The sequence below is a fragment of the Hippopotamus amphibius genome, chromosome 15 (assembly GCF_030028045.1).
Source record: "Hippopotamus amphibius kiboko isolate mHipAmp2 chromosome 15, mHipAmp2.hap2, whole genome shotgun sequence".
Lineage (NCBI taxonomy): Eukaryota > Metazoa > Chordata > Mammalia > Artiodactyla > Hippopotamidae > Hippopotamus > Hippopotamus amphibius.
Window position 1 is genome coordinate 13,309,191 of NC_080200.1, and position 144,179 is coordinate 13,453,369.

At 41.7% G+C, this 144,179-nt stretch overlaps 2 protein-coding genes across 2 annotated transcripts in view; one reads left to right on the top strand and one right to left on the bottom strand.

Moving 5' to 3' along the window:
* The first annotated feature begins 231 nt into the window (after positions 1-231).
* LOC130836241 (adhesion G protein-coupled receptor E2-like) lies at positions 232-86,800 on the top strand. Its single transcript, XM_057708308.1, has 24 exons — positions 232-259; positions 25,892-25,945; positions 32,212-32,265; positions 32,581-32,700; positions 33,729-33,884; positions 36,847-37,002; positions 39,965-40,120; positions 43,084-43,239; positions 46,203-46,358; positions 50,427-50,573; positions 51,041-51,187; positions 51,270-51,313; positions 51,430-51,507; positions 51,936-52,113; positions 59,015-59,122; positions 59,302-59,522; positions 59,706-59,885; positions 70,336-70,533; positions 70,815-71,050; positions 72,852-72,918; positions 73,184-73,275; positions 74,173-74,341; positions 74,427-74,537; positions 86,477-86,800. The coding sequence occupies exons 1-24, from the start codon at positions 232-234 to the stop codon at positions 86,546-86,548; spliced, it is 3,084 nt and encodes a 1,027-aa protein (XP_057564291.1). The 3' UTR covers positions 86,549-86,800.
* Positions 86,801-106,224: 19,424 nt separating this feature from the next.
* Positions 106,225-144,179, bottom strand: part of LOC130836242 (adhesion G protein-coupled receptor E2-like) — a 54,782-nt gene continuing 16,827 nt past the window's right edge. The window contains exons 6-19 of the mRNA XM_057708309.1: positions 143,242-143,295; positions 137,100-137,146; positions 136,902-136,979; positions 136,276-136,453; positions 123,879-123,983; positions 123,460-123,690; positions 123,091-123,281; positions 116,896-117,093; positions 116,379-116,614; positions 113,397-113,463; positions 112,935-113,026; positions 111,782-111,950; positions 111,586-111,696; positions 106,225-106,556 (exon numbers count right to left, since the gene is read on the bottom strand). Coding sequence (XP_057564292.1) covers positions 106,548-106,556; positions 111,586-111,696; positions 111,782-111,950; positions 112,935-113,026; positions 113,397-113,463; positions 116,379-116,614; positions 116,896-117,093; positions 123,091-123,281; positions 123,460-123,690; positions 123,879-123,983; positions 136,276-136,453; positions 136,902-136,979; positions 137,100-137,146; positions 143,242-143,295 — 1,766 coding nt within the window. The 3' untranslated portion in view covers positions 106,225-106,547. The remainder of the gene's footprint in view (positions 106,557-111,585; positions 111,697-111,781; positions 111,951-112,934; positions 113,027-113,396; positions 113,464-116,378; positions 116,615-116,895; positions 117,094-123,090; positions 123,282-123,459; positions 123,691-123,878; positions 123,984-136,275; positions 136,454-136,901; positions 136,980-137,099; positions 137,147-143,241; positions 143,296-144,179) is intronic.

Below are 144,179 nucleotides of genomic sequence, written 5' to 3' on the forward strand. Positions count from 1 at the left end.
GGGTGGAGGGGCACAATATGTGAAGCTGGAATGTGTGGTTGTAAAAGAATGCAGTGAAGTATGAGGGTCCTGGAAGAATGGAAAGGAGTGAGGATTTGGGGAGGAATTATAGTAACTTTGATATGGGGTGGAGTGTTTGGGGGAGACATGAGAAGGCTTGAGGGGGGTGGTTACCTAGTAGGACTCATGGGGCCAGGTGAGGGGCTTAGAGGCTGCTGCTGGAAGGGGGATATGGGAGAGCATGAAGAGAATGTGCAAGGTAGGGCAGATAGGTCAGACCAGGGAGGGAAATAGGAGATGGGCATTTGGATGGAGCAAGAGTGTTCTGAAGGCTCTTTAGCAGCTGGGGCCTGGGGGATTCTGGGATTGGTGGAAATGAGTGGATCAGGGAGGTTGAAATGGGAGAAATGGAAGAGAAAATGGGTCAGTGATGGTATGGACAAGGGGTTTGGATAGGCTGGGGGGCTGCAGGCTTCAGGAGGCGTAGGGAGATAAAGGTAGGAGGAGACAGTGATGTGTTCAGGACAAAGTGGGGTGGGGGATGTAGAGAAAAGAACTGAGAAATAGTGAGAAGGGGGGAAAGCCTGGAAAGGCCAGATGAAGGGACCATTCTTAGAAGCTCTTCCAAGAAAAGAGAAGGAAAAGGAGCAGCTGTGCCCATAGCGCTCTTCTCCGCTCCGTCATCCATGGACAGATTCGCTATATAATGCCTTTGAGCAACCATTGTTTGGATTAGAAATACAGTATTGATGCCTTATTCAGAGAGAACATAGAATGGGTTTCTGATTTCAAAAGAAATTCAGGAAAAATGCAGAACATTTGGAAATATATGGAAAGAAGAAAGAAAAACAAAATGCCAGCAATTCCACACTGAGAACATCAATGGTTGACTTGATGCACAATTTTCTCTGTTACTCTCTCCTGTTCTTTGACTTTCTTGTCTTCCACACTCAGGTAGGTGGTACCCCATGGGGCACACTTGATTCTCATCCCTTGCATGTTGTTCTGAAGCCAAAGAGCATGCATGGCCTGGAGCTGGTCTAGGAGGCTTCCACTAATGACAACTACTAGTCACTGAGAACTAACCACTGGGGGTGTAAAACACTTTGAATTGTCAGTGTTCTCCAACTTCAGGCACCCCTATGACAGCATCATGATTTTTGATATGCTTGATATCTGCTGTCACATTTATCTTTATCTTGAATCTCAGATTTTTAAAAAAAATTAGCATCATCCTAGGCAGTCATGAATTTTTCCTCAGTATACGCTAAAAGAAGTAGAAGTTAATAAAAATTTGAAAACATCCATCTATATACCAACTAACATCTCAAGGATTATCTTTGGAAAGATTTCAAAAATTGTGTTCATTTTATTCATAGCACTCGCCTCAATTTTTACTGATGTCCACTCATTGTGCAATTGCTAACACGTAGATTTCTCTTTCACCAGATTCCTGGCTCTAAGGAGTAAGAACTATGTCTATTTTTCCTACCCATTGGCTATCCAGTGCCAAGCACATAGCATAGTGCCAGATTTGTGATAAGAAATCAATTGCTATTTGTTCAATCAGAAAATATATCATTTCCTATAGCAAACAACTCTATGAGTAAAGGACTCTTTTACACCCACTGTAAGGATGAAGGAAATGAGACTTAAGGCTATGAACTAATTTGTCCATGGTCACACAGCTAGCAAGGAACTGAGCCAGGATGTGCTCCCAGGTGTAGATATACTTAAGCAGCAGTGCTAAAAAATGCTACTATACTGAGATCATGTCTGAAAGGAGGAGATGAGCTTGGAAGGTCTGCCTGGAGTGGTATTTGGAAGGAATCGACATATACTGGGAAAAAGATAAGGAGTTTGGACTTTATGCCATCTGCCTCACAAAGCAAGCTGAAGCTTTAAGACAAGAAAGTGACATCCCTCTCCCACAAAATTAGTTATGCTTTTGGAAGGCTGTTGTTTTTGTGGAGAGAGACTTGAGTAAAATGGAGTCTGGAAAATATTAAAATATTTTTCTATTCACAAATTCAGCCATTGTGTATGAGTGAGAATCATAAAAGTCAGGGTATGAATATCATTAGCAATAGGCAGAAGTAATTATCCACCTATATGAGTCTCTTTCCTTTCTTTTAGTAACTTAATGATTTAATATATTTTTAATTGCACAAGAAGTATATAATATTTTTTCTTGTTGTAACCCATTTAAAAGAGACAGAAATCTAGTTTCTTCTCACATGCCATTTCTGACCCATCCCTCATTCACAGAGTCATTTTTTCTATAGATAACTACTGTTTACACTTTTATATCTATCTATATAGTCATACATATGTATATATATGATATATATATATGTATATGTATATGATATAGCAATGGGTTCATACTATGTATATAATTTGGAATTTATTTTTCATATATAGCTTTTTCACAACTGTGGAATATTCCCTAGTATGGCTGTACCATATTTACTTCCTATTAATGAACATTTGTGTTGTCTGGTAGCAGTGAACATTTTGAATAAGTTGCATATTTGACATTTTCATGGACCTCTGAGTCAGGGACTCATTTTCTGGTAGTAGCATTCATAAAGGAAGGGGATGAGGTCTCTTCTCTGAGATCCTTCCCGTGCTGTACCAGAGGTCAGTAAATCTTCTATAACAGCCCAGACAGGAAATAGTTTTAGTTTTGTGAACCTTACAGTCTCTGTCCCAATGACTCAGCATTGTGGTTGCTGCAAAAAAGCAGCCATAGACAATATATCAGTGAATGGGCATGGCTCTGTGCCAATAAAACTTTGTTTGCAAATACAGGCAGCCAGTCCATGACCTGTAGTTTGCCAAACCCTATAAGCCAAAGTAAGTCCTCCAATCAGGGCCAGAATTCCGGGTCTGTCTGAGAGGAAGGAAGAGAAGTTGAATGGGATAACACAGAATGCTCATATGTAAATAGCTCTCTTCACAGCCCTGGCTACATCATCATCCCGTCCCCCTGAAGCTGGACCTGCGGGATGTGATAGCACACCTGGATTTGATGCATCCATGTGTTCCAACTGCTACTACCCTCTAAGTTTACACTGTCTTCCAGGTTCAATGTTTTCTGATAGGAAGTTGAGAGAAATTTATGATGTTGTTTCCCTGTATGTAACATATCATTTTTTTGGGCTACATTTAAGATTGTCTCTTCATCTTTGGTTTTCAGCATTTCATTTATGATATACTTAGTTGTACTTTTCTCTACATTTATTTTGTTTAGGGTTTGCTGAGCTTCTGGAATCAGTAAATTGTCGTTCAATAAATTTGGCGAAGTTTTAGCCATTTTCCAACTATTTTTCTGCTTCATTTCTCTCCTCTCCTTGAATGCCAGATACTTGGAGTTCTCCAAAAACTCTAAAAACCATTCCTTTTACATATTTTTACTTACACAATAGATTATTTGTAATTTTCTATTTTTTATTGCAATGAATAGCTATGGATATGCACCCATAAAAGGGCTTATGTTTTGGATTGGATGACAGTCCTTTGGAAGGATTCTCCAAGCCTATTGGTGGACTCAGAACCCACATGAGAAAGACCATGTTAATGTCATAGTTTCAGGGGGCAACTTAGGGGAAAGAAGTGAGAGAGCAGCATTGACATATATACACAACCAAACATAAAATAGATAGCTCGTGGGAAGTTCCTGCATAACATAAGGAGATAAACTCGATGATGGGCCAGGATAGGGAGGGTGGGAGGGAGTTGAGGGAGGGTGGGGATTCATGTATAAATTCAGCTGATTCACTTTGGTGTACCTCAGAAATTGGCACAGCAGTGTAAAGCAATTATATTCCAATAGAGAGCTTAAAAACAAAAAGAGAATGTAGGAAGGCACAAGAGGTGTGGGCCTCAGACTAACTGCTATATATAATTTTAAAGACCAATATTTCAAGAGCATTTTTTGGTAAACAGCAAAATTGAGGAAGGTACAGTGATTTTCCATATCTTCTTGCCCCCTCTCACATGTGTAGCCTCCCCCATTATTAACAACCCTCCCCAGAGTGGTCCATTTGTTACACTTGATGAGCCTACATTGAGACATCATAATCACCCAAAGTCCATAGTTTACATTAGGGTCCACTCTTGGTGTTGTACCTTTTATTGTTTGCATATATCTTAGTCTTCCATTTTTGCAAATTTACTGCAAAAAACCTTCTCATAAATATCTTTCTATGAATAAGAGACTGCTTCTTTAAAGTGTATTAAAAGAAGAGGGATTTCTGGGCCCTAGGGTATGTGCATCTTAAATTTTTATAGCTAGTGGCAAATTGCTGAATAAAGTGTTTATATCTGTTTAGGGTAGAACCATATGAGAATATCCATTTCACCCTGGTCTAATCAATACTGAATGTTTTGATTACGATACTGAAGATTTTTTCAAACTAATACTTGGCAACATTAGCTCCTTGTATGAATATCAATATTCTTGATTACTATGTACTTTTAGCAAGTTGCTTATATTTTTCTGATAATTACCTATGAATTTCTGTTTCTACTATTTTGTTAGTCTTAATATTGAATTTTAGAAGTTCTTCATACATTATAGATATTCATTGCTTATTAATATTGCAAATATTTTAACTTGTCTTCAGGCTTTGTTAATGGTGTCTTTTTTCAACCATTTTGCTCATTTCAGTGGTTTCTGTTTTCCTCCCTCAAACCTGCAATGCACATCTTGAGGTCAGTGTTCTCCTTGAGCTCCCTACTACAGAGGCTTTTAGAGGAGAGACTTCCTGTGGTCTGGTGAATATCAATGACCTTTGCTAGGATTCAGTCCTTTGTAACTGATTGCCAGAAGTTGGTATCCTTAGAGTCTGGAAACCGGAAGTCTGTGACAAGAGGATTCTGGGAACCAGACATTCCGACTTCCTGTAAATGGAAACCAGAGACGGTGGATCTGCACTAAGTGGAACTGAGATTGCATGGGCATCAGGGAATCCATGAACACTGAGTCAGGGACTCAGGACCCAAGGTGTGGGCGTTGAGGATTGTGAGAACCAAGAGATAAGATTTCCGTGCATGGTAGATGTGAAAATATCAGAAGAATGTAGAGCCTGGAAAGGAGCTGGAGAGAGTCAGAGAACAGGGGAAACTGTTGTGGGCCTGAATTGATCAGCCAGATGGCAGCGGTGTCCTGGTGAGAAAATGTGGATGACTGACTGTGAGAAGAGACTGGAAGAGCTAGAGGGGAAAATGGAGTGATGCCAGACAGAATTGGGGGAGATAACGAGAGGGCTTTGAGATGAGGAAGCTAAGGCATATGGCATGAAATAATTTCTGTAAGGTGAATAAATGGCAACTGGCTGAGCCAGTGCTTAAACTGAATTCAGTATAAACGGAATTTCTCAGCTCTGAAACACTGTAAAGATGTGGTAGGAGGTGAACGCGGCATCATTGTTTGTGGCATTATTTCATAGTTTTGGGGGGAGGGCCTTCTGTTTAGGGGTTTGCATGTTGGAAAAGTACTGTGTACTGTCTGATTGAGGAAGGAGCTAGACATTTTCAAGCAGTGAAGTAAAGCTAGCATATTGGGGGTGACTAGGTGTTGTTTCCTCCTCCCTCCTCCACGTCTAAAAGATATGGTGTGCTTTGTGGAGAATGAATCGTTTCCAGGGAGAGAGATTGCAGGCAGAGTAACTAGTATGGAAGATACAAACACACCCCAAAATTGTAAATTGGCCCCATAATCCAGAGAAGAAATCTCCTCTAGAGGTGAACACTTTAAAGTGAGACATAGTTCGTTATTAATATATTTGAATTTCTTGTTTTTCTTTAACAACATGTATTGAGATACAATCGACATACAATAAACTGCATATATATTTTTTCTTATTAATAATGTATATATGGCAATTCCAATCTCCCAATTCATCTCACCCCAACCCCTCCTGCTTTCCCCACTTGGTGTCCATATGTTGGTTCTCTCCTTCTGTGTCTCTATTTGTGCCTTGCAGACCGGTTTATTTGTACCATTTTTCTACATTGTGCATATATGTGTTAATATAGGATATTTGTCTTTCTCTTTCTGACTCACTTCACTGTGTATGACAATCTGTAAGTCCATGCATGTCTCTCCAAATGTCCCAATTTTGTTCCTTTTATGGCTGAGTAATATTCCATTTTATATGTATAGCGCATCTTCTTTATCCTTTCATCTGTTAATGGAAATTTAGGTTGCTTCCATGTCCTGACTATTGTAAATAGTGCTGCAATGAACATTGGGGTGCATGTGTCTTTTTGAATTATAGCTTTCTCTGGGCATATGCCCAGTAGTGGGATTGCTGTGTCGTACGGAAACTCTATTTTTGGTGTTTCAGGGAACCTCCATACCGTTCTCCATAGTGGCTGTATCAATATATATTCCCACCAACAGTGCAAGAGCGTCCCTTTTCTCCACACCCTCTCCAGCATTTACTGTTTGTAGGTTTTCTGAGGATGCCCATTGTAATGGGTGTGAGGTGATACCTCATTGTAGTTTTGATTTACATTTCCTAATGATTAGTGATGTTGAGCATCTTTTCATGTGCATCTTGGCCATCCATATGTCTTCTTTGGAGAAATGCCAGTTTAGGTCTGCCCATTTTTTGATTGGGTTGTTTGTTTTTTTGATATTAAGCTGCATGAACTGTTTATATATTTTGGAGATTAATCCTTTGTCTGTTGATTCGTTTGCAAATATTTTCTCCCATTCTGAGGGTTGTCTTTTCGTCTTGCTTATAGTTTCCTGTGCTATGCAGAAGATTTTGTTTCATTAGGTCCCACTTATTTATTTTTGTTTTTATTTCCATTACTGTAGGAGGTGGGTCCAAAAAGATCTTGTTGTGATTTATGTCAAAGAGTGTTCTTCCTATGATTTCCCCTAGGAGTTTTATAGTGTCTGGCCTTACATTAGGTCTTTAATCCATTTTTAGTTTATTTTTGTGTATGGTGTTAGGGAGTGTTCTAATTTCATTCTCTTCCATGTAGCTGTCCAGTTTTCCCAGCACCACTTATTGAAGAGACTGCCTCTTCTCCATTGTATATCCTTGCCTCCTTTGTCATAGATTAGTTGACCATAGTTGATCTGTGGGCTTTTTATCCCATTCCATTGATCTATATTTCTGTTTTTGTGCCAGTACCATATTGTCTTGATTACTGTGGTTTTGTTTTATAGTCTGAAGTCAGGGAGTCTGATTCCTCCAGCTCCAGGTTTTCCCCATGGAGATTGATTTGGCTATTCAGGGTCTTTTTTGTCTCCATAAAATTTTATGATTTTTTGTTCTAGTTCTGTAAAAAATGCCATTGGTAATTTGGTAGGTATTGCATTGAATCTGTGGCTTGCTTTGGGTAGTATAGTTATGTTCACAATGTTGATTCTTCCAATCCAAGAACATGGTATATCTCTCCATCTGTTTGTGTCATCTTTGATTTCTTTCATTAGTGTCTTATAGTTTTCTGCATGCAGATCTTTTACCTCCTTAGTTCAGTTTATTCCCAAGTATTTTATTCTTTTTGTTGCAATGGTGAATGGGATTGTTTCCTTAATTTCTCTTTCTGATCTTTCATTGTTAGTGTATAGAAATGCAAGAGATTTCTGTGTTAATTTTGTATCTTGCAACTTTACCAAATCCATTGATTAGCTCAAGTTGGTTTCTGGTGGCATCTTTAGGATTTTCTATCTATAGTATCATGTCATTTTCAAACAGTATCAGTTTTACTTTTTTTGCTATTTGGATTCCTTTTATTTCTTTTTCTTCTCTGATTGCTGTGGCAAGGACTTCCAAAACTGTGTTGAATAGTAGTGGTGAGAATGGACATCCTTGTCTTGTTCCTGATCTTAGAGGGAATGCTTTCAGTTTTCCCCCATTGAGAATGTTATTTGCTGTGGGTTTGTTGTATATGTCCTTTTTTATGTTGAGGTAGGTTCCCTCTATGTCCACCTTCTGAAGAGGTTTTATCATAAATGGGTGTTGAATTTTGTCAAAAGCTTTTTCTGCATCTATTGAGATGATCATGTGGTTTTTATCCTTTAATTTGTTAATATGGTGTATCACATTGATTGATTTGCATTTATTGCAGAATCCTTGCATTCCAGGGATAAACCCCATGTTATACATGAATGTCTTTTTCTTTTATAATGTCTTAGAATTTTATTTTGATTTTTTAAATCACAAAACTGTGATTTGAATATTCTTCGTTAAAACACTTAAACAATGTATGCTTGCAGCAAAATGGGAAAAAATTTCCCTATCCCACAGCTGGTTCCTTCAACACAGAGGCACAGGTGGACATGCATTTTCTTTTCTGTTTACAAAGGTATTCATGATTTACACTTTGCAACATAGCCATTAATTTTTCTTAATGTTTATCTACAGGCATTTATGTATTTACATATCAGAAAACTTGTATCGAACTATGTGTATGATTCTGTGATTAGTGTTTTTCACATGAAAATATTCCTTTTTAAATACATATTCCTTCATTTTTTCTCCCCAGAGCTATGTATTTTCCTACTATAATTGAAGTCTGATTTGTTTAGCTGATCCTTTTTAGTAAATATTTTAGTATTAAAACAAGAATTGCAACTTTGAGGTGGATGCTTGTTGATCATTTGATAGATATATGGACATGATTTTGAGAGTGGAGGAGGAGAAACCCCATACCTGTCTGTGAAATCCTTGGGCTGTGACCCTGATATGAAAAAGTAAGGCCCACAATCAAGTACAAATCACAGGGCTTCTTTGTTGGGAGACAGGAGAAGTTGAAAGTCTTAAGAGAGTATTCAACTTAAAGGGCAGGGAGAGGGTGATCCTCCGTATACTCTTGTTTTACTGTTTCCACTCCACGCACAGCATCATGGTCCCCACACTGAGTTGAGAGCTGTGACTGCCTATAAGCACACAGATTAGGCTTGGGGAAGCTGGTACCGCAGAGCGGCCTGTAATCCCGACTAATGCTCTTCCTGATAAATTTCAACATTACACGTTTTCTGTATTTCTGTTTGATCTTCATGTCAAAACAAAAATGAGTAGTTATAAGATTTGAATTATTTGCCCAAACATGTAGAAGACATCTCATTATGTACATTATCTATTGTGAAGTAGACAAGCAGTAAGTGCTTATGTTGTAACTTTAAATAATTCACTAGAAATGAAAGATTCTCCCAAATTTCTTCTTGAACCCTGTCTCAATCCCTGTTCCCTCAGAAGAAATCTTTCACATTATGACTCAAATGTGTATTCTTCCTTACAAACCCAAGGCAAAAATTACAACCTTTAAATCATATTAGAAGTAATATCTTCTTGTTGCAACATCTCAGATAATACAAAAGAAGTTATGAAACCTTTTGTTAATGCCTCTAAGCTTAGGGTCTTGACTTTGCAACTGTAAAATATACATTATGACTTATAAGAGTTAACTCAGTTATAATGTGCATATTGTGTTTCAGGCTGGTTTTGTTTTACACGCAGTACTGTATATGGGAGATATTTTCATGTATTTATAGAAGCTATGCTACAGATATATGTATTTTATTGTTTTTTATTCATACATATATATCCCCATTTATTTTGCCATTCAGTATGAATGGAGGCTTGCAAATTTCAAACAAAGTAAGAACACTTTTTAATTAGAAAGTATCTAGTTAATTGAAAACAGGACCAACTGAGAAAAATTTTGATGTCTTACATCTGACAAAGCATCCTCCCCCAAAACTGTAGAAACTTCAATTATTAGCAAACATGTGGCATTGCAAGAACTTCCCAACTTTGCCAAGGATTGAGGCCAGGTTTTTTTTGTAAAATACTGAATTTAGAGTCATCATAAAACTCTGAAAACATTACTTTTAATTTGTATTGTATATTTTTACTTAACTGTATAGATTATTTGTAATGTATGACTATTTAAGTCAAATGTCTTTGGATTTTGTGTAAAAGAATGTAATCTATGAAATGTTAAATATTAGCTTCTCTTTTCTTTTGAAATTTCCCGTATGTTCATATTGCCCACTTTTCCCAGTAGAACAGGGTTTCTCAACCTTGGGGGTAACAAAAGAGAGTGAATTTTCCTGTTCAAATTTTTTTTTGTCTTTACACTTTACATGTTTCTGTAGCAAATTTTTTTGTAAGGGAGAAAAGAAAGACACCTGCTTTTAGGGTCTGTATAGTATAGGGGATATGGGGCCCAGTTTCTCAACTTCAGAACCATGTGACATTTGAGGGACTGTATAGTTCTTTGTGGCTGGGGCTGTTGTGTGCATTGTAGAATGTTGAGCAGAACCCCTTGCTTTCAGTCGGTACATACCTGTAGGCTCCCCACCAACTGTGACATGAAAGATGTCTCCAGACTTTGCCAAATGTTCCCTGGGGCAAAATTGTCCCCCAGGTAAGAACTACTGTTCTAGAGCCTTTAAAATATTTATCATAATTATTTAGTATTTCCTGTCTGTTAGTTTATCTTTAAGTCTGGTTCCATTGATTTCTTCATGGTTGTTCTTTTCTTGCTTTTGGTTGTGTTTCATAATTTTCAGCTGAATGTCGGACAGTGTGTGTACGACTCCAGACACTGAAGCATATTTAATTTATTATCAGAAATAGCAATCTGTTCTTTCAGTAGGCTATTTTTGAGGAAGTTGAATGTATCTAGCTAGGATTCACTGCACTCTGCCTCCAATTTATTTTAGTGTTACCTTGTTATCTTGTGCCTACTGTGGGGTGGTTTTTCCAGAGGGTTTTACTTTCAGCTGTAGATCTGCCCATTGTGGCTGCATCTCTGAGAGGATGTCTCCACATTCTTGCCACTTCCTCAGATATTCTATATTCTTATGATTTCCCACACTTGGCCCTTAGCAATTATTTTCAATATTTAGATGATTTCCCTGTAAGCGTTTCTATGGCAGTCAAATCAGTCTTTTTGGTTTTGTTTAATTTTGTTTTGTTTTGCCATATGTAAGCCAGTGTTCCTGATGATCGTTCTGTGGATTATCTTGTCTTTTCTTAGAATTTAGGCTCCTTTGTGGTTTGTTACCTCAGCTCTCTATGGGTCCAAGAGAATGAATCTTGTTGTAGTTTGTATGGATATTTCTCATTGTTAAGTTGTGGGTGGCCCTTTTTCAGTTTTCTATTTCCTAGGCAGACATGGAAGTCCTCTTTATTTTCTGGTAATGTTTTAACACTTGTGTTTTATTTTTAATTTTTAGATTTTAAATGCATCAGCATATAGCCAAACAAATTCATGTATTTGTAATATATCTATTTACAAAATTAGTTTTGTGTAGAAAAAGGCATTTTTGTACATCTAAAACTTCATGGGTATATATATTTTTAAGCAATTAAAAACTAATTAATACATTTATTTACTTTTATGATAGCTTTTATTTGTAACTTTTAAACACAGAAAGAATTTGGAATAATGAAAAATAAGATCTTACATAGACTCTACCTTGAGTCAACAATTATTAAGATATTGCCACATTACAAAATATTTCTCAATGTGTGTATTTTCTTGCTCATAGTTGATTTTCAATGAACACATTGTAACATTCATCCTTAAATATGTCTTCCTCAAATATTGAAGAATTTAAAGAAAATGCTGTACATAATTGCAGTACTATTATTACACTAAGGAAAATCAAGAATTCATAATAACTTTAAATATATGATGCATATTCAAATTATCCCAATTGTCTCCAAAATATTTTTTTATAGCTGTGTGTCTGAACAAGAGCCCTACTAAAATTGACATTGAGTTTGACTGTTATGTCACTTTGGTCTAGAATAGCCTTAGTCACTTTTTACAATGATATTGACTTTAAAAGAGTCCAAACCAATGGGCTTATTGAATGCCCTATGTTCTGTGTTTGCCTGATTGTTTCCTCCTGATGTCATTTAAGTTGTGTGCCTTTCCCTTGTATTTCGTGTATACTGAAAGTCAGGGCTGAAAGAACAGGTGCCTGTAAGCTTTTCCTAGAAAGGGCCAGGTAGTACATATTTTTGACTTTGTGGCCTTGAAGTCTCTTTCACAAGCAGTCAAAGCAGATGACATCCTTGACATTGTAGCCTGAAAGCAGCCGTGGACGATGAATCAGTGAATGGGTGTGGCTATGATCCAATAAGAGTTTTTTTTACAAAAGCAGGCGGCTTCCTGGATTTGACCTGGAGGTTATAGTTTGCCAACTCTTGGTCTAGAGGCTAGATTAAATTTAGGTTAGACCAATTTGCCACAAATTCTTTAGCACCAATGGGTTGTTGTAACTTCATGTCTCATCAGAATATACATCATGTCAGGCTGACCACTACTAATGATATTAAGCTTGATATTAGTTCAGCTAGGGACTGTCCAATCTCTATATTGTAAGTGTACCCTTTGACCATTGTAAATAAGCAGTAGTCTCTGAGGGGATTCTTTGACACTGTGGGACTAGACTGTTCTTGAACAACGATTTCCCCTGGTGTTTTTAGTTGCCAGTTCCTGGATATTGAATAAGTATGATTTTCTAATCCTATCATATATTCTGTATTTGTTGGCTAATATTTTCAACATCACGGTGGACTCGGATATTTTGAATTTAATGTGTTATAATTACCTACAATCATTTTTGTTTTTGTTCAAAGTGATACAAATGTGGTCAGTGGGAGTCCATAGGACATTTCTTGTAGGTGCAATTCTCTGGATTTAGATCTTGCCTAGATCACATGCTGAGGATGAAACAATCGATTATATATGTGTATAAAACTTAAAAAATGTGCAGTTCTATATACACCTTTTTAGCCATCTCAGCTTACAAAATGTAAGGACTTTGAGACTTTATTCATGGGGTTCTGGTTTCACTCTAGCTGAGAAAGAATTTTCTTTTACATGTAAGCTCTGTGAAATTAGAAACTGGATTTGTCCTAATTTAGTGCAGTGCATGGTGAGTGATAAAATATATTTTTTCTTTTTGGATTATGTTTTTTTTCTGGGTGTATGCCCAATAGTGGGATTGCTGGGTGGTATGGTAGTTTCATTTTTACTTTTTTAAGGAACCTCCAAACTGTTTTCCATAGTGGCTGTACCAACTTAGATTCCCACCAACAGTGCAGGGTGTTCCCTCTCCTCTACTTCCTCTCCAGCATTTATTGTTTCTAGATGTTTTAATGATGGCCATTGTGACTGGTGTGAGGTAATACCTCATTGTGGCTTTTATTTGCATTTCTCTAATGACGAGTGATGTTGAGCATCTTTTCATGTGTTTGTTAGCCATCTGCATGTCTTCCATGGAGATATGTCTATTTAGGTCTTCCTCCCTTTTGTGGATTGGGTTTTTTGCTTTTTTGGTATTAAGCTGCATGAGCTGCTTCTATATTTTGGAGTTTAATCCTTTCTCAGTTGTTTCATTGGCAAATATTTTTTCCCATTCTGAGTGTTTTCTTCTTGTCTTGTTTATGGTTTCTTTTGCTGTGCAAAAGCTTTTAAGTTTCATTAAGTCCCATTTGTTTATTTTTGATTTTATTTCTATTATGATAGGAGGTGAGTCAAAAGGATCTTGCTTTGATATATCATAGTGTTCTGCCTATGTTTTCCTCTAAAAGTTTTATAGTGTCTGGCCTTACACTATGATCTTTGATCCATTTTGAGTTTATTTTTGTGTATGGTGTTAGGGAATGTTTTAATTTAATTCTTTTACAAGTAGGTGCCCAGTTTCCCCTGCACCACTTATTGAAGAGGCTGCCTTTTCTTCATTGTATATTCTTGCCTGCTTAGTTGAAGATAAGTTGCCCATATATGCACCTTATCTCTGGGCTTTCTATCATCTTCTGTTGATCTATATTTCTATTTTTGTGCCAGTACCATACTGTCTTGATTAGTGTAGCCTTGTAGTATAGTCTGAAGTCAGCGAGTCTGATTCATCCAGCTCTGTTTTTTCTTCTCAAGATTGCTTTTGCTATTTGGGGACTTTTGTTTTACCATATACGTAATTTTATTGTTCTAGTTCTGTGAGAAATTCCGTTGGTAATTTGAGAGGTATTACATTGACTCTATAGATTATTTTGGGTAGCATAGTCATTTTCATAATGTTAATTCTTCCAATTCAAAAACATGGTATATCTCTCCATCTGTTTGTGTTGTCTTTGATTTGTTTCATCAGTGTCTTTTAATTTTCTGTGTACAGGTCTATTGCCTCCTTAAGTAGGTTTATTCTCAGGTATTTTATTCTTTTTGTTGCAGTGGTAAATGGGAGTGTTTCCTTAATTTCTCTTTCTGATTTTTCATTGTTAGTGTATAGAAGTGCAGGAGATTTCTGTGCATTCATGTTGTATCCTGCTAGTTTACCAAATTCTGTGATTAACTCTCATTTTGTATCCTGCTAGTTTACCAAATTCTGTAATTAACTCAGTTTTATGGTAGCATCTTTAGTGTTTTCTATATATAGAATCATGTCATCTGCAAACAGTGAGAGTTTTACTTCTTCTTTTCCAATTTGGATTGCTTTTGCTCTTTTACTTCCCTGATTGCTGTGTCTAAAATTATGCCCAATAACAGTGGTGAGAGTGGCCACCCTTGTCTTGTTCCTGATCTTAGAGGAAATGATTTCAGTTTTTCACCATTGAGGATGATGTTGGCTATGGGTTTGTCATATGTGGCCTTTATTATGTTGAGGTAGTTTCCCTCTATGCCCCTTGCTGGTGAGTTTTTAACATAAATGGTGTTGAATTTTATCAAAAGCCTTTTCTGCATCTATTGAGGTGATCATATGGTTTTTATCCTTCCATTTGTTAATATGATGTATCACATCGATTGATTTGCATATATTGACGATTCCTTCCTGGGATAAACCCCACTTGATCAAGGTGTATGATCCTTTTAATGTGCTGTTGGATTCTGTTTGCTAGTATTTTGTTGAGGATTTTTGCATCTATGTACTACAGTAATATTGGCCTGTAATTGTCTTTTTTTGTGACATCTTTGCCTGGTTTTGGTATGAAGGTGATGGTGGCTTGGTAGAATGAGTTTGGCAGTGTTCCTCCCTCTATTATTCTTCAGAAGAGCTTGGAAGGATAGGTTTTAGGTCTTCTCTAAATGTATGATACAATTCACCTGTGAAGCCATCTGGCCCTGGACTTTTGTTTGTTGGGAGATTTTTAATGACAATCTCAATTTCAGTGCTTGTGATTGGTCTGCTCATATTTTCTATTTCTTCCTGGTTCAGTCTTGACAGTTTGTATTTTTCTAAGAACTTGTCCATTTCTTCCAGGTTGTCCATTTTATTGGCATATAGTTGTTTGTAGTAGTCTCTCATGATCCTTCGTATTTCTGCAGTGTCAGCTGTTACTTCTCCTTTTTCCTTTCTGATTCTGTCAATATGAGTCTTCTCCCTTTTTCTTCCAGAGGGTCTGGCTAATGGCTTCTCAATTTTGTTTATCTTCTCAATTAAGCACCTTCTAGTTTTCTTGATCTTTGCTATTGTTTCCTTCATTTCTTTTTCATTTATTTCTGATCTGATCTTTATGATTTCTTTCCTTCTGCTAACGTTGGGACTCTTTGTTCTTCTTTCTCTAATTGCTTTAGAAGTAGGATTAGGTTGCTTATTCGAAATTTTTCTCATTCATTGACGTAGGATTGTATTGGAATGAACTTCCCTCTTAGAACTGCTTTTGCTGCATCCCATAGGTTTTGGGTCATCATGTTTTCATTTTCATTTGTTTCTAGTTATTTTTTAATTTCCTCTTTGATTTCTTTAGCGATGTCTTTATTTAGTAGCGTGTTGTTTCGTCTCCAACGTGGTTTTTTTTGTTTGTTTGCTTTTGTTTTTGTTTTTTTGTTTGTTTGTTTTCTTCCTGTAATTGATATCTAGTCTTATAGTGTTGTGGTCAGAAAATATGCTTGATATGATTTCAATTTTATTAAATTTATTGAGCCTTGATTTGTGACCTAAGATGTGATCTATCCTGGAGAATGTTCCATGTGCACTTGAGAAGAAAGTGTATTCTGTTGTTTTTGGATGGAAAGTCCTATAAATATGAATTAATTCCATCTGTCTAATGGGTCACTTAGAGCTTTTGTCTCCTTATTTAATTTCTGTTTGGATGATCTGTCCATTGGTGTAAGTGGGGTGTTAAAGTCTCCTACTATTATTGTGTTACTATTTTTTCCCCTTTTGTGGCTTTTAGCATTTGCCTTATGTATTGAGGTGCTCCTATGCTGGGTGCATAGATATTTACAATTGTTATATCTTCTCCTTGGATCAAGCCCTTTATTATTATATAGTGTCCTTCCTTATCTCTTATAATAGTCTTTATTTTAAAGTCTATTTTGTCTGATATGAATATTGCTACCCCAGCTTTCTTTTGATTTCCATGTGCATATCTTTTTCCATCCTCTTACTCTCAGTCTGCATGTGTCTGTAGTTCTGAAGTGTGTCTCTTGCAGATGGCATTTGTATGGGTCTTGCTTTTGTATCCATTCAGCCATTTGTATCTCTTGGTTGGAGCATTTAATCCATTCATATTTAAGGTAATTATCGATATGTATTTTCTTAATTGTTTTGGGTTTATTTTTTTAAGTGTTTTCTTCACTTTTGTTTCCTGCCTAGAGAAATTCCATCAGCATTTGTTGTAAAGCTGGTCTGGTGGTGCTGAATTCTCTTAGTTGTTGCTTGTGTGTAAAACTTTTAACTTCTCTTTCAAATCTGAATGAGATCCTTGCTGGGTAGAGTCATTTTGGTTGTCGTTTTTTCCTTTCATCATTTTAAGTATATCCTTCCACTCCCTTCTGGCTTGTATAGTTCCTGCTGAAAGATCAGCTGTTAGACTTATGGAGGTTCCCCTTTATATTATTTGTTGCTTTCCTTTTGCTGCCTTTAATATTTTTCTCTTTATTTAATTTTTGATAGTTTGATTAGTATGTGCCTTGGTGTGTTTCTCCTTGGGTTTATCCTATATGGTACTCTCTGTGCTTCCTGGACTTGATTGACCAGTTCTTTTCTCATGTTAGGGAAGTTATAATCTCTATAATCTCTTCAAAAGTTTACTTCAATATTTTCTCAGGCCCTTTCATTTTCTCTTTTTCTTATGGGAACCCTATAATTTTAATGTTGGTGCATTTAATGTTGTCCCAGAGATCTCTGAAACTGTCCTCCATTCTTTTCTCTTTATTGTCCATGTCAGTTATTTCCACCATTCTATCTTCCAGGTCACTTATCTGTTCTTCTCTCTCAGGTATTCTGCTCTTCATTCCTTCCAGAGTATTTTTCATTTCAGTTATTGTGTTGTTCATCCCCATTTATTTGCTCTTTAGTTCTTCTAGCTCCTTGTTAAACATTTCTTTCATTTGCTCCATCTGTGCCTCTGTACTATTTCTGAGGCCTTGGATCATCTTTCCTATCATTATTCTGAATTCTTTTTCAGGTAGACCGCCTATCTGCTCTTCATTTGCTTGGTCTTGTGGGTTTTTACCTTGTTCCTTCATCACTGCATCTTTCTCTGTGTTCTCCTTTTGTTCATCTTACTGTATTTGGGGTTTTCTTTTTCAGGCTACAGGGTCACTGTTCTTCTTAACTCTGTTGTCTGTCCCCAGTGGGGAGGTTGCTCCAGTGGCTTGTGTAGGCTTCCTGGTGGTGGGGACTAGTGCCCATCAGAGGGATTTTATACCAGTTCTATATAGTGCTAGCCTGAGGGAACAGCCCTTGATTTGGAGTTTTGTTTTTCCCATAATGAGATACTTCAGGAGACCATGCCCTGCACTGGAAGAACACTGGGTTGCAGGGTCAGTCTGCCCAAGACTTTACGTCCTTGTCCCTCAGAGTCCATTGATTATCTGACTACTTCAAGTTTACATTTTTTATTTGGGTCCCTCCACACTTTGATTCCTATTGCTTTAATTCCCAAAACACCAGATCCTGAACCATAGGCTGGGCATCAGGCATGCTTAGACCCCAAGAATCCTAATCCATGTCTCCCCAAGTGTGCTCTGCACTCCTGAATTCCAAGGTGAACAGCTTTCAATGGAGGCAGAATCACTATACCTATGGACTTCCATTTCCAGGTCCAGAATCCAGAACTTCTAGCTTGGGGACTCTGGAGATACCTGACTTCCGGTTTTGGGAGTCTTTCAATTCCATGATCCCCCAGAGAGGGCACATTGAGGCTGTGTTTCTGCCACATCAATCTGCTACTTGACATCCATACCCAGTGACCGGAGAGATGCAGATGATGCCCTCATGATCATCCCAATTTTGACAGCTTAACAGAGAAACCCTTTTTTCTTCGATGTTTGGAAGTTTGTTTGATTTCTTTGTAGGAATAGACTTGCCCAGGGAGTTTTCTAATTGTGGGTGGATGCCAACTAGAATCTTTTTCCCCAATGTAGAGTGGTCTGGGTGTTGTGTTGACCTCCAGCTTACCCTCTGCACAGATACACACTTGCCATAGATTCTGAACTTCGAAACATCCTTCCCCTGACCAAGATTCTTTCTGATTCTCTACTGATCTCCAGAAGAAATTCACATTTCCTAGCCAAGCCCTGAAGGATTGCAGTCACGTGATCCCAGTTACTTATCTGGTAGAATACCCACCTCTGAGATTCTCCATCCTCTTTTCCCTCAGCTCACACTGCCTACTGTCTAGCCATCCCTCAGGATTCATCTTACAATTAATGCCATATTTGATGACCTTCCCTGTGTATTTCCAGGCAGCAGGCTAGGTTCTCTATTCCAGTTATTTTCTTTTTCATTTTCTGTATTTCTGTGCATCCACTCAGGTTATATTAATTAGACAAGATAGCAATTTAGTCAAAAGAGCAGAGGCTTTGCTTAATCTGATTCTTGGCCCTGCTAGTTCATGATATCAGACACATTTCCTCTTTGAATACCAGTAAATTTTTGCTAATTTTAAAGAGTTGTGGGAATGCTTAATGAAGTATTCACAAAACTGCCTTATTGGGGGGGGGGGGTGTTGGGGCCAGTCTCATCCTTTGCTCCTATATTAATAGGAAATCTGATCCACCACCAAGTAAGCTGGCTATATTTTTACTGGTAATACCAGGAGTAAAAAGAAGAACTGTGGGTCTGATAATAAAATATGAGGAAGAAAGCATTCATGCTAGATATTTCCTCCCAGTTTATCTAGGGAACCCACACATATGAATTCTCACGTGGTTTACTTAAATAGGAGTTTTTTTTTTACTTAAAATCAAAAGTCAAAAGTTCTCTACAACTGAGCTTCATTGCTTCTGCACCATGAGGAGTAGCTATTTACCATTTCATTCAGGAAGGTAGGATTATAACAACATGTATGATTCACTGCAAACTATTTGGGAATGTTTAAGAACAGGAAATAAGTAATCTTAGGTGAGAGAAGTCAGAATTATGCCCACTTTGGGGAATTATCACCTGGAAGATGTAGAGGGGGCTTTCTGGGGGAGTGGAAATGTTTTATGTCTTGATTGCTTGGTTACATGGGTTTACAACACATAAAAATTCATCAAGCTGGGAACTTATGATCTGCACACTTCATGCACCCCATTGAATGTGTTTTATACCCCCCAAATGTGATATGGAAATTATTTATCCAGTTTGAGAATCCTTTCCTTTTTTTTTTTTTTTTGGCTTTTTTCTTGACTTGCTTTGTAGTATCTGGAGAAGTAAAAGAATAAAGGGGAAAATAGGATTTTACTTGTATTAGCTTCTTGAAGAGAAGAGGATGGCACTTTGGTCAAGGGAAAGACTTGGAGCTTCTATGGGATTTTTCATTTTTCTACCCATGGGATTATTGCTTTGGATGAAATCCCAGAATACTATGACCTCTCCCTCCCCAAGCGTGTTAACAAAGATCTGATGTGGTTAATCTGTTGCTCTTTGTGGGCCACTGGATAATTTGAAGTACATTAGTGTAGAATGGAGGAGGAGGTCCTGAGATGTCAACTTTCATGTCTTTATTGTTTTTTTCTCTCTGATGCCTGGTGAGTATGCAGGTGCTCAGTACATGCTTTCTAATTTGTTTGCTGATTGTGAGGAAACATTTATCACTTATGTAGCCTCAGTTCTTATTAGTCTGCTGTGGGATACGCAACATCTGACCAGTGGCCACTTTTCTTGGGCAACTTCTGCATATAAAATATTGGCCTACGTGTTATGCAGATGGTAAAAGAAGTAGAAAGCAAAGTTACTGCCTTCACAGATTTGGAAAGGTAGATATTTACATATAATACACTCAAGAATCCATGACATAAACCAAAATATAAAATGACATATATGTTACCAAAACTCATATATTTCCTACTCTGGGTGTCACATTTTAGGGAAGGATATAATGAGAAAAGGGAAAAGAAATTGCCTGAAGAGCTTAGAATTTCAGTCTTTCTTTTTTCTTTGATTTTTTGTAAGCCCTTTATTGGAATATAATTGCTTTACACACTTGTGCCAATTTTTGTTATAGAACAAAGTGAATCAGCTGCATCTACACATATATCCCCAAATCCTTTCCCTCTCATGACTCCTTCTCACCTTCCCTGTCCCAGCCTTCTAAGTCATCACCCATCATGGAGTTGATCTCCCTGTGTTATGCAGCAGCTTCTCAATAGCTATTTTACACCTGGTAGTGTATATATGTCAATGCTACTCTCTCACTCGGTCCCAGCTTCCCCTTTGCCCCCCTTCTCCCCCACCCCCATGTCCTCAAGTCCATTCTCTACATCTGCATCTTTATTCTTGCCCTGCCACTGGGTTCATCAATATCATATGTTTTAGATTCCATATATATGAAATAGCATATGGTATTTATTTTTCTCTTTCTGGCTTACTTTGCTCTGTATGACAGACTGTAGGTCCATCCACTTCACTACAAATAACTCAATTTCATTCCTTTTTATGGCTGAGTAATATTCCATTGTTTATATGTGCCTCATCTTCTTTATCCATTCATCAGTTGATGGGCATTTAGGTTGTTTCCATGTATTGGCTCTTGCAAAATATTTCAATCTTGAAAGGAAAAATTTGGAATATTTTATTGGATACAAATCCAATCACAATTGATTTCATTGATGGCTGAAAAGCTGATTTCAAATCATAATACCCATATGAATGTATTAATGCTACTAACAGTTATTGAGCACATACTATGTAATAGTTACTCTAGTAAGTAGTTTATGAGTATTACTCATTTTTATCCATACATCAGCCTTGTGGGGTAAGTGTTGTTATTATCCCAATTTTATGGATGAGAAAATTGAGGCAAAGAAAAGCTCTGTAACCTGCCTAAAGACACACAGTAAGTGATGGAACCAGGCTGCCTCCAGAACCTGTATGCTAGATCCAGATCCAAGTTGTAGGTAGTATTAGTTTCCTGCAGCTGGTGTAAGAAATTATCACCAACCTGGTGCCTTAAAAAAAACATTTAATTAATTAATTAGTTAATTTTTTATTGGCTTATGGTTGCTTTACAATGTTGTGTTAGCTTCCACTGCACAGCGAACTTGGTGGTTTTAAAGAAAATAAATTTTTCTCACAGCTCCATACCAGAAATCTGAAGTCAAGGTATTGGCAGGTCTATACGTCCTCTGAAAACTCTGGAAGAGAATCCTTCATTACTTCTTCCAGTATCTGGTGGCCCTGGGTGTTACTTGTCGTAAGATAGCATCATTTCAATCTCTGCCTCTGTCTTCATTTGGCCTTTTCTGTCTTTCTGTGTCTCACTGCATCCTCCCTTCTTCTTATAAGGACACCAGTCATTGGATCCAGGGCCCACCTTTTTAATCTAGGATGATTTTTTCCTGAGAACCTTAAATAATTATGCACACAAAGGCCCTATTTTGGAATAAGATCTCATTCAGAGATGGAGTAGGCATGCATTTTCAGAGGATACTACTGTTATGGACTAAATTTTGTTGCCCTTAAATGCGTATGTTGAAGCCCTAGCCTCCAGTAAAACTATCATTGGACATACAGCCCTTAAGCAGATAATTAAAGGTAAATGAGGTTATAAGGGTAATGTCCTAATCTAATAGGACTTGTGTCTTTATAGGAAGAGAAAGACACACCTGGAGTGTGTGCCTAGAGGAAGGGCCATATGAATACACAGCACAAAGATGGCCATTTACAGGCTAAGGAGAGAGTTCTCACCAGAAACCAATCTTGCTGTCACCTTAATCTTGGACTTCTGGCCTCTAGAACCGTGAGAAAATACATTTGTGTTGTTTAAGCCACTCAGTCTTTGCTATTTTGTGATGGCAGTCCTAGCTGACTAATACACCATTCAGTCCACTTCACAGGTGATCTTAAATTAAGGGGACCCATGGGCTGAGTTAGCCACACGGTCCCTCTACTCATTCCCTTCCTCTCCTTGTATTTTACTGGGGACTCACTGCAAGTGGGCAACCTCAGGCTCCTTGCCCAGGCAGCTGTATCTGAGGAGGACTGACCAAACTGGGCTTACATATCTGCTAATCTTTTTTTCTTTATCAAAGAGCTGACATTTAGGCTTGGCTTAGAAAGGATCATTTCCTTTTTTTTTTTTTTTTGCTTTAATGCAAAGCTATTTCTGTGGTTGAGTTATGAATTCCAAAAATAGAGGCTTGTCAATAGAGGAAATGCAGAGAGATACATCATTGCAGCTGTGCTCCTGGGCACTATGTTCATCAGTTAAAAAAATTAAAAAAAATTTCAATAAAACTCTGGAAAGTTCCAGTCAGTCCACTGACAGTTATTACAAAATATTGGCTATATTCCCCATGTTGTCCAATACATAGGATGGATCATTTCTTGGCTGGAGTTGGAGCCTTGTTGAGGCAGGAGCAGGGTAAGATAAGTCCTGGCCTTCCAACACTCAGGTGTGAGAGGAGCACACACTGCTGTGGAGGGGAAGATAAGGCTGAGAAGATAATTTAGAGCCTCATCAAGGAGAATTCTGTTATGGGGTGTATTAGATATTAATGGCTGCATTGGGACTTCCCTGGTGGTGCAGTGATTAAGAATCCACCTGCCAATGCAGGGGACATGGGTTCAATCCCTGGTCCGGGAAGATGTCACATGCTACAGAGCAACTAAGCCCATGAGCCACAATTACTGAGCCTGTGTGCCACAACTACTAAGCCCATGTGCCTAGAGCCAGTGCTCTGTAACAAGAGAATCCACTGCAATGAGAAACCCTCACACTGCAACAAAGAGTAGCCCCCATTCGCCACAACTAGAGAAAGCCGGTTCCCAGCAAGGAAAACCCACCACAGCCAGAAAGAAAGAAAGAAAGAAAGAAAGAAAGAAAGAAAGAAAGAGAGAAAGGAATAAAATTAAAAAAATTAGTGACAGCATTACACATTACCCCCCAAGCTTAACAGCTTGAGACAATGCAAATTTATTATACAGCTTTATCTGTGTCAGGAACATGGGTGCAGCTTAGCTGGGTCCTCTGCTCAGGGTCTCTCACAAAGCTTCAGTCAAGCTGTTGGCTGCAGCTCGGTCTCATCTCAAGGCTTGACAGGGGAAGGATTTCCAAGCTCATTCATACTTGTAGCGGGTGTTGTATTGGTGCCAGCCTATTGAAAGTGATGCTATTGGCGAGGAATACCTGAGACACCCACCCAGGCTTGGCTTGCACAGATTCAGCCTCTGTTTCTGACCCTGGACCCCACATCTTCATAGGTAGTGCCCAGGAATGTGAAGGAAGTGATGAAATGCAGGTACTTGCCTTGGATATTGATTTTTAGGCATTTGTCAACAAAAGGGAAGAGGAGAGAGTAGTATCGAGTGTGTATGTGTGTGTGGGGGGTGGGTTGGGGGTGGGTTTAAGACAATCAAGAGAACTGTTTTTCTGTTTGTTTGTTTGTTTTTACTATGTATGGTGGTTTCTTTAAAAAATTGGGGTATAGTTGTTTTACAATGTTGTGTTAGTTTCTACTGTAGGGTGAAGGGCAGTTCCCTGTCCTATACAACAGGTTCTCATTAGTTATCTACTTTATACATATTAGTGCACGTATATCATTCCCAATCTCCCAATTCATCCCACCTCTCCTTTCCCCGCTTGGTATCCATATGTCCATTCTCTACATCTGTGTCTCTATTTCTGCCTTGCAAACAGGTTCATCTGTACCATTTTTTCTAGATTCTACATATATGCATTAATATAAGATATTTGTTTTTCTCTTTCCGACTTACTTCACTGTGTATGACAATTTCTAGGTCCATCCACAAAGCGAACTGGTTTTTAAGGAAGGATCAGCCTGGAGGAGGTTGGATGAGTTCCAAAGATCAAAGCTGTGGGATTAAAGGTTGTTTTCCTCCTATTTACTCATTTATTTATTTTTTATAATTTTAGTGAACGTATATCTACATTTGTGAATAAATTAGTAAAGTTCCACAAGAGAAACCTAATAGTGAACGTAAAGTTTTAGTTGCGCTGTCCTGCTTGATAATAAAGGGACTCAAGGAGAGTGTAACCAAAGCCCAAGATTTATTAAGCACTTACTGTGTTCCAGGGCTTCTTCTCCATGTTTGAAGTCATAGGCTCACAAATACCTTACGAATAGGGACTCATAATTTCCATTTTGCAGATGAAGAAGCTGAGAGTCCAATGTCACAGTTACAAACTGTCCATCTTGTTGTGGAATTCGCTCACTGGAACAACATGCTGTGCCACATAGAGGAAGGGAAGAAGGATTACTGGGGAGAATGGGAACCAGTAAAAAGGAAGGAATCTTGTCATTAGGAGACCCAGGCCAAGAAAGTTATTGATGGTCAGATCCTTGAGTATGCCTCAAAATTAAGTGTATCTTAGGTCAGGAAAGCAGTATAGAGAAAAAGAGGAAAGACTGCTTTTTACTTTTATTTTTACCGAGCACTTTGATTTAACATCTCAATGAATCCTGATTGTATCATTATATAATAATGGCAGCCTATTTTCATTTTTAAAAGAATTTTTGGCATTCATGTATAGTTTTTAAATTTCCAAGACTTCATTGTTTTCTCAGAAACTCCCCTCTTTTTCTTATTTATTAATGTATGTATTTATTGGCTGAGTTGGGTCTTCATTGCTGCATGCAGGCTTTCTCTAGTTGTGCAGAGCAGGGGTTACTCTTCATTGCAGTGCATGGGCTTCTCACTGCAGTGGCTTCTCTTGTTGTGGAGCATGGGCTTTAGGCACAAGGGCTTCAATGGTTGTGGCACATGGGGTCAGCAGGTGTGGCTCGAGGGCTCTAGAGTGCAGGTTCAGTAGTTGTGGTGCATGGGCTTAGTTGCTCTGCAGCACATGGGATCTTCCCAGACCAGGCATAGAACCCGTGTCCCGTGCATTGGCAGGTGTATTCTTAACCATTGTGACACCAGGGAAGTCCCTATTTTCATTGTTATAATACCCATTAAGCAGTTGAGCAAACAGATTCAAAAGGTGAAGTGCCTAAAGTCATACAGTAAGTGGAGGGTCTAGGACTCAGGTTTTGGGCTGACTAAAATCCACTCTCCACTTGTATGTCCTAAAACAGGTAGAAGAGTAATCCTGAGAAAGAAGTCCTTGAAGAGAAAGGCGATTTCTACCATTGTCTGTGTCTGAACAAAGGCACACCAAAGTAAAGAATTTCTCCTTTGAGATTTATCCTCTCCACTGGGAGAGATTGCAGATTCTAAGATCTGTCCCTGTCATCAGCTGTCTGCCTATATTCTGGCTTACCTGTAGACATGAGGTTCCAGGAGGGCCATGACTGTTGGTGATTGCTGCCTTGGGGAATCCCAGGAGCTGGAGGGGAAAGGTTCCATGAAAAGGGCAGGAGCCTGGTGCAGGGAGCCTCCAGGATCCTGATGGAAAGCTGTGGGCTGCAGCACAAGAGTTACCTAGTGGAGAGGCAGTGGCCCTGGGGACAGAGGTTGAAATTGGAGCTCTACTCTCCTTTCTGTCACCCCGTCTTTCTGCCCCAGGACTTTCTGTGCTGCTGATGTTGCCATTGGGAATTGTAGCCCTGAACCCTGGAGGTGAGTCTGCCCAGCCAGCCCATTAGGGATGGAAGCTGGGGATTGCATACCAGCATCTGTGTTCCTTCACCAACGAGGGAGTGTAGGGAGAGGAGGCTTATTCTGCAAATTGACCCTCAGAAACACTCTTCCTCCAGGGTTCAGAGAAATGATTTCTTTCTCCCCAGATGCCCAGGGTTTCCTGAGCTCTTCCTTTTTTGACAGCAGCCATCCCTCCCCTCCTCCATTCTCTGGTCCCTTGCTGGCAGCTGGCATCCTCCCTTCCTTGCGGCTTCTGACCATGGTCTCCATGTCCACAGTGTGCTGTGATTGGAGGTGCCCTTCTTACTCCACATGCTTTGGTGCTTCTGCCTGTCGCTGTTATCCTGGATTCATATCTCCATATGGGGAGACCTTTATCAATCCCACGATGGGCTGTGAAGCCTCAGAGGCTTGAGGGTGGTGGACAGCCACATCAGAGATTGTGGGGCACCTGCAGAGTTAGGGAGCAGCACAGAAGCACTTTGTCAAGGGAACACAGGCCAAAGGAAAAGTGAAGTGAAAGGGGCAGTGGTGCTGCCAAGAGATGTAGAGTGCAGAGCTCAAGCTTTAGAGGTAGAAGACAGCAGACACCAGTGATCTCTCTCTTTCCACATAGAGAGGAAAGGGTCATATGAGGACAGAGTGAGAAGGGGGCCTTGTTCAAGCCGGAAGAGAGCTTTCATCATAAACCACCCCTGAAACTTCCCTGGTGGTCCAGTGGTAATGAATCTGCATTCCAATGCAGGGATCGTGGGTTTGAACGCTTGGTGGGGAACTAAGACCCCACATGCTTTGGGGCAACGAAGTCCGTGCACCACAACTACTGAGCTCACGCACCTCAACTACAGAACCCATGTGCTCCAGAGGTCTGGCACCGCAACTACAGAGAGCAAGTGCACCACAACTAGAGAGAGAAAACCTACAGACCACAACTAGAGAGAAGCCCACACACCTCAATGAAAGATCCTATGTGCCTCAACGAAGAACAAAGATCACACATGCCACAGCTAAGACCTGATGCACCCCCCAACCCCTCCCAAAATAAATAAATATTAAAAAACTCCATTCTCAGTTAAAAAGAAAAAAAAAGAAACCAACCCTGCGGACCTTGATCTTGGACATCTAGCCGCCAGAACTGTGAGAAAATAAATTTCTGCCGTTTAAGCCACTGTCTATATACTATTCTGGTGTGGCAGCCCTAGCAGACTAATACAGATAGCCATGCAGAAAACAAAACATAGGTAAAAAATACAGAAAAGGACAATTGCCATAATTCCACTACACAGACTCCTGGAAAATTTGAGGGGTATGTTTTTCCTATATTTGAAAATATATCAGGAATATTTTCTTTTGTCAGCAAATATGAATCTCAGACCATGTTGATTCCTGAAGAGCAAAAATCCCAGTGTTTAGGGATGTTGGGGTGGCAGGAGGGAGACCTTCAAGGTGATGGAATATTTATGTATCTTGATTGCAGTAACAGTTACAGGAATCTACACATACAGACTAATCATTACATAAAAATGTCATGTTTGCAGGAAAATGGCTGAAGCTTTCTCAGGACTTCTTGGTATTGTTTTGCAACTTCCTCTGAAACTACATTTGAAAATAACAACTTAAAAATTAAGAAATCTGTTAATATATAGTAAATAGATTGTTCTAGTCACTCTGAGCCAAGGTCCTCATAGGGCCAAAAAGACCAATAGAATGATTCTTTGTATTTGATATAGGAGGTCTTCCTATATAAAAAGTGTATAAGAACCACCTTTTAGGAAGCTTGCAGTACAAATGCTAGTAATGCCATGCAAATACTTAGAATTAGAAATTTCAGAGACGTAATCATCAGGCAGAACATGGGAAAGAAATCACCCAGAGCAGCAGTTTCCTTTCAGGTCACGTAAAGCACAAGTTGCACTGAAAACTAGAAGTCCTTTCAACACACACGGACCAAGATAAGGCATCCTGCATGGCTGGGCTTGTTGGTCTCTGCACCATGAGAAATGGATATTTAAGTTTGCTGCCAGGTATGTAGAATTATAACAATGGCGATAGGCAGCTAAAGCTATCTGGGACTATTTATCCAGTTTTGAGAATTTTCTCTGTTCTTTGCTTTACTTCTGGCTTTTGCTTTATTTCTGGGTTTCCCACTATCTCTACAAGGGAGAGCAGAGGAGAAATTTCAAGAAGGGTATTTACTCAAATACATTAAGTACTCAAAGGAGAAATTTGGTGAAACTTATTCCTAGGGAAACTTGAGGATTTAACATAGATGTCTCATTTTGCCACCTGTGTTAGTCCAGGTTCTCAAGAGCAACAAAACCAAGAGGAGGTACATAGAGAGGGAGAGAAAGGGATTTATTTAAGGAAATGGTTCATGAGATTATGGAGATTGGAAAGTCCAAAATCTGCAGGACAGGGGTTCAGGCTGGAAACCCAGGACGACTTGTTGTTGCATCAAGTCTGAGGGCCTCTGGAAGTAGAATTTTCTCCTTCTTGAAGGATGTCAATGTTTTTCCTGTGAGGCTTTCAACTGATTGGATGAGGCCCACCCAGATTATGGAGGGTAATACGCTTTATTGAAAGTCTCCTGACTTAAATGTTAACTCATCTAAACACCTTCACAGCAACATCTAGGCTAGTGTTGGACCAAATATCTGGGTCCTGTGGCTGAGCCACATTGAATCATAAAATTAACCATCACGCCATCTGTACTAGTTTTTTCAGACAGGTGCACAGCCAAACTCTCTAAAAACTCTAATGCACTAAGAAAAACCTGTCCTTTGGTTTTGGGCTTTGTATGGGTCATGGAATGATTGGAAGCACAATAACAGTATAATAACCCAGTATCGATGAGGTCAGCCTAATTTTGATCATTCTTTATTTCCTTCAATGCTTAGGATAATACCTGTTCCCTAGTAGGTTGGGTTTTCCTTTTTCTAGGTAATTTCTATTGGAGTATTATTGCTTTACAATGTTGCATTAGTTTCAGCTATACAGGAAAGTGAATCAGCTATATATATATATATAGACAATGTACTTATATCCATTTTTTCTTTTTGATTTCCTTCCCAGTTAAGTTACCACAGAGCATTGAATAGGGTTCCCGGTGTTAAACTGTAGGTTCTCATTAGTTATCTATTTTATACATAGTAGTGTATATATGGCAATCCCAATTTCCCAGTTCATCCCATGCCCCATCTGTGTCTCTATTTCTGCTTTGCAAATAAGTTCATCTGTATCATTTTTCTAGATTCCACATAGAAGAGATATCATATGATATTTGTCTTTCTCTGACGTACTTCACTCAGTATGACAATCCCCAGGTCCATCCATGTTGCTTCAAATGGGATTATTTCATTCTTTTTTATGGCTGAGTAATATTCCTTTGTATATATGTAGCACATCTTCTTTATCCATTCCTTTGTTGATGAACATTTAGGTTGTTTCCATGTCCTGGCTATTGTATATAGTACTGCAATGAACATTGGGGTGCATGCATCATTTCAAATTATGGTTTTCTCTGAATATACACACCCAGGGATGGGGATGCAAGATCATATAATTTGAAGTACAATAACAGTGAATTATTAAAAACCAGTATCAGTGAGGTCAGCTTAATTCTGATTAGTCTTTATTTCCTTCAATGCTTAGGATTACACCTGTTCCCTAGTAGGTTAGGTGTTTCTTATATGTTGTCGTTGGTTGTAATTTATTTCTTGGTTTTTATGAAAATAGCCACATTTCTTTTCATCTGTGGAATATGATTTTTGTAAAAACTGGGCACATTTTGGAGGGTGTAATGTACGAGTTGCTGTGGACAGTTAAAAGAAATGAATAGCAAAGTTAGTTTCTTCAAGATATTTACACTTTTAGGTGTGCATGTACAATATACTCAGAAGAATAAACAACTTTGTTCATACACGTGGGACATTAGGACTCATTTGATCCTGCTTTAGATGCCACACTTTAGAATACTGAAGAGGCATAGTTGATACAGCACCTGAGGCATGAAATGCCTGAACAGCTCTCCCAAGGGGCAGCTCCATGCTGGGTTTTGGATTCAGGCGGTCTGGCCCTGGAGCCTGGCTCTCTTTATCACTGAACAGAGACCTAAGAGAAAAGGAGTGTTTTATGGGTAAAGAGGGAATAATAGAAGTCTGGGACTCTGACCCTGAGAGAACCAAGGTGAGTATGTAATTCTGCCTGACCCCAGAGTCTGATCCAGACACAAGTATGTCTCAGTTAATGGGAAAGAAATGGGAAGTTACTAGAGGAAGAGGAGAGAATCACTGCTCTGCATTTTCTTTTCTTTTCCTTTCCTTTCCTTTCCTTTTCTTTTTTCTTTTCTTTTCTTTTCTTTTCCCTCCCTCCCTCCCTTCCTTCCTTCCTTCCTTCCTTCCTTCCTTCCTTCCTTCCTTCCTATCTTTCCTTTTACTTTTATTTGCATTTTTTTCAGCATTTATTCCTGGGCTGTAAGTTTTTGTTTCTTCAGTTTCTTCTGGGATATCTTTTTCTTCTGCAAAACCTCCTTTTCTGCTTTAGGGAAAATCTGTTCTTTTTCAGTAAGGATCATCTCAATGTGGCAGGGAGAGCTCATGTATGGGTTGATCCGACCGTGAGCTCTGAACATCCTGAGCTGCATCTTGGGGGCTGTGTTCACCTGGATGTGCTCAAGGACCAGAGAATCTACATCTAAGCCCTTAAGTTCAGCATTACTCTCTGCATTTTTGCGTATGTGCTGTAAGACTTCAGTACTCTTTTTGAGCCACAGACCCTGCATCCAGCCCCACTGTTTGGCCTGGGCACACCTACCAGCTCCACCATTGTAATGAAGGAATGGCACACGTTGCTTCTTTAAAGTGACATCTTTCCCATACTTTGTAGCTTTTCGAATATGCATACTCTTAATGACCTGGGCAGTTTCACAAGTGCTCTTAGAGTCAACATGAAGATTTGAACCTCTTGATTTGCAAGATTTTGTGGGGTGTTCTGGGTCCAGTGATTAGTGAGCCAGTTTTAGAGGTCTCCTCAGGCCACTTACTGGAAAACTTCATTTTCTTCTTTTACTCTTTCTTTCCCTTTGGCAGACATGTGTTGCCTGTTTGTTCTGTGCCAAGTACTATCCTAACCCTTTGTTAGTCTTTAGTTATCTATAACCATAATAAAGCTCATCCTATTATTACCATTGTATTCATTTTGCACTGGGGGAAATTGTGGTTCAAATGATAGGTGGCATTTCCAAAGACGCATGGCCACCAGGTGGAAGTTTGGAGGCAGACTTGGGCATGTCTCCAAATGCATTCTCCACCAGGGTCCTCTGTCACATAACACAATGTTGAAATGGAAGAGGAAATTGGTTTTCCTTTGCCTGAGAAGAAAGATCGTGTAAAGGTACACAGATGTGAAAAAATTTTCATAGGGTTCATCAGCTCACCTGGTTGGGTAGACTGGGTATTGCCTATAGGGTAGATTTCCCTTTGCACCCACAATGGTTTCATATCACAAGCCTTCTGCTGTCACTGACTTATTCCTTAGGGAAGGACTGAAGATCAAGGGGAATAGCTGTGCCCTCAGTGCACTATAGGAGGACCAGGAGCTCATTTGGAGGGAACCATAGAAGCCATGGGTGGTGAACCTAGAGAGGCACTTAACCAGGGGATAGTGGCTCTACCTGCAGGTTCCTTTGTTCCCATATCTCATCTATTCTCAATGCCCCCTCTCCTGATTCCAGAGCTCGATGCCCTGCTGACATCATTGAGAGCTAGGGCTCAAACTTGGGGCTTTCTGACTCCAATACCCATCCTCTTCTTGTATGCCCTGAAACATGTACCTTCATAGGGAGGAATGATCCTGGAGAGAAATCCTTGAAGTAGATTTCTGCCATTGGCAGAGAACAAAGAACCCGAATATAGGCAGTCACACCAGTCTGAGGACTTTCTCCTTCAAATGTCCTACCTCCTTTGGGAGAGGTTGGAGTTTCTAAGATATGTCCACTTACATGTAGCACCTGAGATTGCAGGAGGGCTGTGCCTGTCAATGACCGATTCCTTGAGGAGTCCTGGGAGATGGGAGGGAAAGGCAGAGTCCTGGATTGTGGGCAAAGCATAGGAACATTGGGGATGCTGCTGGAAAGTGGTGGGCTGCAGGGCCACAGCCACCTCCCCAGCAGGCGATGGCCATGAGGAAATGGATTGCAACTGGAGCACCACCTTCCTCTCTTTGTCATCTCTGTCTTTCTGCGCCAGGACTCTTGGTGCTGCTGCTGTTTCCAATGGGACCTGTAACCCAGAAGAGTAAACGTGAGTCTGGGGAAGGCGGGGAGTGCATGCCAGGATCTGGGTCCTCTCACCAACAAGTGGGAGAAGGCGGCTTATTTTCAAGTGAGGTTTAGAAATGGTTCTCTGGGAATAAGAGAAGTTGTTTCTTCCTCCCCAAATGCCCAGAATATTCCAAGCTCTTCCTCTTTTGATGGCAGTCATCTCTCCCCCTCCCTCCATCCCTCCCTCCCACGCTCCTTCCCTTCCCCTATCCTTGGAGCCCCAGCTGGCTGCTGGTTTCCTTCATTCCTTGGACCTTCTGACCATGGTCTCTATCTCCACATCTGTCCTCCACAGCCTGTGCTCGGTGGTGCCCTGCGAACTCCTCATGTGTCAATGGTACTGCCTGCCGCTGTGCTCCGGGATTCAGTTCTTCATCTGGGGAGATCTTCACCAACCCCTTGGAGAGCTGTGATGGTACAGAGGCTTGGAGGTGGTGGAAGGACAAGTGGAGATTGTGGGGTCAGGTCAAGTGCCTGAGGGGGGACATGGGTATTGGTTGAGGGCCTCAGCCTTTGTCCTCAGAACTGTCATCATGGACAGAAAAAAGAAAAGTGAGGTTTAGAAATGGTTCTCTGGGAATAAGAGAAGTTGTTTCTTATATCCCAAATGTTGAGAATATTCTGAGCTCTTCCTCTTTTGATGGCAGTCATCTCTCCCCCTCCCTCCATCCCTCCCTCCCACTCTCCCTCCCTTCCTCTGCCCTTGGACCCCCAGCTGGCAGCTGGTTTCCTTCATTCCTTGGAGGAAAGGAATGGATGTCTCCATCCCCATGTCTGTCCCCACAGCCTGTGCTCAGTGGTGCCCTGCGAACTCCTCATGTGTCAATGGCACTGCCTGCCACTGTGCTCCGGGATTCAGTTCTTCATCTGGGGAGAATCTCACCAACCCCTTGGAGCTTTGTGAAGGTACAGAGGCTTGGGGGTGGTGGAAGGACAAGTGGAGATTGTGGGGTCCAGTTCTGTGCCTGTGGGGGGACATGGGTGTTTGTTTAGGGCCTCAGCCTTTGTCCTCAGAACTGTCATTGCGGACAGAAAAAAGAGAAGATATAAGGTGGAGAGATAAGACGTGAATAAACTTGGCTTCCTGGAGAGGAGCTGGGTCTCCAGGAGTCTGGAGGCTGTGCCACAGTTTGTCCTTTCAGGACTGAAGAGGGCGATACAGAGCTGCCACCCACCCTCCCACATCTACCCCTCCCACTGTGCCCCAATCTGGGGTGCCAGCCAGAGGGTCAAGAAGAGCAGAGCTGATTGCACAAGCTTCAGGAATGGCTTGCTCCAGCCACAGCCCAGCCTCAGCAGTACTGCCTAAGAGTCTAATTCTTTCCAGAAAGACATAGATTAAGCAACAGTCCTGATGCTGGGGAGTCGGGTAGGGGATGGGGATATCTGCCCTGAGGGAACTCATACCTTTGGGAGGTGACCCTTTGCTCTGCTGTGTTCCAGACATCAATGAGTGTGGACCACCCTTGCAAGTGTCCTGTGGAAAATTCGCAGACTGCCAGAACACGGAAGGGGGCTACCACTGCACGTGCATCAAAGGATATGAGCTTATTTCTGGGGCAACAACGTTCAGGAACGCGAGTGAGAACACGTGTCAAGGTAAGAATGACCCTGCGTCTTCCACCTCTCCATCCATGAGGTTTGTGGTGAGCTAAATGCTGAGTCATTCCTGCAGCATCCAGGGGTCAGGGCATTGGTTAGAGGTGTAGCACCCAGGTCTGAACTGGGACAGGGGTACCTGTTCCTGTCCCACCTGCACAGAGAGGCAGGCATGATTCAGGGACCCAAATCCTGGCTTTGCCATCTGATAGCTGAGTGTGTGACACTGGCCAGGATATGTATTCAGAAATCACTGTTAACAAGTGAGATGTGATAATACTATTGTGATTTTATGTTTTCTTTTTTAAGAGTCCCTATCGTTTACAGATAAAAACAAAACTAGGTTTGCCTTTTATTAACTGTGTGATCTTGGACAAATTACTTCACCTCTCTGTGCCCCAGTTTACCCATGTATAAAAAGGGGGTGACAGTGGCACTTACCTCATAGAATTGCTGGGAAGGTACCTGAGGTCACAAAGCACAAAGCAGTGATAGCTTTGGTTTTAAAATTATAATCAGTATGATCTAACGCACCCTCCCTTGGATGGGCAACCCTGGGAGCTGTGCCTCAGGGTGAGTGCTCAGAGAGCAGTTGTCCTGGCCCATTCGCTTACCAGGGCCCCAGGAGGAGCCTGGCCTCCACACATCATCAGGCTTTGCCCTCTTTCCAGGGGGATCAGGCAGGAAGGGGAAGGAGCAGATGGGGCAGATGGGAGCCATGATTCCAGAGAGGGGGTTAGAACTGAAAACTGAGGATAGGGAGAGGAGGAGAGCAAAGGTAGGTGGGGAGGAGGAGGTTAAGCCCATGGTGCAGAGGACTTTGAGGGGCATCCACAGGCCTACCTTGCTGCAGAGAGAAGAGCCCACAAATTTGGTCCCAACTCCTTCTCTCCTAGCACAAAGAGAGAGGGCTGCAGTGCCTCCCTGGTGGGATGGAAGAGAGGACGTGCATCTATATGGAGGCACTGCTGGCCCATAGGGGCTTCTGAGGGTGGATGCTGTACTTGAAACATGTGGCCTGGCCAGAATACAGAGCATTCATGTGAATGGGAAAAGGTACCTGTCTCCTTGTGAACTGTGTGTTTGGAGAATGGAGAATGAGCCGGTTTTCCTCTCGCCATTTGCCTCCTTGGCCAGGCACTCTTGTGCAGTGAGCAACCTGTGCAACTGCACATGGTGGTCATGGATCCTACTCTGTGTGCCTGGACTGGGGGTGCCACCCACCCACTGCTGCAGGCCCCTACAGAGACATGGATGACCAAGATTGAGGTGGGAGGGGACCCCAATGGGCCTCAAGGTTGGTGACAGGAAGGGAGCAGCTTGCTCGTTTGGACCAAAGCCTGCAACCTGAAGAGCTAGCTTCATGATGGACTCAGCTGAACTGTCAGTGCACCCCGCACTTTGGCATTCCAGTCTTCAGTGCACCCAAGGACATGTCCACCTATGTCCTGGCCTTAGGGTCTGCTATGTGCAGGAGATCTGAGCTGCTCCCTGGGTACCTCGTTCCACTTTCTCCAGACATCAGAGGGCTGTCCTGTGTACCTACCTAGTCTCCCGACCCTCTGTGAAGCCCAAGGCTCAGAACAGCTTGTAGAAGGTCACTTCCAGATGTTTGGAGCATGGCCCCTGCACCTGGCATCTTATTTGTGTAAAATGAAAGAGCGGGTGACATTCAAGATACTCAATGAGATTACAGCACCATGTGTTCTAGAACAGTATCTGTCCCCTTTGCCATGCTCAGTGACTGCAAAATTGAGACCTGCCCCCACTGGGACCCTCTCAGACCCCCTGAGCCATGGTGGACCCTGTGACCCTGTCCAGAAATGTGGGAGGAGGGAGATTCAAGGACAGGTCTACTGTCCCCAGCTGGTCCTAACCCTCGCCAAAACCCTACCAGGGGAAGATGTCTCCTGGCACCGTGACCCCACTTCTCAGCTGCTCAGATCCCCACTCAGGGCTCGACTCTGACCCTCCCCAATAATTCCAGCTCTCAGGCCTGAGGCAGCAGTGATGGCTGGGGCTTGGGAGGACGTTGTGTCGGGGGTGAGCAGGGTGACATCAACCTCCCACACACTGGAAGAATCAGGTGAACAAAGAGGCTCCCATCTGGTCCAGATGACAAGAGAGTTTGTCATCGGGGACTATTGCCCCGGCCTGAGCCTCTACTGAAGTGATCAGCCCAGGCCCCACGATGACCCAGACCACTTGGGGACAGAAGATGAAGGCTGAGCCCCACTCAGAAGGGTCCACAGGTCTATGTTCCTGGTGGGAGGCCAAGGGCCAAGATGACAGAACACCTGCCAGCCTTCACCCATGAGCACCTGCTCCCTGCCCCAGCCACCCAGCCCTCGCCCATTGCGGGCCTTGCTCAGTGGGGATTCTCACAACTTCCTGCCAATCCAGCCGATGCCTTCATGGAAATAGGAAAAAGGCATCTTCACAGTCCCAAGGCTGCCTGGCCAGACATCAGCCCCACTGTCCAGCACAGCCTGATGCCCACTGCCCAGGTGGCCCTGGCCTCTCTGGCATCATCCTCATTTTCTGTGCCACTGCCCAAAAGCCTCGTCCTTGAGCCTTGAATAAACTTGAATAAACTTGGCTTCCTGGAGAGGAGCTGGGTCTCCAGGAGTCTGGAGGCTGTGCCACAGTTTGTCCTTTCAGGACTGAAGAGGGCGATACAGAGCTGCCACCCACCCTCCCACATCTACCCCTCCCACTGTGCCCCAATCTGGGGTGCCAGCCAGAGGGTCAAGAAGAGCAGAGCTGATTGCACAAGCTTCAGGAATGGCTTGCTCCAGCCACAGCCCAGCCTCAGCAGTACTGCCTAAGAGTCTAATTCTTTCCAGAAAGACTTAGATTAAGCAACAGTCCTGATGCTGGGGAGTCGGGTAGGGGATGGGGATATCTGCCCTGAGGGAACTCATACCTTTGGGAGGTGACCCTTTGCTCTGCTGTGTTCCAGACATCAATGAGTGTGGACCACCCTTGCAAGTGTCCTGTGGAAAATTCGCAGACTGCCAGAACACGGAAGGGGGCTACCACTGCACGTGCATCAAAGGATATGAGCTTATTTCTGGGGCAACAACGTTCAGGAACGCGAGTGAGAACACGTGTCAAGGTAAGAATGACCCTGCGTCTTCCACCTCTCCATCCATGAGGTTTGTGGTGAGCTAAATGCTGAGTCATTCCTGCAGCATCCAGGGGTCAGGGCATTGGTTAGAGGTGTAGCACCCAGGTCTGAACTGGGACAGGGGTACCTGTTCCTGTCCCACCTGCACAGAGAGGCAGGCATGATTCAGGGACCCAAATCCTGGCTTTGCCATCTGATAGCTGAGTGTGTGACACTGGCCAGGATATGTATTCAGAAATCACTGTTAACAAGTGAGATGTGATAATACTATTGTGATTTTATGTTTTCTTTTTTAAGAGTCCCTATCGTTTACAGATAAAAACAAAACTAGGTTTGCCTTTTATTAACTGTGTGATCTTGGACAAATTACTTCACCTCTCTGTGCCCCAGTTTACCCATGTATAAAAAGGGGGTGACAGTGGCACTTACCTCATAGAATTGCTGGGAAGGTACCTGAGGTCACAAAGCACAAAGCAGTGATAGCTTTGGTTTTAAAATTATAATCAGTATGATCTAACGCACCCTCCCTTGGATGGGCAACCCTGGGAGCTGTGCCTCAGGGTGAGTGCTCAGAGAGCAGTTGTCCTGGCCCATTCACTCACCAGGGCCCCAGGAGGAGCCTGGCCTCCACACATCATCAGGCTTTGCCCTCTTTCCAGGGGGATCAGGCAGGAAGGGGAAGGAGCAGATGGGGCAGATGAGAGCCACGACTCCAGAGAGGGGGTTAGAACTGAAAACTGAGGATAGGGAGAGGAGGAGAGCAAAGGTGGGAGGGGAGGAGGAGGCTGAGCCCATGGTGCAGAGGACTTTGAGGGGCATCCACAGGCCTACCTTGCTGCAGAGAGAAGAGCCCACAAATTTGGTCCCAACTCCTTCCCTCCTAGCACAAAGAGAGAGGGCTGCAGTGCCTCCCTGGTGGGATGGAAGAGAGGACGTGCATCTATATGGAGGCACTGCTGGCCCATAGGGGCTTCTGAGGGTGGATGCTGTACTTGAAACATGTGGCCTGGCCAGAATACAGAACATTCATGTGAATGGGAAAAGGTACCTGTCTCCTTGTGAACTGTGTGTTTGGAGAATGGAGAATGAGCCGGTTTTCCTCTCGCCATTTGCCTCCTTGGCCAGGCACTCTTGTGCAGTGAGCAACCTGTACAACTGCACATGGTGGTCATGGATCCTACTCTGTGTGCCTGGACTGGGGGTGCCACCCACCCACTGCTGCAGGCCCCTACAGAGACATGGATGACCAAGATTGAGGTGGGAGGGGACCCCAGTGGGCCTCAAGGTTGGTGACAGGAAGGGAGCAGCTTGCTCGTTTGGACCAAAGCCTGCAACCTGAAGAGCTAGCTTCATGATGGACTCAGCTGAACTGTCAGTGCACCCCGCACTTTGGCATTCCAGTCTTCAGTGCACCCAAGGACATGTCCACCTATGTCCTGGCCTTGGGGTCTGCTATGTGCAGGAGATCTGAGCTGCTCCCTGGGTACCTCGTTCCACTTTCTCCAGACATCAGAGGGCTGTCCTGTGTACCTACCTAGTCTCCCGACCCTCTGTGAAGCCCAAGGCTCAGAACAGCTTGTAGAAGGTCACTTCCAGATGTTTGGAGCATGGCCCCTGCACCCGGCATCTTATTTGTGTAAAATGAAAGAGCGGGTGACATTCAAGATACTCAATGAGATTACAGTACCATGTGTTCTAGAACAGTATCTGTCCCCTTTGCCATGCTCAGTGACTGCAAAATTGAGACCTGCCCCCACTGGGACCCTCTCAGACCCCCTGAGCCATGGTGGACCCTGTGACCCTGTCCAGAAATGTGGGAGGAGGGAGATTCAAGGACAGGTCTACTGTCCCCAGCTGGTCCTAACCCTCGCCAAAACCCTACCAGGGGAAGATGTCTCCTGGCACCGTGACCCCACTTCTCAGCTGCTCAGATCCCCACTCAGGGCTCGACTCTGACCCTCCCCAATAATTCCAGCTCTCAGGCCTGAGGCAGCAGTGATGGCTGGGGCTTGGGAGGACGTTGTGTCGGGGGTGAGCAGGGTGACATCAACCTCCCACACACTGGAAGAATCAGGTGAACAAAGAGGCTCCCATCTGGTCCAGATGACAAGAGAGTTTGTCATCGGGGACTATTGCCCCGGCCTGAGCCTCTACTGAAGTGATCAGCCCAGGCCCCACGATGACCCAGACCACTTGGGGACAGAAGATGAAGGCTGAGCCCCACTCAGAAGGGTCCACAGGTCTATGTTCCTGGTGGGAGGCCAAGGGCCAAGATGACAGAACACCTGGCACCCTTCACCCATGAGCACCTGCTCCCTGCCCCAGCCACCCAGCCCTCGCCCATTGCGGGCCTTGCTCAGTGGGGATTCTCACAACTTCCTGCCAATCCAGCCGATGCCTTCATGGAAATAGGAAAAAGGCATCTTCACAGTCCCAAGGCTGCCTGGCCAGACATCAGCCCCACTGTCCAGCACAGCCTGATGCCCACTGCCCAGGTGGCCCTGGCCTCTCTGGCATCATCCTCATTTTCTGTGCCATTGCCCAAAAGCCTCATCCTTGAGCCTTGAATAAACTTGAATAAACTTGGCTTCCTGGAGAGGAGCTGGGTCTCCAGGAGTCTGGAGGCTGTGCCACAGTTTGTCCTTTCAGGACTGAAGAGGGCGATACAGAGCTGCCACCCACCCTCCCACATCTACCCCTCCCACTGTGCCCCAATCTGGGGTGCCAGCCAGAGGGTCAAGAAGAGCAGAGCTGATTGCACAAGCTTCAGGAATGGCTTGCTCCAGCCACAGCCCAGCCTCAGCAGTACTGCCTAAGAGTCTAATTCTTTCCAGAAAGACATAGATTAAGCAACAGTCCTGATGCTGGGGAGTCGGGTAGGGGATGGGGATATCTGCCCCGAGGGAACTCATACCTTTGGGAGGTGACCCTTTGCTCTGCTGTGTTCCAGACATCAATGAGTGTGGACCACCCTTGCAAGTGTCCTGTGGAAAATTCGCAGACTGCCAGAACACGGAAGGGGGCTACCACTGCACGTGCATCAAAGGATATGAGCTTATTTCTGGGGCAACAACGTTCAGGAACGCGAGTGAGAACACGTGTCAAGGTAAGAATGACCCTGCGTCTTCCACCTCTCCATCCATGAGGTTTGTGGTGAGCTAAATGCTGAGTCATTCCTGCAGCATCCAGGGGTCAGGGCATTGGTTAGAGGTGTAGCACCCAGGTCTGAACTGGGACAGGGGTACCTGTTCCTGTCCCACCTGCACAGAGAGGCAGGCATGATTCAGGGACCCAAATCCTGGCTTTGCCATCTGATAGCTGAGTGTGTGACACTGGCCAGGATATGTATTCAGAAATCACTGTTAACAAGTGAGATGTGATAATACTATTGTGATTTTATGTTTTCTTTTTTAAGAGTCCCTATCGTTTACAGATAAAAACAAAACTAGGTTTGCCTTTTATTAACTGTGTGATCTTGGACAAATTACTTCACCTCTCTGTGCCCCAGTTTACCCATGTATAAAAAGGGGGTGACAGTGGCACTTACCTCATAGAATTGCTGGGAAGGTACCTGAGGTCACAAAGCACAAAGCAGTGATAGCTTTGGTTTTAAAATTATAATCAGTATGATCTAACGCACCCTCCCTTGGATGGGCAACCCTGGGAGCTGTGCCTCAGGGTGAGTGCTCAGAGAGCAGTTGTCCTGGCCCATTCACTCACCAGGGCCCCAGGAGGAGCCTGGCCTCCACACATCATCAGGCTTTGCCCTCTTTCCAGGGGGATCAGGCAGGAAGGGGAAGGAGCAGATGGGGCAGATGAGAGCCACGACTCCAGAGAGGGGGTTAGAACTGAAAACTGAGGATAGGGAGAGGAGGAGAGCAAAGGTGGGAGGGGAGGAGGAGGCTGAGCCCATGGTGCAGAGGACTTTGAGGGGCATCCACAGGCCTACCTTGCTGCAGAGAGAAGAGCCCACAAATTTGGTCCCAACTCCTTCCCTCCTAGCACAAAGAGAGAGGGCTGCAGTGCCTCCCTGGTGGGATGGAAGAGAGGACGTGCATCTATATGGAGGCACTGCTGGCCCATAGGGGCTTCTGAGGGTGGATGCTGTACTTGAAACATGTGGCCTGGCCAGAATACAGAGCATTCATGTGAATGGGAAAAGGTACCTGTCTCCTTGTGAACTGTGTGTTTGGAGAATGGAGAATGAGCCGGTTTTCCTCTCGCCATTTGCCTCCTTGGCCAGGCACTCTTGTGCAGTGAGCAACCTGTACAACTGCACATGGTGGTCATGGATCCTACTCTGTGTGCCTGGACTGGGGGTGCCACCCACCCACTGCTGCAGGCCCCTACAGAGACATGGATGACCAAGATTGAGGTGGGAGGGGACCCCAGTGGGCCTCAAGGTTGGTGACAGGAAGGGAGCAGCTTGCTCGTTTGGACCAAAGCCTGCAACCTGAAGAGCTAGCTTCATGATGGACTCAGCTGAACTGTCAGTGCACCCCGCACTTTGGCATTCCAGTCTTCAGTGCACCCAAGGACATGTCCACCTATGTCCTGGCCTTGGGGTCTGCTATGTGCAGGAGATCTGAGCTGCTCCCTGGGTACCTCGTTCCACTTTCTCCAGACATCAGAGGGCTGTCCTGTGTACCTACCTAGTCTCCCGACCCTCTGTGAAGCCCAAGGCTCAGAACAGCTTGTAGAAGGTCACTTCCAGATGTTTGGAGCATGGCCCCTGCACCCGGCATCTTATTTGTGTAAAATGAAAGAGCGGGTGACATTCAAGATACTCAATGAGATTACAGTACCATGTGTTCTAGAACAGTATCTGTCCCCTTTGCCATGCTCAGTGACTGCAAAATTGAGACCTGCCCCCACTGGGACCCTCTCAGACCCCCTGAGCCATGGTGGACCCTGTGACCCTGTCCAGAAATGTGGGAGGAGGGAGATTCAAGGACAGGTCTACTGTCCCCAGCTGGTCCTAACCCTCGCCAAAAACCTACCAGGGGAAGATGCCTCCTGGCACCGTGACCCCACTTCTCAGCTGCTCAGATCCCCACTCAGGGCTCCACGCTGACCCTCCCCAATAATTCCAGCTCTCAGGCCTGAGGCAGCAGTGATGGCTGGGGCTTGGGAGGACGTTGTGTCGGGGGTGAGCAGGGTGACATCAACCTCCCACACACTGGAAGAATCAGGTGAACAAAGAGGCTCCCATCTGGTCCAGATGACAAGAGAGTTTGTCATCGGGGACTATTGCCCCGGCCTGAGCCTCTACTGAAGTGATCAGCCCAGGCCCCACGATGACCCAGACCACTTGGGGACAGAAGATGAAGGCTGAGCCCCACTCAGAAGGGTCCACAGGTCTATGTTCCTGGTGGGAGGCCAAGGGCCAAGATGACAGAAACACCTGCCAGCCTTCACCCATGAACACCTGCTCCCTGCCCCAGCCACCCAGCCCTCGCCCATTGCGGGCCTTGCTCAGTGGGGATTCTCACAACTTCCTGCCAATCCAGCCGATGCCTTCATGGAAATAGGAAAAAGGCATCTTCACAGTCCCAAGGCTGCCTGGCCAGACATCAGCCCCACTGTCCAGCACAGCCTGATGCCCACTGCCCAGGTGGCCCTGGCCTCTCTGGCATCATCCTCATTTTCTGTGCCACTGCCCAAGAGCCTCGTCCTTGAGCCTTGAATAAACTTGAATAAACTTGGCTTCCTGGAGAGGAGCTGGGTCTCCAGGAGTCTGGAGGCTGTGCCACAGTTTGTCCTTTCAGGACTGAAGAGGGCGATACAGAGCTGCCACCCACCCTCCCACATCTACCCCTCCCACTGTGCCCCAATCTGGGGTGCCAGCCAGAGGGTCAAGAAGAGCAGAGCTGATTGCACAAGCTTCAGGAATGGCTTGCTCCAGCCACAGCCCAGCCTCAGCAGTACTGCCTAAGAGTCTAATTCTTTCCAGAAAGACATAGATTAAGCAACAGTCCTGATGCTGGGGAGTCGGGTAGGGGATGGGGATATCTGCCCCGAGGGAACTCATACCTTTGGGAGGTGACCCTTTGCTCTGCTGTGTTCCAGACATCAATGAGTGTGGACCACCCTTGCAAGTGTCCTGTGGAAAATTCGCAGACTGCCAGAACACGGAAGGGGGCTACCACTGCACGTGCATCAAAGGATATGAGCTTATTTCTGGGGCAACAACGTTCAGGAACGCGAGTGAGAACACGTGTCAAGGTAAGAATGACCCTGCGTCTTCCACCTCTCCATCCATGAGGTTTGTGGTGAGCTAAATGCTGAGTCATTCCTGCAGCATCCAGGGGTCAGGGCATTGGTTAGAGGTGTAGCACCCAGGTCTGAACTGGGACAGGGGTACCTGTTCCTGTCCCACCTGCACAGAGAGGCAGGCATGATTCAGGGACCCAAATCCTGGCTTTGCCATCTGATAGCTGAGTGTGTGACACTGGCCAGGATATGTATTCAGAAATCACTGTTAACAAGTGAGATGTGATAATACTATTGTGATTTTATGTTTTCTTTTTTAAGAGTCCCTATCGTTTACAGATAAAAACAAAACTAGGTTTGCCTTTTATTAACTGTGTGATCTTGGACAAATTACTTCACCTCTCTGTGCCCCAGTTTACCCATGTATAAAAAGGGGGTGACAGTGGCACTTACCTCATAGAATTGCTGGGAAGGTACCTGAGGTCACAAAGCACAAAGCAGTGATAGCTTTGGTTTTAAAATTATAATCAGTATGATCTAACGCACCCTCCCTTGGATGGGCAACCCTGGGAGCTGTGCCTCAGGGTGAGTGCTCAGAGAGCAGTTGTCCTGGCCCATTCACTCACCAGGGCCCCAGGAGGAGCCTGGCCTCCACACATCATCAGGCTTTGCCCTCTTTCCAGGGGGATCAGGCAGGAAGGGGAAGGAGCAGATGGGGCAGATGAGAGCCACGACTCCAGAGAGGGGGTTAGAACTGAAAACTGAGGATAGGGAGAGGAGGAGAGCAAAGGTGGGAGGGGAGGAGGAGGCTGAGCCCATGGTGCAGAGGACTTTGAGGGGCATCCACAGGCCTACCTTGCTGCAGAGAGAAGAGCCCACAAATTTGGTCCCAACTCCTTCCCTCCTAGCACAAAGAGAGAGGGCTGCAGTGCCTCCCTGGTGGGATGGAAGAGAGGACGTGCATCTATATGGAGGCACTGCTGGCCCATAGGGGCTTCTGAGGGTGGATGCTGTACTTGAAACATGTGGCCTGGCCAGAATACAGAACATTCATGTGAATGGGAAAAGGTACCTGTCTCCTTGTGAACTGTGTGTTTGGAGAATGGAGAATGAGCCGGTTTTCCTCTCGCCATTTGCCTCCTTGGCCAGGCACTCTTGTGCAGTGAGCAACCTGTACAACTGCACATGGTGGTCATGGATCCTACTCTGTGTGCCTGGACTGGGGGTGCCACCCACCCACTGCTGCAGGCCCCTACAGAGACATGGATGACCAAGATTGAGGTGGGAGGGGACCCCAGTGGGCCTCAAGGTTGGTGACAGGAAGGGAGCAGCTTGCTCGTTTGGACCAAAGCCTGCAACCTGAAGAGCTAGCTTCATGATGGACTCAGCTGAACTGTCAGTGCACCCCGCACTTTGGCATTCCAGTCTTCAGTGCACCCAAGGACATGTCCACCTATGTCCTGGCCTTGGGGTCTGCTATGTGCAGGAGATCTGAGCTGCTCCCTGGGTACCTCGTTCCACTTTCTCCAGACATCAGAGGGCTGTCCTGTGTACCTACCTAGTCTCCCGACCCTCTGTGAAGCCCAAGGCTCAGAACAGCTTGTAGAAGGTCACTTCCAGATGTTTGGAGCATGGCCCCTGCACCCGGCATCTTATTTGTGTAAAATGAAAGAGCGGGTGACATTCAAGATACTCAATGAGATTACAGTACCATGTGTTCTAGAACAGTATCTGTCCCCTTTGCCATGCTCAGTGACTGCAAAATTGAGACCTGCCCCCACTGGGACCCTCTCAGACCCCCTGAGCCATGGTGGACCCTGTGACCCTGTCCAGAAATGTGGGAGGAGGGAGATTCAAGGACAGGTCTACTGTCCCCAGCTGGTCCTAACCCTCGCCAAAAACCTACCAGGGGAAGATGCCTCCTGGCACCGTGACCCCACTTCTCAGCTGCTCAGATCCCCACTCAGGGCTCCACGCTGACCCTCCCCAATAATTCCAGCTCTCAGGCCTGAGGCAGCAGTGATGGCTGGGGCTTGGGAGGACGTTGTGTCGGGGGTGAGCAGGGTGACATCAACCTCCCACACACTGGAAGAATCAGGTGAACAAAGAGGCTCCCATCTGGTCCAGATGACAAGAGAGTTTGTCATCGGGGACTATTGCCCCGGCCTGACCCTCTACTGAAGTGATCAGCCCAGGCCCCACGATGACCCAGACCACTTGGGGACAGAAGATGAAGGCTGAGCCCCACTCAGAAGGGTCCACAGGTCTATGTTCCTGGTGGGAGGCCAAGGGCCAAGATGACAGAAACACCTGCCAGCCTTCACCCATGAACACCTGCTCCCTGCCCCAGCCACCCAGCCCTCGCCCATTGCGGGCCTTGCTCAGTGGGGATTCTCACAACTTCCTGCCAATCCAGCCGATGCCTTCATGGAAATAGGAAAAAGGCATCTTCACAGTCCCAAGGCTGCCTGGCCAGACATCAGCCCCACTGTCCAGCACAGCCTGATGCCCACTGCCCAGGTGGCCCTGGCCTCTCTGGCATCATCCTCATTTTCTGTGCCACTGCCCAAAAGCCTCGTCCTTGAGCCTTGAATAAACTTGAATAAACTTGGCTTCCTGGAGAGGAGCTGGGTCTCCAGGAGTCTGGAGGCTGTGCCACAGTTTGTCCTTTCAGGACTGAAGAGGGCGATACAGAGCTGCCACCCACCCTCCCACATCTACCCCTCCCACTGTGCCCCAATCTGGGGTGCCAGCCAGAGGGTCAAGAAGAGCAGAGCTGATTGCACAAGCTTCAGGAATGGCTTGCTCCAGCCACAGCCCAGCCTCAGCAGTACTGCCTAAGAGTCTAATTCTTTCCAGAAAGACATAGATTAAGCAACAGTCCTGATGCTGGGGAGTCGGGTAGGGGATGGGGATATCTGCCCCGAGGGAACTCATACCTTTGGGAGGTGACCCTTTGCTCTGCTGTGTTCCAGACATCAATGAGTGTGGACCACCCTTGCAAGTGTCCTGTGGAAAATTCGCAGACTGCCAGAACACGGAAGGGGGCTACCACTGCACGTGCATCAAAGGATATGAGCTTATTTCTGGGGCAACAACGTTCAGGAACGCGAGTGAGAACACGTGTCAAGGTAAGAATGACCCTGCGTCTTCCACCTCTCCATCCATGAGGTTTGTGGTGAGCTAAATGTTGAGTCATTCCTGCAGCATCCAGGGGTCAGGGCATTGGTTAGAGGTGTAGCACCCAGGTCTGAACTGGGACAGGGGTACCTGTTCCTGTCCCACCTGCACAGAGAGGCAGGCATGATTCAGGGACCCAAATCCTGGCTTTGCCATCTGATAGCTGAGTGTGTGACACTGGCCAGGATATGTATTCAGAAATCACTGTTAACAAGTGAGATGTGATAATACTATTGTGATTTTATGTTTTCTTTTTTAAGAGTCCCTATCGTTTACAGATAAAAACAAAACTAGGTTTGCCTTTTATTAACTGTGTGATCTTGGACAAATTACTTCACCTCTCTGTGCCCCAGTTTACCCATGTATAAAAAGGGGGTGACAGTGGCACTTACCTCATAGAATTGCTGGGAAGGTACCTGAGGTCACAAAGCACAAAGCAGTGATAGCTTTGGTTTTAAAATTATAATCAGTATGATCTAACGCACCCTCCCTTGGATGGGCAACCCTGGGAGCTGTGCCTCAGGGTGAGTGCTCAGAGAGCAGTTGTCCTGGCCCATTCACTCACCAGGGCCCCAGGAGGAGCCTGGCCTCCACACATCATCAGGCTTTGCCCTCTTTCCAGGGGGATCAGGCAGGAAGGGGAAGGAGCAGATGGGGCAGATGAGAGCCACGACTCCAGAGAGGGGGTTAGAACTGAAAACTGAGGATAGGGAGAGGAGGAGAGCAAAGGTGGGAGGGGAGGAGGAGGCTGAGCCCATGGTGCAGAGGACTTTGAGGGGCATCCACAGGCCTACCTTGCTGCAGAGAGAAGAGCCCACAAATTTGGTCCCAACTCCTTCCCTCCTAGCACAAAGAGAGAGGGCTGCAGTGCCTCCCTGGTGGGATGGAAGAGAGGACGTGCATCTATATGGAGGCACTGCTGGCCCATAGGGGCTTCTGAGGGTGGATGCTGTACTTGAAACATGTGGCCTGGCCAGAATACAGAGCATTCATGTGAATGGGAAAAGGTACCTGTCTCCTTGTGAACTGTGTGTTTGGAGAATGGAGAATGAGCCGGTTTTCCTCTCGCCATTTGCCTCCTTGGCCAGGCACTCTTGTGCAGTGAGCAACCTGTACAACAGCACATGGTGGTCATGGATTCTACTCTGTGTGCCTGGACTGGGGGTGCCACCCACCCACTGCTGCAGGCCCCTACAGAGACATGGATGACCAAGATTGAGGTGGGAGGGGACCCCAATGGGCCTCAAGGTTGGTGACAGGAAGGGAGCAGCTTGCTCGTTTGGACCAAAGCCTGCAACCTGAAGAGCTAGCTTCATGATGGACTCAGCTGAACTGTCAGTGCACCCCGCACTTTGGCATTCCAGTCTTCAGTGCACCCAAGGACATGTCCACCTATGTCCTGGCCTTGGGGTCTGCTATGTGCAGGAGATCTGAGCTGCTCCCTGGGTACCTCGTTCCACTTTCTCCAGACATCAGAGGGCTGTCCTGTGTACCTACCTAGTCTCCCGACCCTCTGTGAAGCCCAAGGCTCAGAACAGCTTGTAGAAGGTCACTTCCAGATGTTTGGAGCATGGCCCCTGCACCCGGCATCTTATTTGTGTAAAATGAAAGAGCGGGTGACATTCAAGATACTCAATGAGATTACAGTACCATGTGTTCTAGAACAGTATCTGTCCCCTTTGCCATGCTCAGTGACTGCAAAATTGAGACCTGCCCCCACTGGGACCCTCTCAGACCCCCTGAGCCATGGTGGACCCTGTGACCCTGTCCAGAAATGTGGGAGGAGGGAGATTCAAGGACAGGTCTACTGTCCCCAGCTGGTCCTAACCCTCGCCAAAAACCTACCAGGGGAAGATGCCTCCTGGCACCGTGACCCCACTTCTCAGCTGCTCAGATCCCCACTCAGGGCTCCACGCTGACCCTCCCCAATAATTCCAGCTCTCAGGCCTGAGGCAGCAGTGATGGCTGGGGCTTGGGAGGACGTTGTGTCGGGGGTGAGCAGGGTGACATCAACCTCCCACACACTGGAAGAATCAGGTGAACAAAGAGGCTCCCATCTGGTCCAGATGACAAGAGAGTTTGTCATCGGGGACTATTGCCCCGGCCTGACCCTCTACTGAAGTGATCAGCCCAGGCCCCACGATGACCCAGACCACTTGGGGACAGAAGATGAAGGCTGAGCCCCACTCAGAAGGGTCCACAGGTCTATGTTCCTGGTGGGAGGCCAAGGGCCAAGATGACAGAACACCTGGCACCCTTCACCCATGAGCACCTGCTCCCTGCCCCAGCCACCCAGCCCTCGCCCATTGCGGGCCTTGCTCAGTGGGGATTCTCACAACTTCCTGCCAATCCAGCCGATGCCTTCATGGAAATAGGAAAAAGGCATCTTCACAGTCCCAAGGCTGCCTGGCCAGACATCAGCCCCACTGTCCAGCACAGCCTGATGCCCACTGCCCAGGTGGCCCTGGCCTCTCTGGCATCATCCTCATTTTCTGTGCCACTGCCCAAAAGCCTCGTCCTTGAGCCTTGAGGGCCTGGCTCAGGGGTGGATCTTGGTCCATCTCCATGGAGCTGGAGTCTCAGAATTAGCATGGATGGACAGGAGAGTGCTTTCCTGCAGGGTCACCAGGATCCAAGATCTCAGCTGGCAGCATGCACCCTGGGGGAGTCAGGATAATGTCCATCACTGGGAGCCAAGACGGGCCCTGCTCAGGGAGCACAGCATTTCCCCTGCAGTCAGTTCCCGGGAAGGCACAGTCAGGCCTTTGTCTAAATCCTCAGGCTGGGAAACAGGCAGCTGTGATGTCCCCACCCCAGCTAGATGCTGTTCAGGGAGGCTGAGGGAGCTAGAGCTTGCAGACAGGGAGGACGTGGGTCACTTCTGGCCACATCTGGACAACAGAACATCCGAGCCACTGTGCTCACCCATAAGATGCCTCCATGTGAATTAGAAAAGGCACCCACTCACCGGGGAGGAGAGAATGGGCCCTTCTGGATGCTTCTATGCCAGGAAACATGGCTGACCACCAGCCCGGAAGGCTGTCCACAGCTGTAGGCATCCATCACTCTCTCCTTCCCCTTGCAGACGTGGAAAGTGTGAGGCTGTCCTGGAGCTGGGGAAGGAGCCCAGGTGGTTCCTGGAGCCCGAGGAGGAGGGAGAAAAGCCTCAGGTTCCTGCAATGCCAAGGGCCCGCCAGGGCCCTATCCAAGGATTCGCCTCCCTGAAAGTTCCCGACATAGACCAGGGAGGCAGCAGAGCCTCCTGGGCTTGGAGTTCCCTTGTGGAGGTCCCTGCTCCTGCAAACATTCCCCAGACCTCACTCCTTCCTCATCTGTCACATGGAATCACAGGAAGGTGTCACTTCTGGCTCTAAGAGGGGGAACCTTGGTCCAGGGCTAAGGAGAATGTGGGTATGAGCCTTGATGGGGAAGTCTAGCTTCCATGATTCAGTTTCCCTCTTTGCCTCAGTTTTCTTCTTAAAAATAGGGATGTAGTCCCTGCTGACCCCATCTTAAAGGAAGCTGCCATAATAAGGTTTGGCACTGGGGAGGCAGCAGCACTTTCAGCAAAGGTGTGTCCTCAGTGCAGGCAGTGAAGAGATGGGAGACCTGGGCTGGGCAGGGCTGAGCCTTTGGGTTCTGTTCTAATAAAGGCAGGGATGCAGCACCAGGTGGCCATGCAGTCTCACCCACAGCATCAATATGTGGGTAGCTATCAGTGTTGCAGACTCCCTGGTTAGAAATCCATCACAGGTACCCTGACACATGAAGGGACTCAGCTTTGTCTGGGATCACACTTGCACACATACAATTCTGCTTTGTCCACCTTGCAGGGACGATCTGAGCTTATGGAATTTTTAGAGTAGAAAATGCTATCACAAATTTGTATCCTAAAAGCGCAGGTGGCAGGCGGAGGGGAGTTGTTCTCTGTGTGAAGTGCTAAGAAATTTGAGAAGGTCTAGGAAGGATGGGTGTGGTGAGTGGAGAGGGTGGCCCTGACCCTCTGGTTTTGTCCTCAGATGTGAATGAATGTACCTCGGGGAGAAACCCATGCCACAGCTCCACCCACTGCTTCAACCTCGTGGGCACCTATCAGTGCCACTGCCGCCCTGGCTGGAAGCCCATTCCTGGGTCCCCGAACGGCCGAAACAACACTGTCTGCGAAGGTTCAGAGCTCAGATGCTACACTTCTGGAGACCCACACTCAAAACACCTGATCACATATGCAGGGCACCCACAGAAACCAAACAGCTTGAACACTGGTGTGCCCCGCTGTGCCTGGTGTTAAGCCTTTTGAGGCTAAATGTGAAAACACCTGGGGGTCCTGGGGAAGGATCTGGGGGCACTGAGAGGAAAGCTCCCAGGGACTCCAGGCAGCAGCTAATTATTAAGTGAGATGAAGACACTGCAGTATTTTCACAGCCTGGAAGGGGCTCACATGCTGTGTGTCAGAACTCTGCACACTTCCCATAAATAACCTCAGAGTCCACCCGCGGAGGATGTGCGATCACCAGGCAGCACCCCCTCCTGCGCGGGGGAGGGGGCACTAAATGGGAAAGGGGGCGGGGCACCGTGAGGAGAGGGGCCTCATCAGGGCTGCGATAGAGCCTGACCCCCTTCTTCGTGTCCCCAGATGTGGACGAGTGCAGCTCCGGGCAGCATCAGTGTCACAGCTCCACCTTGTGCGCCAACACTAGGGGTTCATACACGTGTGACTGCCGCCAAGGCTGGGTGCCCAAACCCGGATTCCAGAATAAACAAAACACCACCATCTGCGAAGGTACCTGTCCTGACCCCGGACCCCGCCCACAACAAACACAGACACTCTCACACCTAATGAACCTGTGTCCTGTCCCCTGCAGAGATCTTCCCCACCTGGACCGCACCCCCTGGAATCAAGAGCCAGGTGAGTGGCCTCAGCAGGCACCAGGAAGCAGGAAATCCCTCCGCACAGCCCGCCCCTTTCCCCCAAGACCCCCCACTCTCTCATGAGGGTCTCTGACCACTTTATCTTCTCCCCAGAGGCTCTCTCACTTCTTTAACAAAATCCACGATCTGGGCAGAAACTTCAGTTCAGCCCTTGTCCAGGGCACGATCCAGGTAAGGGCAGGACCCAGGGGAGGCAAGGTGGAGGCGTTCCACAGGGACCTGGGAGAGATGCGGTCTGGGAGGAGACTCCCCAACACCAAGAGCGCACTGCTGTCGTGCCCTGCCTCTGCCAGGGTGGGTGGGAAGAGCGGACACTGCAGGAATCTGGACTCACTGTTAGACACTCACGCTCACCTACTAATGACCTTTCTTCTTCCTGTTTCTGGATATTGGGTTTACATAACTCTTGGCATTCATGAACAGGGTTGACCTCTGAGTGCCTGGATTCCAGGGGCAAAGACCATCCAGGGAATCCCATCCGCTCCCACCTTTATCACCCAAACAGTCTCTTGACTCTGTTCTCTGCGACTGAGTGTGTAATGCCTTCGTGCAGCCTGTGAGGTGCGTGGGCTACTGCTTCTGTGTCCCCATCCCCCCAGGACCTCGTACAGGAGCTGGGTGATCTGCTGGAGACCCCTGGGGACCTGGAAACCCTGCCCCACTCCGAGCAGCACTTTGTGGCCTCTAGCCTGCTCTTTGGCCTGGAAAATGTCCTGAGAGGGCTGAGCAAGGCCCTGCCCAATGGACCACTGACTTTCAGTTCATCTGCAGGCACAGGTAAGTAAGTACCTGAGTCTGCCCCCAGGCTCCTGCTCTGCCCATTCCCTGCCTCATTCCTCTTGCAATCCCACTAGAGCCAAGGGACCATGCTTGTATTTCAGCGTTAATCTCATAAACAAATTAAAAGAAAAGGTTATGAGAGGGATTAAGAGTTGCAAAGTTCCAGTTATAAAATAAAGAAATCAAGGGATGTAATATACAGCATAGGGAATATATTCAATAATATTATATGGAAACAGATAACTAGACTTATTGTGGTGATCATTGTGTAATGTATAATAATATCAAATCATTGTATTGTACATCTGAAACTATTATAATATTGTATGTCAATTATACTTCGGTAAAAGTGAAAAAAGATTGACAAGAAATGAAAAACTGTAAAGCATGTAATTTTTCATTGTAAAATAAATTATTAGCTGATGAAATAATTATAAGGAGGAATTTAAGATAAAATATAAATGGCTTCAAAAGAAAGCAAGGTATTAAATTTGGAAGAATATAAATCTATTATTCCTTGATGTTTAAGTATGATTTTTTTTATCGAGGTGAAGTTCACCTAATATAAATTCACCATTTTAACCAGAGTGTACAATTGGGTGGCATGTAGTAGTACATTCACAGAGTTGTACAACCTTCACCTTTATTTCTAAAATATTTTCATAATCCCAAAAGTATTCTCTGCACCCCTAAGCAGTCACTCATTTCTTCTTTCCTTCAGCCCTGGCAACCAATTATTGGTTTTCTGCCTCTATGGATTTGCCGTCCTGGAGATTTTGTGTAAATAGAATCATACAGTATGTGACCTGATAGTCTAGCTTCTTTCAGCTAACATAATGTTTTTGAGGTTATTTCATGTTGCATCATGTATCAACATCTCATTCCTTTTTATGGCTGAATAATAATGCATTGTGTATAGATATGCCACGTTTTATTTTTTCATTCATCCATCGATGGATATTTGGGTTATTGCCACCTTTGACTGTTGTGAATAGTGCTACTGTGTACAAGTGTTGGTGTACAAGTATTGGTTTGAATAAATGTTCTCAGGTCTTTGGGGCACATAACTAGGAGTGGAAATGCTGAGTGATGTGGTAGTTCTATGTTCAACTTTTTGAGAAACTGCCAAACTATTTTACTGAAGTGGCTATTTTTCCATTTTCCATTCTCAGCAGCCATGTAGAAGGGTTCCAATCTCCTCATCCTCAGCAACCCTTGTTACTTCCATTTTGGTTTGTTTTCATTATAGCCATTCTAGTATGTGTCAGGTGATATCTCATTACGGTTTGATCTGCATTTCCCTAGTGCCTAAATATGCTTAATATCTTTTCATGGCATGGTTGAGTATTTGTGTATCTGTTTTGAAGAAATGTCTCTTCCAGTCCTTTGCCTATTTTTTCTGTTTTTGGCTGTGCTATGCAGCTTGTGGGGTCTTAGTTCCCCAACCAGGGATTCAACCTGGGCCCCAGCAATGAAAGGCCAATTCCTAACCACTGGACTGCCAGGGAACTCACCATCTTTTGCCTGTTTTTAAATTCTGTTGTTTGGCATTTGGTTCTTGAGCTGTAAGAGTGCTTTATATATTCTAAGAGTAGACCCTGTGAAAGATGTGACTTGCAAGTGTGTTCTCCAATTCTGTAGCTTGTCTTTTCACTTTCTTCATAGTCTTTTCACTTTAGCAGACAGATGCGTTGTTTTGATAAAGTCCATTTTATCTATTGTTTCTTTTGTTCCTTGTGCATTGCTTGTCATATCTAAGAATCCATTTCCAAATCAAAGCCATGAAGATTTATCCTTATGTTTTCTTGTGTTCTTGTTTTAGCTTTAAATGTAGGTCTTTGAGCCATTTTGAGCTAATTGTTGGGCATTGTGTGAGGTAGGGGTCCAACAGCCTTTTTTTTTTCCTGTGTAGGTAGCTAGATGTCCAAGCATAGTTTATTGCTGAGACTATTCTTTGCCCCATTGAAAGGTCTTGGCACCCATTGTTGAAAATCAACTGACCATAGATGTATGTGCTTACTTCTGGACTCTCAATTTTATTTTGTTGGTCTATGTGTCCATCTATATGCCAGTACCATGCTGTTTTGAATACTGTAGGTTAATGGTAAGTTTTAAAATCAGGAAGGTGAATACTCCAACTTGTTTTTCATTTTCAAGTTTGAGTATTTGGGCTTTTTACAATACAATATGAATTTTAGGATGAACTTTTCCATTTATGCAATACATAATAAAATGCAGTTGTGATATTGTTAGTATTGCATTGAATCTGCAGATCACTTTGAGGAATACTGTCATGTTAAAAATATTATTTGCCATCCATAAACACAGAATGTCTTTCCATTTATTTAGGATTTTACATTTCTTTTAGCAATCTTTTGTAGTTTTCTGTGTAGAAGTCTTAAGCTTCCTTGGATAAATTTGTTCTTAATATTTTGTTGAAGATTTTTGCATCTATGTTCATAAGAGATATTGATGTAGAGTTTGGTTTTGTTGTGATGTCTTTCTCTGGTTTTGTTTTCTGGGTAATGGTGGTCTTGTAGAATTATTTTGGTGGTGTTTCTTCCTCTTCTATTTTTTGGAAGAATTTACAAGGAATTCATGTCAATTCTTCCTTAAATTGTTGGTAGAATTCTGATCTGACTTTTCATCTTGGGAAGTTTTGAGTTCTCATTCAGTATTCTTGCTAGTGAGAGGTCTGTTTGGACTTTCTATCTTTTCTTCAGGTACCTTTTGTAGTTTGTGTGTCTGTAGGAATTTGTCTATTTCATCTAGGTTATTGTTTTGTGTTGGTCTCAGCCTGTCAGTAACCAGTGTTGTGGTTGGACTGGCCCTTGTGGTTCTGTTACAAACCAAACTTGAATCTGCTCACCCTTTTGCAGGAAAGCCAATCTAGTGACATCAGGTTGTAGTGAAGGAAAATGCAGCATTTATTGTGAGGTGCCAGACAAGGAGTCCAGGGCAGCTAATACTCAAAACACCTGAACTCCCCAGTGAGCTTTAGGGACCATTTTAAAAGCCAAGGTGAGGGAACAGAGTCTCAGGGTATGTGATCAACTCACACACAATTCTCTGATTGGTTGATGGTGAAGTAACAGGGCAATTGTCATATCAATCCTCAGGCTGCAGCAGCCCTGGGGTCTATGTGCTCATGGTCATCAAGTAGTTAACTTCTTCCATTTGGTGGGGTTTTTTAGCATCTGTAAAATGACTCAGGAAATGTGCGTTAGATATTGTTATCCAGGTTCTTCAGAGAGGAATTAAAGCAGAGGACATGGGGAAGGGTCTGTCCTAGGAAAGCCCCATAGGGTCCTGCCTGGTTATAGTTCTTATTATGATTGCCAGATGCTCTTCAGTGATAACTATCAGGAAACTTTGAAAAGATAAAAGTTTATTACGTATAAGACTTGAAAATTACACGGCGCACTTGAGCCCACACAGTCAAATCACAGGGGGAGATACAGAGTGTAAGAGAGAGAGAGGCCCTGGGGTTAGCTTTTATTGAGATAGTTCTTGGGGGCCTAGGATTTGGGCTCACACTTTTTTTTTTAATATTTATTTATTTATTGGCTATGTTGAGTCCTTGTTGCTCCATGTGGGCTTTCTTTAGTTGCAAGGAGTGGGGCTACTCTTTGTTGGTGTGCTTGGGCTTCGCATTGTGGTTGCTTCTCTTGTTGCAGAGCACAGGCTCTAGGCATGTGGGCTTCAGTAGTTGTGGCACATGGGCTCAATAGTTGCGGCTTGTGGGCTCTAGAGCGCAGACTCAGTAATTGTGGCACACAGGCTTATTTACTCCATGGCGTGTGGGATCCTCCGAACCAGGGATGGAACCTATGTCTCCTGCATTGGCATGTGGACTCACAATCACTGTGCCACCAGGGAAGCCCTGTGCTCACTCTTTCTTGGTGAATTTAAAACATAAGAGCCAGAATTTAAAGTGTAAGAAGAGATAAAAACAAGTAGCCTACACATTCAGTTATTGAAATCAATGAAGATCTCTAAAACAAAAGAGCCTCAGTAAGAGGAGGTAGCCTGACTCTTTATCTAGTCCCCTGTCTGGCAATGTGTTTATTGTATTTGAAATGAGTGCCTCTTTGAAATGGATGCCTGAGCAATTAAAGCTTAAGTTAAGCACTAGCATTATAAAAAAATAAAAAAACAGTCAGGGTTTATACTACAGTTATCTAATTTGCTCATAGTTTCTAATAATACTGTGTAAATTCGGATGGTATACATGTTAATAAACTCAGGTTCAGCTGTTAGTCACTCAAAAACAAACACTCAATAGGCCAGTGCTGGTAGGAAGGAAAAGTTGCTTTAATGCGAAGGCTTGCAATCTTGGGAGAAGGCAACTTGTGTCCCCCAAGCCAACTCTCAATATTCTGCTCAGCCATGACAATTCAAAAAATTTAATTAATTAATATTTTGGCTTCTTTGGGTCTTTGTTGCTGTGCATGGGCTCTCTCTAGCTGCAGCAAGTGGGGGCTACTCTTTGCTGCCATGTTTGGGCTTCTTGTTGTGGTGTCTTCTCTTGTTGCAGAGCCTGGAATCTAGACACTTGGGCTTCAGTAGTTGCAGCACATGGGCTGGGGAGTTACAGCTCATGGGCCCTAGAGCATGTGGGCTTCAGTAGTTGTGGCATGCCAGCTCAGTAGTTGTGCCACACAGGCTTAGTTGCTTCTTAGTATGTGGGATCTTCCTGGATCAGGGATCGAACCCATGTCCCCTGCATTGGCAGGTGGATTCTTAACCACTGCACCACCAGGGAAGTCCAAGACATGATAGTTTTTAAAGGAAAACAAGGGAAAGAATCTCAGTGATTCATTAAGGCAGGAAGTCAAGCTCTGCATCATTTTCTATTGCATGCAGGCTGGTGACTCCTCATGATCTTTCTTCAAATGTTGTCTTTTCCACATGGTCTGCCTGCAGAATTGCTATGGGGGTCCCTGAGGGTAGAGAGCTAGTTATTCTTTTACTACTTAATTCTTCATTCCTACTTCTTTTAATCTAGGGACAGAATCAACAGGTTACGCAAGGTATTGTGTGTATTTAATAGATCGTAATTCAGAATTGAGGTTAAATGTTACCTAGTGGGGATTTCCCTGATTCTGCAGTGATAAAGAATCCACTTGCCAATGCAGGGGACCTGGGTTTGTTTCCTGGTGTGGGAAAGGCCCGAGTACTACAACTGCTGAGCCTGCATGCTGCAACGACTGAAGCCCGCGCACCTAGAGCCCGTGCTCTGCAACAAGAGAAGCCGCTGCACTAAGAAACCCATGCAATGCAATGAAGAGTACCCCTCCCCAACTCACCACAACTAGAGAGAGCCCACACACATCAACAAAGACCCAATGCAGCAAAAAAAAAAAAAAAAAACAATGTTACTTAGTGATCTCATTTCTATTAGGTTTAAGGGGAACAGAAATAGGCAAACAGAAAAGGGCAAAACAGCTGCTTACAAATTCCCACTGTTAGATATCATTCCATTTCCATGGGATTAGGGGTGAGGGTCTGCCTTCTGTAACTTCTCCATGCTGACATAGGGTTCCATATTCTCAGAGTGGAAGATGTCAGCATGGGTCTGTAGCATCTGTTTGCCAACAATTTCAGTTGCCTGCTTACATACATAGGCAGAGAAAGCTACAATTATTTTGATACCCACAAAAATATACAATGGTGAGTCAAAAATCATCCACACTTTGGCTGTAGAATTTACAGAAGTTTTAATATAACCCAATGCAGATAATTTTTGACTCACCCTTGTAGCTTATTATGTGCAATAATGTTAATCCTATTTTTCTTAAGGCCAGTTCTTGGAATTGTATTAACCATAGATGGAGCAGCTTATGTCATGGCTACAGTCTGGTCATTATGCAATTAGCTTTTCCCTCTGGTGGCAGTTACAGTATCAGTAAAACAACTCAGGAATGTGCATCAGACATGGAAAGATTCTGTGACTTGAATGTCCTAATCATTAACTGCTTGAGCTTACTTTTTTGTGACTTAGCAAGGCCTGGGAGACTTCAGCTTTTCTACAACGAGAGGCAGGGGACATGGAAGGGCCTCTGTACTTGGGGGGTGGGATGCAGGGTTCTGCTCGGTTTCATATATATATATGTATGTAGCATTATTATGTATACCAAATGTCATGTGTAACATTATAATTTATATAAAATAATGGCATCATTTGGTATACATAAGAATAATGTTTCACTTCATATCTGGTATACAATATATATAGTATAACATAATATGAGGTTATAGTATGTAAACCTTACCAACAGTTACAGAAACATTAAGCATTATGACACACCTTATCTTTTTAGCTACTTGTAATAGTCTTCTATGTTCACTCTTGCTAAATAAGCTTGTAAAGTTGTGATTGAAACAGTTTTAACTGTTATTATATCATGATTTAAAATTATCTGAATGAAATGATTGAGCTAGATAGTGCAATAATGGTCATAATATAATGTTGACTGAAAAACAATGCACAACCTAAAAGTTGAGAATTATGTTTTATTCAGAGCACTGAGGGACTGCTCCAAAGAGGTAAAGGGGGAGCCAGGATATGTAGAAGTTTTGCAACAAAAATCAGATAGTTGGAACAGCAAAAGATTACTATTAATTAAAGAAAACCTATTGTATTCTTTCCCATCCTGAGTCCCTCAGGGTGCACTGCTGGGGGTGTCTGCAGTGTGAGGGCTTGGCAGCGGACTGCTTATTTATCTCCATCCTGAGATCCTTCAGGCTCAAGTTTGGGGGTGTGGGCAGCATCTTTTGTTTGCTAATTTGGCAGTAAATGCTTTTCATCCATAATAATTTAACAGATATAGTATAAAAATGGTGTTATAGCAACCACTACAATCACAATGACTTATCTACCTCCCACAACTCACAGAACTGTCACTGGAGGTGCAGAAGCAAGGATACAGGAATATCACCTTGAGTCAAAATCAGACAAAGATGTTGCTGACCTGGGATACAGTGCATGATTCTGGTGACTCAGGTAATGGCTGAGATAGGGGGAATGTCATCACAGTGTGTCAAGATGCCCAATTATATGCCAAATAGAAAATTGAAGTTTAAAGGGAAGTGTGGGCTATGGTGGGTCAAAAGGAAAGAGTCTATCTGAAGAAGGGCACCTTTTGTGCACCGGAAGATGTCAACCTCAGCCTTGTCCTGCAGGCCCTACTGTGGTGGGCCTTCTGTCCACTCCAGGGATGAGCAAGTTTCTGGCTGAGGGCCCCCTGGTCCTGGATACTGAGCAACAGGCAGATCTGCATGAGACACCCCAGGGCTTGGTGCAGAAAATCTCACCTGTCCTGCTGTCAGATGTTGTATCCGCCTTCATCAGCAACAAGGACACCCAGAACCTGAGGTTCCCAGTTACCTTTGTCTTCCAGCATGTGAGTCCTTGTGGGATAGAGCTGTGGGTGTGGAAGAGACCTGAGTCCTGGGCACAACCTTGGGCATCAGGGGGACCCCCATGTGTGCATCATATCCCCAGGAAATCCCTTCATGAACCAGCTTTGGGTCAGCATTTCTGAGCTACAGAAACAGCATTTCACACCTGCTTCCTGTTCCTACAGTCAGTGATCCCTGAGCCAAGGAAGAAGGTATACTGTGTCTTCTGGGAGCATGGCCAGAATGGAAGTGGTCACTGGGCCACCAGAGGCTGCAGAATGGTGGGCACCAGCAACAACAACACCACCTGCCAGTGCACCCATCTCAGCATCTTTGCCGTCCTCATGGCCCACGACGATGTGCAGGTGAGAGCCCTCAGAGGGGCCACATTCAATGTCTATTGCAGTGTAACAAATTGCCACACATTTAGAAACTTAAAAAAATATAAATTATTATCTTGCAGGTTCTTCCATTCAACAAATAGGCATGGTGTAGATGGGCTGTCTGTTCAGAGTCTTAGAAGTCTTTTTTTTTTTTTTTTCATCTTTTTGGTCAGGTCAACAAGGTCAACATGTAGGTGTTTTTTTTATTTTTTTATTTTTTAATTTTTTTTATTTTTATTGGAATATAATTGCTTTACACTCTTGTACCAGTTTTTGAGGTACACCAAGGTCAATCATCCATATGTATACACATATCCCCGTATTCCCTCGCTCCCTCGACTCCCCCCCCACTCTCCCCGTCCCAGTCCTCCAAGGCATCATCCATCATCGAGTTGAACTCCCTTTGTTATACTGCAACTTCCCACTGGCTATCTATTTTACAGTTGGTAGTATATATATGTCTATGCTGCTCTCTCGCTTCATCTCAGCTTCCCCCTCAGCCCCCACATGCCAAACCTCAAGATCTCCTGTCCATTCTTTGCATCTGTGTCCTTATTCTTGTCTTGTCACTGAGTTCACCAGTACCATTTTTAGATTCCATATATATGAGTTAGCACACAATATTTGTCTTTCTCTTTCTGACTTACTTCACTCTGTATGACAGACTCTAGGTCTATCCACCTTATTAAGAATAGTTCCATCTCACTCCTTTTTATAGCTGAGTAATATTCCATTGTATATATATGCCACATCTTCTTTATCCATTCATTTGTTGATGGGCATTTAGGTTGCTTCCATGTCCTGGCTATTGTAAATAGTGCTGCAATAAACATTATGGTACACGTTTCTTTTGGGACTATGGTTTTCTTTGGGTATATGCCCAGGAGTGGGATTACTGGATCATATGGTAGTTATATTTGTAGTTTTTTAAGGAACCTCCAAACCGTTTTCCATAGTGGCTGTGCCAACTTACATTCCCACCAACAGTGCAGGAGAGTTCCCTTTTCTCCACACCCTCTCCAACATTTGTTGTTTCCAGATTTTGTGATGATGGCCATTCTGATTGGTGTGAGGTGATACCACATTGTGGCTTTGACTTGCATTTCTCTGATGATTAGTGATGTTGAGCATCTTTTCATGTGTTTGTTGGCCATCTGTATGTCTTCTTTGGAGAAATGTCTATTTAGGTCTTCTGCCCATTTGTGGATTGGGTTATTTGCTTTTTTGGTATGAAGCTGAATGAGCTGCTTGTATATTTTGGAGGTTAATCCTTTGTCCGTTGTTTCATTGGCAACTATTTTTCCCATTCTGAGGGTTGCCTTCTTGTGTTGTTTATGGTTTCTTTTGCTGTGAAAAAGCTTTTATGTTTCATGAGGTCCCATTTGTTGATTCTTGATTTTATTTCCATGATTCTAGGAGGTGGGTCCAAAAGGATCTTGCTTTGATGGATGTCATAGAGTGTTCTGCCTATGTTTTCCTCTAGGCGTTTTATAGTGTCTGGCCTTACATGTAGGTCTTTAATCCATTTGGAGTTTATTTTTGTGTATTGTGTTAGGAAGTGTTCTAATTTCATTCTTTTGTAGCTGTCCATTTTTCCCAGCACCACTGATTGAAGAGGCTGTCTTTTTTCCATTGTATACTCGTGCCTCCTTTGTCAAAGATAAGGTGTCCATATGTGTTTGGGCTTACCTGCGAGTTCTCTATTCTATTCCATTGATCTTCCTTTCTAATTTTCTGCCAGTACCATACTGTCTTGATCACTATGGCCTTATAGTATAGTTTGAAGTCAGGAGGCCTGATTCCACCAACTCCATTTTTCCTTCTCAAGATTGCTTTTGCTATTCAGGGTCTTTTGTGTTTCCATAGAAATCATAAAATTTCTTGCTCTAGTTCTGTGAAAAATGCCATTGGTGATTTGATCAGGATTGCACTGAATCTGTGAATTGCTTTGGGTAGTACAGTCATTTTCAAGATGTTGATTCTTCCAATCCAGGAACATGGTATGTCCCTCCATCTGTTTGTGTTGTCTTTGATTTCTTTCATCAGTGTCTTAAAGTTTTCTGCATACAGATCTTTTGCCTCCTTAGGCAGGTTTATTCCTAGGTATTTTATTCTTTTTGTTGCAATGGTGAATGGGAGAGTTTTCTTACTTTCTCTTTCTGCTCTTCCATTGTTAGTGTATAGGAATGCAAGAGATTTCTGTTCATTAATTTTGTATCCTGCTACTTTACTAAATTCATCAATTAGTGCTAGCAGTTTTCTGGTAGAGTCTTTAGGGTTTTCTATGTATAATATCATGTCATCTGCAAAGAGTGACAATTTTACTTCTTCTTGTCCAATTTGGATTCCTTTTATTTCTTTTTCTCCTCTGATTGCTGTGGCTAAAACTTCCAGAACTATATTGAATAATAGTGGTGAGAGTGGACACCCTTACCTTGTTCCTGTTCTTAGAGGGAATTCTTTCAGTTTTTCCCCATTTAGAATGATGTTGGCTTTTGGTTTCTCATATATGGCTTTATTACATTGAGGTAATTTCCTTCTATGCCCATTTTCTGGAGAGCTTTTATCATAAATGGATGTTGAATTTTGTCAGAAGCTTTTTCTGCATCTATTAAGACAATCATATGGTTTTCATCCTTCAATTTGTTGATATGATGTATCACGTTGAATGATTTGTGTATGTTGAAGAATCCTTGCATCCCAAGGATAAACCCCACTTGATCATGGTATATGATTTTTTTAATGTGCTGTTGGATTCTGTTAGCTAGTATTTTGTTGAGGATATTTGCATCTATATTCATCAGTGATATTGGTCTGTAATGTTCTTTTTTTGTGACATCTTTGCCTGGTTTTGGTATCAGGGTGATGGTAGCCTCGTAGAATGAGTTTGGGAGTGTTCCTCCTTCTGCTATAGTTTGGAAGAGTTTGAGAAGGATAGGTATTAGCTCTTCTCTCAATGTTTGATAGAATTCGCCTGTGAATCCATCTGGCCCTGGGCTTTTGTGTGTTGGGAGATTTGTAATCATTGCCTCAATTTCCATACTTGTGATTGGTCTGTTTATAGTTTCTATTTCTTCCTGGTTGAGTCTTGGAAGATTGTATTTTTCTAAGAATGTATCCATTTCTTCCAGGTTATCCAATTTATTGGCATATAGTTGCTTGTAGTAGTCTCTCATGATGTTTTGTATTTCTGAGGTGTCCGTTGTTACTTCTCCTTTTTCATTTCTAATTCTGTTGATTTGCATCTTCTCCCTTTTTTTCTTGATGAGTCTGGCTAATGGTTGATCAATTTTGTTAATCTTCTCAAAGAACCAGCTTTTAGTTTTATTAATTTTTGTTATTGCTTCCTTCCTTTCTTTTTCATTTATTTCTGCTCTGATCTTTATGATTTCTTTCCTTCTCCTCGCTTTGGGGTTTCTTTGTTCTTCTTTTTCTAATTGTTTTAGGTGTAAGGTTAGGTTGTTTATTCGCTATTTTTCTTGTTTCTTGAGGTATGACTGTATTGCTATAAACTTCTCTCTTAGAACCACTTTTGCTGTGTCCCATAGGTTTTGGGTTGTTGTGTTTTCATTGTCATTTGTTTCTAGATATTTTTTGATTTCCTATTTGATTTCCTTAAGGATTTCTTGGTTGTTTAATAGTGAGGAGTTTAGCCTCCATGTGTTTGTATTTTTTGCAGTTTTTTTTCCTGTAATTGATATCTAGTGTCATGGCATTGTGGTCTGAGAAGCTTCTTGATATGATTTCAATTTTCTTGAATTTGCTGAGGTTTGATTTGTGACCCAAGATGTGATCTATCCTGGAAAATGTTCCATGTGCACTTGAGCAGAAAGTGTATTCTGTCATTTTTGGATGGAATGTCCTATAAATATCCATTAAGTCGATATGGTCTAATGTGTCATTTAAAGCTTGTGTGTCTTTATTTCTTTTCTGTTTGGATGATCTGTCCATTGATGTAAGTGGGGTGTTCAAGTCTCCCACTAGTATTGTGTTACTGTCGATGTCCCCTTTTATGGCTGTTAGCATTTGCCTTATGTATTGAGGTGCTCCTATGTTGGGTGTAGAGATATTTACCATTGTGATTTGTTCTTCCTGGATGGATCCCTTGATCATTATGTAGTGTCCTTCCTTATCTCTTGTAATAGCCTTTACTTTAAAGTCTAATTTGCCTGATATGAATATTGCTACTCCAGCTTTCTTTTGACTTCCATTTGCATGGAATATCTTTTTCCATCTCTTTACTTTCAGTCTATATGTATCCCTTGGTCTGAAGTGGGTTTCTTGTAGGTAGCATATAGAAGGGTCTTGTTTTTGTATCCATCCAGCCAGTCTGTGTCTTTTGGTTGGAGCATTTAATCCATTTACATTTAAGGTGATTATTGACATGTGTGTTCCAATTACCATTTTCTGAATTGTTTTGGGTTTGTATTTGTAGGTGTTTTCCTTCTCTTGTGTTTCTTACTTAGGGAAGTTCCTTTAGCAATTATTGTAATTCTGGTTTGGTGGTGCTGAATTCTCTTAACTTTTGCTTGTCTGGAAAGCTTTTGATTTCTCCATTGACTCTGAATGTGATTCTTGCTGGTAGAGTATTCTTGGCTGTAGGTTTTTCTCATTCAGGACTTTCAGTATATCCTGCCATTCCCTTCTGGCCTGCAGATTTTCTGTAGAAAGGTCAGCTGTTATCCTTATGGGTTTTCCCTTATATGTTATTTGTTGCTTTTCTCTTGCTGCTTTTATTATTTTTTCTTTGTGTTTAATTGTCATTAGTTTGATTAATATGTGCCTTGGTGTATTTCTCCTTGGGTTTATTCTGTATGGGACTCTCTGTGCTTCTTGGACTTGGTTAATTATTTCCTTTCCCATTTGGGGAAGTTTTCCAGTATAACCTCTTCAAATATTTTCTCAGACCCTTTCATTTTTTCTTCTTCTTCTGGGATGCCTATGATTTGAATGTTGATATGCTTAATGTTATCACTGAGGTCTCTGAGACTGTCTTCCATTCTTTTTTTAAAAATTTATTTATTTATTATTTTTTGGGGGGTACACCAAGTTTAATCATCTCTTTTTATACACATGTCCCCATATTCTCTCCCTCCCTTGACTCCCCCCCACCCTCCCCATCCCAGTCCTCTAAGGCATCATCCATCTTCGAGTTGAACTCCCTTTTTCATACAGCAACTTCCCACTGGCTATCTATTTTACAGTTGGTAGTATATATATGTCTATGCTACTCTCTCACTTCATCTCAGCTTCCCCTTCAGCCCCCACCTCCCAAACCTCGAGTTCTCCAGTCCATTCTCTGCATCTGCCTTCTTGTTTTTGTCTTGTCACCGAGTTCACCAGTACCACTTTTAGATTCCGTATATATGAGTTAGCACACAATATTTGTCTTTCTCTTTCTGACTTACTACACTCTGTATGACAGAACTCTAGGTCTATCTTTTTCCTGCTCTGTGGCAGTTATTTCCCCCATTCTATCTTCCAACTCAGTTATTTATCCTTCTGCCTCAGTCATTCTGCTGGTTATACTATGTATCATAATTTTAATTTCAGTTATTTTGTTATCCATTGCTGTTTGTTTGTTCTTTAGTTCTTCTGAGTTCTTATGAACTGTTTCTTGTACTTTCTCTATTTTGTTATTGAGATTTTGTATCATTTTTATTATCATTACTCTGAATTCTTTTTCAGTTATTTTTCCTATTTCCTCTTCATTTATTTGGTCTTGTGGATTTTTTTTACCTGCTCCTTTACCTGCATGGTGTTTCTTTGTTTCCTCATGGTAGTCCAAACTTCTGGGGTTGCTTGTCCCACTGGTAAAGGGGTTTATAGAAGATTGTGGAAGCCCCAGACTAATGTCCTAGTGTTGGGTTAAACAAATACTAAGTCTAAGAAACACATATATGTATAAGACACACAATTACCGAATCCATTAGGACATAAGGCTCTAGAAAGACCCGACAGAAGAACCCCAGTATGCTATCAGATATTCAAAGAGAAACCCAACAGAAATTGAAAACCAAAACAGAACAAAACAGAAACCAAAGCAAAAACAATCAAGCAAACAAACAAACAACACCTTACACTTAGAAACACAAATCCAGGGAGATATTGAAAGCTAGGATCAAATATAATAAAGAGCTTGAGTACCACCAGACAGAATGGAGATTCTCAGAATGAAATTAGACAATTGTACTAAAAACTAGGATAAAGACAAAAACCTAATATTAAAAACCAAGATGGTGTGTCATCTGGAGAGTAAAGCAAGGAGTCTCAGCAGATCGATAGTGTTGCTTATATGTTAAGATAAACTAAAAATGGATGGATGACGGGAACAGAAGAGTGTAGTGTTACTGGAAATATGTAAATGAAAAGAAGGGAATAGAAATGTATAAAGGATAGAGATGAAAGGAAGGTATGAGAGATATATAGTCCATACTACGAAAAACTTAGCTAGAAATAGAAGTATATAAAAAGGCTAAAAATAAAAATAGAATAAAAAATAGAATAAAAATATGTTATAAAACTTGTAGATCCCTTAGGACTAAGATTGTAATTAATAAAAAAAAAAAAAAAGAAAAAAAAACTGGAACTGATCCCAGAATGGACCAGTTCAATAGAATTGATACTAATATTTCTGTTTCCTTAGAGTCTCAGCTGTAAGTGTCCTTCTACTTACCTTGGGTTTTTTGTATTATTCTGTGACCAGCAGAATTTCCTTTATTGTTCGTCTGTAAGTGTTGGTGTGTGGGGAGTACAATAGTGGCTCCTTTCCCTGGGAGTGAGTGAGCAGTGGTGCTCTGTCATTTCAGTTGGGCTTGGAGGTGCCTGTTGCAGAGGGGTGCTGGTGGCTCAGGTATAAACAGAATGTTTCAGAGTTGGGCCTCTCTCCAGGCTTCTTTGTTCTCAACACCCTCTCTGCTGCTGGCATTCCAAGGGGTTTTAAGCTAGCCCCACCCGAGGGCCTGCAGGTCCCTGTTATCCATGAGTGCCTTAGATGGCCCACAGGGGTTTCTCCCCTGCCTGCTGCAGGCTCTGAAAGAGAGAGAGAGGCTATGCCCATGGCTTCTCCCTACTGCCAGTGAGTCTGCAGCATCCAGCTGCCATCATGGCCAGGCAGCTCTCAGGGGCAGGCACTCCTAGCCGTGGACCTCTTCCCTCCTGTCCTCTCGGTCCATCACCTTACTGGCACCAATTTTTCTCACCCTGAATCAGCTCTCTGGTTCCCACGCTCCCACTCCCAGACCCTCTGTTCAGCTGTGAATTGACATCTCAGTCCGGGAACGCTGAGCTGTGGTGCAGACCCTCCATGTGTTTCTCACTCCCTCCCATCTGCCACAGCTCAGCTGCTTCACCCTCTTTGAGCCATCATAGATGCCTCCCTACAGGTTATGTTGGCATCCTTGCTGTCCTTTCTGGTGTCTGAGGTCGTCTGCTGTTGTTCAGTTAGTTCTCTGTGGGATTTATTGAGTCTTTTGGTGCATTCCCAATGCATCTGTGGAGAGGGATGCATTCCACGTCCCTCTACTTCACTGCCATCTTTTCCAATCCAGAGTCCTACAAGTCTTATAAGTCTTTCCCCAGAGGTTGGGGTCCTCCTCTAACCCCCTGATTTCTGGCAGAATTCAGTTCTTTGTGGTGGTAGGACTGAGGTCTCATTTTCTTGCTGTCTGTCAGCAGGGCAGCAGGCTCAGCTCCTAGGGGCTGCCTGCATTCCTTCTCATCTGTGTCCTCTCACAGTGCATCAGTGTTCCTACGTGGAGATCAGCAGGAGAAGCTCCCTTGTGTCAGAGCTCTCTCACACTTTCAATCTTTTTCTCCAAGAAGAGCCCAGATCTTTTCAGGGCCCACCTGATTAGGTCAGGTCCACCCAGGATAAACTTGCTCTCTTTAAGTCAGTTGATGGAGGACTTGAATTCCACCTGAAAAAATTTCTTCCCAGCAGCACCTGGATTGGCATTTGATTGAACATCTGGAAGAAGATGGGGGTGGGGTGTGGTTGCCAAATTGGGCTTCTGTTTACCACAGAGCTTTTCAGGAGAGGGGTGCTCAGGGCTGTAGAAAGGAAGATTTGGTGATGGCAGAAGTCAGAGGGGCCCTGGGGAGCCAGTGAGTACAAGTGGGTCAGAAGCCATCTTTGCCTCCTGCCCTGGCTAGGTGAGCTGGTTATTTCCTCTGGATCATAAAAACCAGAGAGTCACTCAGATGACCTCAGAGCATCCACAGGAAAATTAGCATGAAAAGGTTCTTAGCCAAATGGCCAGACTCTTAGGAGTCCCCAGGAGTTTGAACAATTTTCCAAGGTGGTGTTTCTTCCTGCCACATTGCAAGATAACACAATATGAATACTTTTATTTATATACTGTTTTATATTTATTGAAGAGTGAAAATACTTGTGTTTCATAATTGAAACAGAATAAGAGAGGAAACACTGAAGATTCTCCATCTCACCCCTAACCCTGGACACCTACTTCCTCTTGCCTCAGCAACCAATATTGTTGGTTTCTCCTACAGCTGTGTATGGCTATTTTACATACCTAAAGCAAATACATGTATTTGTTCTTGGTCCCCCGTTTTTTCACTCTCACAGTGGCATTTTTTTCACTGTTTTTTTTTTTTTTTTTTTTACCTCAGAGAGATCATTCTGTTTCCATCCAGGAAGAGATTCTTCAATCATTTTTATGGCCACATTGCCTTCTGTTGTGTGAATGTGCCATTTGTTACGTATCAAGGCTCCTCACAATGAGTGTTTTTTTTTCTTGATCATTTGCTAACATCAGGAATGTTGTAATGATTTACACATACTTCATTATTCTCATGTTTGAGTATACAGTTAGGATGTATACTGGGTGACATTCATAATTGTGTGTTGGTAGTTCCATTTTTCAACTTATAGGGTTGAATCCTCCCTCCAGCATTTTTAAAAAATTGAATGAATGAGTGAATGAATGATTGGCTGCATTGGGTCTTCATTGCAGCCAGTGGGGGCTGCTCTTTATTGTGGTGTGCGGGCTTCTCATTGTGGTGGTTTCTCTCGTTGCAGAGTATGGGCTCTAGGCGTGAGGGCTTCAGTAGCTGGGGCACGCCGGCTCAGTAGTTGTGGCTGGTGGGCTCTAGAGCACAGGCTCAGTAGTTGTGGCACACGGGCTTAGTTCCTCTGTGACACGTGGGGTTTTCCTGGACCAGGGATTGAACCTGTATCCCCTGCATTGGCAGGCGGATTCTTAACCACTGCACCACCAGGGAATTCCCTCCCTCCAGCATTATATGAGGGTGTGTGATTCCTCATGCTTTTGCTGCAAGATATTATCAACATTTTGGATCTTTACTCATCTGAGAGGTCAATGTATCCAAGAAAGATTTTGTGTTTTTCTTATTATGAATGGAATTGGGCATTTTAATTTGAGCCATTAGTATTCCTTTCTCTGGAAACAATTTGTTCACAACCTTTGTCCATTTTTCTATTGGATTGGTGATACATTTTTAAAATGGGTTTAGGGGGCTCTTTATATAGTGGGGAAATTAGATTTTTACATCAAAGATTCTCAGATATAGTATGCATCAAGATTCATCTGCAGGGCTTTTTGCTATTTATTTTTTAACACTTTATTGAGAGAAACATTTCAAGCTCACGGATATGTTGCAAATTAAAAACAGTGTAAATAATACCCACTTGCTGTTTATCCAGATGCACTTCCTTTGAACATTTACTTCCAATTTTTTTTTTATCATTTGCATTTCCCTTCCTCCCTCCCTCCCTCCTTCCCTCCCTCCCTCCCACCCTCTCTTTCTCTACCAGTTACAGGGAAATGGAATTGGTGGTTTTTTTTTTTTCATTCTCTGCATAGATTTAGGATTATTTGCAAGAATAGGGAGGGAAATATGAATTTTAAGCTACCACCTTTGTCAAAGTGTAGTAGTTTTCCTCCTTTAACCAAGGATGCAGTTCTAGATCTGTAAGGATTAGTGACCAGCCAGGAACACATATTGCAGGGATGAGGTGAGCAGAGTCCATGGTGGGGACTTAATACCTGGACACTGAGTCTCAGGTACACACTCTGTCACACACCATCACATGATGGGGATGGAGGATGGTGCTCAACATGGAGCTTCATGCTTCTGTGAACCTCTCGTGGTGACCCATAAGCTTAGTCGTGCCCCAAAGTCCAAAGAAAAATGAACCCTTCTGAGTTCCAGGGCTGGGTCTCAACGAAGGACTCTCCTTTCCCTCAATTCTTCCAAGGTCAGAATTAATTGTTCAGATCTCATAAAATTCTAACATTCAGAATCTGGAGAAAGTTATCCACAAACATAACAAATCTACCTGGATCCTCCATACCTGATTTTTGTATGCCTAAAAATGAAAACAACAATGGTGGGTCATTCCCCCAGAGCAGGAAAGTGTGACTGTGATCTCCTCTCTGCTGGGTCCCAGGAGAAGGATCCTGCACTGACAATGATCACCTACGTGGGGCTGAGCCTCTCTCTGCTGTGCCTCTTCCTGGCGGCCCTCACCTTCCTGCTGTGCAAAGCCATCCAGAACACCAGCACTTCCCTCCACCTGCAGCTCTCACTCTGCCTCTTCCTGGCTCACCTGCTCTTCCTAACAGCCATCGACAGAACTGAGATCAAGGTACTTATACTGTCCCAGAATGCCCTTGCCCTGCCCAAGGGGATGCTGAGTTCTTGGAGCTGTGATGCCTTGAACATCTTAATAAAAAGACCTGGGTTAGGGGAAAGGTGAGCTGGGTAAGTAATCAGTTTCACATTGCTGGACCCAACTAGAACATGAACACTCCATTGACCACTCCTTCATATACATCAGAACATTTCCAGAGGCAAGGTATAGAAGAGGTCCAGGGGTCATGCTCTACCCCGGCAGTCCCTCCTGGTGACAGCTTCCTCCTTCCCCAGGTGCTGTGTGCCATCATCGCGGGTGCCTTACACTACCTCTACCTGGCCTCCTTCACCTGGATGCTGCTGGAGGGCCTGCACCTCTTCCTCACTGCACGCAACCTGACGGTGGTCAACTACTCTAGTGTCAACAGGTTCATGAAGAAGCTCATGTTCCCAGTGGGCTATGGAGTCCCAGCTGTGATTGTGGTCATTTCTGCAGCATCCAGGCCGCATCTTTATGGAACACCGACCAGGTAAATGTAGACTCCCACTGTTCCTATCTCTTCAGCACAATTGTGGTATTATAGGACCCATGAAGCATTTTATTATGCCAGAGCATAATATAGAGAAATACTAAGTAATAATCCCTAGGACATCTTCGTAGTGGAAGATGACAGTAATTAAGGAGAATGCCTTTAATCTCTGTCCTTGAAATAGCAAAGGTGAAATCAAAAGAAATGCTTAGGATATCATTTAGAAAAATCTAACCTGCTTCTTTATGCTGATTCTGTATGATGTCCCAATTTTTCATTTGTAGTAGTGGAGCTGTTGTAAATAATCAAAATAATAGATTGTATCAGAGTTAAGATTTACAATGTGCATACTTTGTGCCAGACATTTTTCTAAGCATTTTACTATGTGTTAGTGCAATTCATCCTCACACCAGTATTACTAGGTAGATACTGTCATTTGCCCCTTTTTACAGATGAGTAAACTGAGGCACAAATAGTTTCAGTAAATGCCAAAGGGTGCACAGTTAGTAGGCAGCTGAGCTGGAATCAAATTCAGGGAGTCAAGCTCCTTAGCTTGCACTCTTTTATTTTAGGCTTTGAATACTAGGTTTAGTTTTTCCATTTTTATTGAAATATATTTCACATACCATAAAATTCACCCTTTTAAAGCATACAGATTAGTGGTTTTTAGAACAGTCACAGTGTACAGCCATCACCACAATCTAATTTTAGAACTTTTTCGACTCCCCCAAAGAATCCTCATACATGGTAACTTTCACTCCTTCTTCTTGCTACCCATTCCTCTGCCCCAACCCCTGACAATCACTAGTCTACTTTCTGTGTCTATGAGTCTGCCTATTCAGAGTATTTCACATAAATGCAATCATACATGTGGCCTTTTGTGACTAGATTCTTTAACTTAGCCTGATATTTTCAAGGTTTACAGACTTCTTTCCTGCTTCAACACTGTTTATCTCAGTAACATCCACTCATTGTTCATGTCTAAGCTAAAATATCATTTCCTTGGAAATCTTCTCTAACCATCCTAATTCCCTATACCCAAAACTAAGCATGACATTCAATGATACATTCTTATAGCCTCCCACTTTTTACAATTGTCACATCGTGTGTCTCCTACTGATGTGAGATTTGTGGAGTTAAAGGACATGTTTACTTTCTTCACCACTAGAGAACCAACCACAGAGTCTATCACAGAAGAGACACTCAATATTTGTTCATGAATGAGTGGATGTATGTAATTGTTCCAGATCCCTAAGGATAAATGCATTTTTAAAGTTAATTTTTATTGCACTGCAGTTGATTTACCATGTTGTGTTACTTCCTGCTGTACAACAAAGTGAATCAGTTATACATATACATACATCCACTCTTTTTTAGATTCTTTTCCCATGTGGGTCATTATAGAGTATTGTGTAGAGTTCCCTGTGCTGTACAGTAGCTTCTTATTAGTTATTTATGTTATATATAGTAGTGTGTATATGTCAGTCCCAATCACCCAGTTTATACACTCCCTTTGCTCTTTGGTAACCATAAACTTGTTTTCTATTTCTGTGATTCTGTTTCTGTTTTGTACTGATAATGGTTCATTTGTACCATATTTTTAAAGATTCCTCAATAAGTGATATCATATGATATTTGTCTTTCTCTGACTTACTTCACAAAGTATGACAATCTCTAGGTCCATCCATGTCACTGCAAATGGCATTATTTCATTCCTTTTTATGACCAAGTAACATTCCATTGTCTATATGTACCACATCTTCTTTATCACAAATGCTTTTTAATTTTCTCCCTTGCCCAGCTGCTGGCTCCAACGAGAAAAGGGATTTAAATGGGGTTTCCTTGGACCAGTCTGTGCTATCATCTCTGTGAGTGATGACATCAAAGCATCGTTAATGCTCAGCTGAGGGTCGTTAGAAGAGCAGACTTCCAAGTGGGGGTTGGGGATGTGACAGGAACAGGAATGTTCCTGGGTTGTCATGGGTTTGGTTTGATTATCTAAGACTGTTCCTAAAGCTAAACATTCTAACATTGTTACTAAACAGAAAAACTACTTAAGTGTGGAATTAATGTTGGACAGGCTGGAGAGCAGATTGATGTTTTATTCAATAAATGTTTTGTGGTTTTCTGAAGGTCAATTTAACTTTCTTTCTGATGACCCTCTGGATTTTGAAAAGCAAACTCTCTTCCCTCAACAGTGATGTGTCCACCCTCCAGAACACCAGGTAAGATGGAGAAGAGGCTGACAACTCCACAGGTGTGCAGTCCCAAGAGCAAAGCCATGTGCCTGAGCAGTTCCTGATGTCCCTTCCTAGGTTTTTCTAGGGGAGCCCAGAGTAAAACACATGCAGCTGTCCTATGGCAGCCAGTTCAGATCCAGGTGTGTGCTCTGTCCATCTCTAATCCCATCTTGTGATATTCTTTGAACTTTTGTCAGCAGTCCTATGACCAAGTGCAGAGAACAGTTATGTTTCCATGAAGCACTTAGAAAAACCTGTGGCTGCTCCCACAACCCAGCATCCTTCCATACCCCACCCACATTTCAAGCACCTTCTCACCTCTCTTCCATTCCTCTCTTTGGAAAAAGTCCTAGTCAACATCAAATCTCCTAGGAGGCTTAGGCAGTCCTTTGCTCCAGGAACCCTTGTGCATGTTTGATGCCCTTTCTTCCATGTTTCTATCATTATCCTTTCCAAATTTTGCATCTTATTGCTTGGTTGTATTAGTGATTTGAGTAGATTGTGAGCTTTATGAAAATAGAAATCTCAGCTTTGTTGTTTTTAATGCCCAGACCCCAGCACAGAGCATGATGCATGGTACCTCCTCAGTAATGTTGGTTGAATGAAATTAGGGATCTCCATGGAGCATAAAGATAAATTTTTTGCAACATAAATTATGAAGTGTCACTACCCTCTTCATTCCAAATGCAAATGCCACCCTGGACCTGAGTGGGATTTCTATTGTGGAGAATCATTGACAGTAAAGATGAAAGCCAATCACAACTCAGTCTGACAACTCATTACCAACAAGGGAAGGATGGAGCATCCATGGGGTGAAGATGAGAATGGCTTTGATTGTGTTGCTCTAGTTGTATCAGGAGCTTCTTTTCTTCTCCTACCCAGGATGCTGACATTTAAAGCCACAGCTCAGCTCTTCATCTTGGGATGCACGTGGTGTCTGGGAATCCTGCAGGTGGGATGGGCTGCCCACATCATGGCCTATCTCTTCACCATCATCAACAGCCTGCAGGGTGTCTTCATCTTCCTGGTGTACTGCCTCCTCAGCCAGCAGGTATCACTGCCTGCATCCCACTCAGGACTCTTTCCAGCCCCACTCCTCTCTCTCATCTGACCCAGAGCATGCTTTGCCTCTACAGGTCCGGGAGCAATACAGGAAATGGTTCAAAGGGATCAAGAAAATCGGAGCCGAATCTGAGAAGTACACGCTGTCTAGCAGGGCCATGTCAGATGCCTGCAAAGACAGTGAGGTAAGATCATGCACTGCTCCCAGAGCACTTCACTAACTGATCCACTTGTGCAGCACGTGCCTGTGACACTGGAAAACTAGGTACGAGCAGTTGATGTCCTGGGATGGCTCACACTTGGTTTACTGCTTGACTCATTATCCAGGAGCAATGGTCTCTGTTTGTTTAAAATATAGATTTAACTCTTATTCCTTATGGAACTTTGACTATCTTGACTCATATATCAGCACTCTTATTGAACACCTGCTATGTGCCGTGCATGGTTAACTAAATAAGCAAGAATCAATGATCTGAAGTGATGAGGTTCATTCTACCCAGAGCCATAGTATCCTATCCTTTTCCTCTACATCTACCTCTATGTAAGAGTCACTCAGTAACACCCCTCAAAAATGCAGAACTGGGGGGGCTTAGGTGCCTATTTATGCATTAAATGGAAATGTACTAGCTGGCATTTTAGACTTTCTTAACAAGATTGCATGATATTTTTGGCACCCTCTACCCACTGCAAAAGTAGGAAGGAAAAGCAGTAATGACATAGGATAATTCATGGCAATGATTACCAAGAACCAACACTACCTGGTTTAGACTTACAAACTTCTTTTTAAAGAAAATTATATATATATATATATATATATATATAGGCTGCTTTGCATCTTTTTAAATAATTATTTCATTTTATTTATTTATTTATTATTTTTTTGGGTACACCAAGTTCAATCATCTGTTTTTATACACATATCCCTGTATTCCCTACCTCCCTCGACTCCCCCCCCACCCTCCCCGTCCCAGTCCTCCAAGGCATCATTCATCATCGAGTTGAACACCCTTTGTTATACAGCAACGTCCCACTGGCTATCTGTTTTACAGTTGGTAGTATATATACGTCTATGCTACTCTCTCATTTCGTCTCAGCTTCCCCTTCAGCCCCGCCCCCCCAACTTCGAGTTCTCCAGTCCATTCTCTGCATCTGCATCCTTATTCTTGTCTTGTCACTGAGTTCATCAGTACCATTTTTAGATTCCGTATATGTGACTTAGCATACAATATTTGTCTTCCTCTTTCTGTCTTACTTCACTCTGTATGACAGACTCTAGGTCTATCCACCTCATTACATATAGCTCCATCTCATTCCTTTTTATAGCTGAGTAATAGTCCATTGTATATATATGCCACATCTTCTTTATCCATTCATTTGTTGATGGGCATTTAGGTTGCTTCCATGTCCTGGCTATTGTAAAGAGTGCTGCAATAAACATTATGGTACAAGTTTCTTTTGGGATTATGGTTTTCTCTGGGTATATGCCCAGTAGTGGGATTACTAGATCATATGGTAGTTCTATTTGTAGTTTTTTTAAGGAACCTCCAAACTGTTTTCCATAGTGGCTGTGCCAACTTACATTCCCACCAACAGTGCAGGGGAGTTCCCTTTTCTCCATATCCCCCCCAACATTTGTTGTTTCTAGATTTTGTGATGATGGCCATTCTGATAGGTGTGAGGTAATACCTCATTGTGGCTTTGACTTGCATTTCTCTGATAATTAGTGATGTTGAACATCTTTTCATGTGTTTGTTGGCCATCTGTATGTCTTCTTTGGAGAAATGTCTATTTAGGTCTTCTGCCCATTTGTGGATTGGGTTATTTGCTTTTTTGATATTAAGCTTCATGAGCTGCTTGTATATTTTGGAGGTTAATCCTTTGTCCGTTGTTTCATAGGCAATTATATTTTCCCATTCTGAGGGTTGCCTTTCAGTCTTGTTTATGGTTTCTTTCGCTGTGCAAAAGCTTTTAAGTTTCATTAGGTCCCATTTGTTGATTCTTGATTTTATTTCCATGATTCTAGGAGGTGGGTCCAAAAGGATCTTGCTTTGATGGATGTCATAGAGTGTTCTGCCTATGTTTTCCTCTAGGAGTTTTATAGTGTCTGGCCTTACATGTAGGTGTTGAATCCATTTGGAGTTTATTTTTGTGTATGGTGTTAGGAAGTGTTCTAATTTCATTCTTTTACATGTAGCTGTCCAATTTTCCCAGCACCACTGATTGAAGAGGCTGTCTTTTTTCTATTGTGTATTCGTGCCTCCTTTGTCAAAGATAAGGTGTCCATATGTGTTTGGGCTTACCTGCGAGTTCTCTATTCTATTCCATTGATCTTCCTTTCTAATTTTCTGCCAGTACCATACTGTCTTGACCACTATGGCCTTGTAGTATAGTTTGAAGTCAGGAAGCCTGATTCCACCAACTCCATTTTTCCTTCTCAAGATTGCTTTGGCTATTCGGGGTCTTTTGTGTTTCCATAGAAATCATAAAATTTCTTGCTCTAGTTCTGTGAAAAATGCCATTGGTAATTTGATTGGGATTGCCTTGAATCTATAAATTGCTATGGGTAGTGCAGTCATTTTCAAGATGTTGATTCTTCCAATCCAGGAACATGGTATGTCCCTCCATCTGTTTGTGTTGTCTTTGATTTCTTTCATCAATGTCTTAAAGTTTTCTGCATACAGATCTTTTGCCTCCTTAGGCAGGTTTATTCCTAGGTATTTTATTCTTTTTGTTGCAATGGTGAATGGGAGCGTTTCCTTACTTTCTCTTTCTGCTCTCCCATTATTAGTGTGTACGAATGCAAGTGATTTCTGTATATTAATTTCATATCCTGCTACTTTACTAAATTCATCAATTAGTGCTAGCAGTTTTCTGGTAGAGTCTTTAGGGTTTTCTTTATATAATATCATGTCATCTGCTAAGAGTGACAATTTTACTTCTTCTTGTCCAATTTGGATTCCTTTTATTTCTTTTTCTCCTCTGATTGCTGTGGCTAAAACTTCCAAAAGTATGTTTAATAATAATGGTGAGAGTGGACACCCTTACCTTGTTCCTGTTCTTAGAGGGAATTCTTTCAGTTTTTTCCCATTTAGAATGATGTTGACTTTTGGTTTCTCATATATGGCTTTATTATGTTGAGGTAATTTGCTTCTATGCCCATTTTCTGGAGAGCTTTTATCATAAATGGATGTTGAATTTTGTCAGAAGCTTTTTTCTGCATCTATTGAGATTATCACATGTTTTTCATCCTTCAATTTGTTGATATGATGTATCACGTTGAATGATTTGCGTATGTTGAAGAATCCTTGTATCCCAGGGATAAACCCCACTTGATCATGGTGTATGATTTTTTTAATGTGCTGTTGGATTCTGTTAGCTAGTATTTTGTTGAGGATATTTGCATCTATATTCATCAGTGATATTGGTCTGTAATGTTCTTTTTTTGTGACATCTTTGCCTGGTTTTGGTATCAGGGTGATGGTGGCCTTGTAGAATGAGTTTGGGAGTGTTCCTCCTTCTGCTATAGTTTGGAAGAGTTTGAGAAGGATAGGTGTTAACTCTTCTCGAAATGTTTGTGAATCCATCTGGCCCTGGGCTTTTGTGTGTTGGGAGATTTGTAATCATTGCCTCAATTTCCATACTTGTGATTGGTCTGTTCATAGTTTCTATTTCTTCCTGGTTCGGTCTTGGAAGATTGTATTTTTCTAAGAATTTATCCATTTCTTCCAGGTTATCCAATTGATTGGCATATAGTTGCTTGTAGTAGTCTCTCATGATGTTTTGTATTTCTGAGGTGTCCGTTGTGACTTCTCCTTTTTCATTTCTAATTCTGTTGATTTGCATCTTCTCCTTTTTTTTCTTGATGAGTCTGGCTAATGGTTGATCAATTTTGTTAATCTTCTCAAAGAACCAGCTTTTAGTTTTATTAATTTTTGCTATTGCTTCCTTTCTTTCTTTTTCATTTATTTCTGCTCTGATCTTTATGATTTCTTTCCTTCTGCTCACTTTGGGGTTTCTTTGTTCTTCTTTCTCTAGTTGTTTTAGGTGTAAGGTTAGGTTGTTTATTCGCTATTTTTCTTGTTTCTTGAGGTATGACTGTATTGCTATAAACTTCCCTCTTAGAACTGCTTTTGCTGCATCCCATAGGTTTTGGGTTGTTGTGTCTTCATTGTAGTTTGTTTCTAGATATTCTTTGATTTCCTCTTTGATTTCCTTTATCATTTCTTGGTTGTTTAATAGTGAGGAGCTTAGCCTCCAAGTGTTTGTATTTTTTGCAGTTTTCTTCCTGTATTTGATATCTAGTGTCATGGCATTGTGGTCTAAGAAGCTTCTTGATATGATTTCAATATTCTTGAATTTACTGAGGTTTGATTTGTGACCCAAGATGTGATCTATCCTGGAAAATATTCCATGTGCACTTGAGAAGAAAGTGTATTGTGTCATTTTTGGATGGAATGTCCTATAAATATCCATTAAGTCGAGATGGTCTAATGTGTCATTTAAAGCTTGTGTGTCTTTATTTCTTTTCTGTTTGGATGATCTGTCCATTGATGTAAGTGGGGTGTTCAAGTCTCCTACTAGTATTGTGTCCCATTTTATGGCTGTTAGCATTTGCGTTATGTATTGAGGTGCTCTTATGTTAGGTGCATAGGTATTTGCCATTGTGATTTGTTCTTCCTGGATGGATCCCTTGATCATTATGTAGTGACCTTCCTTGTCTCTTGTAAGAGTCTTTACTTTAAAGTCTAATTTGCCTGATATGAATATTGCTACTCCAGCTTTCTTTTGACTTCCATTTGCATGGAATATCTTTTTCCATCTCTTTACTTTCAGTCTATATGTATCCCTTGGCCTGAAGTGGGTTTCTTGTAGGTAGCATATAGAAGGGTCTTGTTTTTGTATCCATCCAGCCAGTCTGTGTCTTTTGGTTGGTTTAATCCATTTACATTTAAGGTGATTATTGACATGTGTGTTCCAATTACCATTTTCTGAATTGTTTTGGGTTTGTATTTGTAGGTGTTTTCCTTCTCTTGTGTTTCTTACTTAGGGAAGTTCCTTTAGCAATTATTGTAATTCTGGTTTGGTGGTGCTGAATTCTCTTAACTTTTGCTTGTCTGGAAAGCTTTTGATTTCTCCATTGACTCTGAATGTGATTCTTGCTGGTAGAGTATTCTTGGCTGTAGGTTTTTCTCATTCAGGACTTTCAGTATATCCTGCCATTCCCTTCTGGCCTGCAGATTTTCTGTAGAAAGGTCAGCTGTTATCCTTATGGGTTTTCCCTTATATGTTATTTGTTGCTTTTCTCTTGCTGCTTTTATTATTTTTTCTTTGTCTTTAATTGTCATTAGTTTGATTAATATATGCCTTGGTGTATTTCTCCTTGGGTTTATTCTGTATGGGGCTCTCTGCGCTTCTTGGACTCTGGTTAATTATTTCCTTTCCCATTTGGGGAAGTTTTCCAGTATAACCTCTTCAAATATTTTCTCAGACCCTTTCATTTTTTCTTCTTCTTCTGGGATGCCTATGATTTGAATGTTGATATGCTTAATGTTATCACTGAGGTCTCTGAGACTGTCTTCCATTCTTTTTATTCTTTTTTCTTTTTCCAGCTCTGTGGCAGTTATTTCCCCCTTTCTATCTTCCATCTCACTTATTCGTCCTTCTGCCTCAGTAATTCTGCTGGTTATACCATCTAGAGTGTATTTAATTTCAGTTATTTTGTTATCCATTGCTGTTTGTTTGTTCTTTAGTTCTTCGGAGTTCTTCTGAACTGTTTCTTGTACTTCCTCTATTTTGTTATTGAGATTTTGTATCATTTTTATTATCATTACTCTGAATTCTTTTTCAGGCATTTTTCCTAGTTCCTCTTCATTTATTTGGTCTTGTGCGTTTTTTCCTGCTCCTTTGCTTGCATGGTGTTTCTTTGTTTCCTCATGATAGTCCCATCTTCTGGTGCTGCTTTTCCCAGCAATAGCAGAGTTTATAGAAGACTGTGCAAGCCCCAGACTAATTTCCCAGTGTTGGGTTAAACAAAGACTAAGTCTAGGAAACACATATATGTGTAAGACACACAATTACCGAATCCATTAGGACATAAGGCTCTGGAAAAACCTGACAGAAGAACCCCAGTATGCTATCAGATAGTCAAAGAGAAACCCAACAGAAATTGAAAACCAAAACAGAACAAAACAGAAACCAAAGTAAAAACAAACAAACAAACAAATAACCCCTTATTCTTAGAAACACAAATCCAGGGAGATGTTGAAAGCTAGGATCAAATATAACAAAGAGCTAGAGTACCACCAGACAGAATGGAGATTCTCAGAATGAAATTAGACAATTGTTAAGAACTGAGATAAAGACAAAAGCCTAATATTAAAAACCAAGGTGGTGTGTCATCTGGAGAATAGAGCAAGTAGTCTGAGCAGGTCGATAGTGTTGCTTATAAGTATTTTAAGATAAAATAAACTAAAAATGGATGGAAGACAGGAGAAAAGAAGAGCATAGTGTGGCTGGAAATATGCAAATAAAAAGAAGGGACTAGAAATGTATAAAAGATAGAGATGAAAGGAAGGTATGAGAGATATATAGTCCATACTACGAAAAACTTAGCTAGAAATAGAAGTATATAGAAAGGCTAGAAATAAAAATAGAATAAAAAATATTTTTTAAAACTTGTAGATCCCTTAGCACTGAGATCATAATTAATAAAGAAAAAAGAAAAACAAACATAAAAATCCATAACTGATCCCAGAATGGACCAATTCAGTAGAATTGATGCTAATATTTCTGTTTCCTTAGAGTCTCAGCTGTAAGTGTCCTTCTAATCGCCTTGGGTTTTTTGTATTATGCTGTGACCAGCAGAGCTTCCTTTATTGTTCATCTGTAAGCATTGATGTGTGGGAGGGAGAGGGTACAATAGTGGCTCCTTCCCCTGAGAGTGAGTGAGCAGTGGTGCACTGTCGTTTCATTCGGGCTCGGAGGTGCCTGTTGCAGAGGGACACCGGTGGCTGAGGTGTAAACAGAAAGTCTCAGAGTTGGGCCTTTCTCCATTTTTTTTTCTCAGCAGTCTTCCTGCTGCCGGAGTTCCAAGCCTGCTCTCTGCTGCCTCCTGGGGCTTTATGCTAGCCCTGCCCAAGGGCCTGAGGGTACTTGTGATCCCTGAGAGCCTTAGGTGGCCCACAGGGGTCCCTCCACTGCTTGTTGCAGGCTCTGAAAGAGAGAGAGAGGCTATGACCATGGCTCCTCCCCCCTGCCTGTGAGCCTGCAGCATCCAGCTGCCATCATGGCCAGGCAGCTCTCAGGGGCAGGCACTCCTAGCTGTGGACCTCTTCCCTCCTGTCCTCTCGGTCCATCACCTTATTGGCAACAATTTTTCTCACCCTGAACCAGCTCTCTGGTTTCCACGCTCCCACTCCCGGACCCTCTGTTCAGCTGTGAATCAATGTCTCAGTCCGGGAAAGCTGAGCTGTAGTGTGGACCATCCGTGTGTTTCTCACTCCTTCCTGTCTGCCACAGCTCAGCCACTTCATCCTCCTTGAGCCATTGTAGATGCCTCCCTACCAGTTATGTCAGGATCCTTGCTGTCTTTTCTGGTGTCTGAGGTCATCTGCTGGTGTTCAGTTTGTTCTTTGTGGGATTTATTGAGTCTTTTGGTGCCTTTGCAATGCATCTGTGGGGAGGGATGCATTCCACGTCCCTCTACTTTGCCACCATCTTTTCTCCTCCTAGACTTACAAACTTCTTTTACCGATGTTTTCTTACCTCTTTCATCTTCTCTTAAATCCTGCCTGCTCTGTGCCTAGAAGTCCTGCATTTCTCTCATTAAATTGTCCACCCAACCTCCATAATCACTGGTTCCAGCACTGAATCTTCTACCTCTTCTCCCCTTCTCAGGAAATGTTCCCAGCACTTATTTCACAGAGAAAATCAAGATCATCATGATGACACACTGTGAACTCCATGCCATCCCAAACATCAGCCTGCATCCTCTTGTATCATTGAGACAATGTTCCTTCTCCTCTCTGAAGATGATGCTTCCACCTGCACTTTGAGTCCCATCATACATGCTTATCAATTATCCTTAAATTATTGTTCACACATATTCTCTCTCTCTCTTCCCCTTTCCATTTCTCTCTCCTTCCTTCCCCCCTCTCTCCCTTACCTTCTCAACAGCAGTCTTTCCATAGTCATGGAAACATGTTTGGTTGTCTTCTATCTTACAAACATGTACTTCTTGGCCATCTTCTGGCTACCGGCCAAGAGTTGATTTTTTTCTCTGTCTCAATTTTGTTGCTTTAAACGCACTCCTTCAACCCATGCAAATATTGTTTCTTCCCCCACCCCCAGTTTCACCAAAGCAAATATCTCTTAGACCTACAATGATTTCCATCTCTTCAAAAGTCCTTTTAGAAACTTGTGATTATTCATCACTCCTTTCCCATGAAACACTCTACCCCTATCCCCTCTAGATTCTACTTATACATCCCCCCATGTCTTTCTTCTGTTCCCTCTTGCTTTTCTCTTTTTGTCTCCTTTATAGTTGTAGCCAATGGATTGGTTCCAGAACAACTTCAATTCCCATTAAATTCTTTCCTCCTAGACAATAACATTCATTCCTTAGATTCAGCCACCATCTAGATGCAAATGATGGTCATGTGTGTTTCTTTAATTAATTAACTTATTTATTGGCTGTGTTGGGTCTTCATTGCATGTGCAGTCTTTCTCTAGTTGGGCTGAGTGGGGGCTACACTACATTGTGGCACACAGGCTTCTCCTTGCAGTGTCTTCTCTTGTGGAGCACGGACTCTAGGCATGTCGGCTTCAGTAGTTGTGGCACGCAGGCTCAGTAGGCTGAAGGCTAGTATTTGTGGCACACAGACTTAGTTGCTCCATGTCACGTGGGATCTTCGTGGACCAGGGATCAAACCTGTTACCTCTGCACTGGCAGGCATATTCTTAACTAAAGGGTCACCAGGGAAGTCCCACATATGTTTCTTTATCTGTGACTTCTCCTCTGAGATCCAGAGGAGTATTGACATCTTTGGTATCTCCAAGACATCTTCAACTCAGCCTTCCAATATAATCTTTACCCTAATCCAATCCTTTCGCATGGTGTCCTTCTCCAGCTACATGGCACCACATCCATCCTGTGGCACAAGTTTGGAATCCGAAAGTTACTCTCAGCAATTATCTTATTTCCTGTTACAACCTATGCATTTTCAATCCTATTGTTCTTATCTTCTCAGTATATTCCCAATCTGTCCAGCTGGCTTAACCTCCATCCCCTCCTCCTTGGTCATCCTGCCACCTTCATTTGCCTGAACAACTGCAGTATCCTCCTAACTGACTACTCTTTCTACCTTTGTCACCTCCCTATGCACCCTTTAGAAATCAGAAGGATCTTCTCCAAACACAAATAAAATCATGTCACTTCTTTGTTAAACCCGTTACATGTAGGATCAAAACCAGGAGCCATACATCAGTGAGAATATGTTTGTGTCATCTCCTGATTACCTCTCCATCTCTCTACCATATACTCACCAGTATTCCAGCCACATCAGTTTTCTTTGAATTTTGTAAATTCACGGTGCCTCTCTGGGACAAAGGCTTTGTACATATTCCCTCTCCTTGAAACACTCTTTTGTCTTCCTTGAGTCAAAACTATACAAGCCGTCAGATCCCAGCTTCTATGTTGATTCCTCTGAGAAGCCTTCTCTGCCTGCTCAGGTTAGGTCAGGTTCTCATAATTTTCACTCTGGTAGTCCCTGTACCTTTCCTGCAGAGCATTTGTCAGAGTCACTGTGCTCTTGGTTTCCACTCTTTGATTAACATCTGTCCCTCCATGTGCCTGAGTCAGCTCAGCCTCAGCAAAGCCATAACTGTGTTCCTGGGAGTCGCTGAACAGGATCTGAGCTTCCCTCACTCCAGAATCCCAGAAAACGGATACTTCCAAAACTATACTTCAATTGTGTGTTTCCTATTGCTGTTGTAACAAGGTGCCACAGACCTGCTGCTAAAAACAAACACAAATTTATCATACAGATCCAGAAGTTGGAAGTCCAAAGTAGGTCTTATGGGACTAAAATCAAGGTTCCCAACCTTTCTGGCACCAGGGACCAGTTTCATGGAAGACAATTTTTCCAAGGCCCAGGGCGGGGGGGATGGTTTCAGAATGATTCAAGCACATTACGTGTACTGTGCACTTTATTTCTATTATTATTACATTGTAATATACAATGAAATAATTATACAACTCACCATAATGCAAACTCAGTGGGAGCCCTGAGCTTGTTTTCACTTGCTACTCCCTGATAGGATTTTGATATGAGTCTGCTAGCAATTGACTGCTTATAGTCTCTGTGCAGTCAGACCTCTCTTCTGATGATCATCTGTATTTGCAGTGACCCTCCAGCACTAGCATCACTGCCTCAGCTCCACCTCAGATCCTCAGGCATTAGATCCTCATATGAGTGCCCAGCCTAGATTCCTCACATGTGCAGTTCACAGCAGGGTTCACGCTCCTATGAGAATCTAGTGCCACCGCTGATCTGACAGGTGGCAGAACTCAGGTGGTGATGTGAGCGATGGGGAGCAGCTGTAAATACAGATGAAGCTGTGGTTGCTCACCCACCTCTCACCTCCTGCTGTGTGGCCTGGTTCCTAACAGGCCATGGACCATTAGCAGTCCAGGGACCAGGGTTGGAGGACCCCTGCCCTAGGGGACTATCTGATTCTTCACCTTGTTTAGCTTCTAGAGGCTGCCTGCATTCTTTGGTTAGTGGCCCCGTGATCCAGTCAATCTTTAAAGCCTTGAAATCAATCTCTCTCTCTCTCTCCCCTTTGCTCTGTCACTGTATCTCTTTCCTTGTCTCTGGCCCTCTTCCCTCTCTCCCTTATAAAGACCCAGGTCAGTACATTGACTCATCTGGATAATCCCGCATAATTCTTCAACCTCAACATCATTAAAATCCATTTTTTTCCCATGTAAGCTAACATATTCACAGGTTCCAGAGTTAGGAAGTGGGCATCTTTGGGGGATCATTACTCTTCCTGCCACACCTATTGCACTTAGGTTTGATTTATTGTAGAACCACCCAAATCGGCTTCATATTATATGTATTTGAATAGAGGGTGAGTCAAAAATTACCCCCACTCTGGTTATATTAAAACTTGTATAAATTCTGCAGCCAGAGTGAGGATAATTTTTGACTCACTCTCATATTTGCCACTGTCCCATAAGCCCTGCAGAGATGATACACACAGTGAAGAAAAGAAATGTACTTTCTGTATAGAGAAATACAGTCATGGCATCAACAGCCATTGAAGGATTCTGAAGTGTAAGTAATCTGGTCAGCTTTTCTACTCTTTTCGGGCAAAAGGCCAAAGAAATCCATTGTTTAATGTAATTACATCTTTTACTGTCTCCTAAAACTTGGTGTCTCCAGTGTTTCAAAGATGTAGGAATGTCTCCCGCTCATTCTGGCATCTCTTCTATGGCCTCCTGAAGTCTTGTTCAAGAGAAACAACACATTTTCTCTTGTGTTTAGTTCTATATAATTTCCTGAAGCACAATATTTATGAACTTCCTGAGTAGAGATAAGTATGTGAAGTTGCCCATCCCGAACACCAGAAATGACCCTGAACTTCCTAAAGACCTTTGGAATAAGTAACTCATATTGGACATGGTAAGAATAGTACAAGAAAATAATTCTTACTTTCCATCTCAGGTGATTAGCAATACATAACATTTCCAGTCTTTGACTAAATTTCCACCTGCTCTCTTTTATGATTCTGTGCATAAAACAACATTTCAGAAACCCTGAAGCAGAGGAATCAGGCCATACATTTTGAAACAGATAGATAATTTTTTTGGTGGTACATTTAATTACTCTCATAATGTGTAACTTGGGGGCTAGGAAATGTTGGGGGATGGGGCTTCTGAGAAAGGCCAGGCTCTACCAAAATGCATGCAATGTAATAGGCCTTTTGATCTTACCCTGAAAAATCCTTGTGGCAAGGAGATTTTGTAATTAAATGCTTCTTAAAGTTCTTATTTTTTTTCAAAGGAAACATATATCTTTCTATAGTCTTATGTATTATTTCTAAAATATTATCTTTCTAGGTTAATGAAAAATACCTGGGCTTACCTGGTAGTGCAATACTTGAAAATCTGCCAGCCAATGCAGGGGACTGAGGTTCAAGCTCTGGTCTGGGAAGATCCTACATGCTGCAGAGCAACAAAGCCTGTGTGCTACAAAAGTGAGCCAGTGCTCTAGAGCCTGTGAACCCCAACTATTGAGCCCATGTGCCACAACTACTGAAGCCCACGTGCCTAGATCCCATGCTCTGCAACAAGAGAAGCCACCGCAATGAGAAGCCACGTACCACAACAAAGAGTATCCCCTGCTCACCACAACTAGAGAAGCTTGTGCGCAGCAACAAAGACCCAACACAGCTAAGAAATATAAATAAATAAATAAATAAATAAATAAATAAATAAATACCTTTGAGCAATTCCCTGGTGGTCCAGTTTTTTGAGACTCGGCGCTTTCACTGCTGTGGGCCTGGGTTTGATCCTTGGTCAGGGAATTAATATCCCTCAAGCCTCGTGGTGTAGCCAACAAAAATTATTTTGATATGTATCTTCTTATCCCATGGAAAATCTGAGTTGTTAATCTTTGAGTCATTAAGAGAGGACAAAAAAGACTTTGAAACACACCCATGTGTGTTTCAAGAATTTCATCATGTCAGCAAATGAAAGAAGTCATGGTGGACATGTTTGATACTGAATTCCCGCAAGATGTGGAATTTTTCTGTGCTCTACAGTGGGTTCAGAAAACTTTAAACACTGGGGATAAACCATAATGGAAAAGAATATAAAAAAGAATGTATATATGTGTATAACTGAGTCACTTTACCATGCAGCAGAAATTAACACAAAATTCTAAATCAACTAAACTTCAATTAAAAAATAAAGAGAAAAACTTTCAATATATCATGGGCCAGCTGTGGCGCAATTCCTCACCTATGAGGGATAAAGCTCTTTTCTGAAGCCTCTCCTTCCTATGAAGACTCTTCCAGATGCTGAATGTCTATGAGCAAGAAAACCAAGCTTGGTGGATTTTCATACAAACATCATCCAAAAGAATAAGGATGTTCACACCGTAGTCTGGATTTCTTAATTTCTTTGTTCTGTTTTGAATGGGTTTCATTATTCACTGATTCAAAAATATTGGTTACATACCATGTCCAATGCAGAGATGAAGAGAGACATGGAGCTTCAGGGGGAAATAAAGGGATTTTTTTTTACAGCTAGAGTTCATTCAGAGCCTGAGAGAGTCCTATAAATCAAGTCTCTACAGCTGGGCTATTAAAGTAGAAACCATTTGACAGACACCATCTTCTTTCTTTCTCACACCAAGATGCAGACAGTGTGAAAACTCAGATCATGATATGTATAGCTTGGACTTTGTGGTCCAGTATATTAGTGAAGGTTTGCCAGAGAAATATTGAATAGAACCAATAAGATATGCATGCAGGCATGCACGGGCACACACACAAACACACACAACACACATATTCATAAAGATTTACTATGAGGTATTGACACCGATGATTATAGAGGGTGAGGCAGATAATGCAATCTGCCATCTGCAAGCTGGAGAGCCAGGAAAGCCAGTGGTATAGTTTGAATGCTTGAGAGCCAGACTGCTGCTGATGTAGAGTCCAGCCTGGGTTTGAAGACCTGAGAACCAGGAGTGTGGAGGGCAGAAGATTGATATCTTGGCTCAAATAGTCAGGCTGAGCTAATTCAACTATCTTCCATCTTTTCGTTCTGTTCAGGCTCCCAGTGGCTTGAATGCTGCTCATCCGCATTGGAGAGGGCCATCAGCTTTACTAAGTCCACCAATTCAAGTGCTAATTTCTTCTGCAAGCAGCCTCACAGATACATCCAGAAATCATGTTTGACCAGCTGTCTGGGCATCCTATGGCCCAGGCAAGTTGACACACAAAATTAACCATCACAGTCACATATCTACAGCAACAACTCAACTCTGATGTTGGAGCATGAAAACTGCTGTATCATGCCTGTGTTTTAATAAAACTTTAGGGACACTGAATTTGAATTTCATGTAATGTTCATATGAAACAAAATATCATTCTTCTTTTGATTTTTTCATCCATTTAAAAATGTGAAATATCTATCAATGGATGATTGGATAAAGATGTGAGATACACACACACACACACACACACACACACACACACACACACACACAGAGGGATACTATTCAGCCATAAGAAAAAATTAAATCTTGTGATTTGTGATAATATGCATGGACCTTGAGGGCATTATGTTAAGTGAAACAAGTCAGAGAAAGACAAATCCTTTATGATTGCACTTATATGCAGAATCTGAAAACAAAAACAAAAACCAAGCTCAAAGATACAGAGAACAGATTGGTGGTTACCTGAGGAAGTGTGTGTGTGTGTGTGTGTGTGTGTGTGTGTGTGTGTGTGTGTGTGTTAAAGATAAGCAGGTCAAAAGGCACAGACTTCCATTTATGAAATAAAGAATTCATGGGGATATAATGTATAGGATGGTGATTATAGTTAATAATACTGTATTGCCTGAAAGTTTCAAAGAGAGCAAATGTTAAAAGTCCTCATCATAAGAAAAAAATTGTAACTATGTATGGGGACAGATGTTAACTAGACTTATTTTGGTGATCATTTTGTAATATAGGAAAATATTGAATCATCATTGTTGTATACCTGAAACTAATATAATATTATATATCACTCATACCTCAATTAAAATATATGAAAACTATTATTAGCTTGTGGGCTGTACAAAAACAGGTGGTGAGCTAGATTTGGCTCATGGGTTGTAGTTTGCCAACCCCTGTCCTAGGATGTTGAGGAGATCTCTTCATCCTATGTGAATTTATTTATTAACTCTTCAAATATTTGATGAGCACATAGTTTTTTGAAAGGCGTGATGCCAAACAGAAGGAAACGGAAATGAACAAGACAAACATGATCCCCGTGCCCAGGAATCTTGATGACCTGTGTATTAGCTCAGGCTGCCATAACAAAATACCATGGATTAGGTGGCTTAAGCAATAGAAATTAATTTTCTCACAGTTTTGGGGGCTGGGGATTCCAAGATCAAGGTTTGAGAGGGTTCTGTGTTCATTGAGAGCTCTCTTCCCAGCTTGTAGTTGGCTGTCTTCTCACTCTGTGCTATAGGGACCTTTCTCAATGCTTGAGTGTGGAGGGAGAGAAAAAGCAAGCTTTCTTGTGTCTCTTATAAGGGCACTAGTAGTATCATGAGGACCTCACCCTCATTTAACTATCTCCCAAAGGCCCCATCACCAAATACCATCACATTGGGGGTTAGGTTTTCAACACATAAATTTGAGGGAGGCACAAACACTCAGTCCACAACAATCTTTAAGATGGAAAACAGGAGAAAGAGAAATTACAGTAGGGTAAATATTGTGGTCTAGGGGACATATAGCCCCTGTGGGGACATGGCAGAAGTGGAACACAGCCCTGGCTGGGAGGACTGTTGGGAGAGAGCTCTGGGTCAGCTGATGGCAGCATACCTAGATGATTATCATTTGGGAGGCAGATTTCAGCATTTACCCTTATGTCTTTATTATTTAAAATCTATTAAAATTAGTCTCCTTATTTATGAAAGGAATAACAATATTAACTTTCTCATGGTTGGTTTTTGAATGTTAAGTGAAAAAACGAGGATTAAGCTCCGCTATGAAACCCAAAGACAAACAAGAGTTAAGCAGGGCAAGTAGGCATGGGGGTTTCCCAGCTCATTTCTCCAGAGGTATATCATGGAGTCAGAAACTTCCTTGAGACATGGCTCAGAAGTGGGGTTACACTTCCCATGCTAGAGTTTCAGGTCAAGATCACACCCATCAGAATGGTGAGGAAGGCTAATGAGGCTATGATGAGAGGTTGAAGAGGTTTTTCCTTTCAGCTCTCCAGTTTGGGAGGTTGGCTGTTAGCGATTCCTCTCTCTTGCTCTCCTCTTTGTAGATCTGAAGGTCACTGTATGAATGAGGAAACAGAGACTCATTCAGGGTTTAGCCCCCTGGTGGAGAACCTAGAATGTGGACAACAGAAGTAAGAAGAAGTAACTAAATAAGAAGAAGTAAGTAAGAAGTAGCTGTCAAAGCTGAGGTTAAGGAGCCCATGTGTCACGGAACTGGAAATTTAAAAGTCTGTTACTACAAAAATACAATCAGCAGAATCTTCAGATTTTCAGTCCTTGAATCTGAGGTAGGAAAGGCAGGGCCGGGTTCAAGGACAACCTCCTCATACATAGGCACTAAGCAGCAGGCAAAGCCATCTCCTTGTTTTGCACTTAATGAGGCCATGATGTATGGAGGAACAACATCTAAAACAGAAACGCTGTAGCATCTGAGCTAGAAACTATGACCTTGAAAACCAGGGAACATGCACAAGTAAAAATGCACAGGTTGCTGGTAATTGGATGAAAGACCAAGTGGCTCACCACAGCCTACTCATTTTTGTGGTTGGGAGGAGTTCCCAGCCCAAAACAGGCATGGGGGGGGGGGGTCTCAAGTCATCCTCTGGTAACCTTGGTCACATGGTAACATGAGTATAATATCAATAGTATTGTGGTTTTGACCCTCCCCCTTTCACTTATGAGCTCAAGGGGAAAATTCAAAATGATACCTGGTGGGAATTCAAATAAGGAACTGCAGATGACATAATCATAGGGGAGGGAAAAGGGGAGTCACCCTCATCCAAATCCCAGAAGTTTAACCCCATATTAACCACCTACACTGCCCCTATTGTGTGCTCCTCACTAGCAAGGACACTGACAAGCTTCTCCCAGTGTGTAATTTTCACTTCTGCCCTAAATGAACTGCTTCTTTGTTCTCTTTGCACATACTGTGCTTCCAGGAAACCCTGTACCTGCTTTGCAATATTAGTGTCTTTGTGGACTTCTTTCTTCAAAAAAGTCAAGGACCGAGGTCCTCTCTCCCACCAAAATCAAGTCCTGGGATGAATTTAATATCCAGAGTTTGGCATTTGGGCCCTAGTGGCCAGATTCTGCAAAAGTGAGAGGCTGGGTTATGGAAATTCCTCAAGATTAGAGAGGTGGCCTAAGAACTGAAATGGAAGGAGGGCTACTGAGGAAGTAGTAGAGAAATGGAATGAACAGAAGGATCTGTTGGAGGCTGCTTGGTACTGCAGGCATGTGCTAGAGAGTAAGCTAGACTCGTTTGTCTTCCTTTGGGGCATTCTGGGGTGAGAGATCAAACAACTACAGTTAGTTAAGAACAGGAGCCTGGGAAGAACTGGATAGAAAAGAAAATTTGGGAGTGAATATAGGAAGATTGGGGCAATGGTGAGGGGGCTGGTTAAGAATTGGGTTCTATCGCTCCTATATTCTTGGTGGGAATGTAAATTGGTACAATCACTATGGAGATGATCCTTAAAAAACTAAAAACAGAGCTACCATATAATCCTTCAATCCCACTCCTGGGCCTATATCTTGAGAAAAACATAATTCAGAAGAATATGTAAACCCCAATGTTCATAGCGGTACTATTTAAAAGAGCCAAGACATGGAAGCAACCTAAGTGTCCATAGACAGATGAATGGATAAAAAAGATGTGGTATATTTACAATGGAATATCACCCAGCCATAAAAAAAGAATGAAATAAAGCCATTTGCAGCAGCATGGATGAACCTTGAGATTATCATACTGAATGAAGTAAGTCAGACAGAGAAAGCCAAATATCATATGATACTGTCTATGTGGAATTTAAAAAAAGGATACAAATGAACTTATTTACAAAAGAGAAATAGACTCACAGACATAGAAAACAAACTGATGGTTACCAAAGTGGAGGGGAGAGGGATAACTAGGAGTTTGGGATTAAAATATCGACACTGCTATATATAAAATAGATAACTAACAAGGACTTATTGTATAGCACAGGGAACTATACTCAATATCTTGTTATAACCTATAACATTGAAGAGAATGTAAAAAAGAAAATATCTTTATATATATGTATAACTGAATAACTTTACTGTACACCCGAAACCAAGACAACATTGTAAATCAACGATATTTCAATAAAAATTTTAAAAAGAATTGGGTTGTGTTGGAAAGCTAGGTATTGGGGGTCCTATGGAGGCACTAGGTGCTGTGGAGGGCCAGGGGAGAAAGTGGGAGCACCATGATGCTGGAGAGAGGCTATGTTTGGGTAACTGTAGTCATAGGGAGGGAGTAGAGGATGGGTGAGAGAGACCAGGAGGGACAGAGGATACAGGGGTATATGCAGCAATGGAGGGTGAACTCAAAGGGATTATGGGGATTCAGGATGGTGGGCTGAATAGGGCGAGGTGGTACAGCAACTGGCGGGGGGGGGGCAGGAGGGGGGAGAGTGTTAAGTGGGGGAGGTCTGGGGAAATTGAGGAGAGCTGCCTGTACTGGGAGAGCTCAGAGCACTCTGAGGAATCTGCACTTGCACTCCAAGATGGACAGAACTCCTATGGTTTTCAGGTGTCTGGAACCACTGGGCACACCTAGGGTGGGTGGAGGGGCACAATATGTGAAACTGGAATATATGGTTGTAAAAGAAGGCAGTGAAGTATGAGGGTCCTGGAAGAATGGAAAGGAGTGAGGATTTGGGGAGGAATTATAGTAACTTTGATATGGGGTAGAGTGTTTGGGGGAGACATGAGAAGGCTTGAGGGGGGTGGTTACCTAGTAGGACTCATGGGGCCAGGTGAGGGGCTTAGAGGCTGCTGCTGGAAGAGGGATATGGGAGAGTATGAAGAGAATGTGCAAGGTAGGGCAGATAGGTCAGACCAGGGAGGAAAATAGGAGATGGGCATTCGGATGGAGTCAGAGTGTTCTGAAGGCTCTTTAGCATCTGGGGCCTGAGGGATTCTGGGATTGGTGGAAATGAGTGGATCAGGCAGATTGGAATGGGAGAGAAAATGGGACAATGATGGAATGGGCAAGGGGTTTGGGTAGGCTGGGGGGCTGCAGGCTTCAGGAGGCGTAGGAAGATAAATGTAGGAGGAGACAGTGGTGCCTTCAGGACAGAGTGGGGTGGGGGATGTGGAGAAAAGAAGTGAGAAGTAGTGAGAAGAGAGGAAAAGCTGGAAGAGCCAGATGAAGAGGCCATTCTTAGAAGCTCTTCCAAGAAAAGAGAAGGAAAAGGAGCAGCTGTGCCCATAGCTCTCCTCTCCACTCCCGCATCCATTGGCAGATGTGCTATATAATGCCTTTGAGCAACCATTGTTTGGATTAGAAATACAGTATTGATGCCTTATTCAGAGAGAACATAGGATGCATTTCTGATTTCTAAAGAAATCCAGGAAGAATACAGAACATTTGGAAATATATGGAAAGAAGAAAGAAAAACAAAATGCCAGCAATTCCACACTGAGAACATCATGGTTGACTTGATGCACAATTTTCTCTGTTACCCTCTCCTGTTCTTTGACTTTCTTGTCTTCCACACTCAGGTAGGTGGTACCCCATGGGGCACACTTGATTCTCATCCCTTGCATGTTGTTCTGAAGCCAAAGAGCATGCGTGGCCTGGAGCTGGTCTAGGAGGCTTCCACTAATGACAACTACTAGTCACTGAGAACTAACCACTGGGGGTGTGAAACCCTTTGGATTGAGTCAATGATCTCCAACTTCAGGCACTCCTCTGATAGTATCATGATGTTTGATATTCTTGATATCTGCTGTCACATTTATCTTTATTTTGACTCTCAGATTTTTTTTAAACTTAGCATCATCCTAGGCAGTCATGAATTTTTCCTTAGTATACACTAAAAGAAGTTGAAGTTTATAAATATTTACAAAACATCCATCTATATACCAACTAACATCTCAAGGATTATCTTTGGAAAGATTTTAAAAATTATGTTCATTTTATTCATAACAGTTGCCTCAATTGTTACAGAGGTCCATTCAGTGTGCAATTGCTAACACATGGATTTCTCTTTCACCAGATTCCTGGCTCTAAGGAGTAAGAACTATGTCTATTTTTCCTGCCCATTGGATATCCAGTGCCAAGCACATAACATAGTGCCAGATTTGTGATAAGAAATCAATTGCTATTTGTTTAATCAGAAAATAGATCATTTCATATATCAAATAACTCTATGAGCAAAAGAACTTTTATACCCATTTCAGGGATGAAGAAAATGAGACTTAAGGCTATGAACTAATTTGTCCATGGTCACACAGCTAGCAAGGAGCTGAGCCAGGATGTGCTCCCAGGTGTAGATATACTTCAGCCTCAATGCTAAAAATAAGGTAGTATACTGAGATAATGCCTGAAAGGAGGAGATGAACTTGGAAGGTCTGCTTGGAGTGGTATTTGGAAGGAATCGACATATACTGGGAAAAAGATAAGGAGTTTGGACTTTATGCCATCTGCCTCACAAAGCAAGCTGAAGCTTTAAGACGAGAAAGTGACATCCCTCTCCCACAAAAATAGTTATGCTTTTGGAAGGCTGTTGTTTTTGTGGAGAGAGACTTGAGTAAAATGGAGTCTGGAAAATATTAAAATATTTTTCTCTTCCCCAAATCCAGCCATTGTGTATGAGTGAGAATCATAAAAGTCAGGGTATGAATATCACTAGCCATAGGCAGGAGTAATTATCTACCTGTATGGGTCTCTTTCCTTCCTTTTAGTAACTTAATGATTTAATATAGTTTTAATTGCACAAGTTTATAATATTTTTTCTTGTTGTAACCCATTTAAAAGAGACAGAAATCTAGTTTCTTCTCACGTACCATTTCTGATCCATTTCTCATTCACAAACAGTAATTCTTCTATAGATAACTACTGTTTACACTTTTATATCTATCCTTCTAGTCATATATATATGTATATATATGACATATATATATATATGATATAGCTATGGGTTCATACTATGTATATAATTTGGAATTTATTTTTTATATATAGCTTTTTCACAACTGTGGAATATTTCCTAGTAGGGCTGTCCCAGATTTCATTCCTATTAATGAACATTTGTGTTGTCTAGTAGCAGTGAACATTTTGAATAAGTTGCATATCTGACATTTTCATGGACATCTGAGTCAGGGACTCATTTTCGGGTAGTAGCATTCATAAAGGAAGGGGATGAGGTGTCTTCTCTGAGATCCTTCCCGTGCTGTACCAGAGGTCAGTAAATCTTCTGTAATGGCCCAGACAGGAAATAGTTTTAGTTTTGTGAACCTTAAAGTCTCTGTCCCAATGACTCAGCTCTGTGGTTGCTGCAAAAAAGCAGCCATAGACAATATATCAGTGAATGGGCATGGCTCTGTGCCAATAAAACTTTGTTTGCAAATACAGGCAGCCAGTCCATGACCTGTAGTTTGTCAGACCCTATGATAAGCCAAAGTGAGTTCTCCAATCAGAGTCAGAATTCAGGGGTTTGTCTCAGAGGAAGGAAGAGAAGTTGAATGGGATAACACAGAATGCTCACATATAAATAGCTCTCTTCACAGCCCTGGCTACATCAGCATCCCATCCCCCTGAAGCTGGACCTGGTGGATGTGATAGCCCACCTGGATTTGATGCATCCATGTGTTCCAACTGCTACTACCCTTTAAGTTTACACTGTCTTCCAGGTTCAATGTTTTCTGATGGAAAGTCGAGAGAAATTTATGTTGTTTCCCTGTATGTAACACATATTTTTTTTGACTACATTTAAGATTGTCTCTTCATCTTTGATTTTCAGCATTTCATTTATGATATACTTAGTTGTGCTTTTCTCTACATTTATTTTCCTTAGGGTTTGCTGAGCTTCTGTAGTCAGTAAATTGTCATTCAATAAATTTGGTGAATTTTTAGCCACTTTTCAACTATTTTTCTGCTCCATTTCTCTCCTCTCCTTGAATGCCAGATACTTGGGGTTATCCAAAAACTCTAAAAACCATTCCCTTTACATATTTTTACTTACACAATAGATTATTTGTAATTTTCTATTTTTTATTGCAATGAATGGCTATGGATATGCACCCATAAAAGGGCTTATGTTTTGGATTGGATGACAGTCCTTTGGAAGGATTCTCCAAGCCTATTGGTGGACTCAGAACCCACAAGAGAAAGACCATGTTAATGTCATAGTTTCAGGGGGCAACTTAGGAGAAAGAAGAGAAAGTAGGAAGCCACAGGAGATGTGGTCCTCAGACTAATTGATATATATATTTTTAAAGACTAATATTTTAATAGCATTTTTAGGGAAATGGCAAAATTGAGGCAGGTACAGTGTTTTCCTATATCTTCTTGCCCACTCCCACATGTGTAGCCTCCTCCATTATTAACAACCCTCCCCAGAGTGGTCCATTTGTTACACTTGATGAATGTATATTGAGACATCATAATCACCCAAAGTCTATAGTTTACATTAGGGTTCACTCTTGGTGTTGTACCTTTTATTGTTTGCATATTTTTTAGTCCTGCATTTTTGCACATTTACTTCCAAAAACCTTGTAAATATCTTTCTGTGAACATAAAACTCTTTCTTTAAGGTATATTAAAAGAGGTGGGATTTCTTGGCCCTAGGGTTTGTGCATCTTAAATTTTTATAGCTAGTGGCAAATTGCTGAATAGTGTTTATATCAGTTTAGGGTAGAACCATATAAGAATATCCATTTCACCCTGGTCTAATAAATACTGAATGCTATCCAGTCTTGTTGATTGTTTTCACTCTAATGCTTGGCAACATTAGCTCCTTGTATGAATATCAATTTCTTGATTACTATGTATTTTTAGCAAGTTGCTTATGTTTTTTTGATAACTAATTATGAATTTCTGTTTCTACTATTTTGTTGACCTTATTATTGAATTTTAGAAGTTCTTCATACATTATAGATATTCATTGCTTATTAATATTGCAAATATTTTAACTTGTCTTCAGGCTTTGTTAATGGTGTCTTTTATCAACCATTTTGCCATTTCTAGTGATGGCTCATTTCAGTGGTTTCTGTTTTCCTCTCATAAGGCTGCAATGAACATCTTGAGGTCAGTGTTCTCCTTGAGCTCCCTACTTCAGAGGCTTTTAGAGCAGAGACTTCCTGTGGTCTGGTGAATATCAATGACCTTTGCTAGGATTCAGTCCTTTGTAACTGATTGCCAGAAGTTGGTATCCTCAGAGTCTGGAAACCGGAAGTTTGTGACAAGAGGATTGTGGGAACCGGATATTCCGACTTCCTGTAAGTGGAAACCAGAGACGGTGGATCTGCACTAAGTGGAACTGAGATTGCATGGGCGTCAGGGAATCCATGAACACTGAGTCAGGGACTCAGGACCCAAGGTGTGGGCGTTGAGGATTGTGAGAACCCAGAGATAAGAGTTCGGTGCGAGGTAGATGTGAAAAAATCGGAAGAATGTAGAGCCTGGAAAGGAGCTGGAGAGAGTCAGAGAACAGGGGAAACTGCTGTGGGACTGAATTGATCAGCCAGATGGCAGTGGTGTCCTGGTGAGAAAATGTGGATGACTGACTGTGAGAAGAGAGTGGAAGAGCTAGAGGGGAAAATGGAGCAATGCCAGACAGAATTGGGGGAGATAACGAGAGGGCTTTGAGATGAGAAAGCTAAGGCATACAGCACGAAATAATTTCTGTAAGGTGAATAAATGGCAACTGGCTGAGCCAGTGCTTAAACTGAATTCAGTATAAACGGAATTTCTCAGCTCTGAAACACCGTGAAGATGTGGTAGGAGGTGAACCCGGCATCATTGTTTGTGGCATTAATTCATAGATTTGGGGGGGAGGGCCTTCTGTTTAGGGGTTTGCATGTTGGAAAAGTACTGTGTACTGTCTGATTGAGGAAGGAGCTAGACATTTTCAAGCAGTGAAGTAAAGCTAGCATATTGGGGGTGACTAGGTGTTGTTTCTTCCTCCTTCCTCCACGTCTGAAAGATATTGTGTGCTTTGTGGAGAATGAATGGTTTCCAGGAAGAGAGACTGCAAGCAGTGTAACTAGTATGGAAGATACAAACACACCCAAAAATTGTAAATTGCTCCCCCAAATTCTCTTAATCCAGAGAAGAAATCCCCTGTAGATGTTAACACTTTAAAGTGAGACATGGTTAGTTATTAATATATTTGAATTTCTTTTTTTCTTTAAGAACTTGTATTGAGATACAATCGACATACAATAAACTGCATATATATTTCCTTATTAATAATGTATATATGGCAATCGCAATCTCCCAATTGATCCCACCCCAACCCCTCCCGCTTTCCACCCTTGGTTTCCAAATGTTTGTTCTCTCCTTCTGTGTCTTTATTTCTGTCTTTCAAACCGGTTGATTTGTACTATTTTTCTACATTGTGCATATATGTGTTAATATAGGTTATTTGTCTTTCTCTTTATGATTCACTTCACTGTGTATGACAGTCTCTAAGTCCATGTATGTCTCTCCAAATGTCCCAATTTTGTTCCTTTTATGGCTGAGTAATATTCCATTTTATATATATACCACATGTTCTTTATCCATTCAACTGTTGATGGACATTTAGGTTGCTTCCATGTCCTGGCTATTGTAAATAGTGCTGCAATGAACATTGGGGTGCATGTGTCTTTTTGAATTATAGCTTTCTCTGGGTATATGCCCAGTAGTGGGATTGCTGGGCCATACGGAAACTCTATTTTTAGCTTTTCAAGGAACCTCCATACTGTTCTCCATTGTGGCTGTATCAATCTACCTTCCCACCAACAGTGCAAGAGCATTCCCTTTTCTCCACACCCTCTCCAGCATTTACTGTTTGTAGGTTTTCTGAGGATGCCCATTGTAATGGGTGTGAGGTGATACCTCATCGTAGTTTTGATTTGCATTTCTCTAATAATTAGTGACATTGAGCATCTTTCCATGTGCCTCTTGGCCATCTGTATGTCTTCTTTGGAGAAATGCCTGTTTAGGTTTCTGCCCATTTTTTGATTGGGTTGTTTGTTTTTTACATATTAAGCTGCATGAACTGTTTATGTATCTTGGAGATTAATCCTTTGTCTGTTGATTCATTTGCAAATATTTTCTCCCATTCTGAGGGTTGTCTTTTTGTCTTGCTTATAGTTTCCTGTGCTATGCAGAAGCTTTGAAGTTTCATTAGGTCCCACTTATTTATTTTTGTTTTTATTTCCATTACTGTAGGAGGTGGGTCCAAAAAGATCTTGTGGTTTATGTCAAAGAGTGTTCTTCCTATGATTTCCTCTAGGAGTTTTATAGTGTCTGGCCTTACATTTCAGTCTTTAATCCATTTTTAGTTTATTTTTGTGTATGGTATTAGGGAGTGTTCTAATTTCATTCTCTTCCATGTAGCTGTCCAGTTTTCCCAGCACCACTTATTGAAGAGGCTGCCTCTTCTCCATTGTATATCCTTGCCTCCTTTGTCATAGATTAATTGACCATAGTTGATCTCTGGGCTTTCTATCCCATTCCATTGATCTATATTTCTGTTTTTGTGCTGGTACTATATTGTCTTGATTACTGTAGCTTTGTAGTATAGTCTGAAGTCAGGGAGTTTGATTCCTCCAGCTCCATTTCTTTCCCCTCAAGTTTGCTTTGGCTATTCGGGGTCTTTTTTTCTCCATAAAAATTTTAGGATTTTTTGTTCTAGTTCTGTAAAAAATGCCATTGGTAATTTGATAGGGATTGCATTGAATCTGTGGCTTGCTTTGGGTAGTATAGTTCTGTTCACAATGTTGATTCTTCCAATCCAAGAACATGGTATATCTCTCCATCTGTTTGTGTCATCTTTGATTTCTTTCATTAGTGTCTTATAGTTTTCTGCATGCATATCTTTTACCTTCTTAGTTCGGTTTATTCCTAGGTATTTTATTCTTTTTGTTGCAATGGTGAATGGGATTGTTTCCTTAATTTCTCTTTCTGATCTTTCATTGTTAGTGTATAGAAATGCAAGAGATTTCTGTGTTAATTTTGTATCTTGCAACTTTACCAAATCCATTGATTAGCTCAAGTTGGTTTCTGGTGGCATCTTTCGGATTTTCTATCTACAGTATCATGTCATCTGCAAACATTGTCAGTTTTACTTCTTTTCCAATTTGGAATCCTTTTATTTCTTTTTCTTCTCTGATTGCTGTGGTAAGGACTTCCCAAACCGTATTGAATAGTAGTGGTGAGAGTGGACATCCTTGTCTTGTTCCTGATCTTAGAGGGAATGCTTTCAGTTTTTCCCCATTGAGAATGTTATTTGCTGTGGGTTTGTTGTATATGTCCTTTTTTATGTTGAGGTAGGTTCCCTCTATGCCCACCTTCTGAAGAGTTTTTATCATAAATAGGTGTTGAATTTTGTCAAAATCTTTCTCTGCATCTATTGAGATGATCATGTGGTTTTTATCCTTCAATTTGTTATTGTGGTGTATCACTTTGATTGATTTGCATTTATTGCAGAATCCTTGCATTCCAGGGATAAACCCCATATTATACATAAATTTCTTTTTCTTTTATAACGTCTTAGAATTTTATTTTGATTTTTCAAATCACAAAACTGTGATTTGCGTATTCTTAGTTAAAGCACTTAAACAATGTATGCTTGCAGCAAAATAGGAAAAAATTTCCCTATCCCACAGCTGGTTCCTTCAACACAGAGGCACAGGTGGACATGCATTTTCTTTTCTGTTTACAAAGGTATTCATGATTTACACTTTGCAACATAGCCATCTACAAGCATTTATATATTTACATATTAGAAAACTTGTTTTAAGCTATGTGTATGATCCTGTGATTAGTGTTTTTCACATGAAAATATTCCTTTTTAAATACATATTACTTCATTTTTTTCCCCCCAGAGCTATGTATTTTGCTACTATAATGGAAGTCTGATTTGTTGAGCTGCCTCTTTTTAGTAAATATTTTAGTATTAAAAGAGGAATTGCAAATTTGAAGTGAATGCTGGTTGATCATTTAATAGATACATGGACATGATTTTGAGAGTGGAGGAAGAGAAACCCTATACCTGTCTGTGAAATCCTTGGGCTGTGACCTTGATATGAAAAAGTAAGGCCCATGATCAAGTACAAACCACAGGGCTTTTTTGTTGGGAGACTGGAGAAGTTGAAAGTCTTAAGGGAGTATTCAACTGAAAGGGCAGGGAGAGAGTGATCCTCTGTATACTCTTGTTTTACTGTTTCCCTACAACCCACAGCATAATGGTTCCCACAATGAGTTGAGAGCTGTATCTCCCTACAAGCACACAGATTAGGCTTGGGGAAGCTGGTACCGCAGAGCTGCCTGTGATCCCGACTAATGCTCTTCCTTATAAATTTCAACATTATACGTTTTCTGTATTTCTGTTTAATCTTCATGTCAAAACAAAAATGAGTAGTTACTGAGAACATTTGAATTATTTATCCAAACACGTAGATGACATCTCTTATTATGTACATTATCTATTGTGAAGTAGACAAGCAGTAAGTGCTTATGTTGTATCTTTAAATAATTCACTAGAAATGAAAGATTCTCCCAAATTTCTTCTTGAACACTGTCCCAATCCCTGTTCCCTCAGCAGAAATCTTACACATTATGACTCAAATGTGTATTCTTCCTTACAAACCCAAGGCAAAAATTACAACCTTTAAATCATATTAGAAGTAATATCTTCTTGTTGCAACATCTCAGATAATACAAAAGAAGTTATGAAACCTTTTGTTAATGCCTCTAAGCTTAGGGTCTTGACTTTGCAACTGTAAAATATACATTATGACTTATAAGAATTAACTCAGTTATAATGTGCATATTGTGTTTCAGAATGGTTTTGTTTTACACGCAGTACTGTATATGGGAGATATTTTCATGTATTTATAGAAGCTATGCTACAGATATATGTATTTTATTGTTTTTTATTCATACATATATACCCCCATTTATTTTGCCATTCAGTATGAATGGATGCTTGCAAATTTCAAACAAAGTAAGAACACTTTTTAATTAGAAAGTATCTAGTTAATTGAAAACAGGACCAACTGAGAAAAATTTTGATGTCTTACATCTGACAAAGCATCCTCCCCCAAAACTGTAGAAACTTCAATTATTAGCAAACATGTGACATTGCAAGAACTTCCCAACTTTGCCAAGGATTGAGGCCAGGTTTTTTTGTAAAATACAGAATTTAGAGTCATCATAAAACTCTGAAAAGATTGCTTTTAATTTGGATGTGTATACTTTTACTTAATGGTATAGATTATTTGTAATGTATGACTATTTAAGTCAAATTTCTTTGGATTTTGAATAAAAGGATGTAATCTATGAAATGTTAAATATTAGCTTCTCTTTTCTTTTGAAATATCCCATATGTTCATACATATTGGCCACTTTTCCCAGTAGAACAGGGTTTCTCAACCTTGGGGGTAACAAAAGAGAGTGAATTTTCCCGTTAAAAATTTTTATGTCTTTACATGTTTCTGTAGAAAATTTTTTGTAAGGGAGAAAAGAAAGACACCTGCTTTTAGGGTCTGTATAGTATAGGGGATATGGGGCCCAGTTTCTTAACTTCAGAACCATGTGACATTTGAGGGACTGTATAGTTCTTTGTGGCTGGGGCTGTTGTGTGCATTGTAGAATGTTGAGCAGAACCCCTTGCTTTCAGTCGGTACATACCTGTAGGCTCCCCATCAACTGTGACATGAAAGATGTCTCTAGACTTTGTCAAATGTTCCCTGGGGCAAAATTGTCCCCCAGGTAAGAACTACTGTTCTAGAGCCTTTAAAATATTTATCATAGTTATTTAGTATCTCCTGTCTGTTAGTTTATCTTTAAGTCTGGTTCCATTGATTTATTATTTTTTATTTATTTATTTATTTTTTATTTTATTTTTTTTTGGGGGGTACATCAGGTTCAATCATCTGTTTTTATACACATATCCCCATATTCCCTCACTTCCTTGACTCCCCCCACTCGAGTCCCCGCCACCCTCCCTGCCCCAATCCTCTAAGGCATCTTCCATCCTCGAGTTGGACATTGATTTCTTCATGGTTGTTCTTTTCTTGCTTTTGGTTGTGTTTCATAATTTTCAGTTGAATGTCGGACAGTGTGTGTACGACTCCAGACACTGAAGTGTATTTAATTTATTATCAGAAGTAGCAATCTGTTCTTTCAGTAGGCTGTTTTTGAGGAAGTTGAATGTAGCTAGGATTCACTGCACTCTGCCTCCAATTTATTTTAGCGTTACCTTGTTATCATGTGTGTACTGTGCACAAGGGTTTTACTTTCAGCTGTAGATCTGCCCATTGTGGCTGCATCTCTAAGAGGATGTCTCCACATTCTTGCCACTCCCTCAGATATTCTATATTCTTATGATTTCCCACACGTGGCCCTTAGCAATTACTTTCAATATTTAGATGATTTCCCTGTAACCATTTCTTTGGCAGTCAAATCAGTCTTTTTGGTTTTGTTTAATTTTGCTTTGTTTTGCCATATATAAGCCAGTGCTCCTGATGATCGCTCTGTGTATGATCTTGTGTTTTCTTAGACTTTAGGCTCCTTTGTGGTTTGTTACCTCAGCTCTTGATGGGTCCAAGAGAGTGAATCTTGTTGTAGTTTATATGGATGTTTCTCATTGTTAAGTTGTGGTGGTCTTTTTTTCAGTTTTCTATTTCCTAGGCAGAAGTGGAAATCCTCTTTATTTTCTTGTGATGTTTTATTTATTTATTTATTTTAGTTTTTTTTTTTTTTTTTTTTTTGGCACACGGGCTTAGTTGCTCTGCGGCATGTGGGATCTTCCTGGAGCTGGGATCGAACCCGTGACCTCTGCATTGGCAGGCGGATTCTTAACCACTGCACCACCTAGGAAGCCCTCTTGTGATGTTTTGACAATTGTGTTTTATTTTTAATTTTTAGATTTTAAATGCATCAGCATATAGCCAAACAAATTCATATATTTGTTATGTATCTATTCACAAAGTTAGTTTCTTGTAGAAAAAGGCATTTTTGTACATCTAAAACTTCATGGGTGTATATATTTTTAAGCAATTAAAAACTAATGATACATTTATTTACTTTTATGATAGCTTTTATTTGTAACTTTTAAACACAGAAAGAATTTGGAATAATGAAAAATAAAATCTTACATAGACTCTACCTTGAGTCAAGAATTATTAAGATATTGCCACATTACAAAACATTTCTCAATGTGTGTATTTTCTTGCTCATAGTTGATTTTCAATGAACACATTGTAACATTCATCCTTTAATATGTCTTCCTCAAATATTGAAGAATTTAAAGAATATGCTGTTCATAATTGCAGTACTATTATTACACTAAGGAAAATCAAGAATTCATAATAACTTTAAATATATGATGCATATTCAAATTATCCCAATTGTCTCCAAAATATTTTTTATAGCTGTGTGTCTGAACCAGTGTCCTACTAAAATTGACATTGAGTTTGACTGTTATGTCACTTTTGTCACTTTGGTTTAGAATAGCCTTAGTCAGTTTTTACAATGATATTGACTTTAAAAGAGTCCAAATCAATGGGCTTGTTGAATGCCCTATGTTCTGTATTTGCCTGATTGTTTCCTCCTGATGTCATTTAAGTTGTGTGCCCTTCCCTTGTATTTCATGTATACTGAAAGTCAGGGCTGAAAGAACAGGTGCCTGTAAGCTTTTTCTAGAAAGGGCCAGGTAGTACATATTTTTGACTTTGTGGCCTTGAAGTCTCTTTCACAAGCAGTCAAAGTGGATGACATCATCCTTGACATTGTAGCCTGAAAGCAGCCATGGACGATGAATCAGTGAATGGGTGTGGCTATGATCCAATAAGAGTTTGTTTACAAAAGCAGGCAGCTTCCTGGATTTGATCAGGAGGTTATAGTTTGCCAACTCTTGGTCTAGAGGCTAGATTAAATTTAGGTTAGACCAATTTGCCACAAATTCTTTAGCACCAATGGGTTGTTGTAACTTCATGTCTCATCAAGATATACATCATGTCAGGCTGACCACTACTAATGATATTAAGCTTGATATTAGTTCAGCTAGTGACTGTCCAATCTCTATATTGTAAATGTACCCTTTGACCATTGTAAATAAGCAGTAGTCTCTGAGGGGATTCTTTGACACTGTGGGACTAGACTGTTCTTCAACAACGATTTCCCCCGGTGTTTTCAGTTGCCAGTTCTTGGATATTGAATAAGTATGATTTTCTAATCCTATCATATATTCTGTATTTGTTGGCTAATATTTTCAGCATCACGGTGGACTCATGGATATTTTGAATTTAATGTGTTATAATTACCTACAATCATTTTTGTTTTTGTTCAAAGTGATACAATGTGGTCAGTGGGAGTTCATAGGACATTTCTTGTAGGTGCAATTCTCTGGATTTAGATCTTGCCTAGATCACATACTGAGGATGAAACAATTGATTATATATGTGTATAAAACTTAAAAAATGTACAGTTCAATATACACCTTTTTAGCCATCTCAGCTTACAAAATATAAGGACGTTGAGACTTTATTCATGGGGTTCTGATTTCACTCTAGCTGAGAAAGTAGTTTCATTTACATGTAAGCTCTGTGAAATTAGAAACTGGATTTGTCCTAATTTAGTGCAGTGCATGGTGAGTAATAAAGTATATTTTTTCTAATGAATAAGTAATATTTATAAATGGTGAGTGAAGAGGTTGAAGAATGTATGTCTAGAGGCCCAGTGTCCTAGGTTGCCTGTAAGGCAGGTGTTTTTTAGGACACAAACCAGGAAAATCATGAGAAACCATAATAGTTGTTTACCTTACATGTAGGTATTTAAACCTTACTTTCGTCTTGTGGTATTTTAAGATAGTCCTCTGAAGCTCACTTTTTGTGTCATATATCTTCAACTTTAGGAAATTTTTAGAAAAAAAAGTTAAAGCAGGCGATTTAATCCAAGGCAACTTGGGAATTGGGTCACATCTCCCTGAATATGCTGGGAGTGAGGTGAGCATACCATATGCAGCAAACCCCCCAAATTCTCCATCAATCTAAATATCAACATTCCCATCATACTTCATTCCATAATAGCTCCATGAAGAGTTACTTGTAACACAGATGATAAAGTATTTTTAAAAGTTTTGTGCAGAGATGACAGTTCAAAATTTTCCTTGCCATTCAGGATACAAGATCACCTGGTTTAGCTGTTAATTTAATTCTCCTGAAAAGGAAAATGTAAAATTGTTACTTTGTTAGAAAGCATAAGACTTTTACACTGAAAACTATAAAAGATTGTCAAAAGAAGTCAAAGAAGACCCAAAGAAATGGAAAAATACCCCATGTTCATTATCAGAAAACAATGTAATTAATCTGGCAGTATTCCCCCAACGTGACCTAAAGACTCAACACAATCCATATTAATATCTCAGTTAATTTTTGTCAGAAATTGACAAGTACATGTTAGGATTCCTATGAAATTTTATGGGGTCCAAAATAAATGGAAAGTCTTGAAAAGGAGAAGAACAAATTGGTAGACTCAATTCCCCAAAGTCAAATTTACTGCAAAACTACAGGAATCAAGATAGATGAGTGGAAGAGCCAATAGTGCTGAAATAAACACTTATATTTATAGTAATATATTTTGACAAGGATGTCAATACAACTCACTGTGGGAAAGAATAATCTTTTTAATAAGTGATGATGGGACAGCTGCATATTCACATGTGGAAGAATGTGGACCTCACACAAAATTATAAATCTAATACAAGTAAAAATTTTATTCCAAATGGATCATATACCTATATAAAATTCCTAGAATGATAAAAGTCTTGGAAGAAACACATATGTAAATCTTTGTTACTTTGTGTTAGGCCATTCTTTTTAAGATAGAACACCCAAAGGATAAGTGAACAAAAAAAATAGAGAAATTGGACTTCTTTAAAGTTAAATCTTTTATGCATCTATTGACACTATCGAGAAGGTGAAACATCAGCCCCTGAAATGGGAGAAATTAATTGCAAATCATATATCTGACAAGAATAAGTATCCAATATATAGAATTCTTACAACTTATCAACAACAGAAAAATGACCTAAAAATAAGGAAATTATTTGAATAGATATTTCCCCAGGGAAGATACTCAAAGGCTATAATGAGCACATGAAAATGGGCTCTGTATCAGTAGACATTAGGGAAATGCAAATTAAAGCCAGAGCATTGGAAGAATCAATATAGTGAAAATGACTATAATACTCAGAGCAATCTACAGAGTCAATGCAAACCCTATCAAATTACCAATGGCATTTTTCATAGAACTAGAGCAAAAAATCTTCAAATTTGTATAGAGACACAAATGACCCTGAACAGCCAAAGCAATCTTGAGACACACACACACTCACAAACAAACAAACAAACAAACGGAGCTGGAGGAATCAGAGTCCCTGACTTCAGAATATACTACAAAACCACAGTAATCAAAACTATATGGTACTGATAGACAAACAGAAATATAGCTCAATGGAACAGGATAGAAAACCCAGAGGTAAACCCACACGCCTATGGTCAAGTAATCCATGACAAAGGAAGCAAGGACATACAATGGAGAAAAGACAGTCTTTTCAAAAGTGGTGCTGAGAAAACTGTACAGCTATGTATAAAAGAAGGAAATTAGAACATTCCCTAACACCATACACAAAAATAAACTGAAAATGGATTAAAGACCTAAATGTAAGACCAGATACTCTAAAACTCTTAGAGGAAAATATAACAAGAACACTCTTTGACATACAACACAGAAAGGTCTTTTTGGACCCACCTCCTAGAGTAATGGAAATAAAATAAAAAATAAACAAATGGGAGCTAATGAAACAAAGTCTTTTGCATAACAAAGGAAACCATAAACAAGACGAAAAGACAACCCTCAGAATGGGAGAAAATATTTGCAAATGAATCAACAAAGGATTATTCTCCAAAATATACAAACAGCTCATGCAGCTCAATATTGAAAAAACAAACAACTGAATCCAAAAATGGGCAGACGACCCAAATATACATTTCTCCAAAGAAGACATACAGATGGCCAACAAACACATGAAAAGATACTCAACATCACTCATCATTGGAGAAACAGAAATCAAAACTACAATGAGGTATCACCTCACACCAGTTAGAATGGGCATTATCAGAAAATCTATAAAGAATAAATGCTGGAGAGGGTATGGAGAAAAGAGAACCTTCTTGCACTGTTGGTGGGAATGTAAATTGATACAGCCATTATGGAGAAGAATACAGACCTTCTTTAAAAAACTAAAAATGGAATTACCATATGACCCAGCAATCCCACTACTGGACATATACCCAGAGAAAACTATAATTCAAAAAGATACATGCAGCCCTATGTTCACTGCAGCACTATTTACAATAGCCAGGTCATGCAATCAACCTAAATGTCTATCAAAGGATGAATGGATAAAGAAGATGTGGTACATATATACAATGGAATATTACTCAGCCATAAAAAGGAATGAAATTGGGTCATTTGTAGAGAAGTGGATGAACTTAGGTACTGCCATACAGAGTGAAGTAAATCAGAAAGAGAAAAACAAATATTGTATATTAATCCATAAATGTGTAATCTAGAAAAATGGTACAGATGTATCAGTTTTCAAGGGACACAGATGTAGAGAACAAATGTATGGATACCAAGAAGGGAAAGGAGGGGTGGGATTAATTGAGAGATTGGGATTGGCATATATACACTCATATGTATAAAATAAATAACGAGTTGTAACATGCTGTATAGCACAGGGAACTCCACTTCACTGTACAGTGGGAACTAATACAACATTGTAAAACGACTACACCCTAATTTAAAAAAAAAGTCAAAGCTATAATGAAAAACTACTTCACACCCATTAGGGTACAAAAACAAATAACAAGAAGATTTGATGAGGATTTGGGGTAAATTGGAAGCCACATATATTTTATTCTTGTTCCTAGTGGCTGTGGGGAACCACTTGGTGACTTTATTCAAGGTGGTACATATTCATATTACTGTTTGAAGATGATAACTCGAAATTTTATGCTGGAAACTACTTGGAATAGGGAAAAGAGTAGAGCAGGGAGACCAGTTAGAAGGAATTGGAGTCTAGCCAAGGGACGATGGCAGCTGGGTTTAGGAAGCAAGTGATGGAGATGGTGTTAAAAAGACAGACTTGTGAGCTACTGAGGAGAGTATATTAGCACAACGTATCAGTGGATTGGTTTGGGGTGGGATATGGTAAGAAAGAAGATAATGCAAGGATGTTCTAAGTCTTAATTGGGTCAACCAGATGGATGGATGTGTCACTCAAAATGATGGAAACGCTGAAGAGGATGAAGTTGGTAAAAAAAAAAGATGGTAATTACTGCTATGAGCATGTTGATCTTCTTCGGAGACATCTAAGCAGAGGTATGATACATGCAATGGGGAAGAGTGATCTGGGAATCACTGGTAGCTCAGGGCTAGAGAGATACAGTTGGCTTTCATTTCCTTTTGCATGGCACAATGGGTTGCTGTGGATGAGACAGTCTGTGAGGAGGGTATGGTGTTGGAATAGAAGAGTTTCTAGAAACAAGCCAAGTAGTGTAGGTGAAATCTAAAGAAATGAAGGAAGCTAAACTAGAGAGGCAGGAAGAATTTCAGGGAGTGTTGAGACATAAAAGCCAGGTACAAAAGAGAAGTTTCATCATGGAGGCAGTAAGCACAGCATCCAATACTATCAAGACATTGAAAAGAGATTTCATTCAGTAACATCAAGGTCATTGAAGGCTTAAGAGAGTGCTGTTTTGATGGAATGATGCAGGTAATAGTCAGTTTTGAGTGTCTGAAAGGGAAATGGAGAAGAGGTCAAATGTATACTATTAATAATTTTTTAATAAAGGAGAGACATAGCGTGTTGTGATGAAGGTGCAACTGTTGATAAGGTGAAGAGTGTGCAGGGTCCAATGAAGGAATGTATGAGCAACGGTGTAAAGTTGTTGGGAAGCCAAGAATGTCAGGAACCAAATATAGGTGAAGCGATTAACCTTAAAGTGTAGGAAGCACATTTTGGCTCTCTGTGGTAACAAGATGGAAGGAGGAGAGAATCAACCAGATGCCAATGCCCAGTGTTCTTTAAGAACACAAAGCTGACCTTGTTTCATCCCACTGACTTGATTTTTTATGTGAAGAAGTTGTTATGAACAGTGCCTGGGAAGGAAAAAGAGGTAGAGTGAAGAGACATTTCAGGAGTGTATACTTTTGGAAGGGGCAAGTGTAGAGAGTGGACAAGCAAGTAGATGAGAACAATGCACCCTCTCAGGCAGGATGGTGGGTTCATGAACTTAGGGAGAAAGGCTGGACTGAGTACTTGCATAATTCATGTAGACCCCATGGGTCTCACTTTTTTTTCACCTATTAAGTAGGGGCATAATAATACTTATCTCCAAGTGGTGACATGAAGAACATATGAACAAAAAATATGATACATGGTTTTGAAAACCCCAAAATACAAATGCTTGGTAAGATTCACATTGCCAGGATTTCTGCTATGCACCCTGTGATTCTCCTCATTGGTTTTGCATTGTTTGTGTGTGTTGCAAATACCAGGAATGATTGCATACTTTTAAGGAAATTCTCCAATCCAACTTAATCCTTATTTCACTTTACTTTTATGACTACATAAACCATGTATTTATTGTTCACTATACAGAGGGATACTGTGGATGACATGGGCTAAAGGATGGTCATGTGACTCTGAGTAGCTTTTCCATCCCTGCTTCACACCATTAATTCCTGCTGTGGATGACATGGGCTAAAGGATTGTCCTATGACTCTGAATAGCTTGTGCATCCCTGCTTCAGACCATTAGTTCCTGATTATTGTGTTTACCATAGGACCATTCTCTGCTTCTGTGAGTGTTTCGTATTTTCTCCTCAAGTAAAATGAAAAATCCCATGCACCATATTGCACAGAATGGGTACTCAACCCTGGTGGGGAATAAGAAGATAGATATATACGAATGTCAAGGTGAGCATAGAAACACAATGAGCAGAAGTAGAGGAAGACCTTCTTTCATGACAGAGAAATGCCTCGAGTGAGTCCAGGTGTAAACCAGTGTGAGCCATTGTAGGGTATCACCTGCTTTATACCCAACTGTGCAGTGTGATAAGGCATGTAGTGCTCAATGGATCCTTTAGTGAAGTGCTCTGGGAGCAGTGCTTGATCTTACCACACTGTGTTTAGAGGGATCGGACATGACCTTGCTGGACAATGTGTATTCCCCAGACTCGGCTTTGATTTTCTTGATCCTTTTGAACAATTTCCTGTATTGCTCTTGGACCTGTAGAAGCAAAGCATGCTCTGGGTCAGCTCACAGAGAGAAGTGAGGATGGGAAGAGTCCTGAGAGACAGCCAGAGAGTCGTACCTGCTGGCTGAAGAGGCAGTACACCAGGAAGATGAAGACACCCTGCAGGCTGTTGATAATGGTGAAGAGGTAGGCCATGATGTGGGCAGTTGGTCCCACCTGCAGGATTCCCAGACACCACGTGCATCCCAAGATGAAGAGCTGAGCTGTGGCTTTAAATGTCAGCATCCTGGGTAGGAAGAGAAAGGAAGCTCGTGATGCACCCTGAGCAACAAAATCAAGGCCATTTCTTCTCTACTCCATGGATGACTCTGACTGAGTTGAGGCTATTTTGATCTTTACTGCCTGTGATTCTCTAACAGAATTTTTTTTTGGGTCTAGCATGGCATTTCGACTTGGACTGAAGTTGGTAGTGACTCTTCATAATGTGGGTTTCAGTAATATTATGATGTTGCATGAATATCCCCAATTTCAATGAACTGATATTACTGTGGATGTTCTGTGTATCTGGCTGTGTGCAGGGCCCTGCGCATTCAAAATAACAAAGTAAAGATTTCTGTTTTCAGAAACCTTACAATCTAGTGGGAAGACAATATAAATGGTCAATTACTATATTTGTGAATGTTAAGTACCTCTGCCCTGGTCCCTCCAATGTGGTTCCTATCTTTTTCGTCTCCATGAACTGACCCAGAACACGCTTTGCCCAGAGGATTCATTTTGTGTTAAGTTGAGGAAAGCAAAGGACATCCCTAGCTTCTTAGAGGATGTGATTTGTGGCTAATGAACTTGATTTCACCAGGTAGAGCTGTGCAGATGAGGGTAGCGGGTGGAGCATGAATAAAGGTGTGGGCATGAAAAGGCATGCTGGGTTCTGGGTCAGGTATGTAATTTTCCTAAGTGGTTTATAAAGATGTAAATGTTCTCCGGACCTTTCTCATAGGGCCAAGAAAGTTATCCTTGTTTATCAAAACAAAGTCAATTCTCTCTGTAGCTGAGGTAGTTTCTTTCTTGGGTTTTAGATGAATGAAATGCTTTTGGCCTGGGTGTCAGCAGAAAAACACAGTATCTGAGCTTCCAAGGAGGGTGGGTGTACACCTCCGCTCAAGTCCCCTTAGAATTCCTGTGAATGTACATCAGGAGCTTGGAACCATATGGCCTTGCTCTTGAGCCATGTTTTGTATGAGGGGAGATGTGTACTTCTGATCCATCTCACCTAGTGTTCCGGAGAGTGGACACATCACTGTTGAGTGAGGAGAGCTTGTTTTTCACAATCCAGAAGGTTATCAGGAAGAAAGCTAAATTAATCTGCAGAAACAGCAGAAGGCATACTGAATACATCCACATCTGGTAATCCTTCCTCATGGCTCATTCAACACCTGACCCAGCAGGTAAGAAGATTTGTATATCATGATATAGAAAACCAGACCAAACACCCAGTAAGCCAGGCGCATTCTTGTTTTGTAATTGGGGTGACAAAGTTGTCCCAGTTTGCATGGGAAATTCCATGTTTTAGCACTGAAATTCCTATGTCTCAGGATACCTCTTTTGAAATTCCTGTATCCTGGGAGCCCCCTCATTCCTGAGCATCAGCCTGCCTGTTATCTTCCTTATACCCTTGCTTTTGATTGACCCTCAGCAAGTTAGGAAGGATGCTGTGATGTCATCCATTACTCACCGAGAAGATGGTGCAGACGGGGCCAAGAAAGGTCCATATAAATCCTTCGTCTGTGTGGAGCCAGCATCTAAGAGAGCGGTGGAAGGAGATTCAAGATTATATTGGCCTTTGTGGATAAAAAATTGATTAATAAACATATCCTCCATCTTCCAAAGTTTTTTTTTGCCGGATCCTTTATTATTAGTATTAATATTATTGCTTTTTTTTGGTAAGAATATTTCACATAAGTTTTATGCTCTTAGCAAATTTTAAGTATACAGCACAATATTATTAGTTATAGGCACTATGCTCTATAGTAGACTTCCCAAACTTATTTATCTTACATAATTGAAAGTTTGTGTTTGACCCTGATGTTTGTGAGGGCCATGGGTGTATACTACTTTCAATTTGTTGGGCTATACACACGATTTACGTGCAGCATTTTATACGTAAATCACACCTTAAGAAAGAGCTTTTTTAAAAAAGATTCATTTCTTTTAAAAAGCTCTTTTAAGTCTTGGCCCTCAGATATACTGGCAAAAAATATACATGTTTTAAAGAAAAAATCAATAGAGATTCATCAGTACCATTTTTCTAGATTCCATATATATGTGTTAGCATAAGGTATTTCTTTTTCTTTTTCTGATGAATCTAGTGGCAGGGTAGGAATTGAGATACAGATGTAGAGAACAGACTTGAGGACACTGGGGGAAGGGGAAGCTGGGACAAAGTGAGAGAGTAGCATTGACATATACATATTGCCAAATGTAAAATAGATGGCTAGTGGGAAGCTACTACAGAGCACAGGGAGATCAGCTTGATGCTCTGTAGGGACCTAAAGGGATGGGATAGGGAGGGTGAGGGGGACGCTCAAGAGGGAGGGGATACGGGGATATATGTATACATGTGACTGATTCACTCTGTTGTACAGCAGAACCTGACACAATAAAGCAATTATACTCCAATAAAAATTAAAAAATCAATAGAGAAATTAATTTATGGTTTATTGGACAAATGTTGAGTCTCTCCTCCTGTAACAGGATCTGTACTTGGCTCTGAAGACCCAGTTGTAATTAAGACAAAGTGATGTCTGTCATCAGGGAGTTCCTATCTAGATGGGCAGGTGAACTATTAGATAATAGAATCAAGATGATCTCGTTTACGATCAAGTATGAGGAGGTGTGTGAACATGTAGCTGGATCCATAACCTAGTCAGGTCTATAGGAGGGTCAGATATTGGGAGGGGTTCCCTGAGAAAACTGAACTGTGTGTATGCTGAGATGTGAAGGATGAATAGGTGTAGGTAGGATGAAAAAATTTGGGACAGCCAAGGAGAGAGAGAGAGAGAGAGAGAGAGAGAGAGAAGGAGAGAGAGAAAGAGAGAGAGAGAAAGAGAGAGACAGAGAAACAACAAAAGTTAGCCTACACTGCTATGGCAGGGCTCATGTACATTATGTAACTTATTCCTCATGACAACATAGGTAATCAAATAATCACAGGTCAGATATCTAAGGCATAAGGATACAAATTCAGTAACTGAAGTTCACACTGATAGAAATGATCAAATTGGTATTTGATCCCAAGTAAGGAATTGTGAATAATTTGGGAGGTGTGAGGACCACGGAGAGGGTTAGTTGGATCCACCAGGAAGAACCAGAGAGAGAGAGCTACTAAGGCAGGAGTTAGCAAACTGCAGCCTGTGGTCCACACTGGAAATGTGCCTTACTGGATCAGAGTTACACTCATTTTCTTATATCATTTCTGTGGCTACTTTTGAGCTATAAAGACAGAGATGAGAAATTGTAACTGAGACTATATGTCCCACAAAGCCAAAATATCTCCTATCTTGCCCTTCATGGAGAAAGTTTGCTGACATTTTTGCTAAGCTATCTAGGAAGGCCAGCAGGCCAGGGTTCATCTGATGCAGGTTCACATTAATTTTATCAGGATAGGAGTTTGTTGTGAGGGCCAGAGTGCATTTGATCCCAGCTCTGCCACCAACCAGCTGTGTGATCTTGGCCACATAAGTTAATCTCTTTGTGCCTCAGTCTCCTCATCTGTAGTTTTGTCATAATATTAGTTTCTGCTTCAGAAGATTGTTGGGAGGATGATTTGAGCTGATACATGAAAAATGATTAGAACAGTGATTGCATCTCAGAAGCAATTTATATATCTTAGCTCAGTTAGCAATAATTTCATCCTGTAACTCATTCTCCATATTTTTAAAAATTGGGAGAGTAATGTAGGTTACACAAATCAATGCCATTCCTTCATTTAAGTTTGGCATTCTTGGACTTCCCTGGTGGTGCAGTGGTTAAGAATCTGCCTGCCAAAGCAGGGGACATGGGTTTGATACCTGGTCTGGGAAGATCCCACACGCTGCAGAGCAACAAAGCCCATGAGCTACAACTACTGAAGCCCACGCGCCCTAGAGCTTATGTGCCACAACTACTGAAGCCTGTGCTCTAGGGCCTGCGTGCCACAACTACTGCCCACACGCAGCAATGAAGACCCAACACAGCCCAAAAAAACAAAAAAATTGGCATTTAGAAGGTTTAAAAACAATCCCCTCAATTAATGCAATGAATATATTAACATACATTTACTAATACATGCGATGCAATTAATACTAAGTATTATAGTCATTAACATAATATATATATAACATAATATCTACTTAATTCTAAAAGATAGAAAACAGTCACCTTATTAATTTAGCTATACATTAAATTCTAAAATATATTGTTAATATAAGATTAGTGTGTGGTTATTAATAGACTACATAATTAAAATTATATAAGCATACACTTATTAACATAAGACATAATTAACATAAACAATTAAATCACAAGTCATATCAATAAATATAATCATGAGCCAGGAAAGTGTCTTTGAGGTGGTTACTGAGTTTTTCTCTGCCTATCGTATTCTGGTGAAATTAATTGGTTCTGCAATGGCCATGGTCATGCTGGAGAAGTTAGGACAGTGGAAAATTTCTTTTACCTGGTGGGTGTTCCATAAAGATGAGGCCTGGATGCTGAAGAAATGACCACAATCACAGCTGGGACTCCATAGCCCACTGGGAACATGAGCTTCTTCATGAACATGTTGACTCTGGAGTAGTTGGCTACCATCAGGTTGCGTGCAGTGAGGAAGAGGTGCAGGCCCTCCAGCAGCATCCAGGTGAAGGAGGCCAGGTAGAGATAGTGTAAGGCACCTGCAACAATGGCACACAGCACCTGGGGAAGGAGGACGGTGTCACCAGGAGGGATTGTCAGGGTAGAGCATGACCCCTGGACCTCTTCTATACCTTGCCTCTGGAAAGGCTCTGATGTATATGGAGGGGTGCTCACCGGAGTGTTCATCTTCTAGTTGTGTCAGTCAATGTGAAATTGCTTACTTACCCATCTCACCTTACCTGTAACCCAGGGCATTTTATTAAGATGTGCTAGGCATCATGGCTCCAACAACTCAGCATCCCCTAGTGCAGGGCAAGGGTATTCTGGGACAGTGTAAGTACCTTGATCTCAGTTCTGTCGATGGTTGTTAGGAAGAGCAGGTGAGCCAGGAAGAGGCAGAGCGAGAGCTGCAGGTGGAGGGAGGTGCTGGTGTTCTGTATGGCTTTGCATAGCAGGAAGGTGAGGGCCGCCAGGAAGAGGCACAGCAGAGAGAGGCTCAGCCCCATGTAGGTGATCGCCGTCAGTGCAGGATTCTCCTCCTAAGACCCAGAAGAGAAGAGGTCACAGTCACACGTTTTTGCTCTGGGGTAATGACCCTTCCAATATTTTTTATTTTTAGGCATAGAAATGTCAGGAATGGATGGTCCAGGTAGATTTGTGATGTTTATGGGTAACGTTCTCTAGGTTCAGAATGATAGAATTTTATGGGATCTGGAATGATTAATTCTGATCCTAGAGGAATTAAAGGATAGGAGAGTCCTTAGTCAAGATCCAGCCCTGGAACTCACAAGTGTTCAATTTCCCTTAGACTTTTGGGTGCGACTAAGCTTATGGGTCACCACGAGAGGTTCACAGAAGCATTAAGCTCTATGTTGAGCACCATCTTGCATCCCCATCATGTGATGGTGTGTGACAGAGTCTGTACCTGAGGCTCAATGTCCAGGTATTAACTCCCCACCATGAACTCCACTCACCTCATCCTTGCAATATCTGTTCCTGGCTGGTCACTAATCCTTACAGATTTAGAACTGAATCCTTTGTTAAAGGAAGAGAGCTACTATGCTTTGATGATGGTGGTAGCTAAAAATTCCTATTTTGTCTGCTTCTTTTTGCAAATCACCATAAATCCATGAGGTGAATAAAAAGAGAATACACAGCAGTTTCATTTCAGTGTAAGTTTGGGGGGGGGTGCGGAAAGAGAGAGAGAGGGAGAGAGAGGAAGAAAATGTGCAAATGACAAAGAAAATGAAGGTAAAAATTTTCAAAGTAGGTGCATCTAAATAAAGAGCAATTGGATAGTACTTTCATATTTTTATTTTTGCAACATATCTGTCAGTTTGATTTTGTTTAGGAGTAAAATTTTAAAAATTAGATATCAATCTTGGAAGATTGTACTTTTCTAAGAATTTATCCTTTTCTTCCAGGTTTTCCAATTTATTGGCATATAGTTGCTTGTAGTAGTCTCTCATGATCTTTTGTATTTCTGTGGTGTCAGTTGTTCCTTCTTTATCAATTCTAAAATTGGTCTTGTGAATTTTTAACTTGTTCCTTCATCTGTGACATACTTTTCTGTCATCTCACCCCCCCACCCCCCGTTTGGATGGGTGGGATTGTGTTCTCCCACTGGGTGTTTGGCCTGAGGTTTCAAGCACCGGAATTTGTAGGCTGTTGAGCATAGCTGGGTCTTTGTGTTGATGTGAGAACCTCTGGGAGACCTCACTCTGATGAATATTCTCTGGGGACTGGGTTTTCCTGTTAGTCCAATGTTTTGGACTCAGAGCTTCCACATCAGGAGTTCAGGCCTGACCCCGGGCTTATGAATCAAGATCCCACAAGCCTTGCGGAGCAGGAAAATGAACCAGGAAGTAATAGAAAATATGAACAGACCAATCACAAGCACGGAAATTGAGACTGTTACTAAAAATCTCCCAACAAACAAAAGCCCAGGGCCAGATGGATTCACAGGCAAATTCTATCAAACATTTAGAGAAGAGCTAACACCTATCCTTCTCAAACTCTTCCAAAATATAGCAGAAGGAGGAACATTCCCAAACTCATTCTATGAGGCCATCATCACCCTGATACCAAAACCAGGCAAATATGTCACAAAAAAAGAACATTACAGACCAATATCACTGATGAATATAGATGCAAATATCCTCAACAAAATATTCGCTAACAGAATCCAACAGCCCATTAAAAAGATCATACGCCATGATCAAGTGGGGTTTATCTCTGGAATGCAAGGATTCTTCAATATACACCAATCAGTCAATGTGATACATCATATTAACAGATTGAAGGATAAAAACCATATGATCATCTCAATAGATGTAGAAAAAGCTTCTGACAAAATTCAACATCCATTTATGAAAAAAGCTCTCCAGAAAATGGGCATAGAAGGAAATTACCTCAACATAATAAAAGCCATATATGAGAAAACAAAAGCCAACATCATCCTCAATGGGGAAAAATTGAAAGCATTTCCTCTAAGAACAGGAACAAGACAAGGGTGTCCACTCTCACCATTATTATTCAACATAGTTTTGGAAGTTTTAGCCACAGCAAACAGAGAAGAAAATGAAATAAAAGGAATCCAAATTGGACAAGAAGAAGTAAAATTGTCACTCTTTGCAGATGACATGATATTATACATAGAAAACCCTGAAGATTCTACCAGAAAACTGCTAGCATTAATCAATGAATTTAGTAAAGTAGCAGGATACAAAATTAATGCACAGAAATCTCTTGCATTCCTATACACTAACAATGGGAGAGCAGAAAGAGAAAGTAAGGAAACTCTCCCATTTACCATTGCATTCAAAAGAATAAAATACCTAGGAATAAACCTGCCTAAGGTGGCAAAAGACTGTATACAGAAAACTATAAGACACTAAGGAAAGAAATCAAAGACGACACAAACAGATGGAGAGACATACCATGTTCCTGGATTGGAAGAATCAACATAGTGAAAATGACTGTACTACCCATAGCAGTTTACAGATTCAATGCAATCCTGATCAAATTACCAATGGCATTTTTCACAGAACTAGAGCAAGAAATCTTACGATTTGTATGGAAACGCAAAAGACCCCGAATAGCCAAAGCAATCTTGAGAAGGAAAAATGGAGTTGGTGGAATTAGGCTTCCTGACTTCAAACGATACTACAAGGCCATAGTGATCAAGACAGTATGGTACTGGCACAAAAATAGAAAGGAAGATCAATAGAAGAGAAAAGAGAAACCAGAGGTAAACTCACAAACATATGGGCACCTTATCTTTGACAAAGGAGGCAAGAATATACAATGGAAAAAAGACAGCCTCTTCAATCAGTGGTGCTGGGGAAATTGGACAGCAACATGTCAAAGAATGAAATTAGAACACTTCCTAACACCATGCACAAAAATAAACTCCAAATGGATTAAAGACCTACATGTAAGGCCAGACACTATAAAACTCTTAGGGGAAAACATAGGCGGAACACTCTATGACATCCATCAAAGCAAGATCCTTTTTGACCCACCTCCTAGAATCATGGAAATAAAATCAAGAATAAACAAATGGGACCTAATGAAACTTAAAAGCTTTTGCACAGAGAAAGAAACCATAAACAAGACTAGAAGACAACCCTCAGAATGGGAGAAAATACTTGCCAATGAAGCAATGGACAAAGGATTAATCTCCAAAATATACAAGCAGCTCATGCAGCTGAATACCAAAACAGCAAATAACCCAAACCACAAATGGGTGGAAGACCTAAATAGACATTTCCCCAAAGAAGACATGCAGATTGCTAACAAACACATGAAAAGATGCTCAACATTACTAATCATTAGAGAAATGCAAGTCAAAGCCACAATGAGGTATCTCCTCACACCGGTCAGAATGGGCATCATCAAAAAATCTAGAAACAATAAATGTTGGAGAGGGTGTGGAGAAAAGGGAACTCTCCTGCACTGTTGGTGGGGATGTAAGCTGTACAGCCACTATGGAAAACAGTTTGGAGTTTCCTTAAAAACCTAAAAATGGAAGTACCATATGACCCAGTAATCTCACTAGAAACATGTACCATAATGTTCATTGCACCACTATTTACAATAGTCCGAATGTGGAAGCAACCTAAATGCCCATCAACAGATGAATGGATAAAGAAGATGTGGCACATATATACAATGGAATATTACTCAGCCATAGAAAGGAATGAAATTGAAATATATGTAATGAAGTGGATAGACCTAGAGACTGTCATACAGAGTGAAGTAAGCCAGAAAGAGAAAAACAAATATTGTATGCTAACTCATATATACGGAATCTAAAAAAATGGTACTCATGAACCCAGTGACAGGTTAAGAATGAAGAAGCAGATGTAGAGCATGGACTTGAGGACACGGGGTTGGGGGATACGAAGGGGAAGTTGGGACGAAGTCAGAGAGTAACAGAGACAGATACACCACCAAATGTAAAATAGATAGCTAGTGGGAAGTTGCTGTATAGCAAAGGGAGATCAACTAGATGATGAGTGATGCCTTAGAGTGCCAGGAGAGGGAGTGTGGAAGGGAGTCATGGGAGGGAGGGGATATGGGGATATATGTATAAATACAACTTATTCACTTTGGTGTACCTCAAAAACTGGTACAAGGTGTAAAGCAATTTTATTCCATTAAAGAGCTTAAAATAAAAAAAGAAAAGAAAAAGCTAGAGATGCTATGTTAAAAAAAAAACCCTCTAGATGATTTTGATGCATTGTAAAGTTTGAGAATCTTTGGTTTCACCAATAAAATATATAAAGAGCTCCCTCCAAATCCATAAAAAATGCATCTACAAGCTAGTGGAAAAATACACCAAGGGTGGGAACAAATTGTTTCCAGAGATGGAAATACTACTGGCTCCTAAATAAAGATGTTCCATTCTAATAATAATAAAAAAGACACAAATCTTTTCCTAGATATGATATTTACCTCTGGTGGGAAAACATCAAAAAATTTGATAATAGCCTTGTGGTCAGGCTGTGAGGAATTACACACAATTACATGATACTGGTGGTACTGTTCATGGTGTGACCTCTTGATGTTGAAATACGGAAGTATCTACTAACATGCACATATGAATTTGACCCAGTATCCATCCTAAATGCATAATCAAACATGAGAACAATGAAATAAATGTAAACAGCTGTACTATTATTTGTATTAACAAATGATCTAACAAAAACACTCTCTATGAGAGGCTTGATATGTAATTTACAGCAAATTTACACAGCGGAATGCAATGAAGTAAAAAAATAATGGAGAATCTTCTTGTAGACTCAAGAGAATAACTTATCAAGTGTGTGATAAAAAGGAAGACCAAAGACGAAATACATGTATTGTTTTTATATGTATAAAGCATCCTTTGAAATGTACAGGAGAAACTAACAACTTTGGTTTTGGAGCAAGAGGAACTCAGTGTCTGTGGTTAGGAGTGAGATGTAGTTGTTTCCTCTCTTATTCAGTTGGCATTCAAAACTCAAATATTTTAACACTTCAATAAATGTAGAATGGTATATAAAGTATGAATATTGTGCTATCTAGTCACGTGGCTGTAGGAAACATGGTCTTCAAATGTTGTTCAAACTTCTTAGGTCTCCTATGATTCTTAAACATTTTGTGCTATGATCATTTTCATGATTCCTTTCCTGTCGGTGCCACTTTTATTTCAGTAAATACCCTATTACTTGAGGTTGCCAGAGAGTTTTTGGTTTGATGAATCAGACAAAGTAAACACCTCACCTGGCCAGGTGAGGAGGCAAAGATGGCTCCTGACTCACATGTACTCACTGCCTCTCCTGGCCTCCTCTGCTATCCTTTATGCAGCCCCTGAGCACCCCTGGCCTGAAGACCCCTATGGTAAATAGAATTCTAATTAGCAACCATATCCCCATGCCCAGGGTACACATAACCACTTCCAGGTTTGAAGTCAAATGCTAATGTAGGTGCTGCTATGAAGGAATTTTGCAGATGGAATTTATGTCCCACATTAATTGACTTTAAGAAATTTTATCCTAGATAGGCTTCCCTTTATCAGGTGAGCTCTTAAGAGATCTGGGCCTTTTATTGGAGAAAAGATTCAAAGTTTGAGAGAGTTTTGATGTGAGGGAGTGTCTCCTATCCATCTCGAGACAGGATCACTGATACCTTGTGAGAGGGCCCAGGAGAGGTCCACGTGAGAAGGAGTGCAGGGAGCCCCTAGGAGCTGAGCCTGGACCCCTGCTGAGAGAGAGCAAGAAAACCAAACTTCGGTCTTACCACCACAAGGAACTGAATTATGTCAAAAATCAAAGGGTTCGAGGAGGACCCCAAGCCTCAGATGAGAATGCATTCCAGGCTGACTGAATGATTTCAGCCTTGTGGGAACCTGAGCAGACATACCAGCTATACCATGTCAGATTGGTGACCTTCAATAACTGTGAGATAATAATTTTTTTTCAGGTTTTACATATGTAGGAATATGTTACACAGCAGTTAACAATGAATGCAGCCCCTCTGAGGGTTCTCACCTGCATGTCATCGTGGGCCATGAGGATGGCAAAGCTGCTGAGATGGGTGCACTGGCAGATGGTGCTGTTGTCTCTGGTGCCATTGTCACTGGTGCCCACCATCCTGCAGCCTTTGGTGGCCCAATGACCACTTCCATTATGGTCATGCTCCCAGAAGGCACAGTACACCTTTGCCCTTGGCCCGGGGTTCACTGACTGTAGGTACAGGAAGTAGGTATGGGTTGGTGGTTCTGTTGGTCAGAAATGCTGACCCAAAGCTGGCTCATGCTGGGCTTTCCCCGGAATATGACGTACACATGGAGGAGCCCCCTGAAGCCCAAGGCTGTGCCCAGGACTCAGGCGTCTTTCATATGCACAGCTCCATCCCACCAGGACTCACATGCTGGAAGACAAAGGTGACTGGGGAGCTGAGGTTCTGGGTGTTATTGTTGCTGATAAAGACGGTTATGACATCTGACAGCAGGATGGGGGAGATTTTCTGCAGGAAACCCTGGTGTGTCTCATGCAGATCTGCCTGTTCCTCAGTATCCAGGATCAGAGGGACTTTATCCAGCAACTTTCCCATCCCTGGGGTGGAGACAAGGCCCACCACCATAGCACCTGCAGGACAAGGGTAAGGTTGACATCTTGGGGTGCCCAACATGACCCCTCCTTTAGATGGACTCTTTCCTTGTGGCCCCACCATAATCCACAGCTCCCTGTAAAGTTTAATTTTCTGTTTGTCACTTCTTTGGGTATCTTGTCCCACCGTGAACCCTCAGGGACGTTTTCCCTGCTTCACCTATTACCTGAGTCAGATTCATGCACTGTATCCCAGGTCAGCATCATCTTTGTCTGATTCTCAATCAAGGTGATATTCCTGTCTTCTTCCTCCAACACCTTCAGGGACAGTTCTAAGAGTTGCAGGGGTTATACAAGGTGTTAGATTAGTAATTGTGCCTGCAATGGTAGACATAATACTATTATCTATATACATGGAGAAATAATTTTACATATTGCATAAATATACAAATAGTTTCTATATTACATAATATATAAATTTAAATAATGGTATTATTTGTTATAAATAATAACATTTGGTACACATAATAATGGTCTGCATTATATCATTTGAATTTACAAAGGGTTGTAATCAAACACTGAGCATTTATTCAGCATCAAGTTAGGCAATGTAGATGAAATAGAGAAATTTCTAGAGACACACAAAATACCAAAAGTGACTTATGAAAATAGAAAATCTGAACAATCTGGTAAAGGTAAGTAGATTTGAATCAGTATCAAAAACTTTCTGAAATGAAAAGCCCGGAAGAGGAGGCTTCTATGGTGAATTCTCCCAGCCATTTATGGAAGAATTAACACTATACTTTGTAAACTCCTCCATAAAATGGAAGAGAAAGGAACAATACATAAATAATATTTTTAGGCTACCATGACCTTGCAAACAAAATAAGATAAAGACATCACAAGAAAACAAAACGATAGACAAATATCTATTATGAATATAGATACACAAATATTCAACAGAATATGATAAATAATCTTATCCAAGGAGGTTTAAGGCTTGTACATTGATAAGTACAAAAGGCTGTGGAGGGACTTCCCTGGTGGCTTAGTGGTTAAGAATCTGCCTGCCAATGCAGGCGACATGGGTTCGATCTCTGGTCCGGGAAGATCCCACATGCTGCGGAGCAACTAACCTCATGCACCACAACTACTGAGCCTGCACTCTAGAGCCTGCTAGCCAGAACTACTGAAGCCTGTGCACCTAGAGTTCCTGCTCCACAACAAGAAAAGACACCGCAATAAGTAGCCCACACACTGCAACGAAGAGTAGCCCCTGCCCACTGCAACTAGAGAAAGCCCGTGCACAGCAATGAAGACCCAATGCAGCCAAACAGAAACAAATAAAATAAATTTATTAAAAAAAGATTGTGACAAGAAATTAATAACCCTAAAAAATCCAAAGATATCCTATATTCATGGATTGTAATACTTTATGTTGTTAAGATGGCAATAGTCCCCAAAGTGATCTGCAGATTCAATGCAATCCATATCAGTATTCTGAAATAATTTAATTTTTTGGCAGAAATGGGAAGCTCATCATAAAATTCATAGGAAATTACATGGACCCAAATATCCATAACAATCTTGAAATTAAAAAACAAATTTGGAGGAGTCACAATTTCTGATTTCAAAATTTACTACTGACCTACAGTAATCAAAACAGTATTGGACTGGCATAAGAATAGATGTATAGAACAATAAAATAGAATTCGGGATCCAGAAATAAATCCACACATCTCTGGTCAATTGATTTTCAACAATGGTTGCCAAGACCTTTCAATGCGGAAAATACAATCTCTTGAACAGATGATGCTGGGACATCTGACTATCCACAAACTAAAGAAGGAATGTGGTACCAAACTTCACACAATAAACAAAAAGTAACTCAAAATGGGTCAAAGACCTACATTCTGAAGCTAAAACTAGAATGGTTCAGAGCAAATAGAGGAGGAACTCTTCATGGAGTTGGATTTGGAAATGGATTGTTAGCTATGACAAAAAAATGCACAAGGAAAAAAGAAAATAGATTTTTGGACTCCATCAAAATGGAAACATCTGTTCATTGAAGTGAAGTGACTATGAAGAATGTGAAAAAACAATGTACCGAATGGGAGAATATATTTGCAAACACATATCTCATACGGTCTACTGTTAGAATATATAAAGAATTCTTGCAGCTCAACAACCAAATGCTAAATAGCTGAATTAAAAAAAAAGGAAAAAGCACTTGACTGTTGGTTTTCCAAAAAAAGATACACAAATGTTCAACAATGACATGAATAGACGTTAAGCATCTTTAGCCACTAGGGACGTAGCATAATGAGGTATCACCTGACATATACTAGAATGGTGACAATAAAAACAAAACAAAATGGAAGTAACAAGTGTTGCTGAGGATGAGGAGAGTTGGAATTCTTGAACATTACTGTTGAGAATGTAAAATGGAGAAATAGCCACTTTGGAAATATAGTTTGGTGATTCCTCAAAAAGTTGAACATAGAATTACTGTATCACTCAGCAATTCCACTCTTAAGTATGTGCCCCAAAGAACTGAAAACAGTTATTCAAACTGATACTTTGATACAAATATTCACAGTAGCACTATTCACAATAATCAAAAGGTAACAACAACCCAAATGTCCATCAAGGGATGAATGGATAAACAAAAGGTGGTATATCCATATACAATGCATTATTATTCAGCCATAAAACGAATGAAGTGCTGACACATGATCCAACATGGATGAACCTTGGAAACATTATGCTAGGTGTAAGAAGCTAGACCACTAGGTCGCATATTGTATGATTCTATTTATACAAAATGTCCAGAATGGCGAATCTATACAGAAAGAAAACTAGTAAGTGGTTGCCAGAGGTTGGGGGGAAAGAGGAATGGGGAGTGATTGCTTAGTGGGTACAGTGTTTACTTTTGTAGGGATGAAGTTATTGTATAAATAGAGGTGATGGTTACCACTCTTTGAGTGTACTAAATGCTACTAGATTTTACACTTTGTTTAAAATGGTGAATTTTAGTGTCTGTCAACAGAGGAATGGAGAAAGGAGATATAGTTTTTATATACAATAGACTATCATTCTACCACAAAAAAAGAATGAAATTCTACCATTTGCAACAACATGGATGGACCTAGAGAGCACTATGCTCAGTGAAATAAGTCAGACAGAGAAATACAAATACTGTATGATATTGTTTATATGTGGACTCTAAAAAATAATACAAACGAATGTATATGCAAGACACAAACAGACTCACAGATACACAAAACAAACTAGTGGTTACCGAAGGGAAGACAGGTCACATGGTGGTTCTATTTTTAGTTTTTTTTAAGGAACCTCCATCCTGTTTTCCATAGTGGCTGTATCAATTTACATTCCCACCCACAGTGTGAGAAGGTTCCCTTTTCTCCACACCCTCTCCAGTATTTATTGTTTGTAGATATTTTTGATGATGGCCATTCTGACTGGTGTGAGATGATACCACATTATAGTTTTGATTTGCATTTCTCTAATGATTAGTGATGTTGAGCATCTCTTCGTGTGTTTCTTGGCCATCTGTATGTATTCTTTGGAGAAATGTCTATTTAGGTCTTCGGCCCATTTTTTGATTTTTTTTTTTAAAGAACTTTTATTGAGATATAATTGACATACAATAAATTGCACATATTTAAAGTGTAAAATTTTATTTTATTTTTTCTTATTAGTAATATGTATATGGCAATCCCAGTCTCCCAATTCATTCCACCCAGTTGTTTGTGTTTTTTAATGTTGAGCTGCATGAGCTGTTTGTATATTTTGGAGGTTAATCCTTTGTTAGTTGTGTCCCATAATTCAAAAAGACACATGAACCCCAACGTTCATAGCAGCACTATTTACAATAGCCAGGACATGGAAACAACCTAAATGCCCATTAATAGATGAATGGATAAAGAAGATGTGGCACATATATACAATGGAATATTACTCAGCCATAAAAAGGAATGAAATGGAGCTATATGTAATGAGGTGGCTAGACCTAGAGTCTGTCATATAGAGTGAAGTAAGCCAGAAAGAGAAAAACAATACTATATGCTAACTCATATATATGGAACCTAAAAAAAAAATGGTACTGATGAATCCAGTGACAGGGCAAGAATAAGGATGCAGATACAGAGAATGGACTGGAGGACACGGGGTTGGGGGTGCCGGGGGCTAAGGGGAAGCTGGGATGAAGTCAGAGAGTAACATAGACATAAATACACTACCAAATGTAAAATAGACAGCTAGTGGGAATTTGCTGTATAACAAAGGGAGATCAACTCGAAGATGGGTGATGCCTTAGAGGGCCAGGACAGGGATAATGGGAGGGAGTCGCGGGAGGGAGGGGATGTGGGGATATATGTATAAATACAGTTGATTCACTTTGGTGTACCTCAAAAGCTGGTACAAGAGTGTAAAGCAATTATATTCCAATAAAGAGCTTAAAAAAATAAAAATAAAAATTAGAAAAAATAGAAAAAATTAATTAAAAAAGGGGGAAATGGTAGGGTGAAGTGGCAAATTAGGGGTATGGAATTAAGAGATACAGATTTCTACATATAAAATAATAAGCAACAGGGATATATTGTTTAGCACGGGGCATTATAGCCATTATCTTGTAATAACATTTAATGGAATATATACTGTAAAAATATTGACTCACTGTACTGTACACCTGATATCATATTGTAAATCAACTGTACTTCAGTAAAAAGTGGCGAATTTTAAGTTATGTGAAGGTTACCCCAGTAAAACAAATCATACTTATATATCAAATAATATGAAATTTCACTTCCTGCAAATTAAATATTTTTACCTTTTGTAGCCATTTCTATTTTACATTGTCATTATTTCTGCATTATCATTATTTCTGATGCTCATAATTTATTTACAAACTATGCTCCAATATAAAATAAAAATTAAAAAAGTTCGATAAGAGAACTTAAGCAAAGGAAAATATATATTATTTACAGTTTTACTAATTTATTTTTTTCCTATTAAGGTATAATTGAAATGTAACCCTCGGAGAAAAAGATGGCGGCGAAGTAGAGAGACGTGGAGTGCATCCCTCTCCACAGATGCATTGGGAATGCACGGAAGGACGCAGTCATTCCCACAGAGAACCAGCTGAACACCAGCAGACGGCCTCGGACACCGGAAAGGGCTGCGGAGAACCTGACATAGCCGGTAGGGAGGCATCTACGAGGGCTCAAAGAGGGTGAAGCGGCGGAGCTGTGGCAGACTGGAGGGAGTGAGAAACATACGGAGGGTCCGCAGCGCAGCTCAGCGTTCCCGGACCGAGACATCGATCCGCGGCTGAACGGAGGGTCCAGGAGCGGGAGCGTGGGAACCGGAGAGCTGGTTCAGGGGGAGAAACATTGTTCCCGGTAGGGTGACGGACCGAGAGGACAGGAGGGAGGAGGTCCGCGGAGAGGAGTGCCGATCCCTGAGAGCTGCCCAGCCATGATGGCGGCTGGAGGCTGCAGGCTCCCGGGCGCGGGGGAGGAGCCGCGCGCATAGCCTCTCTCTCTCTTTCTGCGCCTCTGCAACAGGCAGCGGAGAGACGCCCTGCGGGGCCACATAAGGCGCTCAGGGATAACAAGCACCCTCAGGCGCTCGGGCGGGGCTAGATTAAAACTCCTTGCAACGCCAGCAGCAGGGAGGCTGCCGAGAGAAAAAAAAAAAAAAAAAAACCAGCATCAAAAAGAAAAAACCCCGAGAGAGGCCCAACTCTAAGACTTTCTGTGTACGCCTGAGCCACCAGCGCCCTCTGCAACAGGCACCTCCAAGCCTGACTGAAGCAACAGTGCGCCACTGCTCACTCCCTCCCAGGAGAAGGAGCCACTATTGCACCCTCTCCCTCCCCACACACCGAGGCTTACAGACGAACAATAAAGGAACCTCTGCTGGTCACAGAATAACGCAAAAAAAAAAAAAAAAAAACCCAAGGCAAGGAAAAGGACACTTACAGCTGAGACGCTAAGGAAACAGAAATAGTAGTATCAATACCTATTGAACTGGTCCATTCGGGGATCAGTTCTGGATTTTTTTTATTTTTTATTTTTTTTCCTTTCTCTTTTTTTCTCTTTTTCTTTTTCTTTTTTTTTTGATTTATTAAATACGATCTTAGCCCTAAGGGATCTACAAGTTTTACAACATAATTTTATAAGGATATTTTTTACTCTTTTTTTTTTTTTTTTGCCTTTTAAAATACTTCTATATCTAGCTAAGTTTTTGGTAGTACGGACAAAATATCTTTCATACTTTCCTTTCATCCCTTTCTTTTATACACTTCTATTCCTTTCTTTTTCTTTGCATATTTCCAACCACATTACGCTCTTCTGTTCCCCTTTCTTCCAGCCATTTTAAGTGTATTTTATCTTAACATACTTATAAGCAACACTATCGGTCTGCTCAGACTCCTTGCTCTATTCTCCAGATGATGCACTGCCTTGGTATTAATATTAGGCTTTTGTCTTTATCTTAGTTCTTAGTACAGTTGTCTAATTACATTCTGAGAATCTCCATTCTCTCTGGTGGTACTCCAGCTCATTTCTATATTTGATCCTAGCTTACAAAATCTCCCTGGATTGATGTTTGTATGAGTAGGGTGTTATTTGTTGTTTGTTTGCTTTTGCTTTTGTCTCTGATTTGTTCTGTTTCAGTTGTCAATTTCTGCTGGGTTTCTCTCTGAATATCTGATAGCACACTGGGGTTCTGTCAGGTCTTTCTAGAGCCTTATGTCCTAACGGATTCAATAATTGTGTGTCTTATACATGTATGTGTTTCCTAGACTGAATATTCGTCTAATCCAATACTTGGACATTAGTCTGAGGCTTGGACAGTCTTCTATAAACACCTCTATCACCAGGACAAGCAACCCCAAAAGCTTGGACAACCATGAGGAAACAAAGAAACACCATGCAGGCAAAGGAGCAGGAAAAAAACCAAATAAATGAGGAGGAAATAGGAAAAATGCCTGAAAAAGAATTTAGAGTAATGATAGTAAAAATGATACAAAATCTCGATAACAAATTAGAGAAAGTACAAGAAACAGTTCATAAGAACTCAGAAAAACAAACAGCAATGGATAACAAAATAACTGAAATTAAAAATACTCTAGATGCTCTAACCAGCAGAATGACTGAGGCAGAAGAACGAATAAGTGAGTTGGAAGATAGAATGGGAGAAATAAACGCCACAGAGCAGGAAAAAGATAAAAAAATAAAAAGACTAGAAGACAGCCTCAGAGACCTCAGTGATAACCTTAAATGTACCAACATTCGAATTATAGGCATCCCAGAAGAAGAAGAAAACAAGAAAGGGTCTGTGAAAATATTTGAGGAGGTTCTAGTGGAAAACTTCCCCAACATGGGAAAGGAAATAATGAACCAAGTCCAAGAAGCACAGAGAGTCCCATACAGAATAAACCCAAGGAGAAATACACCAAGACACATATTAATCAAACTAATGACAATTCAACACAAAGAAAAAATATTAAAAGCAGCAAGAGAAAAGCAACAAACAACATATAAGGGAAAACCCATCAGGATAACAGCTGACCTTTCTACAGAAACTCTGCAGGCCAGAAGGGAATGGCAGGATATACTGAAAGTCCTGAAAGAGAGAAACCTACAGCCAAGAATACTTTACCCAGCAAGAATCTCATTCAGATTTGAGGGAGAAATCAAAAGCTTTCCAGACAAGCAAAAGTTAAGAGAATTCAGCACCACCAAACCAGCCTTACAACAAGTGCTAAAGGAACTTCTCTAAGTAGGAAACACAAGAAAAGGAAAACACCTACAAATACAAACCCAAAACAATTAAGAAAATGGTAATTGGAACACACATGTCAATAATCACTTTAAATGTAAATGGATTAAATGCTCCAACCAAAAGACACAGACTGGCTGAATGGATACAAAAACAAGACCCTTCTATATGCTGCCTACAAGAAACCCACTTCAGACCAAGGGATACATATAGACTGAAAGTGAAGGGATGGAAAAAGATATTCCATGCAAATGGAAATCAAAAGAAAGCTGGAGTAGCAATACTCATATCAGACAAATTAGACTTGAAAGTAAAGACTATTAAAAGAGACAAGGAAGGGCACTACATAATGATCAAGGGATCCATCCAAGAAGAACATATCACAATGGTAAATATCTATGCCCCCAATATAGGAGCACCTCAATACATAAGGCAAATGCTAACAGCTATAAAAGGGGACATCGACAGTAACACAATTATAGTGGGAGACTTGAACACCCCACTTACATCAATGGACAGATCATCCAAACAGAAAATAAATAAAGACACACAAGCTTTAAATGACACATTAGACCATCTCGACTTAATTGATATTTATAGGACATTCCATCCAAAAACGACAGACTACACTTTCTTCTCAAGTGCACACGGAACATTTTCCAGGATAGATCACATCTTGGGTCACAAATCAAACCTCAGCAAATTCAAGAAAATTGAAATCATATCAAGCATCTTCTCAGACCACAACGCCATGAGACTAGATATCAATTACAGGAAAAAAACTGCAAAAAATACAAACACATGGAGGCTAAACAATACGCTATTAAACAACCAAGGAATCACTAAAGAAATCAAAGAGGAAATCAAAAAGTATCTAGAAACAAATGACAACGAAAACACAACAACCCAAAACCTATGGGACGCAGCAAAAGCAGTTCTAACAGGGAATTTTATAGCAATACAGTCCTACCTTAAGAAACAAGAAAATGATCGAATAAACAACCTAACCTTACACCTCAAACAACTAGAGAAAGAAGAACAAAGAAACCCCAAAGTGAGCAGAAGGAAAGAAATCGTAAAGATCAGAGCAGAAATAAATGAAAAAGAAAGGAAAGAAACCATAAGAAAAATAAATAAAACTAAAAGCTGGTTCTTTGAGAAGATTAACAAAATTGATAAACCATTAGCCAGACTCATCAAGAAAAAAAGGGAGAAGATGCAAATCAACAGAATTAGAAATGAAAAAGGAGAAGTCACAACGGACACCTCAGAAATACAAAACATCATGAGAGACTACTACAAGCAACTATATGCCAATCAATTGGATAACCTGGAAGAAATGGATACATTCTTAGAAAAATACAATCTTCCAAGACTCAACCAGGAAGAAATAGAAACCATGAACAGACCAATCACAAGTACAGAAATTGAGGCAGTGATTAAAAATCTCCCAACACACAAAAGCCCAGGACCAGATGGATTCACAGGCGAATTCTATCAAACATTTCGAGAAGAGTTAACACCTATCCTTCTCAAACTCTTCCAAAATATTGCAGAAGGCGGAGCACTCCCAAACTCATTCTATGAGGCTACCATCACCCTGATACCAAAACCAGGCAAAGATGTCACAAAAAAAGAAAACTACAGACCAATATCACTGATGAATATAGATGCAAAAATCCTCAACAAAATACTAGCTAACAGACTGCAACAGCACATTAAAAAAATCATACACCACGATCAAGTGGGGTTTATCCCTGGGATGCAAGGATTCTTCAATATACGCAAATCAATCAACGTGATACATCATATCAACAAATTGAAGGATAAAAACCATATGATCATTTCAATAGATGCAGAAAAAGCTTTTGACAAAGTTCAACATCCATTTATGATTAAAGCTCTCCAGAAAATGGGCATAGAAGGAAATTACCTCAACATCATAAAAGCCATATATGACAAACCAAAAGCCAACATTGTTCTCAATGGAGAAAAACTGGAAGAATTCCCTCTAAGAACAGGAACAAGACAAGGGTGTCCACTCTCACCACTGTTATTCAACATAGTTTTGGAAGTGTTAGCCACAGCAATCAGAGAAGAAAAAGAAATTAAAGGAATCCAAATTGGAAAAGAAGAAGTAAAATTATCACTCTTTGCAGATGACATGATACTATATATAGAAAACCCTAAAGACTCTACCAGAAAACTGCTAGCACTCATTGATGAGTTTAGTAAAGTAGCAGGATACAAAATTAATGCACAGAAATCTCTTGCATTCCTATACACTAACAACGGAAGAGCAGAAAGAGAAATTAAGGAAACTCTCCCATTCACCATTGCAACCAAAAGAATAAAATACCTAGGAATAAACCTGCCTAAGGAGGCAAAAGATCTGTATGCAGAAAACTTTAAGACATTGATGAAAGAAATCAAAGATGACATAAACAGATGGAGGGATATACCATGTTCCTGGATTGGAAGAATCAACATCGTGAAAATGACTGTACTACCCAAAGCAATTTACAGATTTAATGCAATCCCGATCAGATTACCAATGGCATTTTTCACAGAACTAGAGCAAGAAATCTTACGATTAGTATGGAAACGCAAAAGACCCCGAATAGCCAAAGCCATCTTGAGAAGGAAAAATGGAGTTGGTGGAATCAGGCTTCCTGACTTCAAACTATACTACAAGGCCATAGTGATCAAGACAGTATGGTACTGGCACAAAAATAGAAAGGAAGATCAATGGAACAGAATAGAGAACTCAGAAGTAAGCCCAAAAACATATGGGCACCTTATCTTTGACAAAGGAGGCACGAGTATACAATGGAAAAAAGACAGCCTCTTCAATAAGTGGTGCTGGGAAAATTGGACAGCAACATGTAAAAGAATGAAATTAGAACACTTCCTAACACCATACACAAAAATAAACTCCAAATGGATTAAAGACCTACATATAAGGCCAGACACTATCAAACTCCTAGAGGAAAACATAGGCAGAACACTCTTTGACATACATCAAAGCAACATCCTTTTTGACCCACCTCCTAGAATCATGGAAATAAAATCAAGAATAAACGAATGGGACCTCATGAAACTTAAAAGCTTTTGCACAGCAAAAGAAACCATAAACAAGACTAAAAGGCAACCCTCAGAATGGGAAAAAATAATTGCCTATGAAACAACGGACAAAGGATTAACCTCCAAAATATACAAGCAGCTCATGCAGCTTCATACCAAAAAAGCAAATAACCCAATCCACAAATGGGCAGAAGACCTAAATAGACATTTCTCCAAAGAAGACATACAGATGGCCAACAAACACATGAAAAGATGCTCAACATCACTCATCATCAGAGAAATGCAAGTCAAAGCCACAATGAGGTATCACCTCACACCAATCAGAATGGCCATCATCACAAAGTCTGGAAACAACAAATGTTGGAGAGGTTGTGGAGAAAAGGGAACTCTCCTGCACTGTTGGTGGGACTGTAAGTTGGTACAGCCACTATGGAAAACAATTTGGAGGTTCCTTAAAAAACTACAAATAGAACTACCATATGATCCAGTAATCCCACTCCTGGGCATATACCCAAAGAAAACCATAATCCCAAAAGAAACTTGTACCATAATGTTTATTGCAGCACTCTTTACAATAGCCAGGACATGGAAGCAACCTAAATGCCCATCAACAAATGAATGGATACAGAAGATGTGGCATATATATACAATGGAATATTACTCAGCTATAAAAAGGGATGAGATGGAGCTATATGTAATGAGGTGGATAGAACTACAATCTGTCATACAGAGTGAAGTAAGTCAGAAAGAGAAAGACAAATATTGTATGCTAACTCACATATACGGAATCTAAAAATGGTACTGATGAACTCAGTGACAAGAACAGGGAAGCAGATACAGGGAATGGACTGGAGAACTCGAGGTATGGGAGGGGGCGGGGGGTGAAGGGGAAACTGAGAAGAAGCGGGAGAGTAGTACAGACATATATATACTACCAACTGTAAAATAGTCAGTGGGAAGTTGTTGTATAACAAAGGGAGCCCAACTCAAGGATGGAAGATGCCTTAGAGGACTGGGGCAGGGAGGGTGGGGGGGACTCGAGGGGGGGGCGTCAAGGAAGGGAGGGAATATGGGGATATGTGTATAAAAACAGTTGATTGAACCTGGTGTACCCCCAAAAAAAATAAAATAAAATAATAAAAAAAAAACAAAAAACAAAAAAAACATTGCTTCCTGTAAAAAAAAAAAAAAAAAAAGAAATGTAACCCTCTATTCATTTCAGGTGTATGACATAATGATTCCACATTTATATATATTGCAAAATGATCACCAGAGTAAGTCTAGTTAAAATCTGTCACCATACAGAGTTAAAAAAATTTTTTTGTGATAAGTCCTTTTAGGATGTGCTTTCATAGCAACTTAAAATACACAGTACAGTTGGCACTCTTTAGATTACATCTCCATGATTTCCTTATTTTGTACCTGGAAGCTTGTATCTTTTGACCCTTTTCACCATTTCCTGGACTCCCACCCTGGTCTCTGGCAACCACCAACCCGTTCTCTGTATTGATGAGTTTTTTTTTAATCCCTCATATAAGTGAAATCATGTGGTATTTGTCTTCCTCTGTCTGATTTATTTTGCTTAGCATAATTAACTGTTTTTAAAAAACTTTTATTATTTCTGAGAGAAACACAAAATATAAGCCTGGTCCCTTGGCTCCAGTGAGGTTGAGGGAGGAAAGAACTTGGAACAGGCAGAGGAAAAGGCTGGAAGCAGTCCCAGGTACATACCTGTGCCTGCAGATGAACTGAAGGTCAATGACCCATTGGGCAGGGCCTTGCTCAGCCCTCTCAGGACATTCTCCAGGCCAAAGAGGAGGTTATTGGCCACAATGTGCTGCTCAGAGAGGGGCAGGGTTTTCAGGTCCCCGGGGTTCTCCAACATTTCATCCACCTCCTGTATGAGGTCCTGTGGGGATGAGGACACAGTGCCAGTAGCCCATGTACCTGAGAGGTTGCATGACACGTTACCCACTCAGTCCCAGAGAACAGGGCCTGGAAACTGTTTGAGTGATAAAGGAAGTAAGAAGTGGGATTCCTTGGATGGCCTTTGCCTTGAGTGGTCAACCTTGGGTGGTTAACTTTTCTCATGTCTTGGGTGGTCAGTCTTGTTCATGAATGTCAAGGATGTCACAAACCCAATATTCAGGAACTGCAAGAGTAAAGGTTGTTAGAAGGTGCACGTGGGTGTCTAACAGTGAGTACAAATACCTGAGTGTCCGTTCTTCCTGCCCACCCTGGGAGAGGCGGGACCTCAGAGCAGTGCACTATCATGTTGGGGCATCTCCTCCCAGCAAGGATCTTCCCCAGGTCCCTATGCGGTGTTTCCACCTGCCTCCCCTGGGTCCTGCCCTTACCTGGATAGTGTTCTGGACAGAGTTTGACATGAAGCTTCCACTGAGATCCTGGACTCTGTTAAAGAAGTGGGAAAGCCTCTGGGAAGAAGGAGATGTGGGGGTCAGAGAGCCTCATGAGAGGATGGGGGAGCTTGGGGGGAAATTGGCGGGCTGTGCGGAGGGATTTCCTGCCATCTGTTCTCTGCTGAGGCCACTCACCTGGCTCTTGATTCCTGGGGGTTTGGTCCAGATGGGGAATGAGATCTCTGCAGGGGACAGGACAGCAGTTCATTAGGTATGAGAGCATGTGTGTGCGTGTGTGTGTGTGCGCTGAGGATAGGATCTGGTGTCGGGTCAGTCCAGGTATCATCCCAGACATTAATCCCTGAATATTTGGTTATTGAGGTTCCCCACTTTGGCATAGAAGCATCTGGAAGACCCCCTTGTCTCCTTCCTGGTGAGTGGGTGGGTACTTTTTCTTATTCACATGGAGGCTTCCTATGGGTAAATGTGGTGGCCTAAATACTCTGTTGTCCAGATGTGGATGAAACCGGCCTGAGTTCTACCTGTCTGCCAGGCTGGTAGGACATCATGACCACCTGTGTCCTATCCTGAGCATGTGGACAAATCCCAGAATGGGCCTTCTTGGGAATTGAGTTTAGGGGAAATTCTGCATTTCCCAACCATGACCTGTCTTTGCCCCCAGTAATGGCCTTTGTCCTAATTACTCAGGGTGGCTGCTCTCTAGCTGAATTCCACCTGGAATCGCAATGATGCTGGCTGGGCCACATTCTCCCATCCACATGAACTCTGAGACAGCTTGACAGAGATGGACCAAGATGTGTACCTGATCCAGGCTCCCCAAGGAGGAAGCTATAGGGCAGGAGCAAGGAGAATGAAGGAGTTGCTGGAAAGTCCAGGGCCACCCAGACAGTGGTATCAGGTTGCTGTGGACAGTGAGGGCTGATGTCTAGCTAGGCAGCCCTGGTACCTTTTTTGATGCCCAGGAAGGCATTCCCTGCACTGGCAGGAAGTGGTGAGTATCCACATGTAAAGAAGGCCAGCGGTGGGTGAAGGTGGGCTGGCTGGAGAGGGGAATGGGATCTGATGGGCAAGGGGTGGCAGGAGTTTCTGGGATCTGGTTTCTTGGCCTCCCACCAGGGATATAGACCTATGAACCCCTCCAGTGATGCCTAGACTTCATCTACTGTCCTGCAGTGGTCTGGCCCCCATGGAGCCTGGGTTAACCTCCGTGGGAGAGAGTGGGTCCTGGGGCAGCGGTTCCTGATGATGGTCTCTGTTGCCATCTGGCCCAGGTGGAAGCTTCTTCTGTTCACCCAAATCTCCATGTGTGTGTGTGTGGGGGGAGGCCCTGACATCCTCCTGCTCATCTGAATTGCGCTCAGGCTTGGGAACAGAAATTACTGAATAGAGTCAGGGTGGAGCCTTGTGTGGGGAAATAGACTGAGGCTGAGCAGCTCAGAAGTGGGGTCAGGGTGGCAGTGTTGTTGGCAGGGACAGGGTTCTCTGGGGAAGGTGGGCCTGGCCTAGAATATCCTCACGCCTTCATTTCTGGACAGAGTCCCTATGTCCATCATGGTCCATGATGTGTGAGAATGACCCTGGGGTTTTTCTGGGCCCATGTGGGCTCTCGTGGGGAAGGGTTTCATCCTGGCAGTCAGTGATAATGGGGAAGAGGATGGTTGTTGCCCTGAAGCACAGCTCTGTGTGAGTTCCTGACGTACCTGGAATGGCATCCTTCTCTTGTATTTTCAGCAATAAGATGCCAGGTGGGCAATGGGATATTTTGAACTTCCAGAAGTGACCCTATGTGGAGGTTCTGGGATTATTTTCTATCTAACTTTTCTCTCTTCTCTGAATATGAGAGGAAAGATGCCCATGAGCTCGGTCCCCTTTGAGGAGCTCAGGGACGCACTCACCTAGGGCTGAACAGTATTTCTCAAAAAGAGCAACAGTTTAATCAGAACAACGGTCACAAGAGTGAATCAGAATGAAGGGACAGAATGATAGGCCCTGAACATTCCAAAGAGGGGGCCAACGACTTTAGTGCCTGAAGGACTCAGGACATCATGATGGGTCAGGGCAGGGAACTGGCCTCTCCCAGATCAGAGTTCTCTGACTTGTGAATTTCCCTTCTCAGGCCCCAGACCCAGGTGTGGGTGTCAGCACCAGGTCACACACCTGAGGGATTCATGCTCAGTCCCCATCTGAGCACTGGGACTTCCTCTTCCTTTCTCAGATGGTGATAGTAGCTGGAGACCCGTCTTAAAGGGTAAGGGGGTGGGGTGGAGTGGAGTGAGGGACAGGTGGGAATGAGGGCTGAGAGGAGAAGACAAGAGGATGGGTAGTTCCTCAACCTGACAGGTATGCTGCCAGGAAGGAGCTGGGATCCAGCTACACTAGCAGCTAGATTATCTCCACATTCAAGAGTCTGTAAATCTTTGGGACTTCCTTGGTGGCATGTGGTTAAGAATCTGCCTGCCAACGCAGGGGACACAGGTTCAAGCCCTGTTCCGGGAAGATCCCACTAAGCCCGTGTGCCACAACTACTGAGCCTGTGTGCCACAACTACTGAAGCTCACTCACCTAGAGCCTGTGCTCCACAATAAGAGAAGCCACAGCAACGTGAAGCCCTTGCACCACAATGAAGAGTAGCCCCTGCTTGCCACAACTAACGAAAGCCTGTGCACAGCAACGAAGACCCAATGCAGCCAATAAACAAATTAAATAAATAAATAAAATTTATTCAAAAAATAAGAGTCTATAAATCTCCACAAGACTCTCACATGCACATGCACAAAGCACACAGCAACCTCTAGGATACCTCTAGGCTCACGGATAGGCTGGCTATTGATCACAACGTCTTTATTCTTCCCTGATAAAAACTACTTATCCCTGGTATTAAATAACAAATGTATACTTAGAAGAAAGAAAATCACCCATGAATCTACTAAACTTACTTCAGGAAATTTTTAGGGATTTTTTTTTTAACCATTACAAACATATTGGGAATATTTTCTTTTATTAGGAATAAATATATATCTCAGACCATTATGAACAGCTAAATAATTTCTTGGTGTAAAAACCATATAATTTCACTTCTAACATTTTTAAATTATGGTAAAAGTCACACAACATAAAACTGACCATCTTAAACCTTTTAAGAAATATAATTTCTGTTTATGATCTTGTAGAATAATATTCTTTGGTGTTAGATCATTGGATCTGGATCTAGGTCCCAGTACCTTATGATTGTGTGACTTTGGGTAAGTCACTCAATCTCCTTGAGCCCAATTATGATTATTTAAAAATGATGCTACTCTGTACCATAAAATTCACAGAAGAAAATATAGGGAGTTGGCCCCTTGACATCAGTCTTGGCAGATTTTTTGGATTTGACTCCAAAAACAAAGGCAAAAAAAAAAAAAAGCAAAAATAAGTAGGACTACTTTAAAAAGCTTTAGCAATTGAGTTATTTGTAATGAGGTGGACAGACCTAGAGTTTGTCATACAGAGTGAAGTAAGTCAGAAAGAGAAAAACAAATACCTTAATGTAACACATATATATGGAATCTGAAAAAATGTACTGATGAACTCAGTGACAGAGGAAGAATAAAGATGCAGATGTAGAGAACAGACTTGAGGACACAGGGACGGGGGAAGGAGAAGCTGGGACAAAGTGAGAGAGTAGCATTGACATATATACACTACCAAATGTAAAACAGATGGCTAGTGGGAAGCAACTGCATAACACAGGGAGATGAACTCGATGATTGGTGATGACCTAGGGGGTGAGATAGGGAGGGTGGGAGTGAGGCTCAAAAGGGAGGGGATATGGGGATATATGTATAAATACAGGTGAGTCATTTTGTTGTATAGTGGAAACTGGCACAACAGTGTAAATCTATTATACTCCAACAAAGATCGAAAGAATAAAAAATATAAAAACTTCAGCAGAGCAAAGGGAGCCATCAATAAAATGAAAAGACAACTTACAGTTTAAGAGAAAAAATTTGGAAATTATGAATCTGCTAAGTCGTTAACAACTGAATTATACAAAGAATTCTTACAACTCAATAGCAAAAACCCCAAATAATTTGATTAAAAATGGGTAGATGATCTATATACACTTTTTTTCCAAGGAATTCATCTGACACTGAAATTTATTTTTAATATTTTAACTTACATACTTATTTTAATAGATATTGAATTGTAGAGTTTTTTTTTTAAAGAAGAAATACAGATGGCCAAGAGACACATCAAAAGATGCTCAACATCACTAATCATCAGAGAACTGCAAATCAAAGCCACAATGAGGTATCACCTCACACCTGTTAGAATGACTATCATCAGAAAGACAAGCTACAACAAGTGTTGGCCAGGATGTGGGAAAGGTGAACCGTTGTGCACTGCTGATAGGAATGAAAATGGGTGTAGCCACTATGGGAAACAGGATGAAGGTTCCCCAAAATATTGTAAAGAGAATTATGATATGGTCTCACAATTCCACTTCTGGGTATTTGTTGGAAGAAAACAAAAATGCTAATCCAAAAGATATATGCACCCCATGTTCACTGCTGCATTATTTTACAATAGCCAAGGTGTGGAAATGACCCAAGTGTCTATTGATAGATGAATGGATGATGAAAAAATGGTGTATGTTTACACTGGACTATGACTCAGCTGTATAAGGGATGGAAATCCTGCCATTTTGCAATAACATAAATGGACCTTATGGGCATTAGGCTAAGTGAAATGTCAGACAGAAAAGAGAAAAATTATATGCTCTCACTTATATGTGGAACCTAACAAAATAAACAAAACTCAGAGATGCGGAGAATAGATAGGTGGCTGCCAGAAGTAGGGGTTCTGGGGTGTGGTGAAAGGTGTGAAGTGGAAAGTTAAAACCATGCTAGCTGTGCTTGCCTCCTGGGTCTGCTGTGAGGAGTGAGTGAGAAACCGTAATGGTGAGTGGAAAGGATTCCCTGTGAGCTGGAGCTGGCAAGAGAGCCTGAGCTCCCAGGCCCTGGGTGTTTCTTTCCTCCTTTGCTTCTACAATCCCACCCCACCACTTCTTTGTGCCATACAAATAATAATAATAATATAAGAAGAAGAATACAGTAATATTGATAATAGCTTGCTTTTGTTGATAATTTACTCTCTGTACTGCTCTTTAACTATTCTTTTCACACGCAGATTTAACATCTAACACCATCCATGTGTGGTATGGTAGGTACAATGATTGTTCCCAATTTACAGATAAGCAGAATTAGGCAAAGAGAGGATAAACAGTTTTCTAAATAACAGAGGGTAGACCTAGGCTTAGAATCCAGGTAGCTCAGTCTTCCCATTAAGCTCTCCACACCCTCCCTGGTGATCATGAAAACCTAATGAGGACTGGAGAACTCGAGGTATGGGAGGGGGTGGGGGGTGAAAGGGAAACTGAGAAGAAGCGAGAGAGTAGCACAGACATATATATACTACCAACTGTAAAATAGTCAGTGGGAAGTTGTATAACAAAGGGAGTCCAACTCGAGGATGGAAGATGCCTTAGAGGACTGGGGCAGGGAGGGTGGGGGGGACTTGAGGGGGGGCGTCAAGGAAGGGAAGGAATATGGGGATATGTGTATAAAAACAGTTGATTGAACTTGGTGTACCCCCAAAAAAATAAAATAAAATAATAATAAAAAAAAAATAAAAAAAAAAAGAAAACCTAATGACCCGCTCCCCTCACACTTCCCTGCAGTCACCTCTCTCTTACCCTTGCTGAAAGGCTTCTCTGCTAATGGCTTCTCTCAGGGCTAATGGCTCTGGAAGCCCCATGCCCCCTCTCCCCAAACTCTGTGTGCCCCTCTACAACCCCCAGGCCTCTGTACTATATCCTTCAAGGGGCTGGTGAAGATCTCCCAAGATGGAGACCTGAATCCTGGCATGTAGCAATAGGTGTTGGCATTGACGCATTTGGAGTTTGGAGGACACTCCCCAGCATAGGATGTTGGGGTCAAGGCTGTGGGGACAGAGATCATTTTAGAAGGCCCAAGAAATGGAGGAGGATAGCTGCCAGATGGGGGTTCAACAGTATACAAGGGGAAGGAAAGAGGAAGGTTGGAAGGAAAGAAGGAAGGCAGGGAGGTTGGCAGGCATGGCTGCCAATGGAAGAAGATGAGACAAAAACTTCTGGGCATTTAGGGAAGACATACAGCTGTTATCCCCAGAGGACTATGTCTGAGCCCCATTTGCAGAATAAGCCTCCTTTCCCCACTTTGTTGGTGAGAGGACCCAGATCCCAGTACCCAAACCCTAGCTCATGTCACTAATGGGACTGGCTGGGTAGACTCACCTCTAGGGCTGTGGCCTTCAGATCCTAATGTCAACAGCAGCAGCACCAAGACTTCTGTGGCAGAAAGACAGAGATGATGAGAAGAGAGTCCAGTTCCAATCAAAACCCTGTTCTCATGGCCATTGCCTCCTTAGTAGGTGGCTCTGGGCCTGCCTCCCACTGAATTTCAGAAGCATCACTGAGGCTCCTGTACTTTCCTGGGAATGGAAGCCTCCGCCTTTCCACTCCATCTCCCTGAACTCCCTGAGGAATCAGTCACTGACAGGCACAGACTTCATGGGACCTCAAGTGCTACAAGTGCAGGGACAGAATATATGCAGATAGCTGTTGACGAGGACACAGTTAGAACCTCCAGCCTCTTCCAATGGAGGACATAAAACTTGAAAGAGAAAGTCTTCACGTTGATGTGCCTTTGTGCATGTACAGGCTCTTTTTTCTCTGGCAAAGGCTTTGGGTAGGCCCTATTGTCTCCTTTCGAGTGTATGTGGTGGCTAGAATCTCTGTTATCTAGGTATGGTTGGAAGTGACGTGGGTCCTCCCTGTTTGTCAGCCCTGATGCCCTCAGTTCCCTGGGCAGCTCCTCAGGAGAGGGGACAGGGTCATCATGGCCACCTGTGTCCCAGCCTGAGGATTGGGACAAAGGCCGGGGTGGCCTTCTTGGGAACTGAGTGTGAGAGAAACACTCCATTTCCTGAACAGGACCTTCTTGGCTTCCAGGGATGGCCTTTGTCCTAACTCCCCCTGGGTGGCTGCTCACTGCCTGAGTTCTCCTTGGAATTCCAGTGACCTAGGCAGAACAGGCTCTCCCATCTATGCTCTCTCTGAGACTCCAGCTCCATGAAGCTGAACCAAGACCCATCCTTGAGCCAGGCCCCTCAAGGGGCTTTCAGGTAGGGGCGAGGAGAGTGAAGATGATGCCAGACAGGCCAGGGTTGCCC

Bases quoted from the DNA above. Each gene is read 5' to 3' on its own strand.
- LOC130836241 (XM_057708308.1), top strand. From the start codon at position 232: ATGGGAGAGCATGAAGAGAATGTGCAAG. The intron at 51,508-51,935 runs GTAAGGGCAGGA...CCATCCCCCCAG, and splicing joins TTGTCCAGGGCACGATCCAG to GACCTCGTACAGGAGCTGGG. The intron at 52,114-59,014 runs GTAAGTAAGTAC...CACAACTCACAG, and splicing joins CAGTTCATCTGCAGGCACAG to AACTGTCACTGGAGGTGCAG.